Below are 144,179 nucleotides of genomic sequence, written 5' to 3' on the forward strand. Positions count from 1 at the left end.
AGGCATAAGTGTTGCATGATGGGAGATGTAGTTTTCTGGCCGTTGCCATGTTGGATATAGTTCGGCTTTTTAAAAAGCTTGTAATTATGGAACGGCAGCAGCTAGAAAGACAGGAGATGGCTCAAAATACTCAGGAGGACTTGGTGAGAAAGACGGGCTAGGTTTGGGAGCAATTAATTTTTTTTTTAGCTCTTGGAGGGAATACCCCTTTAATAGATATCATGTCACCACTAGAGGGAGCTCCCTGCCTGAGTGCTACCTTCAAGCAGAATAATTCTGCTGAGAAATAGTGCAGAAATGTTACCTATGAGAGGGACTGTACTGCAAGTGTTTGTCCAGAGGGGATCAGAAGCCCAGCCATGCAGGGAAGAACCATCCCCTGGCTCATCTAGACACTTAATTGTGGATATCCCCCCTTTCCTGATCCATAGGGGTCTGGGTGTCAAGACACCAGTGTAACAATAGAATCTGCCATCAACAATTACATAGAGAGAGAATGGAGCTTAACTCCACATGGGGTTTACCACTCCATTGTGCAGGGACACTTTGGACCCCTATTCCCAGCAGTCAGACTCCTACCATACATTGAGCACCTATCATGTGGCTTGGTGGTTCGTTGTAATCTTGAAATAGCACAGTATCTCTCTCCTTACATGGCTTTTCACTGTATTCATTGCTTTCACCATATTATTAACTATCAAACACTGATTGTTGTACAAAGTACTGTTTGCTTATCTTTTCCATACACTTTAATGACTATGGCGCCCCAAGCGGCCACAGCAGGCAATTACCTCTCTTCTTGTAATTCCCTATCGTTTTCTCGTCAGTGACGTGCAGGCAAACTTCCTCCACTACAGGTAACCACAACCTAACACGAGGGTCCGAAACTATAACCAATCAGCGGCATTGTACCATTTGCGCCTCATCAGAGCTATTCAGCGATTGGCCGGCCGGATTAGGGTGGGCGGACACTCAAGCGTGACCGTGTTTTCTTCCGGTGTCCACAGTCCTGCTACAGTGTAGCGCTGTCATTGTGCGAGGGGGAGGTGAGTCCTGTGTGTACGGCGCTGCGGTTTGTGTGCGTTTGTGTTTAGAAAACAGGCCGTAACGTGGTGTGACGCAGCAGGTTGTAGTGGTGAATGGGAGTATATGAGTAGTAATAATTGTACAGTATAGATCAGTCATGCTGTCACGTGTCTCAGAATTAAAGGGGAGTTCCATTTTAACTTTAAAAATAAACTGTGACCTTCAGTAGTTCTAGGTCTTTATTTACACCTGTGCAAGCTATTCCTATTGTATTTCCAACAAAAATAGCAGCTCTGTGACATGATGGACACCAAAGGCTGACCCCATTGACTATAATGGAGCCGTAGAGCTGTCACCATGGTCCCTTAAAGGGGAACTCCACTGATTTTTTTTTTTATCAAATCAACCAGTGTTAGAAAGTTATATAGATTTGTAATTTACTTCTATTAAAAAAAAAAAAAATCTTCAGTATTCCATTACTTATTAGCTGCTGTATGTCCTGCAGGAAGTGGTGTATTCTTCCCAGTGTGACACAGTGCTCTCTGCTGCCACCTCTGTCCTTGTCAGGAACTGTCCAGAGCAGGAAAGATTTTCTATTGGGATTTGCTGATGCTCTGGACAGTTCCTAACATGGACAGAGGTGGCAGCAGAGAGCACTGTGTCACAGCAGCTGATAAGTACCAGAAGACTGGAGATTTTTAAATAGCAGTTAATTACCAATGAATATAACGTTCTAAAACCAGTTGATTTGAAAGAAAAATATTTTCGCTGGATAATCCATTTAAAGAGTACCTGTCACGACCACTCTCTCACTGCTGCAAAAACCACAACTCCCAGCATGCCCAGACGTCCTAAGGCTGTGAAATGTCATTAGCTTGTACAGTACTGTAACTGCAGCGTGTGAATTGTCTCCCGTTGTTACTCATCTATAATGTGTTCTTTCTTGTTTTTTTATCTCAGGATGGCGGAAAAAAAGTTCCTGGTTTCCCAGCTGACGAATTACCTGAGGGAGGATCGAGTTCAGCTCTGGAAATCCCCGTACACCACAGAGAAGCAGGAGGCCGGACCTGAGCTGAAAGTGAGTGTACACAGACCGACTGGGCACATGTCCCCATAACAGCTGTAACCACACTACAGTATATACTGACATCCTACACTATATACTATCAGTGTCCTATAGGACCTGTGCTAAAGGCTTGTAACCTGGAGGCACAGTCTGACCTCCTGCAGCTACAGCCTTGGCTTAGTGACAACCACTAGACTTTAAAGGGGTTATACAGTGCTACAAAAACATGGCCACTTTCTTTCAGAGACAGCACAACTCTTGTCTCCAGTTCAGGTGCGGTTTGCAAATAAGCTCCATTCACTTCAATGGAACTAAGCAGAAAAACCTACACCCAAGCTGGAGACAAGAGCGGTGCTGTCTCTGGGAGAAAGCGGCTGTGTTTTTGTAGCGCTGGATAACCTCTTTAAAGTGGAACTACCGTTCGCTGCGTTTACACGTACGATTATCGTTTGAATTCGATCGTTATTGTGCAAATTCGCACGAAAATCGTTCCGTGTAAATGCAGCATATAGGTTGTTAATATAATCTCAATGTGTTGGATTGTGAATTTTGGGGCTCCCATATAGGTAAATCAGTATAAAGATATCCTTTGGATATATCGTAAGTGTCCCAGATGGGTATATTCGTTTAAAGGGGTTATCCAGGCTTAGAAAAACATGGATGCATTTTTCCAGAAACAGCACCTCTCCTGTCCTCAGTTTGGGATTGTTCCATTGAAGTGAATAATAATAATTTTCATATATATAGCCAACAGATTCTGCTGCACTTTACAATTTTGAGGGTACATACAAAGGCATACTTACAGACTATGAGGAGAGGGTGGGGGGCAAAAGTGCTTCATTGTTACCATGGTCCTGCCATCTTTATAAATAGGATAGTGCAGGTAAGGGTGGGTGAGCCAGTCATCAACCAATACCCGCATTGTACAGGTCTAATGGTGGGTTTACACAGACCGATTTATCTGACAGATTATTAAAGCCAAAGCCAGGAACAGACCATAAACAGAGAACAGGTCATAAAGGAAAGACTGAGATTTCTCCTCTTTCCAAATCCGTTCCTGAAATCTGTCAGATAAATCTGTCTGTGTAAAGGCACCCTAAGTGCTTAATGCTTGGTGTGTGTGTGTGTAGGGGCGGTGATCAGATTAGGGAACCTGATAGGCCTGTTTGAAAATCTGAGTTTTGAGGGCATGTTGCAGCTTTGGGTGTTGGAGGTGAGTCTGACAGTCTTAGGCAGTGCGTTCTTTAGAACTAGTGCAACTCTGGTAGAGACCTGAAGACAGGAGTGAGAAGTGCGGATTATAGAGGATGCTAAGCGTAGGTCATTACCGGAGCATAATGCACGGGTATACCGAGACGTAGGGATGTCGGAAGGTGCAACATTGTTGGAGATCTTTGTGAGGGAGCAGAAACAGCTTGTATTGTATTCTTCACTTAATAGGGAGCCAGTGTAGTGAATGGAGCTGAATTGCAATACCACACACGACCTGAGGATAGGGGTGGTGCTGTTTTTTCAAGAAAGTAGTTGTGCTTTTTCTAATCCTGGTTAACCCCTTTAAGGCAGGGTCTACACTATGAATGTACCTTCCAGGGCACAGGTACATCAGCACCCTGTCACAACAGACCTCATTTACTTCTGGGGCCCAAACTTAGTCATGTAGTGACTAAGTGACAAACTGTGACTGTAGTGACAAACTTAGTCATGTAGTGACTAAGTGTACAGGTTATTTCCCTGCACGTATACAAGTTTTCACTCAGGCTCAAAACCGTGGCACACAGAGATTTTGAGTCTAAAAAAAACCCTCAAATACATGCAGTAAATGACCTGAGCGTTAAAGGGCCAGCAATCGGCTGACAAATCAGCTGAGGAGTCTCTAATTCGTCAGCCAATCACATGTGCAGGCAGTAAGATCATTGGTAGTCACATCTTCCAGTGTAAATGATCATGAAGGTTACAGGTCGCCTTCTGCAAAGAAGCGTCAATCCCACTGATGGGCTCTCACTTGCAGATTAGACAAAACAAAAGATGGAGGACTATGTATTACCTGTGTATGGCTTCACATTCTCCGATACCTTTACAGGAACTGTCTCAGAAATATGGTGAAAAGCTGAAATACAGCGCGGAAGACATAGCCAGTGCACTCGAAGAAATCCGCTGCTCTGCAATACAACGAGGCATTGGAAATGAAGCTTTCAAAACAAAGGGCTTGGCGTCTTTACAAGTTTTCCTGCCTCGCAAACTCAATAAAGTAAGAAAGCATTTAATTCTTGGTAAGCATAAAGTGTGGTGTGAACTGGGATCTACTTATATACAGTAACTGGGAGGAAGGCTGCCCAACACGATCGCTGTGTGCTGCAGCCTCTGCACTGTGATTGTTATCATTATTGGTGGTTCTAACAGAGTGAGGCTGGGTTCACACTACGTTTTTGCAATCCATTTTTTAATCTTTTTTTTTTTTGCGAAAAACGGATGCATGTGTGTACTTCCGTTTTGATCCGTTTTTCCATTGAATTTCATTATAAAAAAAAAACTGATCAAAATGGATCCGATATTTTTTAACGGGCACAAAAATGAGGTTGACTACATTTTTGTGTACGTTAAAAAAACGGATCTGTTTTGATCCGTTTTTTAAATAATGGAATTCAATGGAAAAATGGATGCACACACATGCATCCGTTTTTTGCGAAAAACAGATTGCAAAAACGTAGTGTGAACCCAGCCTAAGCGGTGATAACAATCACTCCTTGCTGTACAGAGGCTCCCGCACACAGCAATAGTGTCAGGCAGCGCATATACAGTACACAGGAAAAATGGGACCCTGCTCTATATAGCACTGCAGCAGCGCTTGATCAGAGCAAGGGATCAGGAACTGCAGCAGCTTAGACAACCCTGCAGTTCCCTTACTGCGGCCAGTGACAATGTAAGGAAAGAATGATACATTTATTTTAATGAAGTTACATTAAAAAGTAATGTGTCAGCAAAAAAAAAAAGATTTTTGGAGTCTCCGGAGTAGAATTTTTACAAGCATGTTAATGTACATCAGGAGCTTTGTGGCTTATATGCCAAATTCAAGCATGACGTCTGCTGCCAATAATCTTGGCTACAGTATCAGTAGTTGTGACCCCCCCCCCCCCCACCTTGACATAAAATCATTGCAATAAGAAGCCCCTCTAATTATTGTCTTTATTTCTTTTTTAAGGGATCTAAAAACTTTATGGAAATGTCCCTAAATATTACAGGGAAGGAGTTGAAATGCCAGTAAGTACAATTCTTTCCATAATAGGCTCTTCAGTAACGTTATTTATCTTTTATTATTATTTTTTTTTATTATTTACGGCCTTATCCAGTGTTAGAAAAAGCTAAGCTACTTTAAAGAAAAAAAAAAAAAAAAAAAACAGCACCACCCCTGTCCTCAGGTTGTGTGTGGTATTACAATTCAGCTCCATTTACTTCAGTGGAACTAAGCTGCAGAACCCACAAACTATAGACAGTATATTATTCTAAGCCTGGATAACCCCTTTAAGTAACATTCTGTCCCAGTCACCCACAACAGTTTTATGGGGATTTGCACGCCTCTGAATAAATCGGACGTATATAAATCTTGCCAGGCAGCAACCTCAGAAATTCTGGCTACACTTTATGCCTGAAAGCCAGGGGCATATGCGGCAAAAAAGTTACAAATTTAAAATTTTCAACAGGGTCTTCACGGCCAGTGCAATAACCTTTCCATATCTAGGAATGGTTTTAATGTTTTGGATTAGTAAAACAGAACTGTTAATGTAGGCAAATGGAGTCTTGTTGCAACCCACTAGTGGCCGTGACCCCATTGGCTTACATGAGTGGTGACACTTCAGTTTTTGGTCATGTGACCAGAAATTGCTGTGTACCCCGGTTGTTAATTTGCAGTGCATCACTGTATTTTGTGCTGGCGATCATGAGTAGGAGTCTTATTAAGATGTATTGGAGACTTCTCCCTTCTGTCACCTTCTATCCATAATTGACAGTTTCATAGGGAGAAATCTGTAAGCCACAGGTGGGGTAACCAATACAGCTCTCATTTATCTGGATGTAAATACCTTCACCCTTATGTGTATGCTTTTACATTTAGAATTGCACAACGCTATGGACTAGAAGAAAGTCACTTAAAGATAATTGTGAACAGAAAACAGCTTGAGACTGGTGAGTGGAAATGAACGTCCTCTACTCTTTGACGAGATTATATTAGGTAGCAAGTGACCAATCAGTTCCTGAGGTTCAAGTGCTGGAGGCAGGTATAATGGGAGGGACTTTGTCAAAGGTTAAAGTGGTATACTGGAGAAACAATTTTTTTTCCAGTTGACTAGTATCAGAAAGTTAGTCATATTTGCAAATGACTTATATTTAAAAAAATAAATAAATGTCTAGTCTTTCAGTATTTATCAGTTGCTGTATGTCCTGCAGGAAGTGGTTTATTCCTTTCAGGCTGACACAGTGTTCTCTTCTGCCACCTCTGTCCGTGTCAGGAACTGTTAAGAGCAGTAGAGGTTTTCTGTAGGGACAGTTTCTGACATGACAGCAGAGAGAACTGTGTCAGACTGGAAATAATATACCACTTTCTGCAGGACATACAGCAGCTGATAAGTACTGGACATTTTTAAAATAGAAGCAATTTACAAGTCTATATAACTTTCTGCCACCAGTTGATTGGATTTTTTACTCTGGAGTGTCCATTTAATTTATTTGGCAGTGATGCTTTAAGAACCTACTTTTAATATCTTGATGCCAGATACCACGGGACACCTTCAGAGGTTTTGTGCAGTCTATTACACATACTGTACATACAGGGTACAATACAGTTCTATCATATACTGTTTAAATATCTTTGTTGAAGGCTTTTACACATTTAAATAACATTTAACTTTTTAAAAACAGATAGGATTTGTTTTTGATGGCACATTTCTTTAAAAGTAGAATGACTTTCTGAATATGCTGTACTGGTCAATTCTCTAGTCCTGAGCAGCTTCAGGTTAGCAGAGCAGCACAGCGATTGACAGCTCTGCTGTAAAGTGACTTCTATACATAATGGGCCCATGGGGAGTAGACCACCATGTCAGCATACCTTTTTGACAGGTGGCCAAACGTGATGTGAATGGATTCTAAAATATAAGTACCATATTTGCTACTCTTTTCTGAGGTAAAAGTATATTGGGATTTTTAGAATTTAAAATTGCCATTTACAACTTAAAGGGAATCTGTCACTAAGTTTATGCTGCCTTAAATGTGGGCAGCATAAACTAGTGATATAAATGCTGAATGGATCGGTGTATTACTTACATCATTTTGTTCAGCCATTCTCCTAATATGCAGGAGAATGGGATTCTTGTTGCACCAATCCCTCCACCTTTTCAGCTTCAGATTGACAGTTGGCTGCCTAAACACAGCATGCATTGATAACTGCCAATCAGCAGCTGGTGGGTGGAGTTTTCTGATGCTCATGAATATCCAGGACTACTGGGCTCACGCTCATAATGGAGAGGACTACTTTTTGTCCATGTTATTCAGGAGGATATCTTTGGATCGGCTGCACAGAACAATGTAAGTGATACATCATTCTGTTCTGCTTCTCTGTCACTAGTTTATACTACCCTTAGATGGGACGGCCTAAACCTACTGACAGAGTCTCTTTAAAAATGTATTTCTTGATTAGCTGAATCTATATGGACAAAGCTTATCCTTTAAAGCTCCTCTCCATACAATGAATATAAGCCTGCCATTACTTTCATTCTGCGTTAAGCACGAAGTCGTTGGGACAGCCTTGTTGGTTTCTGCCAGCAATGAGTGATAGATCTCTCACTATACCAAAACTGACATGTCTGTTACTTAAAGGCATACTCCATTTAGGAAAGTTTTAACTTGATTCAATCCCAGCCCATAATCAAGATTGCTTGTAATAGCCTTCTATTACATGAAACGGGCTGCAGCACATCCTGACACCCTGACACCCTGAAGCTGCAGAAAATCCTCAATGCCTGCTCCATTCTATCTCCACTCCTCTGTCGTCCCCCTCCCCTCTGAGACAGAGGTCACATGATCTGTGTCTCCTCTGTGGGCCAGGCAAGCTGTAACAACGATCACCCAGCCAAAGCAAATACAGAAGGAGCCAGTGGTGGTTAGGTACCAGGCTGTTTGCTGTGAGGTACAATGCTTGCTGGGAGGTGCAGTTTCCCAGCCAGGTGCCATGATGTAAAAATGGGATTATATTTGAATCCATAGCTAGGAGCAGAGTGGACAGGTATCAAACAATCAATGGGGGATCGATGAATACATTTATATGTTTTTTGTGCGTTTTATTCTTTATGGGACTACCGGAAAACCCCTTTAAGGCTGGTGTGGCTAGCAGAAGCTTCCGTGGATCACAGTCATGGTTCAGGCAGCATGAAAGTGATTGCAGAGTCAATTTAACTCCTTTTTGCACATACACGTACATGTACATCTTATGAAGGGTGCCTACATGTACATTGCAGTGTACATACACGCCACCCTAGATCAGACACCCTAGCCATTTAACCCCTTAAAATCTGTAATCCAGTTGAGGGTTTTTATTACAAAGTGGCTTAGAGAGATAGCTAAGGTAATGCTATCTTATCTGTGACCACTAGATGGCATCAGAAATGTAACTAGCTACATCACAATAGCACTACAGAGCCTGTATGTGACTTGGTCTGGTTCTGCTGCCTATGATCTCCACCTGCCCTGGATTGGTCTTACCTTTCCCTTATTGTCAGCACATCAGAAAGGAGGAGGTTCAGATTGTATATTGCTTTGCCCTGAAGTGTCAACTTCAGTTGCATATTCCTGACCCTGGGGATCTATACAATTTTTTTTTTCTTGTAAACATATTTCCAGTCTATGCCTTTGTTGCAATCTTAGGGCTTTTGATGGACAGAATGACAGATCATTTTCTGCTCCCATCTACACGTTCCCTCTCATCTGTCTATATTAAATTGGTTGACGGCAGTGGTCAGAATGAAGTATTCTGTCTTGTATTAGAAATCCATCTTCCAGCCCCCCCGCTGGTTGTTACACATTACCCTATTGTTTGGCATTGTCCGCCATGGCATGTACAATGTGTTCTTGCTGAGAATCAGATTATAAACCTGTGACGAAAGGATACTCATTGCCAGCGGACGCTCATGTCTGAGCCATGATCTTCATAAATGTCCTGCAGATGTTTTATCGTTTCCCTCCCAACAACCCCTTTTCTATATATCGTATATGGGCGCCATATAGGGGGTTTACCCACTTGGACTCCTCTTTGAGACAGCTAGATACAAACAAGTAGTGTCTCTTTACTCAGGTGGACCGGTGCTGTTTATAAATTACACATATAATATCGGATGGGAAAAGAGCAAGGATAGATGGATGGCAAATGGTGGCAAACTCTTTTTATAACCAACATGAATTACCGAAATTAAATTATTAAAAATAATGGTAATGAAATGAATGATTGTCCAAGTATGGTTTGGTAACAAAGAGTGTCTCCAGGGGCATAGCTAAAGTCTTATGGGCCCTGGTACAAAATTTCAGCATGAGCCCCCCCCCCCCCAAATCAGAAGTAGAATAAACACACAGGAGAGATATAGGTTGCAAAACTAGAACTCCCATCATGCCCTGTTGACAGTCCATGCTAGGGTTATAGTTCTTCTGAAACCTGGAGAGTTATAGGTTGCAAAACCAAAACTCCCATCATGAACTGTCAGTAGGACTTGATGGGGGCTGTAGTTCTGCAACCTGGAGAGCCACAGGACACAATGAGGGTTGTAGTTCTGCAACCTGGAGAGCCGCAGTCTGCAAAGCTACAACGTACATCATTAACTGTCAGCAGGGCACGATGGGGGTTGTAGTTCTGCAACTCCTGGAGAGCCACAGGCTACAAAACTACATCTCCCATCATTGACTGTCAACAAGACATGATGGTAATCTCACTTGTCCAGTACTTTGGCCTCTTCTGGTCAGGTCTGCATCCTGCGTTATGGGGGCGGAGCTAATCACTGCTCTCCCGGCATTACACAGTATGTGGCAGGAGGGGGAGCTCCTCCTCTCCTGCCACTCAGCTATTCACTTGTATTACTATTACTGCTCACTGTACTTCGGTGATAATGACAGCCGATTCAGGAGAGCTGGAGAATGACAGGATGTGGTGAGAGAGGGGGGCAGACACTCTAGCACACAGGCCCAGCGCAATGTTAACTGCTGCGACCCCTATCACTACGCCACTGAGTGTCTCTCTGTCTGGAGGGCTCAGCCTGCCCATTATCATTGGGATTGCTCATTCATTTCAGTGGGCACCATGTTATGCCTTGTTTTGTCTAGTGGTGGCACTGCAGGGAAATTGTACCCTTGCTGCCAGGATTCCCATGAGGATAGTCCTCACTGTAGAGGGTGCCAGCAGTGCGATACTCTGTGATCAGGTCATTTGCAGCGACTGCACAAAGCTGACAGCCTCCTCATATCACACATCAGTTATTGATGTACTGTTCAGAAATCCGCCAGATCTCCTCAGTGATTTCTATTCAGTTACTCAGCAAACAAACATGTAACTATTATCTCCTCAGTGTAAGCTTCGCTGGGGTTTCTGGAGAGGGTTTTAACTAGTGTTCAGGGACAGACAGGCTGATGCATTGATGCAGATAGGCGCATTATATCATTATAGTATTATTTACTATTAAAAACAGACTTGGTTGCTGGCTGGATAAATCTGGTCCTATTTTTTTTTATTGAGAATGAAGTAGTGTTTTCCACTATCATTGTTAAAAAAAAAAAAAAAAAAAAAAAAGTCAGCATATTTTTTTAAACGTTTTAGGACCTGGAAACCATTGGCCTCCTAGTTTGTGATACACGACTGCAAAAAAAATATAGCAGTGTATTCCTTATGCAATAAACAAGCGTCTTTGGGCAGCTTTAGTATCTTGCATACACTGTTGTGCATGTTTTAAAGGGGTAGTCCCATCTGGAATCCCCTTTCTTAATGCAGAACCATCAACTATTAGCTATTTGCCTGTGATTTCTCAGCCAGTTAAATTGGATTTTAGTTGCCGTAAAGCACAAACACTATGCAGCAGGGTCTTATACAGGAAGGAATTGTGTATCTTCATATAACTGTCCCCAGGAAAGGATTTTTGAAAAAAAATATTTATTTATATATTAAAGGGGTTGTCCAGCAAAAATATTTTTCTTCTCTTAAATCAACTGGTTTCAAAAAGTTATTAGATAGGTATTGGTATAGATTTGTAATTTACTTCTATTTAGTCTTAAGTCTTCCCAAACTTATCAGCTGCTGTATGTCCTGCGGGAAATGTTATTTTCTTCAGCCTGACACAGTGCTCTTTACTGACATCTCAGTCCGAGACAGGATCTGTCCAGATCAGCAGCAAATTACCATAGAAAACCTTTCAAGCTCTGGACAGTTCCTGTGTTGGTCAGAGGTGGCAGCAGAGAGAGCACTGTGACAGGAAGTGGTGTATTCTTTCCAGTGTTAGAGTATAACTCAGCCTCAGGTCTGCTAATATTGATGATGTTTCTTACTTTTCTCATCACTCAATCGCAAAATTTGGGTAGCAAGATGTTAGTTTTTCAGGATCACTATATTTTATGAAGTTAATTTTAACTGTTAGTTGTTTTTTTTTAACTCCTTCAGATAAAACTCTACAAGAACAAGGCGTCTGCCATAACTTCAAGGTTTTAGTCCTGGAGCTCAGCTACACTGAGGAGGAAGCAAGGAAGCGTACGCTCAATGAAGAGAAGGAGAGAGAGGAGGAGGCACTGAAGGATGAGAGCGTGAAGAAGAAGATGATGCGCACAAAAAAAGGATTGGAGATCCTCGCTGAGAGAGGTATAGTCTTGTCTTATTAAGATAAAGACAGGTTTATACCTTAAGTCCTAGTAATATTGTTAAAGGGGTTGGCCACTTTATAGTAAAATAGTTCAGCGTACAGTATTAGTAACTGTACTCACTGTATATGCTGACAGCAGCCCCCTGTGTACCTCATAGAGCCAAAATCAGACTCCCCTCCTCCAGGTTGGGCTGCCCTGCTCTTTGGTGTTTTGGTCCATAAGATTGCTGACATGGAGGAGCATGTGACCAGGCCCCGCCCCCCAGTGTCCACCACTGAGCCTGTATATGTCAATGGAGAACACAGGGGACAGGACATGGTCACATGCTCCTCCATGTCGTCCATTTTATGGACTGAAACAAAACAGAGCAGGGCAGCCCAGCCTGGTGAAGGGGAGTCTGATTTTAGCTCTATGAAGTACACAGGGAGCTGCTGTCATTATATACAGTGAGTACACTTACTAATACTTTGTACTGACTTATTTTACTATAAAGTGGCCAACCCCTTTAACTAAAGCCAAAAGCAGTAACTAACGCTTTTTTCACACCTACGTCTTGGTGCCTTTGCCATGTGTGTAGGGAAATCTTATATGGTAAATGTACTCATGTACCCTGTTACCAAAAAAAAAATTACTTGGCCTTTTTGCTTATTCCCATCAGTACTTATGGCCCTATTACATGGAGCGACAGCCAATTATCGAGAGAATGATCAGCCGATGAAACAATCATCGGCTGATCAGTTCTTTAGGCCCAAACCTAAAATCATTGGGCATACAAACAGTATACATTACCCTCCAAGGCTCCTCCTGCGTACTGCTTCCTCCCTGGTCCCGCATGCTGCAGCTTCAGAAAGGTCTGTCAGAGCTGACAGGCCGCTCAACCAATCACTGGCCACGGTGGTCCTGGCCAGTGATTTGCTGAGCGACCTGTCAGCTCAATCAGGCTGCAACATGCGGGATCGGGGAGCCTTGGAGCGTGGATGGGTAATGTATACTGTTTGGGTAAGGGCTGCAAAGACATCGGTAACAATGTCCACGCAGCCCTTGCTAAACGATTATCAGGTTTACAGTGTTCATCGGGCCCGTCTCATAGGACTCTTACATTTATATGCTGTATGGAACAGTACGGTTCTGCTGTGCTACCCTATTGACCTGTTTACAGAGCAGTGTGCATTTTAACATGGGAGTCTGTATGGCAGATCCCGCTAAGGATAAGTTGCCTAGGGTAAGTTCACATGAAGCAGATACATATTTCTTCAACTGAAAAATCCATTCTGTAGATTGGGATCATATATATCCGGCATATCAAACCTTCAGCCCTCCAGCTACAATTCCCCAAAAGCTAAAGCTTTGGCTGTCCAGGCAAGATGGGAATTGTCATTTTTGAACAGCTGGAGGGTCGATATATATAAAATCTTTACTGCTATATGATATATCTCTGAACAGGCTACTGTCTGCCAATGGTCAGCGTCTTTTTTTTTTTTTTTTGTGACATGAAAGATGTTTTTTTTTTTCAGTCCCTACCGGTGCTGTAGCTAAAAGGTCAGTTATGCTAAGTAATAGATCCCTTCAATGGAAGCCCAGACCAGGCCGCTGATCACTGTAGAGATCAGCCAGCCATTATACCTGCACTGTGCTCGTACCAAAACAGACTTTCTCTACTTTTTATGGCAATAGTTTTTTTTTTTTTTCGATGGTGGCCCAACAACAAAGGAGGATTGTAATAACTTACAAATAATATAAGGACCAGGTCGCTGCAGTATTTCTGCAACAAATCTTTTGCTTTATTACTTGTGACAGATGTAATCTGAAAAGCATGTGCTTCTTAGAAAGTTGTTTGGTTTCATAGGGCACAAAGTAACCAAACACGTACGCGTTTCCAGCGACAACATCATGTTCTGCACTCCTCGAGAAGCTCGCATTAGAAATGTTCCTGGAATCAGCCGGAATGTTTCGATACTTGTTGGCGACAACTTCTTCGTTTTTTTGCCATTTTAGTATTTCAATTCCCTGATTGTCATCAGATTTAACAGAGCATCGAGAAAGGCGATACAACTGGGCATTAAGTGTTAAGCCGTGTGGACCGTGTAACCATAAATGTGCTCATGTGTGTCATTTGGCAGTATTATGTTCCTGTCGTGAGCTGTCACAAGTTTCTGAGTAGATGCGTATGTCCACCCACTATAGCATTTAGTTGTATCCAGGGAACAGACGCCTAGAATTATAACCCTTATATAAAAATATGATACACCACAGTGAGATTGGGTTATACTTCTTGTGTATCTGGCTCTGGTAATCTGCTAGTGTATTTATGAAGTAGGAGAATTGGAAATCTCACACCATTCCTTATGAAACATAGAAAACAAGCAATGCCTGTCTCCCCCCTGTGTCCCCCATGCTACCAGGCTATGACCTGTTACAATTTCCCACTTACCATACACAGACACCTTAGAGGGGAGATTTATCAAACATGGTGTAAAGTGAAACTGGCTCAGTTGCCCCTAGCAACCAATCAGATTCCACCTTTCATTTTCCAAAGAGTCTGTGAGGAATGAAAGGTGGAATCTGATTGGTTGCTAGAGGCAACTGGCCCACTTTCACTTTACGCCATGTTTGATAAATCCCCCCTTTTTTCACTGCTTTACTTGTGGTCTATACCTTTTTTGTATTTTGCCTCTTGTCCTGACGCTGTGTGAGCAGAGCCAACCACAGTGACCCCACAAGACTACCAGCCGTAGTGCTTCCTCGGGAGTTGCAGAGCTTCTTCAACAGTGACACAGCCATAGTGCCTCACAAAAATGACCGTAACAGTGCTCTGCCACAATGACTGCCACAGGGCCCCCACAGCATTGGTAGCTTTAAGGGATTGGGTACATTATGGTGAAATAGTTCAGTGTACAATGTTAGTAAGTGTACTTACTGACAGCAGCTCCCTGTGTACCTCCTAGCGCTAAAATCAGGCTCCCCTTCTCCAGGCTGGGCTTTCCTGCTTTGTGGTGATTCTGTACATAAGATGGCCAACATGGAGGAGCATGTGTTCTCTATAGACATATTGGTGGACACCGGGTGCGAGACATACTCCTCCATGTCAGCCATCTTATGGACAGACTCGCCACAGAGCATGACAGCACAGCCTGGAGGAGGGGAGTCTGATTTTGGCTCTGAGGTACACAGGGAGCTGCGGTCAGTATATATAGTGAGTACACCTACTAATACTGTACAATTTTACAGTAAAGTGACCAACCCCTTTAAGTATCCCCCTCCCCCCCCCCACACTCCCTGTCCTTGCTTCTACCAGTAGAGAGTTACTGTTAGAAGTAAAATCTACTTTAAAATAGCTGTTAATCTTTTAAAAACATATCATAAATAATAGTACAAGTAACTATAAGAAACTGTGTCATTGGAGAAAATGCTTCCCACTTCACATATCAGACTACATTCTGTCTTCCTTTCCTTCTAAATTCATCATTCACTCTGACAACACTGCTGAAGTCAATCTAGAAATGTATTAGCCCACAGAGGAATCAAGCTACATGCTGTATATAAAAGTCTATGGGGGAGGGAGTATAAGGAGGGGGAGTTGCTGATTAGAGACAAAGGTAGAGAGTAGAGATGAGCGAACCTGGAGCATGCTCGAGTCGATCCAAACCCGAACTTTCGGCATTTGATTAGCGGTGGCTGCTGAAGTTGGATAAAGCCCTAAGGCTACGTGGAAAACATGGATATAGTCATTGGCTGTATCCATGTTTTCCAGACAACGTTAGAGCTTTATCCAAGTTCAGCAGCCCCAGCTAATCAAATGCCGATCGTTCGGGTTTGGATGGACTCGAACCCGAACCCGGTTCGCTCATCTCTAGTAGAGAGAGAAATCTTACACCGCTCAATTATGCACTACAATGTCCTCCATGCTGCTGCTGATTTTGAGCCTGTTCTATAGAGATATAGGGGTGCAGGATATCATCGTGTGTGTGTGTGTGTGTGTGTGTCTGTACAGTGTAAAGGAATTGTATGGGAAAGAAAGAAAGCACCTGTAAAAACTGGCTGCACATCAACAATCACTTTATTACAAAAAAATATACATATAATGATAATACTGAAAGGCAGACATGTATGCAGGCTAAAAGCATTTAAAATAGGCATGTTGCGTCTGTATTATAGCCCAGGGCTGCATTCATATTCTTACTGACTCCGTGACTGCAAAGATCTTGTGGTGTTCATCCAAGGCTGTAGATTTTGCACTGCATGGGCCAGTTTACACAGTAAAATCTGCAGCGGAATCCCGTCTGCTTCAATGGGACGGCTCGTGCGCTTCCGCGGCTCTCCACTCAATGAATTCCCATCGGATTTTACTCTGTGTGAACTGGCCCTTAGAGTAACGTAGGAAAAAGTAACCCTTACTACAAAGCTTGATGTAAGATGCGTTCATCAACTGTTTCCAGTGGCAAACAGCAGAGCTGTGGATGCCATACTGGACTATGATATAGGCTGAGTACATGATCAGTGATAACTCCTCAGATGTCTCTTCACAGGGGAGAGCTCAGATCCAGATACAACGCCATATCTGGAAATTGCAAACCAGACTGGACGGTCAATCAATATGCCAAAAGCAGCAAAAAAGGTAAGGTTAACCTCTAAACCAAAAGAGCATTGGATAGAGCAGTGGTCAATGTTCACAAGTTTACATTAAAGAGGTTGTCTAGGAAAAAACTATTGATATCCTGCACACAGGATCGGCTATCAATGGTTGATCAGAGAGGTGCTGACACCCACTATAGTGAGAACAGAGATGGAAGAAGTTGGCTCTGTTCCCTGTGTAGATGCTGTCACTAAGGGCTCCATTACACACAGCAATAATTTGCCAAATCAGGCCGGTTTGGGCAGATTATGGCTCCGTGTAATAACGACAACTATGAGCTGAAAAAACAATCATCAGCTGATCATTGTCGTGTAAACTTGCTTAGAAATCAGCCACCAGACGCGCATCGCTGCGTGTAATAGTGATGCACGGCCGATAACTGAGAATGTGTAAAGAAAATAATAAACTTTATACATATCTGTCCACACTCCGGGTGTCTGCGATGCCCGGGCCACCGCTGGCACTTCAGAGACCAGCTCAGAAGTGCCAATGATATCTGCGGGGAGCGGGCAGAAGCTAGAAGGACACCAGGGAGTGTGGACAAGTATGTATAAAGTTTATCGTTTTACCCTTTTAAGGCAAGGGCTGCACAGTGTTGCACAATGTAGTGCAGACACCAAACAGCTGATCGCCAGGGGGCCCGGGTATCAGCACCCCACCTATCAATTATTGGTATCCTTTGTTTACTCCTGGAAAACCTCTGTGAAGCCCCTATTACACGGGGTGATTCAGAGGAGCAAGCGAGCACCAACCTGTCTGGTCATCGCTCGCTTGCTCCTCGTTCCCCGCTTGCTGTCGGCGCTATTAATAAGGCCGACAGTGAGTGGGCAAGAGCCGGGGGGGGGGGGGAGAGACTGCCCGGGTGATCGCTGGATCGTCCGGGCAGCCCATAGAACGTATCAGTGGTCTGCTGTCTAGATTTTTGATTTTTCAACATGTTGAAAGACAACGATCAGCCGGCATCATGCATGCTGAATACGGCCAATAGTCACTTTGTTTAATAGGGCCTTAAAGGGGTTGTCCGGCGATAAAAAATTATTCACAGAATAACACACATTACAAAGTTATACAACTTTGTAATGTATGTTATGTCTGTGAATGGCCCCCTTCCCCGTGTTTCCCCCCACCCACGCTAGACCCGGAAGTGTGGTGCATTATACTCACCGCATCTCGTGTCGTCCACGGTCTCCGATCGTCAGGAGTGACGTCTTCTTCGGGAGGCCAGCGGATCTTCCCGAGTGCCGGCCACCCTCTGCAGCGTCATCCGAAGCTCAGCCGCGATTGGCTGAGCATAACTGTGCTCAGCCAATCGCGGCTGAGCGGCTGATGACGCAGCCACGTCATCAGCTGCTCAGCCGCGATTGGCTGAGCACAGTTATGCTCAGCCAATCGCGGCTGAGCTTCGGATGACGCTGCAGAGGGCGGCCGGCACTCGGGAAGATCCGCTGGCCTCCCGAAGAAGACGTCACTGCTGAGGATCGGAGACCGTGGTCGGCACGTGACAGGTAATGTATAGCGCACCACACTTCCGGGTACACGGGTGGGGGTGGTGGGACACGGGGAAGGGGGCCATTCACAGACATAACATACATTACAAAGTTGTATAACTAATAATTTTTTATCGCCGGACAACCCCTTTAAGGAATCATTTCTAAAGTGTGATGTACAGCTAGTAACCGCTAGATGAGCGCTCATTTAGCAGATAGTCAGCCTGTGTAAAAGGGCCTTTAGGGTCTGGGAAACAATAGCATGTTACCAACATTGCAAGGTAAAATAGTTTTTTTTAGTGAGGTACGTGAGACGCCTTCAGATCTAAATACATTTTGCTCCCCCTACCTTGTGCAATATCTCACAGGTATAGGATATAACTTCTGGAGTTTTATAGCTGTCCCGGTGTTGTGGGTGGGGACTACTTACTATCTGTTGTGAATAGGAGTGAGATTATGGAAGGATCGGGCATGTTGGATTTACAGCATATGATCATTTGTCCCTGCTGGCAGCGAGGTCCGGCAATGGCTTGTCCTCTCGGATCCATCCATTTTTTTAGCGGTCCCACAAGCAGCTTATCCTTAATAAATCTATGGAACTAATTATGTAGAGAATTATTGTTTAAAGTAGGAACAGGCCCCGGACTGTCCGACCCTGTGTACACATAAAGTTTAAAATGTGTTATCTTGTTGAACATAAGTAATCCTATCCCTCGCTTACCACATTTCAGACATCTGGTATGTGAGATGCGATATTTTCTTCCTGATATTCCATTATCGTAGCACTTACAGCAATACGATACAATGAAATACCTGGCAGACGTTCCTAGCACTGGAGAGAGTAAACCAATAACTCCTCACAATGTGTCAGTCCTGGGAGATAGCTGTCATCTATCATTAGAGCTTGGGTGATAGTTCGGAGTCCCCTTAGAGAGTCCCATTTCTGCATTTTCTTCTTGTTGCCTCAGTTTGCACACGTTTTTGAGCGTTCTGTTGCACAACGTCTTGTCCCCAGGCTCTCATGCTGGCTATGGGATATCATGAAAGGGGAAGAGCATTCCTGAAGAGAACAGAGTATGCCTTAGCGTTGCCTTTTTTGCTGGATGCAGACAAGCACTTCTGGTAAGAGCTGATTCATTCTTATCTGTTTACAATGTTACATGCGCTCTGTTTTTTTTTTTTAATCCCCTCCCGAATCGGAGAACGCCTGCAGTGATAAATGGCAGTTCTTGAATGGATTACAATGGTGAAAATTTAATAAAAGGAATTAGAGAGGTTGTATTTTGTCTCATGGGGGCATTGTGTCAGATACTCTGGTTCATTGCTCTGTATCTAATGGACACTTTAAAACAATAACCACCATTTAAAGGAATTGTTTACCTTAATAAAATGGTTTTAAAATTATGATGAACTTTGATAGTAACATCTCATTTTTTAGGGTTGGCTATAGGTCCACTTTAAAGAAGAAGTCCCTCCGCATGAGCATCAGGAATCGTCTGGAATTCCGGATGCTCCCATAGACTTCTAGGGAAAAAATTTAAGTGTCACTGTTGTTTAAAAGTTTACAGTACAGGCGATTTTAAGAAACTTTGTAAATGGGTTTATTAGCCGAAAAATGCTTTTCAACATGAAAAAGCAGTTTGAAGCTCTCACCCCCCACCCCGTCTTCATTGTTTATGGAGAGGAGAGGGGTGGAGGGAGATGAGGCACCAAAACAGGACAAGAAAGAGTTAATTTACAGCTACATCACTGTCAGCACTGACCTCTCTGACCTCTGAATACCAGCTTTCACATAGCTCCCGCTGTGTAATCCTTTGTTCTCTGCTGGCGACTAATCTCCCTCCTTGCCCCTCCCCTCTTCATAGAACAAACAGGGCACGACTGATGTAAAAGAGTCAAGATTTCCTTGAGCAGTGGATGAGGGGGGGACTGGGGAAAGTCTTTTTGAATGCAGATAATGGCATATTTGCTTAATAAACTCAATTACAAAGTTTCTTAAAATCACCTGGACTATTGATTTCTCAAAAAAAAAAAAGAAAGAAACGACAGTGACACTTTAAGGGTGTCATGTCTGATACAACCCTATGGGTCTGGAAATTTATTCAGATTTCCTGAGAATCCGGATAAATTTTATGGACATGTGTATGAGGCTTAAAGGCTTTGAAACAGATTTATAACTTTTATTTAAAAATAAGTCTTCCAGTACTTATCAGCTGCTGAATTTCTTAAAGGAAGTGGTGTATTCTTGACACATTGCTCTCTGCAGCCACCTTTGTACATGACAGGAACTGTTCAGAGAAGAGTTTCTCTTTAGAGATTTGCTACTGTACAACCCATGGACAGAGGTGGCAGCAGAGAGCGCTGTGTCAGACTGGAAAGAATACACCACTTCCTGCAGGACACACAGCAGCTTAAGTACTGGAAGACTTGAGATTTTCAAAAAGAAGTAAATTACAATTCTGTATGACATTCTGGCACCTGTTCTCTTAAAAAAACATTATTTCTCCAGAATACCCCTTTAAGTAATGTTTGAGAGAATCAGGAGCTTCATGTTGTTGAAACATGGGCAGCATGAAACAGAAGTCCAGTACACCTTGTCACCCTAGGTGTTGCGGGTCTACTAAAGGAGTCACCAGCTCCTCGATATGTAACAGCCAGTAAATGAATTAGACACGATAACGCAGTAGATAATTTTTATTTCACTGTATTGACAATTTCTTCAGTAATAAACAAACTTTGCAAAAATGTGCAATAAATCAAACATGTAACAGCAAATAATAACACCCCGGGTGCGGACACTTTTAAAGGGAACTCTTCTTCACGTCTCGCACAGGATATCCAAGTGTCCTTTAGGAAGAGACCTCACTATGTGTAAGGCAAAATATATAGCTCTAGCCGTAGAGGGTGGGGAGACGCTGACCACCCAGATGACCTGCTCACCCTGTTCCCAGGCGGTTTGTAAATAATGAATTCTCTGGAAGCTGCAGAACTTTGGAGAAAATCATAGGTTGTAATAAGGAGGCCTATACCAGTTCCATGCTTCAAATGCTTTGGGAAGCAAGAAACTAATGAATTGTTCCCTTTATGGAAAATTCAGATTCATCCATCCGTTGCACTACTCATGCACTGCTTTGAGAATTGGGACAGCTGTGTTCATATCGGTTTCCCTTGCAACTTTAAAAAGAGGATTTCATTTCCTATTGCATTCTATGATGGAGAGCCAGTGCATATCCAGGCAAGTCACAGGGAGGGCACTATCGATGAGAGGATTATTCACACTACGCTGCGTCTCTTAGTGCATGTGTTTTCTGAAAGTGGCCATAGAGTGATCAACCCCACAACTTTCGGTGGGATTGTCCAACCATCTGTGGGTAATGTGCATGGTGGCGGTGGGGGTCCCACCTTGGTTTTATGGCTCATATTGTTTTTCTCTGTTAGTCTTCTTACAAATTTATAGACAGTTTGTCAGCTGGGTGTTATCATTCCTATTATAGAAGGAACGTGCCCCTTTATAGTCAGCACTGATTTGACACCCCCCATATAGTAACACCCAGTTGTCAATTTATTCATTAATGTTTAGGAAGAATAACAGAGTTCTAAAAAAAAGATCATAGGGGTGAGTTTCACTATGCAATATGTTTGTTAGAGATCCGTATTGTTCCTTGGGACTTGCTTACCTAGTGTTTCAAATTTGGAGGAGTTCAAATTTTTATCCACTATAACTTACTTTTGATTATATGACTTTTATATTACTTTCTAAAAAGTTACTTTTCCTGGCTGAATTTTTTTCATTTTTTTTTATTTTCTCTCTCCCAGCGAGTGTGGAACAGATCTACTTAATTCAGTAGATAACTATGCTGTCCTACAGCTCGATATCGTATGGTGCTACTTCCGCTTGGGACAATTAGAATGCCTGGACGATGCGGATTCCAAGCTCAATATGTCCCAGAGGTGCTTCAACAAATGCTATGGAGAAAACCATGAACGACTAGTCAACATTAAAGTAGGTTGAGAACTCCACTTTGTGTTCTTAGTATTGAAGTACAATGCGTTTGGAAAGTCTTTAGACCCTTTCACTTTTTTTAAATTTTGGTATGTTGTGGCCTTGTGCTAAAATAAGAAAAACATCCCATAATGAAAACAAAAAAACAGAATGTTAGACATATTTGTCCGCACCTCTGCTGTGCTGTATGCTCATCCTGGGGCTGCTTTTGCCTTACAGCATATTCTTTCTCTTTCTGCTGCAATGACACCTCTTGCCACTAGGGTGCGCAAGTGGCCAACTGCTCTGGATTTTTAGAGGCAGCTTGTCTCTACCTGCCACTGCCATCTGCTAATCTAGAGCCACCTGCAGCGGCCACTCTCTGCCTGAGCATTGCTGGAATCTAGCATTCCAAGCAAAGGTATCTCTCCGCTGTATTTGCTGTATTCCCATGTATCCTGACCCATGGCTGTTCTTCAGATTACGCTTTCTGCCTGATCCTCGTCTGAAATGCCTACCTCTTCTGTTGCTGACTCAGATTGCTTGACCTGCCTCTGAAGCCGCCTGCCCAGACCCTTCGTCTTTCTTGCAACCATACCCCTTTCATCCCTAGTACTGCAATGACTCTCCATTGACGACCCAGCTTGCTGACCACCGATACTTAGCCTGCTCTCCAAAGCCTTGTGCCGAGTGTCTGCTCACACCGGGACCATAATTGTGGAGCGACCTTGTGCCCGGTTTGTTGGATAAATGGTGAAGACCTAGAGGGCACTTAGACTGCGCTCCCTGGTGTGCCATTCTCTGCAGATCCTTTTAGGTGCCATCAGATTTGATGGGGACTGTCTGGACGCCATTTTCAAGTCTCTCCAGAGATGTTCAGTTGAGTTCAAGTAAGGACTCTGGTTGAGTCTCTTAAGGACATTCACAGAGCTGTCCCTAAAGGGTACTATTACACAGATTATCGCTCCATGTAATGAATACAACGATCAGCAGTTGACAAAGATCACCGGCTGATCGTTGATATAGGTTTGAACCTATAATTGTCGGGCGCCTACCGTGCATCGCTACGTGTAATAGCGGTGTGCGGCCGGCGACTGACAATATATATTACCTATCCAGGCTGCAGGGCTCTTCTCCCCGGGTCCTGTGCGCTCTCAGCTGACAGGCCGCTCAGCCAAACACTGGCCGCAGTGGCCTGTGATCTTAAAACCCTGCAGCCTGGACAGGTAATGTATAAAGTAAAAGCAAGGGCTGTAAGGACATCGTTAACAATGTCCCTGCAGCCCTTGTTAAACGATAATCGGGCCGTGTAATAGGCCCAGTAAACGAGCGCCCAGTTATTATTGGGCTTTCATCGGCCCGTGTAATACTACCCTAACCCACTGCTATATTATCTTGGCTGGGTGCTTTATAAGGGTCGCTCTCTTGCTTAACATTATCTTATAGTTTACATTAAAATTGAGTTTTATATTGGATTATTTATATGTTGATCCGGACTCACAGTATGCGACACTTGGAAGCAGTCGTCAGGATTGTCAGCAGAAATGTTCTTAGCAGCTTAGATGAGGTCTTATACTGTAGACATAGTTAGTATTTCCTAAATTAGATTACTTAATAATGGCCTCTGTTTATCTTTTGTTTTTTTACTTGTTACAGGGGAGTTACGGGAGAGAGAAAGTGCTGTTCCTGAGACTCTATCTGCTGCAGGGGATAGTAAATTATTACAATGGAAAGGCCAGAGAGGCGACAGAGAAACTAGCAGAGGTAAGAGACTGTACCTACAGGTTATGTGTAGCATGTGCTCATTTACTTTATATACTGTATGAACAGTATATGCCTAAAATAGCTGTTTATAGTCTAAAATAAAAATATGGTGTTGGCATATTAATAAAATAAAACCAGTGATATGAAAATAAAACTTGACTTGTTTATACTGCACCTTGGTACCTAATATAATAAAACATGGATTGTTTGAAACTAGAATTTGCTGAAATGTGTAATTATTTTTTTCAGGCAAACAGATTGTATAATGAACTGTCCATAGACCCTACAAAAGTGGAGACTCTCTTACAGCTGGGATGTTCAGCTCAGGAGGCACGCCTGGCGCTGAGAGCCTGTGATGGCAATGTGGAGCATGCTGCAAATCATATTGCATGTAAACGAGAGGTACGGTCAGGTTGTGTATGCCTGAAAGGTGGGACATCGGAGAAAGTGGGGGGTTGTGTATGAAACAATTGAAAGAAAAACCAGTGGTAGCACTAATCAGACAATTAGGGCCCTTTTACACAGAAAGATTATCTGACAGATTATCTGCCAAAGATTTGAAGCCAAAACCAGGAACAGACTATAAACAGAGATCAGGTCATACATCAAAGCCTGAGATTTCTCCTCTTTTCAAATCCATTCCTGGCTTTGGCTTCAAATCTTTGGCAGATAATCTGTCAGATAATCTTTCTGTGTAAAAGGGCCCTAAAGGTCCTTTCACACACACAGATGTCTGACAGATTTGTGAAGCCAAAGCCAGGAATGGATTTGAAAAGAGGAGAAATCTCAGTCTTTCCTTCATTACCTGTTCTCTGTTTATAATCCGTTCCAGGCTTTGGCCCTTATTTTCTAACCTTAATAGGGTTTTTCAAGATTAGAAAAAACACTGTTATTTTCTTGCCAAAACAGCACCACCCCTATCCTCCTGGTATGTGGGGTATTACAATAAAAGAAAATGTGTTATCAGAAAATTACTTATTGTTTAAGGGTACAAACCCACACACCAAATACGCAGCAAATACGCAGCAGATTTGATGGTGAAGATTTGATTCTGTGTTCAGTTATTTAGATCTAATTTGCTGCGTATCGCAGCAGTAAATACGCTGCATATACGGTGTGTGGGTTTATACCCTAAAAAATGTTTTTATTTTAAACATATTTTTTAAGAATTTATGGCAAATTTGTTTCCAATTTTCCATATGCCTTGCCTGGACTCCCTATTCCTGACCCAGAGAATTTGTGCCCTTTCCCAGAAGTAGAGTAAACCAGCAATGTTTTACGCATTGCTATCTTGGTCTTAGATTCCCTGCTTATATGCGAGCCAGGAAATCTGTGCCCCTGCCTAGATCTAGACTGTAATCTAGCAATGCTTCATACATCACCGGTTTACTGTGTAATGTGGTGAGGCACCAGATATGACTGTACAAATATATCCAGTGTAAGTGCCATAAGTACAGTGTTAGTCTACATGAATGGAGTTTAGTGCTAACATGTTGCATTATAGTGAATGTTCCTCTATCGAAAAGTACAATGAACGTATAAACTCCATGAAAATAGTATGGAAGGTTTAACTGATTCTGAATACTCTAATGCTTTTTAGGAAAAAGCACAGATTAGAAAGGAAGAGCGAGAGAAGAGAAAGAAGAGGCTGGATAAGATAAATATCTTGAGAGGGATGGGGTACTCTGAGACTGCCGCAGCGGAAGCACTGAGTCAGGCGCAAGGAAACATTGACCACGCAGTGCAGGTATGTGATCCACTAGTAAAGAACATCAAGTAACCCTTATCCCTCTAAACACTGATATCTTTCAGTTTCCACATCTTAAAGAAATCAATTATGATTCACTCACAAGCGATTACATGAATCCAAGTACATTAAGTGGTTTCCAATTTGTATTTTGGCAGAACTAAATGAGCAGAGAGGTCAGATAAGCCAGAAGCATGCATCACTTTGGGTCTCTTCTGTTATATATTGTCATTTTTTATAACTGTGAGATAAATTGTTTGGCTACTACACACTCCCCTGCTCCTTAGGTCAGAGGTTAACAAGGAAGATTAGTGGACAGTGTCTAGTAAGTAGGGTGTGGCTAAAAGACATTATAAAGAAGAAGTTGACAGCATAAGCATGCGGTGCGCTATACAGAACATACTCTTTCTTATGCCTAAAGTACCCCTATTTCCAGCATGCTATATGTAAAGTTTCCACACCAACAGAAGGTTATGCAATGAAATAATACACTGCAGGCTGCACTGAGCTAATGATTTATACAGTACATTTCTATAGATGGCGAATGGGGAGAGAAGTGGTTTCCTAATGCACTGGGTTTGCAAGGTGCTCAAAAAACAAACAGCAAGCAGTGAACCCTAAGCATCAAACAGGCACTGTTTTTGGGCATGCTTATACAGTATACTATGATGCCATTTGCACTTGCAAGATGCGGTTAGAGCAGAAATGGAATAAACAGCAGCAAGGCAAGCAAAGGGTTACAATAGGTACACCGTTTTCCTTCACTTGCATTGAGCAATGGGTATACCCCACCCCTATTTTCTATGAGCCGTCTTGATGAGGCTGTTACTAGAGATGGATTTCCCCTTACAACAGGCAGTGGACAGCAAACTGCAGGGAAGGTAGACACCTAGTGGCCAAGACTATCGAACTGTTTTTTTGTTTACAAAAATGTGAGAAATTACATCGAAATAAGGGGAAGTTGTTCGAAAAGACAGTGACCATTTGAAGCCTTTGCACTATATGATTTTTTTGTTTTTGGATTCTATTTTCTGGCATCGGTATTGCATTGTTGAGTGAGCAAACTCCCAACTCATAACACATGACAACTGTTTTACACTTTTACTCTAGGACACTACATTTTGCAGAAGCCCATCTTCTCCCCTTCTTACTCCCACAATTATGATTGGTCAGGATAAAATCACATACAGTGATGCCTTGGATTACGAGCATAATTTGCTCTGGGACTGTGCTTGTAATCCAAATCCACGCTTACACCAAAGCAAATTTTCCCATAAGAAATAATTGAAATGCAAACAATTGGTTCCACACCCCAAAAATAATGTTTTTATTCTTTGAATAACATGTAAAACAAATGAAAAAAAAAACAAAAACATTCAGAAACAGCTGAATCTGTGATATTATAAGTTACTGTACAGTATAGCAATCAGCATGTAGAGCAGGGGTACTCAACAACTTTTAGTGAAGGTCCACTTACCGGGGTCTATTGTCAGGTGAAGGTCCGAGCTGAACATCAGTAGGAAACGTGTTTTGTTACTTTGTCACAAACGTTCAACTATTTATATACAGAATTGCTGCTTATTAGCGGGAAAACTGGCATTTTTTTTCTCTCTCACCAGGCCTTTGATATTAGGTACAAAGGGGGTGACTGCCCTGGTAGTATATAGCCCCCCTGTTGCTCCCCCAGTAGTGTATAGCCCCCCCTGTGCGCTCTCCCTCAGTAGTATATAGCCCCCTGTTGCTCCCCCAGTAGTATATAGCCCCCTGTGCGCTCTCCCCCTGTAGTATATAGCCCCCTGTGAGCTCCCCCCAGTAGTATATAGCCCCCCTGTGCGCTCTCCCCCTGTAGTATATAGCCCCCTGTGAGCTCCCCCCAGTAGTATATAGCCCCCCTGTGCTCTCCCCCTGTAGTATATAGCCCCCTGCGAGCTCCCCCCAGTAGTATATAGCCCCCGTGAGCTCCCCCCAAGTAGTATATAGCCCCCCTGTGAGCTCCACCCTGTAGTATATAGCCCCCTGTGAGCTCCCCCTGTAGTATATAGCCCCCCCGTGCGCTGTCCCCCTGTAGTATATAGCCCCCTCTGAGCTCCCCCCAGTAGTATATAGCGCCCCTGTGCTTTCCCCCCAGTAGTATATAGCCCCCTGTGAGGTCCCCCCCAGTAGTATATAGCCCCCCTTGTGCTTTCCCCCTGTAGTATATAGCCCCTGTGAGGTCCCCCCTGTAGTATATAACCCCCTGTGTGCTCCCCCCAATAGTATATAGCCCCTCAGTAGTATATAGCCCCCTGTGAGGTCCCCCCTGTAGTTTATAGCCCCCTGTGCGCTCCCCCAGTAGTATATACCCCCCTCAGTAGTATATAGCCCCCTGTGAGGTCCCCCCTGTAGTATATAGCCCCCTGTGCGCTCCCCCCAGTAGTATATAGCCCCCTGTGCGCTCCCCCCAGTAGTATATAGCCCCCTGTGCGCTCCCCCCAGTAGTATATAGCCCCCTCAGTAGTATATAGCCCCCTGTGAGGTCCCCCCTGTAGTATATAGTCCACCTGTGCGCTCTCCCCTTGTAGATGCCCCCCAGACAGAAAAAAAAAATAACAAAAACAACTCACCTAGCACCTCGTTCCCCGCTGCGGCTGTCTTCTTCTCTTCCCGTCGGTCCGGCCCCTGGCTGATACGCGCTCTGTAGGGATGTCCCGAGGATTCCCCAGCAGAGCGCGCATCAGTGACCTCAGCGTACGCTGCCGGCCTGCACTTCCGGGAAGGACAGGCCGGCAGCGTACACTGAGGTCTGTGGTGCGCGCTCTGCTGGGGAATCACCGGGACATCCCTACAGAGCGCGTATCAGCCAGGGGCCGGATCGACACTGCCCCCAGCCCCACAGGCGTACTGACATCTAAGGACAGTACGCCTATGGGGCGGGAGGCAGTGCGGTAGGGAGCAGGACCTCCTAACCGCCCCGGGACGGACCGGATCCGGGGCGGTTAGGAGGTCTGACCAGGGGTCCGGACAGCTGGCCTCCGGGGTCCGGGTTCGGACCGCGGTCCGCCAGTTGAGGACCCCTGATGTAGAGTATAATGTATAGTAAGTGCATAAACCTGAAAAAAACAGCTGCAGTTTGTAGATACAGGATGGAGGTGCAAAATCCCATAATGAAGTAGCTTAGTACAACAGGCTAGAAAAGAGAAGCAGGGCTGCTGTCAGAGGTCTGTGTGGTCACATGACAGCAATGGAAAGAGGGTGTGTGTTCAGCATGGACCAATCATGACTGCAAGGAGCATGAAGGAATGAGCAGGACATATGTGGGCACATACATGCAGCGATCTCTATCCGGGGAGAGAGGGGTTACAGCTATGAAGAGATTACCTCCGCAGTCCTGTCCCCTGATGTAAGCCCCAGCCTGAAGTGGGTCTGTTATGATTTGGAAGATGAGGGAGAATTCCTGAGTACAGTGCTGTAGACCCTACTATGCAGACCATGCCCTTTCCCCATTCGCCCTCTCACCCAGAACAGGTTGCTCTTACACCAAAGCAATGCTCTTAAACCAAGTCACAATTTTGAAAAACTGTGAGCTCTTAAACCAAAACGCTCTTAAACCAAGTTACTCTTAAACCAAGGTACCACTGTATATCATATTTTCGTTTGGTTGGAATACTTTCATTGGTCTTCAAGTTTGTTTTCCTTCATGCACCCTCAGCTACAGGTGTCTGATAGCCAAGGAGAGCCTGCACAAGGTGTCGCGCAATGCTTTACACTGTCAATGTTCCTGTGTGCAGTACGGATTGGACAGTGTATTAGATTGCCTAGTCTTATTTCAAACCAGCTGGTATTTAGCTTGGTTTGTTCCAAGAGTTGCATTTAAAGCAGTACTTTAGCTGGGACCCCTTTTTCACGATCGCTGGGGAGGGGGTGGGTAAAAACAATAAAATCCCTGGCGATTTTGAAAAAAGGTGTCCATGCTGCAGTAGCCATTTAAATCACACTCCTTTGCCACTAATCCATACCCTTTCGATATGAAGCCACTTCCTTTTATTGAGAAAAGCGCAAAAATTTCCAAAGTGCATAAAAAAATAATAATAATAAAAATAAATAAATAAATAAAAAAAAAAAATATATATATATATATATATATATATTTATTTGCCACATTGACAATAGTGATTCTTCCCTAATATTCTGACTTTCTGCAACCACCACTAGAGGGAGCCGAGGAGCTTACTGCATCCTGTATTGCCATCATGTTTAATCTATAGCCAGTATACAGTAAAGATAGTCTATCTAATAGGGGGAAAGTCCCTTTTTTAATATCTGCCTGTGCAGAGGATTTAAAGCTCCTTAAAAAAGCAAAGACCTCTAGAATAATATATTAACACATGGACCAGCTCGGGATTTTTAACCTATTTAGATAAGAAAAGGGTTTTTCAAAAACGAACATACAGCCATACTATGAGCAGTGTTTATTATCAATGTCAGTCAGACTTCTGCCCTACAAAGCACTGATCCTGGAAACAGTCATCGACTGTTCATAATCCAGAATATAGATTTATTGTGATAACCAGTGGAGGAAAGCATAGTGCACAGAGCCCCGGGGCCCCAATAACTATCATGTGTCACTGACAGTTTTGGTCTCCTCATATGTGATAGAGGGGTCTAGCCCTCCTCCTCCTCCCGGATCCAGGGCCCAGGTGTGACCACAACCTCTGCACCCCCTGCAGTTACACCCCTGCTGCACAGCTATACGTAAGTTTTATTTTCACTTCATGCTTTGCCAAGTATTTGACATTAAATGACAGTCTGACCTTTGTCAGAGAACTAATGCAATCCTCCACACCCATTTCTCTTCAGTATCTCAGAACACTGGTCTCCTTCTTTTTAATCCTTTATTGCATGGGGAAAATAACTTTCAGAACTATCATCTTCTCCCCCCGGCTGTATTTATTGATCCTGTTAAGACAAGCCTCCATCTGGTTCTAATATGATAAATCATTTTAAGGGCCTCTATGTCTTGCTCATCAACCACAGTGTTCGAGATCTGCTTGTTTTTATTTCTTAGATACTGTGGAGAAGTAAAGTGCTGTCAGCACGGCTGGGTTATTCATCTTCCTAAAGGAAATATTTGATGCCCCTTAAGTCCTAGAGGTTCCTGTTAGCATGAAAGCCGTTCAAGCAAATGTACCATCACTACTACTGAAAATTACTTTTTGCAGTACCTGCTCTGTGCCAGAACGGGGATCCCGGTGGCGTGGTCCTTTTTTCAAACCACCGCTAGTTCCGGTGCCGGTTTCTTCCTGTGCACCACCGGGGGCAGGCCCAGCGACCCCCCGTTGTGACGATATCCCTGCCCCTCGATGACGCATCCCTGCTTGATTTTAATGGAGATGCTTTTAACACTCTGAGCCGGCTCGGTGCACAAAAAGAAAACGGGGCAGAGCACGGTTTGAAAACAGGCACGGCACTGGTATCCTCGCTATGGCGCCAAGCAAGTGCTGCAAAAAATTTTGTAGTGTTGATTGTACATTTGCTTTAAAGTGTTACTGTCATTAAAGGGGTAATTAGCAAAATTGCTTTCTTTTGAAGTTTGGACACATTCTCTTGCCGTCATGTTGACAGTGGTTGCCTTGGATACTGACCAACGCTATCAGCTATGATAGCGGTGGCCAAGCAATAACTGGACTGGTGATCAGGGCTTGTAAGTATGTTTTTACTATTTTTATGCTTCCCTGTGACATCCCATGTGTTCCCAGGGCTTGGATTGTCCCAGGAGGCTTGTGTAATGTCATAAGTGAAAAGCTCATTCTGCATGGCATGAAGGGTTGAGCTTTCGGTCTTCGTACTACAGGAAGAGAAACACTGAGTGCTTCTTCCTGTTTGTTCTAGCCATCAGTGACTGTCTCAAATGTCAGAAGGTGTTTATAATGAAACTCATGGGCAACCCCCCTCAAAAACATAATGGAGAGGGTCCTCACTCTTATATGTTCTTTCTTTTTGGCTACCAAAGCCATTTCTAAATAAGACCTTGGGATCTGTGAAGGCGTCCATATAGTATGCCCTATAGAAAAGTCATCCAAACCTGGCAATTTTGGTGGGACTAACCAGCTGTCTATTATTTAGGGGGCATCCCGACTCTTCATTGAACGATCAATGCTCGATCTTTTTGGTGTCTGCCAGTGGCTAGTCCGCATTTATTGGACATGTATGGGCATCTTAAATCAGTTTTCTGGGATTTTTTTTATTTTTTATTGATGGCCTATTCTTACAAATTTCCTGCCAGTCACCACTTGTGTGGTTGGATGAGGTGCAGCGTCTGGTAGGAAGTAAAGAGGCTGTTGGAGTTGGATCCACACCTAGAAAATATAGGTAAACTAAAGATTACGACTCATTCCTTTACTTAGTAGAGAAAAAAGTCCTTTCCTTACTTCAGCAGCTGTATCTTCACAATATATACCGACATGTAGTTGACCCGTGTATAGCAGTTGTGTTTCCCTTCAAGTGAGTCTCACTATAAAGTCCTAGCATTACTCACTGCATCCGTATTATACGTATCGAATGATTGAAAAAATAATGGAGATGAAATCTGAAGTACTTTGCCTCTGCGCCCCATGGTTTTAGCTACGTGATAATATCTTATGAAAACATAATTATTTATAGAAAAACTCACAAGATGGTGATGCCTGCAAGTACTGGAAGGACCTGTAACCTTCCTAGTCATTGGGTTTCAATCTGGAATAGAAATCATGGTACTTGATAGCCGCCAATTCCAACTGCAATGTGTGCGCTAGAGATTTTCCTTGTCTTCCAGACCTGTATATGATGTCATGATAAAAATCCAGGGGTTTTTGTTTGGTCGTGAACTTGAAATGTGAATGGAACAGAAACATCCCTTAAGCGAACCGGACGTACCAGATTAAGAAATGCACCACGTTACTTTAACTAGGACTGTCACCACTTTTTCTACAGTGAAATTATGTGAACAGTCATATAGAGAATAAACAGTTAAAGGGGTTGTCTTGCTTTCTTCCCACTTCTGACACCCCCATAAACAGCTGTCTTTTCTAGGGAAGCCGCAGCTGGCCAGACATTTCCCTTGAGAATGTATTATTGGCTGGTGGTCATTTAGGTGAATAGGCGTCCATGTAATGCAAGGATGGCTCAAGTCTGCCAGAACAGAGTCCTCTAGTATAGAGGCCCATCTAGTATGTCCCTATGCCCCGTAAGGGCCCTATTACATGGGACGATTATCCTGCGGGTATCATTTGAATTTAAACAATATTTGTTCAGTGTAATAACAGGCAAAATCGAAAAATCGTTTGTGTGTCGTTGATCGTTCATTTGGATCTGACCCTAAAATCGTTGTTAATCATTCGCTAATCGTTCTCTGTAATTCCACATTTGTTCACTAATCGTTCAGTGTAATTGCACATCATTCCTTCTTTTGCTGGGATCAGATGGAGTCAACTATCGTAGTAATGATAGATATAATGATCATAGCTAAAGACTGTCGTTCTGTGTATGCAAAGAGAAAAAAAACACACAATTGGCGCTGCATGTGCAGGTCTAAACACACTCTGGAAGAACATGGATGTGTGTCCAAATGCACGCTCACCTGAGTGGGTCGTACACAATTAGGCACGACTCTAATATGCACTCTGGATCAGTAGGGGATGCTGCCTACCATCTTCCGATTCTCAATCACAATGGCAGTATAGGGAAGAAGTTGGTAGAATTTGTTTGGCGCAAACCAGAAGGGGTGTTTGCGCCAAACAAATTCCGCCAACTTCTTCTCTGTACTGCCATTGTGACTATGGTTCTGTATAATATAGTGAACGATTTCATGTTAACGATAATCAGTAAAAATGTTTCTGTGTAATAGGACCCTAAGTCACATGTGAAACAACAAAGAAGGTGGGCACCACTATGTACTAAAAAATGGCAAAACCTGAGTGCTACACACGCACTTAAGAACATAATGTATACAAAGAGAAAAAAGAAGCGCGTATATGGAGATGAACACCAAAATGTTGGACAATATAATTATTATTGGTTTTACAGTTTAAACAAATTAAAAACATTTAAAACACATCAAGCAACACTCTATGGTAAAGTGTGTGCACCTCACTAAAGCGGGTATGACCGGGTATGAAGATAAACAACTATTAGTAGTATAGGCTGCAAAATAATGTTGTCGTATCCACAAATACAGATGATGCTTTACGACCTGTGACAAATGATACCCGGTGAGAATACCCCATGCGTTGTGCTGCCACTTTGCAGTTTCATCAGGAGTCATATGTTGAGTCATATGGGCATGGGTTGTCTTCATCTAACAACCCCTTTAGTATTCCTGGACATGAGATGAAATCTCTTATACTTCAAAGAGTCACTGTCATTAAAAATAACTTTTAAACAGTCAAAAGTTATTGACCACAGTGAGTCTTACTTCAGAGACCCACTGTGACCAGGACATACTGTATAGTCGGAGAGAGAGTGTGACATATGTGTGTTTCTTATGGGAAAGGGGTAAGCCTACAACAGACTGCATTGACGGCGGCATATTGATCCTAGAACTAAAGGGTTGGGTGTTAAAAATCCATTTAGCCCAATCCTTCTCACCTCCAAAATCATCTGTAAGTGGAGGGATGAGAGGCCCCCTTACACTTTACACTGTTGACCGTTTTCTGGCCGTAGTATGGCACCTTAAGACTACACTGAGATATTTTGTTGCACTACTGATTTTGTTAACTACGACGTGACAGCTGCAGTTTGGAGGATCGGATCGAGCCCCTATTCATCCCTTCAGACTGCAGCTGTAGCTCCATAGTAAACAGTAATCATAGAGCCTCCTTGTAGTTCTAGCCCACGGGTGTCAAACCTGCGTCCCTCCAGCTGTTCAAAACTACAGTTCTCAGCCTGGACAGCCAAAGCTCTAGCATGATGGGAATTGTAGTTTTACAACAGCTGGAGGGCCGCAGGTTTGATGCCTATGGTCAAAGCTCTATCTTGTTTTGTGTCAAGGTTTTTCTGATAAATAATGAAAAAAAATTTTTTTATTGCCATAATAGATTCTCCTTGATAATCCGGAGCTGTTAATCCCCCGTGATAATCCATCTGGCAGTGGCTCATACAATGTGCCTCAAGAGAGTATTGATCAGGTAAGAGTCTGTTATATGTCCATTACTAGAGTCCAATATCTTTCCAGCGTACCGTTACATTTACAGAGGGTGAAAAATCCTGCACTGTTTCTGCGCCAAGATTCACATGCTGCACAAAATGCGGATTTCTTGTGGATTACAATGATGACCCTATGTATACACCCATAAAAAGCCGTATAAAGCAAAGCAGATGGCACTGCTCCAGTCCCAATCCACAGCATATGGCACCAGTCAGACCATGTGCCTAGAAGTTATTAGCGGTGCTCAGTCCCGAACAATAGAATACAAACGATGCAGATATAAAGATGAAAGACGGCACTCACCAGCTTGGCATTTAAAATAATCCAGGATTATTGGACATACGAGGAGCGGGGAAGGAAGGAATCGGGTGCCCGCAGCTTCGCAAGAAGATGACGCTTTGTCAGACCCTTTGACAAAGCGGCGTCTTACCGCAAAACTGCGGGCACCCTCCCTTGCTCCTCGTATGTCCCATAAAGACGGATTATTTTAAATGTCCAGCTGGTGAATGCCGTCATTTATCTTTATATCTGCGTTGTGTTTTTGTTGGTTTTTTTGTTGTTGTTTTTTTAGGCCTCAATATAACCAAATGTACAAAATTTGAAAGACTTTCCGAATAAATTGTATATCCAGTTAAATAAGAAGACTAGGACCACAATTAAATGATAAGACTCCTCAGTAGAGATCAGTGAACATTACCAATTGCCAAATTCACATCTCAAACATTGATGGTCATCGCGAGGACTTTTCCAGAGAATTTGGGTCCTTTGAACTACTTTTTCAGAGAAAACACGCTGCCTTGGATTTGGCACTTTGTACTGTCCTCCTCAATATAAGGCCCCATGCCTCATGCAGAATGTAACTGCATAAACACTACAGGACCTACACAGGTACAGTAGGGCCCATGGACCTATTACAGCTTTGTACTTGGAGCCTTAGTTAGCATTATATTTTTGACCGTCTTCCTCACATCTTTATAATATCATGACTAACTTTTCTATGACCAATAAACCCAGAATAAAATAATACAGCACCCGTCGGGTCTCATTAATACAGGATTAAAGGAACATTAAAGCATTTGTTTTTCCAAGACGCCATTAAAGTAAGCCTCATCATATAGTATAATGGTCGGGGATAGTTTTTTGGCAGGGAGCTAATGTATTCTCTGCAGCTCCAAGCTATTGTATAACTTGGTTTTTGATTGCACAGCAAGCACCTGGATGTTCCAGTCCGGGACATCATTCTTCCCATTGCTCTGCACATCAGCCCAGCGGATCATGGGGTCTGCAGAAATGCTGATGTAGCAGAGTGTCAGGGCTTGAGAGAGTGCTGATAAATCTGACATGATAAATACACATACGGAGGTAATATAGACCATTTGGCTAATACTTGCAGAATAAGGAGAAAGCAGAGCAGATTAGCCAAGGATTTATTATTCATGGATCAAAGGTGAACGTTTTCCATCTGTTTTCTGTGCCCGTGTCCCTTCCCTCATACACACAAGTGTTTTCTATACTTCTTGTTTGCATTCCTGATCATTTGTGTCCTAGTTTGTATGTTACATTACTTTATCTTCCAAAAAACTATTGGACATACTAGAGAGAGTCCCTGTGAGATGATGTCTTTATGAGGACAGTCTGCTTACTCCTGCCAGCTCTTCTCATTAACCCCTTCAGAGACTTTTTTTTTTTTTTTTGTCGCATCCTGTATGGGGGTAATGGGTTACAGACCACTACTGATGACATTTTTCTGTGTTGAATTTTCCCTGTCCTCCTTATATATTTTTAGGCTTATAGGGGACCATAGGCTTTCAATCATGGGCTTTCATCTGAGTTTGGCTCTGTTTTAGAAACTTCATTGAATTTCTCCATTGCAGACCCCATCATATAAGAAACAATTTATTCTAATGGAGCCGTGTCATAGAGGGGAGGGGGGTTTCCTCCCACTGGGGCCCGGTCGGCCCACCTCCAGTGCTTCAGCTCGAGCCGGTGCTCAGTAATAGACTGGCACTGTGCGCAAGAACTGGTCAGTGGTTCAAAAAAAGGAGTGCAGCATCGGCTTCCCGACACCGACTATTCATATGCAACACTTAAAGCGAATGTAATCAGTCCATGTAAAAATGACAGCAACCAGCTAAGGACCGGGCAAATGTCTGGTACTCGGCTGATCGTGTTTTTAGAACAGGCTTCAAAATTTATCAGCCGCAGATCTGCCTGTGTAAACAAGGAATGTGCAGCAGATAATGTTAAAGGAAAACTGACAACAATATGCATATTTTTTCCAGATCACTAGCAGTGCATACTTACCATCAGGGCTGCTTGTTATCCGGCATCCAGTTCTCCTGTCTGCCTCTGCCTCCTCCAGAATGATTGACAACCGGGAGAGACGGGGCCTGAAGGTACAGGATGGGAGATCCAGTAGAGCAGGATGCTGGATCTCAAGCAGTGCAGTAGGTAAGTGATCTGGACAGGTATCTGTGGCTGCACAAAGGAAACAAGTATCAGCCCGGCCACTCGATTTGTCGTGCTGTGTAAAGGCACCAATGCTTTTTTTTTACATCAAGATTCTATCCTCTTGAACAGCTGTTAATCTTTTTATCTTTTTGCACACAATTCAAGTTTGTGGAAACAGGTTTAGTCTTTTTTTTTTTTTTTTTTTATAAAATAAATACATTTTTTAAATTAAATTAAAGTTTGAACGGGATGGGAATAAAAATATTTCCAGTGTAGTATTTTGTCTGCAACCATTTACCTTAAACAATTTTGAGTCATTCTCTGTAAACCTGATCACTTTATCTTGTACAGAAGATTTATCTGATGGAAGAAATGTTTGCTTTTTCTGAACCTTTCCAAAAAAAAAAAAAAAAATTACTCTACATGTCTTTATTTCCTAGCTGGTGTATATCGGGTTTTCTCCTGAGGCAGCTAAGGCAGCTCTCCAGCTTTACATGGGTAATGTTGAGTTAGCATCTCAGATTCTGGCTCACCACCAAGGAATCCTCCCTCCTCACCTACTCCAGGACCTGGACACTTCTCCAAACTCCAAGGAGTCCCATGCATCTTCTTCAGAATCTGCAGGTACAGTAATCCAAAGGCAAAGGCTTTATGGCTTCTCATTCTATGTGCTGCAAAATAGAAGGGGATGCACACGATGCATTAACCCACCTTGGTCAGTAACATTGCATGGGATTAGTAGGGAGAGAAAGCCTTGGTACATATATTGCATTGCAAAACCCACACCTGTTAGTGGCCTCTCTGCCTGTCAATCATCCCCGCAGAGTGTGCTAAGAAACAGAGAACCGTGACTAGTCATGGACGGCTCTCCACCCATATGACTACTTGCTGCCCCTGTCCTGGCTTTGAGCACTGGAATAAAACACATTTTTCCTTCATATACATCTAACGCTGCAGACACTGCTTGTATAGTAGTGCAGCTGCATAGAAGATCTATAGGATACAGCTGGGAGCTGTATCAGCACAATGGTGCTGATTGTTTCCCTTTAAGTGAAGAGAGAAATCCACAATGTATCCACAAAAAAGAGTAATGTGCTGTAGAATTGAAATCCACTAGAGATTAGCCCAACTGAAGCATGATGGAGTCCAATCGATCGGCATTTGGATACTGATGGCTGAAGAAGTTGAATGCAGCCCTAAGGAGTTACGAGTTGCTCTCATCTCTAAGATTCACATAACAGTTCAGTTTTCATGCAGATTCCATAAAGAGATTTCCTAACATGTCATCGACTTTGCTATTACTGTAACAATGCTGCAGAATTTTCACTCACTAGTCCTTTGCATGTCTACCCCATGTATACATGCCCTAAATGTACCGATATGTCTGACAGTTTCCACATCCCCCTTGTGAGTACAGGCTGAGGTTACATTGGCTGACCTGTGTAAAGTTAATCTCTATCATAGCTCAAAGTTTACTTTCTAATTCCAGTCATATATTATTGCAGTTATCCACACTAAAGTAATTAAGGGGTATTCCAGTAAAATAATAAAAAAATGTAAGTTGGCTGTGGCTGGTGTGAAAATAAAAAACAAATGATACTTACCTACCACAGTCCCCTGCAGCTCCTATTCTATCACCTCCTGGTCTCCTGTTGCTCACTGCTTCTTCCTGCTTTTGTAATGGCTGGGCAGGATCTACCCTCTCAACCAATCAATAGCAGAAATGATACACCTCTGATGGCAGTAAGTCAAGTAAGTGGTCGTGCTCCAATTCCTCATCTAGAAAGCAGAGATAAGAGACAAGCTGCAATGATCAGTATGAGCTGGATTCGGAGCTGAGGGTGACCAGGGTAGGTGAGTATCACTAGTTTTTTATTTTCACACCAGCAAGAAATGCATCCAAATTCTAATTATTTTGGAATACCCCTTTAACCATCTTTGTACAAACATTATAGATCACTTTTTTTCCTGTTTTTGTTATTCAGGGACAAGCACATCATCTCATAATGAACCGGATATTGATCCGGTTAAAGAAATTTTAGATGACATTCCTGAACATGAAGAGGATTACCTTGATTTAACCTTAGATGAAGAAGGGCTTGTTCTTGTGGAATATCTTTCTTACCTTGAGAAAATCTAATATATATGATGCTTGTATAAACTCAAAAGATCTGTCAATTTCTCAAGAACACTTTTGTTCTTTTTAAAGCACCTTAAAACTACTGATATTTATTTTATTGTTTGTGTAGCTGATGCTGCATTAGCAGGGTTGTCTGGGTAGGGACGTTTTTTTTTTTTTTATATATATATTCTGCTGCGGCTGCAGAGAAAATAACAGGCATACTTACCAAGCCCGCTACCCCGCCACTTTCTTGAGTATCCAGTCCCCACTGTAATACTTTTCTTTGCAGTTCCTGTGATGTCACCATAATGAATGGCTGAGAGGGTAGTTTCTGTCTGCATGGCACATGACAGGAACTACAAAGGACAGGATCACAGAGGGAACAAAATGCTCATGAAACTGGCAGTGGCAGGGAAGCAGGCTGGGTAAGTATGTCCCCAGCAATATATACAATACATGCAAAAACTATAAAAAGTCCTTTAATTTAAAGCAGTTGTCTCGCCTAAGATATTGGTGACATATTTCTAAGTTCTACCATCTATGTCTGATTGCTGGCGGTCACAGCAGTCAGTAGGTGGCATTTTAGTCAGTAGCCATAAAGAAATCGACGTGCGGAGCCACCAGCATACAAAGTTGCACAGTCGTTTTCATAGCTTTCTTATAAAAAGACCATACTACACATAATAAAGCAAAATGTTGTATTTTAATATCAAATGAGCAAAGACTTAGGATATAATCCTACACCAGCAGCTGCCAAAGGATTTGTATGCTATATATGCTGACTACAGCATTTTGGGATAGTATATCTGGTAATAGTAATGGAATGCTAGAACAGAAAAATGCATTAAAAATAACCAACACTTTACTTTAACTGCCCCTTTAAACACCTTGCAGGTTTTTAGTATTTGTATCTGCAGTGGGGAATGCATATCATCCAATTGTTACATGTACACAGATGGGACGTTTGAACACTACTCTTTTTGGAGGGCTTACCGTGTTGTTACGTTTTAAGCTGCCTCACTGTTAAAAGTTTAGTTGTGATTTTATTCCCTTGAATATTGATCAGGTTTTTTTCATAGAAAAATCTGAAATTTCCTTTTAAATTTCACTGTATGCTTATAAAAGAGAAGTTTTTAGGGGTCAAGTGGCTTTAAAATTTGGGATACTCACCTGCCTGATTCTCCCCCACTGTTACATTGCACATCCGGGCGATGTCTGGCAGAGGTTGGTAACTGCTGTCATCGGGACAGCAGTGGCGAGGGATCGGGCAGGTGAATATCCATTATGTTGAAGCACCCCTACCCCCTTTTAAAATATATTTTTTTCTCTTCCAGACAACCCCTTTATTTGAAGTTTTGTGATTTCTCAAAGTGTTTCTTATAGTGACTATTGTAGGTATCTCTATAGTCTTGACAGTATTCTTGCCAAAATGCATTCTATAGATTGTTAGAACTTAATAAGAAATTATTATAATGGTTAAAGGCACTCCAGCCATTACTGCTACACTGTGTTCTATAAAGTACAGAGAGACTGCTAGTGCTATTCACCAACCCCCTCAGACATAAGTAAGAGTGTCCAGTTTAGAATTTTATTGCAATATAGCTATTTTTTGTTATCTTTATACATAGTAATAGTTGTTATTGTGACATGCTGGGGTCTGATGATCGCACATTGTTTCTAATAATTATATTCCTTTTATATGAAGGCGGAGTCTGACATTTGACAATATTTCACTTGTCCAGAGTCCAATAAGTTAGTGAAAGCACACCTCCATAGATACAGATCACTTAAGTGCCTTATAATAGTATTGTTCCTGTATTGTAGCTTGATTTCAAAATAAATTTGCACTTGTAGAATTACTTTTAAGGAATAATACAGTGTTTTGGAACTCAATGTTATGTCCGCCTTTGTAGTCATATATTTATTATTTCAGTGTATCTAAAAAAAATCACCAGCTTTTCAGATAGTTTAAAAAATCCTACTATTTTATGTATATATGCATATTTGTGTGTATAGACTGATTTTGAAGTCATGTTTTACTTTGTTCCATTCCTTCCTGCTATTACCCCAGGCAGTAAGTGAGGGAGCAGCCATGAACGCACAGTAGCTGAATGTTCATTCAGTGGACAGCCCTTTCTCCCCTTACCCTCCATACACCTGAATGCTCGGCTTGGCAAGTGCCAAGATAGCTGCTTATCCCTTTGAGAATAGAAGGATCAGGCAATTGAAATCCAATATGTCAGACCCTGTTTTATACAAAAAAATGGATGCATTTGTGTGTATCAGTTTTCATTCTTTTTTTAATTGACTTCCATTATAAATGGATAAAACCGCATCTGTTTTTTAGCATACACGTGGTTGACCACATTTTGTGTAAGCTAAATAACTTATACATTTTTATTTTTTTTTAGTTTATCCCTTTTTTTTATTTTTTATGAAAGTCAATGGATAAACAGATTAAAATGGATGCACTCAAATTCATCTGCTTTTCATCCGTTTGCTTAAAACGGATTGCAAAAACGCAGTCTGAACCAGGCCTTAGTAACAAATTATCTACATTAACGTTATCAGTGGTTGTGGTGGAAAGACTGCATAAGAGGGATGTTGTCTTCTGAAATGAATAAAACATTCACTGGACTGAAGTAATGGCTTCCTATGGCCAATATTTTTAGAGCACAATGCAGTGTTAAATATTACTCTATATTACTTGGTATACTGTCAATTTAAAGAAAAACAAAAAAATGTTTTACCATTCCTTGAGTTATATTGTTTGGATATTTATCCATTTATACCAAGTTGATAAAAATTCTGTATTGCTTTTCCTTCAGGACGGACAAATATATCTTAAATTGTACCTCCATCTGTACCTGTACCACCAATCAGTTGTTTTGCAGTGCCACGGCACCTACATGTACAGACTGAGCGTAGCACACTTAGGTAGAACTCTTGGCTGTGTACATTGGGTAGTGTGAAATATAGTAGGCTCTCAAGTAATGCTCCTTTAGGGTACATTCACACTTACCGGATCCGCAGCTGATTTTCTGCTGCAGATCCGCAGCAGATTTCATTTAAATAACTGAACACAACATCAAATCTGTACCATCTGCTGCGGATCTGCTGTAGATCCTGTAGGTGTGAACGCACCCTTAAAGGGGAAATCTAACCTGCTGATAGCTCCGTCTTGTGCAGAAGGCGCTGAGGATGAAGGTATGTCTCTTACCTCCATCCTCCGCACCATCTCTGTGCAGTTAGTCATTTACTCCTCTGTCTGGTTAGGAGCACTGGGCCATGCATTGGGAGATATGCCTGCCCCATATCGCTGTTCCATTGATTGTCATTAGAAGGAGCGAGCAGGCCGGGAGTGGATCGCCGCTATGGGGGCCGGTGCCCCAAACAGTCTTACCGGACCACAGAGTAAAAGACTAACTCCATGAGAACAGCCCTGAAGATGAAGGTAAGAGAAATACCTTCATCCTCGGCACCCCATGCACAATAGGGACAGATCCATCTAACCTGCTGATAGTTCCTCTCTAAAGGTATGTTCACACAGCGTCTCAACTGCCGTTGTTTTGAGTAACAAATAACGGCCGTTGTTTTACATACTTTGGCGGACATTATTGCATTGATGGTCGTTGGTACATTATTTAGGTTTGCACTGAATGATGTCCAAGTTCAACAACCTTTTGGGTGTGGCTATTATTAAAGATCTAAAAAGACAGTGTGCGAAGATGGCCTAAAAGTGTGTACATTGTGTAGTGGCCGCGCTGGATTACAGCAGCTCAGGGCCAGAAATTCCTGTGAATCCATTAGTAGTATACCATTAGGAGTATTCTAGCAATAGGCAAAGTGGCAATTGTGTTTATTAGAAGACTTGTAGGCAGAGTGACTGTGACCGGGCTGCAGCTCCACTCTCTATGTAACATCCTCGTATTACAACATAGAGGTCTGCAGCAGATGGCCGAGCTTTGGTGTAGGCTCCACAAAGCACATGATGATTTACTTTTTATTAGAGAACGGAAGAGAACGGAATTACAGGTGATTTTGTTCTTTATCCTCACCCACAGGCATCATCTCCAGGTGTAGGCTGCAGTACTTAATGTGAGAGAATATACATGAATTCATTGTATACAGAAGCCGCCTTCTTTGTGTATTTTGACACTTAAAGTAGTATTCATGATCTACCAACTATACACACGCTCCTGCCTCTTTACATTTCCTTTATTTCTAGGAATCTATTAGCGCCAGCATTTGTATAGAGATGTACAAATATGGTGGTGCTCATTCTATGAATATCCTCTTTATTATCCATTTACCTAATGGAAACATAATGTGTCATACTGATATGCAATGCATAGAAATGCTTTGTAACAGAACCTGGATGACTTACTCTCCATATAATAGACAAAAAGTGACATTTTTATAAACGTTTGCTTTTGTGGTTCTATAGTTTGGGCACCTTTCTGTAAACTCCAACCTACAGCCCTAGTACTATTTCTGTTCAAATCTATCTCTGACCTCTAATGTTAGACATTACATGATCTCCCTCTATTTGATACATTATTGTATTGTAACATACACTGAGTGTATGCTTTTCCAAGAGAGTCCCCAAACAATGGAACCCTTGTAAATGATGATGACAGCAATAGATGACATGGATTATAATATACAGATTGTTTGTATTCCTCTGTTTCTCGATGTCCCTCTTTATGTGGGGATAACTTTTCAAAAACTTGTTGGAGCATGTCAATAAATTAATGGGGGAAAAAAATTCTATGGCTGTTTCCTGTTCTTTTTGTTCTGAATGTCTACACTACATCATTCTTTAAAGCAGGTACTATTGAATTGTTAGGCAATATGCACAGAGACTCTGGCATGGATTTACTATGATAGATATGCCAACATTGTGGTAAAAGAAAAAAAAAGTGCCAAAAAGACCAGGAAAATGCACTTCTCTCAACCTACCTGGAGACGACTTGGCATGGGCAAAAAGCGAAGGCATGGCCTCAAATGCCATACCATGCTCCAAAACATTGGCCCAAATGTATTATGAGTCCAATACAAATGAGAAGGTTGGAAAAGTGCCTGATTCACTGAACGCACATGCCAGGCAGTGGTACTTGTTACAGGGGTTATCTAGTGCTACAAAAACATGGCCGCTTTCTTTCAGAAACAGCCCCACTCTTGTCTCCAGCTTGGGCGGGGTTTTGCTACTCAGTTCCATTGAAGTGAATGGAGTTTAATTGCAAACCGCACCTGAGCTGGAGACAAGAGTTGTGTTTTCTCTGAAATAAGTGGCCATGTTTTTGTAGCACTGGAGAACCCCTTTAAGCAATGCCTTTTTTCCCCTGTGTTACAAGGCACATGTGTTACTACTTTAGTCATTTTAATTTTTTCTGTTCCTAATTAAAGCATTACTGTCATTTGAAATAACTATTGACATATCATGATCCATGCATGTCATCATCCATGTCAAAAGTTATTTCAAATGACAGTAGTTGCAATGGTTGTTTTATTTTACATGGTATCTCAATCTAATGTTAGTTTTGCCAGATCTATAAATCTGGCTTGACATGACTTATGACCAAAAACCTTGCTCATATTGTCTAAAAAGGTGCCTCCATGTAAAAACTTAATGCCAGTCGTAATTATGACATGGAACTTGGTGATACTGAAAGGGCCAGTGAGCTGGCAATGCTCCAATGGTAATTTAGTGGCCAGAATTAGAGATGATCGAACCTCAGGAAATCCTAGGTTCGATGGAACTCGAACAGTCGCGAACCTTCCGCATTTGATTACTTAAAGGGGTAGTCCACCAAAAAAAAAATTCTTTCAAATCAACTGGTGCCATAAAGTGCCAGAGATTTGTAATTCACTTCTATTAAAAAATCTTAAGTCTTCCAGTACTTATCAGCTGCTGTGTGTCCAGCAGGAAGTGGTGTTTTCTTTCCAGTCTGACACAGTGCTCTCTGCTGCCACCTCTGTCCATGTCAGGAACTGTCCAGAGCAGTAGCAAATCCCCATAGAAAACCTCTCCTGCTCTCTAGACTGGAAATAATACAACTTCCTGTTGGGCATACAGCAGCTGATAAGTACTGGAAGGCTTGAGATTTTTTAATAGAAGTAAATTACAAATCTCTGGCACTTCATGGCAGCAGTTGATTTGAAAGAAAAAAATTTTTGGTGGACTACCCCTTTAAGCCTTCCCGGTCCGTCCTATTACCTAGGCTGAATCCCGGAATTCCAGGCAGTACCCAGGCACTCTCCTCCTTCCCCAAGGACCGGGAAGGCTTCAGCAATCAAATGTGGAAGGTTTGCAACTGTTCGAGTTCCATCGAACCTAGGATTTCCTGAGGTTCGATCAACTCTAGCCAAAATGATAAAATGAGCAAACAAAGTACCACCACCAGCTGTGTGTGTGTGTATATATATATATATATATATATATATAGATATTATTTACTTAATGATTTGATTTTTTTAACACCCACTCAGACACTATCACGAGCACGCCACATTTAAACATGATTGTGGCTCTGATGTGATTTGTGCGCCAGATTCAGTATAGACTTGGCGCAACAATAATATATACTTGACAAACCATAGAGTGTCAACTGAAACTGCAAACTAAGGGCCGTATCACACAGGACGATTATCGTTTGAAAAATCGTGATTGTTCAGATTTTATCGTTTGGTGTAATAGCAGGCAATGAATAAACGACCAAGAAATCGTTGATCGTTTGATAGAATCTGGACCTATTTTTATCATTGATCGTTTACACATTGTGCGAACACCGTTCGGTGTAATAACACGTCTTTTGGTCGAGATTGTTAATCGTCCAGTGTGGACGAGATGCAGTTCAGTCTGTAGGTTATAATATATGGCTGATGCAGACTGTATACTGTATATAGGAAGCTGCCACACATAGGAGGACACTGTTACCTGGAGAGGCCTGGAATGACACTCTGAACTGTTTTATTACAGACTTCTCAGGGGAATCAGAACATTTAGAAAGTGGAATGACTTTAACAAGACTATATAACTCAATGGCTGATTTATTAGATTCAGGTTCTGTAAATCTTATTGTAGAGACACTCGTCTCTGCTCAGCAGCTGCTGATACTAGATCACAATATGAGGATGTTCATTCATGTAGAAGCATAGGTCGTCGCCTGTAAGTAAAGTGTACCCTTATAAATGGAGCCTTTATTTTCGGAGTAGGAACAATTTATTGGCTACTAAATGAATACAGAATATTCCACAGCACTCCAATATTTTACTGAACTACAAGGTGTGAATCTCTGATTTGTTGCAATTGATCTTTGTTCTGGAAGTTAGAGTCCACTCTTACAGTGACGGGTCTCAGAATATTGTAAAAAAACCAAAGAGACTTTCTTCTGGCAGTAAAATAAGATGAGAGAATTCATCAGGGTCAGGTTGTTGGAATGCTTGAAGGATGGATATGAATCAGACTCAAATCGTCTACTTTTTTTTTTTTTTTTTAAGAATTTCTTAAAAAAGAAGAAAAAGCCTTCAGGCAAATCAAAGGCACTGTATGGTATTTTCTGAGTTTACACTTTCGTCGGGCATAGAGCTTCAGGCAAATCGTGTCTCACTAGTGTTTCCATTTCTTGTGGCTGGCTCTGAGAACTTTTGCATCCAGTAAAAAGGGTAAATTTAAAGCAATTCTGTACCCACAATCTGACCCCCCCAAACCACTTGTACCTTCGGATAGCTGCTTTTAATCCAATATCTGTCCTGGGGTCCGTTCAGCAGGAGATGCAGTTATTGTCCCAAAAAACAACTTTTAAACTTGCAGCCCTGTGTCAAACTGCCATGGCCTTGAGTATCTGTGCGCTAACCTTGCACCATCCCTCCCCACCATCAATAGGAATTACACTGGCAGGATTTTTCCTATTCCTCTGCACAGGTGCCTTAACGATCCAGCCCATGTGTAGGCTTGATGGAACATCGGAAAAACTAGGTTCGAGTTCGATCATTCCAGACATTCCGCATTTAATTGCTGATGTCTTCAAGGTCCGTGCGGAAAGAGGAGACATCACAGGGACCGCCTGGAATTCTGGGATACATTCTATTACCTAGGCTGAATCCCAGAATTCCAGGCAGTCCTCGGAATGTCTCCTCCTTCCACACGGACCATGAAGGCATCAGCAACCAAATGCGGAAGGTCTGGCTAGGTTTGAGTTCGATCGAACCTAGCTTTTCCCGATGTTCGATCAAGCCTACCCATGTGCAGTGTTTACACAGCTGATGAATAGGAGAATACCTGCCTGGATCATTCCAAATGATGAAGAGGGTGGGGAGGAGGGGCAGAGAGGTTGTGCCAGCCTAATGCACAGACACTCTAGGCCACGCCAGTTTGACACAGGGCTGCAAGTTTAAAAGTTGTTTTTTAGGACAATCACTGCATCACCTGCTGAACAGACCCCAGGACAGATCACAGCGGAAGCCTTCTTAAGGAGTTTTACATTAAGGGGTATTCTAATCGGGAGGGGGGGGGGGTAGTGTTTGTGTTGCAGGACATAAAAAAAAGTTACAAACAAGTCATACTCAGCTATCCCTGTCCCTTGCAGCTCCCGTTCTACACAGTTCAAATCCCCAGCTGTTCATTTAAGTTAAAGCAAAACCTGCCCACTCAGCCAATCAGTGGCCGAGGTGAGACACTATTGCAGCTAGTGATTGGCTGAGTAACATGTCCTGCTCCAACCTCCCAGGCAGAAACAGCAGGGGTACCAGAAGTCCATAGAACAGGAGCTGTGGATGGATAAGTGTAGGCAAATATGACTTGTTTGTTATTTTTTTCTTTATGAGCAGCAACATAGTTTTTTTTTTTCACCCACATACCTCTTTCCTAAAAATCTAACTATGCATCTACGAATTCTGTGTAGAGTAATCCATGAAATCTCATACTTCCTCCATGTATCACCAACTTTCAGTGTACATTTAAAGGGGAACTATCAGCAGGTTAGACGAATCTAACCTGCTGATATGTCCCTATTGCACAGGAGACACCGAGGAGAAAGGTATGTCTCTTATCTTTGTCCTCTGCACCGTTCCGATGCAGTTTGGCCTTACTCCTGTGTTTCGCACGGAACACTGACGTGGAAGGCCTGTACCGGAGTCTCACCTCCGCACGGCAGAATCTCTGATATGATACTGGGAGCGGCGGAACTGTATGGATATGCGCCATAATGTGATGACAGAGCTCTGTCATCACAGCGCAGCGCCTATCCATGCAGTTTCCCCACTCCCAGCATCATATTAGAGATGCTGCCATGCTGAGGGGAGACTCCGATACAGGCCTTCCACGTCAGTGTTCTGTGTGCAATACGGAATGTGGGAATAAGGCCTTAGTCTTTTGCTCCACAATCCGGTGAAACTGTTAGGAGCACTGGGGCACCCATTAGAAGTACTTCCCACCCCCATGCCGATCTGCCCCAGCCAGCCCCTTTCTAATGATCGGTGCTATGGGGTGGGCAGTGCTCCTAACGGGTGCCCCAGAGCTCATTGTGGTCTCACCAGACCGCAGAGCAAAAAAACGAACTGCACCGGAACGGCGCAGAGGAGGAAGGTAAAAGACATACTCCTGTGCAATAGGGACATTTCAGCAGGTTAGATTTGTCTAACCTGCTGATAGTTCCCTTTAAAAAGGACAGCAAGTAGAAAGTACATAGAAGTGAGTATTTTTTTTTTTTTTTTAGATGCAAGGAGAGAAAATAAATGTTGCTTGAGAAATTGCCATTAAACCTTGTGAAATGATAAGTTATCCAACTCTTATAATTTATTGTTTTGCTCATTTTCATGAACTCTGCCTGCCACCAGTGATTGGAAACATTATTTTATCATCCTTCCAGATACTGGAAACTAAATTATATATATATATTTTTAATACTGACTAATACATTCTTACTGTATTATGGCTCCATCGTGTATGATAATGTAATCGGATGCTTAGAGCAGGTTGAAATGAATGGGATCAGCTCAAAGATCAGTTTCCCTCCAACACTTAAATGCTGCCGTATCACTGCAAAAATGTAAGGCTAGGTTCACACTGCATTTTTCCTATTTGTTTGACGTATATGTTTTATGGAAAAAACAGATACAACCGTGTGCCATCCGTTTAAATCCGTTTTTCCATTGACTTCCATTGTAAAAAAAAAAAAAAAAAAAAAAAAAAGGTTAAATAAGGATCCTTTTTTTTTTTTTTTTTAACGTACACAAAAATAGTGTTGACTATGTGTTTCTGTCTGTTAAAAGTAACCAATTTAAAATGGACACCTTGAACAGATAGAAAAAACGCAGTGTGAACCCAGCCTAAACCAGCCCTTAGTAGGATTGGTGAGGCATCGCTTTGGCTGTTCAGGCATGATGGCAATTGTCGTTTCGCAGCTGGAGGGCCATGGGTTCCCCATCCCTGATCTAGATGTAGGCAAGTTTCCACTCACTGACAGCAATCAAAGATTTTTGAAAATCCAAGAGCATGACGTAACTTATCATACAAGTACTAAAAAGGTTTTCCCATCATAGAGGGGAGTCCTATGTTCAGGAACATTAAAATCATTTGCTCGACCTCCATATTCAGTAATCCCCACTGAGTTTCATATTAACAGATACAACAAAAATTTTTAAAAATCCTTTAAAGGGGTTATCCATTGCTACAAAAACATGGCCACTTTTCCCCCCTCTCTTGTCTCCAGTTCAGGTGTGGTTTGCAAGCTCTATTTACTTCAATGGAACTGAGTCCCAAACCCCACCCTATCTGGAGACAAGAGAGGGGGAAAAGTGGCCATGTTTTTGAAGCGCTGGATAACCCCTTTAAAGAGTTCAATGGAGCGTGTTGTCACTCGATTTTCAGAACACTAATAATATATTACATTTCCAGTTATCCTCTCTTGTTAGACTACATCCAGAGTTCACAGGAGCTCCACAGGTTCACAGTCCTCATTGACCTCCAGGGAACAGCCGACTTTATTGTGAAAGATATGAGACATGCTTCCTTTCTGGGAGTGCCGGCTCCTGACCGAGGACTTCTTCTGGTGCTTACCCTGGGAACAGATGGCTTTAATGTCCCAGGCTCTTAGCGTCCCATCGTGAGAAGCTGTATATAATACATTGTTATGTATCTGCAAAGTAACATGAAAGAGTTACTATAAATGACCATGCCTTGTGTCCTTACACAACTTGAGTCTGATCGTCCAGCAATTGATTACCGGTGGCTGAAGAAAGTTGGATGCAGCCCTAGGGAGTCTGAAAACATTGATACAGCCATAGGCCATTCCATAGACTGTATCCATGTTTTCCTGGATGCCCTAGAGCACATGTCAATTCAGGCCCTCCAGCTGTTACAAAACTACAATTCCCATCATGCCTGGACAGCCAAAGCTAAAGCTTTGGCTGTTCAGGCATGATGGAAATTGTAGTTTTGCAACAACTAGAGGGCCTGAGTTTGACATCCCTGCCCTAGAGCTACATCCAACTTCTTCAGCCATTGGTAAAAAAATGCTTGTTACACTCATCTCTAGTCCTTACCTAAAGAAATTCTCAGTCCAAGTATGCTTTATATATGCACTGAATATACTGAGTGAAACTTAGTAACCCACCTGAATGCAGTTAATGATGAACGTATGTCCTTGGAAGACTTGCTGCAGGGTTCCTGACTTTGTATTAAATGCCCGGGCACAAGCATCACCGCTCCCTGTAAACACTGGAAGAGAGAATGAAGAAGAGACCATGGTCACCAATACAGCAATGACTGGCTAATAAGAAATTGTAGCATATGTGTCTTCTCTTTATGGCATGTGTGGGGCCCCTCCACCCTCAGCTTAGATGAAGTTTTATCAAATATGTAGCAGTAGGACTGCACTCTACAAATGATATAGGTTAGTCATACATGACTTCAATGTTTACCCAGGTTTTATTTTGTTAAACTTTTATTATATCATGGTCACATGTCAGATGTTTGGATTGTTGGAGGTCCAAGTGCTAAGACCCTCCCCAATACTTTAGTTGGGCATTTCTGTCTAATTATTTCAAAGATTGATTGGGGTTTCAGCATTCAGCGGGACATTTAGCAGCTGATAGGTACTGAAAGGCTTGAGATTTTTAAAGGGTACCTATCATTTAAATAAACTCATAGTGACATGTCAGAGGTTTGTATCGCTAGACTGAAGGGGCAGAATCGTATTTCATCTCAGATCTTACTGGTAAAGTAGCAGTGGACGGAATTACAATAAAGTCTATGGATCTTCCGGAAATTGCGTCTACTGGAAGTTCCATACGCTCCATTAAATTTCCATCTACTGCTACTATAACAGTGACAGCGGAGATGACCTAGGCTGAAGCCCGGAATTCCAGGCGGCACCCGGGCTGTCTCCTTCTTCCCCACAGACTGGGAAGGTATCGGGAATCAAATGCGGAAGGTTCGACAAGGTTCGAGTTCTATAGAACCTAAGATTTTCCGCTGTTTGATCATCTCTACTGTTGGACTCTGTGGCTATGACATGTCAAAAGTTTGTTTTAATTATAGGTACCCTTTAAATAGAAGTAATTTACAAATCTGTAAAATTTTCTGAAACCAGTTGATTTAACCTTTTGTCTCCTCCGGAGGACCCCTTTAAGTTTTCAGGTTACAGATGGATGATGACAATCTACATGGCTGCTTAAAAGTTTGTGAATTTTCTATAGTTTTGTATACATTTGGCCTACTTCAGATTAGAAAGTCCTAGCATTAGATAGAGAACCAAATCAAACAAGTCAAAATATTAGATCCAATATGTCATGTCTGTGAGTGGCAAAATATGTGAACCTTTATCTGCAAAAACACCACATGTAAACACAGCCTTAGCATTAGCAGATACTTTGAAGGTGAAATTAGATTCGGGTGTTTAGAATGAAAGGGATCAGGTGGGAGTGGGCGACCCATTTTATTTAAAGAACATGGTCTGATCTCCACAACATGTTTGTGGGAACAAAAGAGATTTCTGAGAACCTAAAGAAGAGTTGTTGATGCTCACCAGCCTGGGAAAGATTACAAAACCATCTCTAAAGAGTGTAGACTCCATCAAGACAGTCAGAGGAAATTTAAGACCATTAGTACCATCCTTGGAAATGGTTGCCCAACAAAGACCACTCCATGAACAAGGCGAATAATAGTCTGTGAGGTCTCAAAAGACCCAAGATAAGCTGTAGGCAACCAAAGGCCCTATTACATGGAGTGATAATCTGCACGATCAGGCTGATTCAGTAGATTATCGCATAGTGTAATAAAAACAACGATCAGCCGAAGAAACAATCGCTTAATCGTGGTCTTTCAACATGTTGAAAAGTCATCATACGCCAATCGTGCATCACTACATGTAATAGCATTGCACAGGTGACAGCTGATGATCATGAAAAAAAAATTATATATACCTGTCCACTTGTTCTCACTTCTGTCCGCTGTCCACATCAGCCGGCTTCCTTTTAACTCACTGCCACTGCTCCCCGTTGCTGGGAAAAGCTGGATCCAATCATGGGATATTTCTCCCGGTTTCCCAGTACTGGATCCAGTTTTTCCCGGGAAGGAGCAGCAGTGAGTTAAAAGGCAGCCGGTTGATGGGCGGATTGAACAGATAAAGCACTTCTCTTCGTTATTACTGTAAATTCGCTCATCTCTATAGCCAAGTCAAAGTCCTGACCTAAATCCAATAGAAATGTTGTGGAAGGACTTGAAGTGAGCAGTGTATGGGAGAGAACTCGGCAAAATAACAGAGCTGAGGCTGTTTTGTACAGAGAAATAGGTTATAATTCCTCCAAGCCGATAATCACAATTAATCAACATTGTGAATCAGAAAGGTTTCGATGCAGTTATTGCAGCACAAGGGGTCGTACCAGACACTAAAAGAAAAGCTTCACATACTTTGCCACTCACAGGTATGTGATATTGGATCCAATTCCAAGTCTAATATTTTTGATTAATTTGTTTAATTTCATTCTCTTTATCTACTTTTAGATAATATATGAAGATTTAAAAATCTGTGATGATTTTAATTTAATTTATTTTATTACAACCACCCATGCAATGACCCAGACATGTGACCCAGTGGTCGACCTACAGGACTGAAATGGAGAAGCAGACTGCAATATCGATGGCCGGAAGTGAGGGAGCTGAAGGGCTTTGTATTTATAAGATGAAGTAAACCAGGGTTTAAAAAAAAAATCCAAGGAACCAGCAAAGCAGGGATATTATATAACATCCTAGCCCTTCCTGAATTTCTGCATAAGTCATTGTATATATCAGGATGATGGCTACAAAGCCGGTTGCCAAAGCAAAACCTGCTCACTGCTCAGTGCATCCCAGTCATTTTATCATATCCATTAACTGCCATGTGGTTTGGTTATTCATCCGTGTATGTGACAACGACATAGCAACCCGTGTCATCCGGAAGAACTGTGCGCTGATATAATATCCAGAAACTGGGGAAAATTTTTTATTGTCATGCACATAAAAATACTGGATTAAAGCCAATCTGTACCCACAATGTCCCCCTCCCAAACTGCTTGTACCGTCAGATAGCTGACTGTATAGATGGATGTTACTGTATTCTGCTATTGACTGTAATTAATAAAGTCCAACTAAAATAAAATAAAAAATTACAGGCAGGCAGAGTATAATAAAAAAAAAAAGTATACTTACCTGTCCCTGTGCCTCTGTAGTGCAACTCTCACAATTCTTAGACAGCCACCGGATGTTATTTTCAGCCGGCTTATCCGGTATGTTAGGGTCCCTCTCCTGCTACTGCAGTGTGCCAGCCCCGCTAATGGATTGCCCTCTCAGCCAGTCAGTTACTGCAGTGGTGTCCAACCCCAGTCACTGGCTGAGTGGGCAATCCTTCAGCCGGGTATGCAATGTTGCAGAAGGAGGCCGGTGGCTCTCTGCGATCGGTAAGGCAGCACTGTGGGGGCATGGGTAAGTATACTTTCTTTATTATGTTCCCGCACTCCCCTGCCTGCCTATGATTTTATTTTAATTTTTTTTTCATATGACTTCCTCTTTTAAGGTATTTTCTGGCCAAAATTTGTTAACAGGTGCAGTATGAGCTGCAGTATGGCCACTACATCATGTGCAGAACTATCTACTTTCTGATGACTGCTTGGTGTTAGCATCCCACTGATCTGATATTGATGGCTTATCTTGAGGATAGGTCAATACATTTTTCCCAGAAAACCCGTTTAAATGGGAAAAATATAACAAGCTGTATACTTTTAGTGCACACAGTTGCAGTAAAAGAACTCAACTTAGCCTTTTAGCGCAGTTGGGAGACACACCTTTGGCTTACGTATGTCATTTGAAATCTATGGGCATATGACCAAGTATGTTGGGAATGTGTTTCAGGACAGATGTCCTTTTACCGAATTACCACTCGAAAAGCAAAAGCTGAATCAGACATGACTATAAGGATGACTTACATATTCCATCATGGTATTTCAAAGTGCTAATGCTGTGTTTATGAGACTTGTAGGTTCGGGCGCATTCACCAGTGTCGGATAACCAGCATTTTGCAGTTCGGTCAACACTGCCAGAATATAAATGTCGTCCAACCATCTGTAGAAATGAGAACAACGTTATGCTTTATAGTTGCAGTTAACAACTACTGACAGGAGGTTAGTGCAAGAAAACAAGCTTGGATTTACGCGTAGATGAGATCACATAGGAATCAAGAATTATAAACTTTCCATCATTGTATAAAATATCCATGCACAATCCAATATTACCGCTGAACAGATGATGCAGTATCATCGTAAGCGAGAGCCAACAACACAATATTGAGGTATTAGGAAAAGGATCAAGTGTCCAAGTGTCACTCAGGATGGAGATGATGGTGGTCCAAGAGGCCAACCGCATGGATTGTTCTGATGTGGCCACCCACAAAGGAGGTCAAGGTGAACATTATTGTTGCCGTTCCACTTTCCGGTTTGCTTAATAGCCTTAGAACATTCTGTTTTGTTTCACAATGGATTGCAGTCCATTGCATATGGACATGACCTTTAGTGTTACTATTCTGCCATCCGGACATCTTATCTTCCAGGGTCATGCAACAGTGAGATCAGATATTCACAATTCAGTATTTAATACCTTCCACCTTAACATTCTTCATATGCTTCTCGTTGGTCTGGATTTTCCCAATGGATATAGCCTCATGGACATAGAAGTTCAGATTTTTGTATCTTTACATTATGACTCATGTTGCAGTTAACATAATAAATACCAAGACTGAAGTTTTAATACACATTCTTCCATGGATTACTGCATGGACAGGTAAAAGTACAGGACTATAACATTTATTATAATAACTATTACTCCATTTTTAGATGCTTTTTTTCTGGATTTACCACCATTGTCCTCCAACTTCCTGGTGATTCCTTAACACAAGGAACAACTGCTTATCACTTGTTCCACCGCAGCCAGTGGTTGACTAAGCAGACACTTCCTTTTGTCGAGAGAGTCCAGGATGTGACGAACAATAGAGCCGGGTTACATAAGAAAACAATGGCGGCAATGGATGGTATTGTGTATGTGTCAACATCAACCTATAGAAATGCAGATGTATAAGTGCGAATACTGGTAGAAACCCCCTTTGAGGGGCTTCACTTAGGTCATTCCCTGCACGTATATATAATTTCTGGGATTTAAAAGCGCGATCTGCTGCACTAAAATTACACGTATATTGTTTGTGTATGAAACCACATAAATATAGTAACAATTTCAATACATTTGGACCATAAAATGGGAAGTCCCATGAAAAAAAAGTAAGGCCATGGGGGGGGGGGGGGGTGTTATACTTACCTGTCCCCGTACCTCCACAGCACTGCTTCTGGGTCCCGTCTTTTCTGCTAGAATCCGGGTATGTCACATACCCGACTCTTCCAGCTGCAACGACACATCCCGGCTGAGCGATTGCCCGCTTAGCCAGTCAGTGCATGGGGCAGTGTGCCAGGGGACTTCTCTTTTAAACTCATTGAGGCCTATTCCAGTAAACATAGCAGCAGGGAGAAGTGAAGAGTTGGGAGATCATACATGGAGGGTACCTCACACAAGCTGCAGGAAGGAAGGGAAGCTAACACAAGGCAGTTTGTATAGGTGAATTATAGGGGTTACATATAGGTGTAGACAGAAAACAAAGCATCCACATCAAACTGTAGACTCCTGGACCTCACATCCACAATGTATTATTGCGATGATACATCCACCCGAGAAGAATATGAACCTAGCGGAAAGCTGCAAATGGCATATCAAGGGGTCCAAACATAAAAGAATGAACATTACAGACTCAAACTTAGAGCAATTTCTTTAACTGAAGGTCTGAAGGTAAGCACTAACACATGTAAAACTCATTTTTCACGTCAGAGGTGTCCATAGCCCGTAATCTATACCGAATTACTATATCTCTGGCACTGACAAGTGTAGGAAGAACGGGCTTAAGTACATCCTGCCAGTTATTATTCAAGGAATCAGAAATACCTGCCATTAAATTTAAGAAAATAAGATTTAAGAAAAAAAAATTATATATATATATATATATATATATATATATATATATATTTTCCAGCGTATAAGATGACACCCAACTTTTCCAGTTAAAATATAGAGTTTGGGATATATTCGCCATATAAGACTACCCTTCTTCCAATGCACACCAAATAAAAATGAATAAAAAACCTCAGACAGCAGCGAGATCTGAGAGGCAGAGAAGGAGGTATAGTAATACCAGTAGGATACAAGGGCGGCCAGATGGGGGAAAGAGGTGTGTTTTTCTGTGCACAGAGACACTCCACCATATCTCTCTTTTCCATACCCTGGACACCTGCATCTTGCTCTGTCCTTAATACGGTCGCCGCATGCAGTGTGGATGCGGCTGTTTTTGACCGGTCACCGTATAATGCGACTGCAGATTTTCCATTCCGGTTCCGAAGTTTTTCAGCCCCCGCCCTAAAAGACGACCCCCGACTTTTGAGGAAGATTTTCCTGGCTTGAAAAGTAGTCTTATACCCAGGAAAATGCTATTTAATTATTAAAGGTGAAGTCCGTCGAAAATTTTTATTAATGTATTGTATGGCTTCCCAAAAGCCCACACAGCTCTGGGAGTCGGGTCGTGACATCATCATTTTATCCAGGAAGTGAAGCACTGTATAAGCATTTCCCGTAATAAATGTATATTGGTGATTTGTATAACTTTTGGGGGGCAATACAATACTTTAATAAAAAATTTTGCCGGACTTTTCCTTTAAGTAACATTGACCCTTATCCCAAGATCTGGATAAAAGGAGTTGCTGACACTGATGTAAGCAATACCAGCTGATGTAAGCATGTCCTTCTGTTGCCAATAGCGATGAGCATTGTCTTGTATTATAATAAATTCTAAAAAAAACTAAATTAACACTCGCATTATATAACCGGGGCAACCCTGACCAAGAAATACATGTTACGATGTTCTCAATTCTTCTTTAAACTTGTAGTCGGATTAAGTAGAGTTCAGGTCAACTTGTGTAAATAGTGCAGCCATGTATCTGTCAATATTATCCCATGTAACATGCCGTCATACACATCAATTGTTTTACTTCCTTCTCCAAGACAAAGCTCCCCTCGTCCAATAACAGCTGAGCTTAAGTGCAAGTGATTTTAGGAGACCTACGCCGGGAAAACAGCCTCAATGTTCAAAGCAGAGTCATATCCGCCAGATGATTGTTTTTATTTCCCCTTTTATTGTTTGAAATAATCTAGTGATAGAATTACGAAGCCTAATCTGCCAGGACCTGAAGGTGACGCGAGAGGCAATCCTTTCCACGTGTTTTCTTTGGCTGCCTCTAGTAATGTACATATGAAAGGAAACTTAACATCAACCTAATGTTTCACCACCCCATAACAAGACTCTAGGACCTCTGCACCTTATAGCTCACAGGGGATAAACTGTATAATTTAAAGGGGCTGTAACAATACTGGCTGAGTTTTGCAGTCCCTTCTCCTGGGTCATAAATGTGGTCCCCTGTACTCATATCTCAGGACTTACAGTAGAGCAGAATCGAAGGTGAATGGAATGGAAGGTGAGGGAGACTTCCTGGGTCAGAGTACAGGGCTGTAGACCCAGCTATGCAAACCATGCCCCTCCTCCACTCGCGCTTCCACCCAGTACAGGGAGCTCTTAAACCAAAGCAATGCTCTTAAGCCAAGTCACAATTTTGAAAAACTGTGAGCTCTTAAACCAAAACGCTCTTAAACCAAATTACTCTTAAACCAAGGTACCACTGTATTAGCATTAAGGGGTAACAAGAACCGAAGATGACTTTGATGTCTGGAACAGGATATGATGGATTGGATGATGATGCAAATGAATTATAATGCCAAGAAGAAAAGTAAGAAAAGTACAGGATTGTCCTAATTAACTTATCCTAGTCTTTCCCTAAACTTTAACATACACGGGACAACTAAACCTTACTGCCCCGTAGATATCCCTGGAATTGCCGTAGATTATTGTGCATATTATCGTTATATCATTTGAATTTAAAAGATAATCATTTTGTGTAATTGCAGGCAACGATCGAAAAATCGTTCATATGTCGTTGATCGTTGATTTAGATGGGAACCTAAAATTATCGCTAATCGTTCGCTGTAATTCCACATTTGTTTGCTCAAGTTCCGCATTTTTTCACTAATCGTTTAGTGTAATTGCACTATCGTTCTGTGTAATATGGTGAACGATTTCAGGTTAACAATAAACAATCTCATTTGCGATTGTTTATCATTAATCAGTAAAAATCGCTCCGTTTAATAGGACCCCCTAGACTATAAACTATCTTTAGCTAAAGCAATCGGATGGCATAGGGACCGCTGGACAGGGCTGTGGCACCAGTTGCTGGTAGGCATCATGACTTCCTTTTTACTTGAACAGACTGTTGTAGATGCCATAAAAAAGTGGTTCCTAATCATGGAAGAATCGCAAAATAAGAACGGTAAACTGTTACCTGTTGGGCCTAGTCAGGGCCTGGAGCCTGGGTTGCTAGGGTTGGACTAGACCAAATGGCAGAATCCACTATCTCATTCAATACCCACCACCAGGGGCAGCCTTACACACCAGAAAGAAAACCTACCCTGTTTGTGCCCTACAAATGATTAGTGCCACCTTTTATACCCCACACAGTGATGGTGATCTCCTTGTGCTTCCAAAACAATAATATTGCCCCTTTAGGCCCCACACAGCAATGTTGCCCCCTGCAGGTCTTCATGAAGATCTAGTGAGCATTTACCCTAATAGTCCCCAATACCCAATAACCCTACATAGCAATGATAACCCTACATAGCAATAATCGTAATAACCCTACATAGCAATAATCGTAATAACCCTACATAGCAATGATAACCCTACATAGCAATAATCGTAATAACCCCACATAGCAATAATCGTAATAACCCCACATAGCAATAATCGTAATAACCCTACATAGCAATAATCGTAATAACCCCACATAGCAATAATCGTAATAACCCCACATAGCAATAATCGTAATAACCCCACATAGCAATAATCGTGTAGGTAACCAGCCATACAAAAATCATCCATTGAGCGTTAGGCACAAAGCTCACAGTTCTGCTCTAACAGCCTTATTGACCTGATGAAAACTGGATACAGTATGTAAGAGGAAACCTCCGTTACTTTACAGAAAGTCACATTGAATATCCGTCTGCATGGCGGAATTGTATTCTCTCTTAGTTGAGGAAAAGCGAGCACCTTTATTTTCTCCTTTTCCCCCCCTAAACATATCAGATTGTATATTGGCTGCGGTACACTCCTAGGGTCTGTCAGCAGATTCATTTATTTCAATAAGAAGGTAAAACAAACAGGCCCGTCTGGATTCTCTCCTCACATAAACTTAGGGCTCACATGATCTGTGTGCAGAGACTGCAAATGAATCCCCATCCAAATATACATATATGTTCGCATAGAGAAAGAGCTAATCATTTAGAGTAAGTTGTTTATAGAACTGTATAGGAGGCACTTTTAACTGGAATTCTGGAAGATTTGGACAATTCGATACTGAAAAGTTGTTTTATGTCGTAAGAGCACTTACGAGTGAATGAATGCATGTTACAAAGAAATCCAGATCTTCCCAAATCAGAAATCAGTATAAAAACTATCTACACAACGTGTTTTATAGCTGTAAAAAATAAATAAATAAATTCTATGCTCGAAACGCATGGATACTGTTTTTTTTATAGTGATTTCTACTTCAGATAAATAAAAACTGAGATTTGATTCCACCGTGGTGGCCGCTGGATTTTCTTTATGTGAAGATTTCTGTAACTTGTTCAAGCGTTCCTTAGGGTCCTATTACACAGGCCGATGACGGCCCAATCAATGCTGATTGCTGAGCCTATTACACAGCCCGATAATCGCTTAGCAAGGGCTGCACGGACATCGTTGGCGATGTCTGTGCAGCCTTTCCCAAAGAGTTCACACTAGCAGAGTGCAAGAAAACATCGGGAACGTGCATAGGTAATGTTAACCATTTGTTGAATCATCAGCCATTGGTTGCGCATCACTATTACACAAAGCGATGCGTGGTCGGCGGTCGAGGATTTTAAGTCTGGGCCTAAAGAAACGATTAGCCGATGATAGTTTCATCGGCTGATTGTTGTCTCTATTACACGGACCGATGATCGATTTGGCCGATTATCGCTCCATGTAATTGGGCCCTTAGAGCCCTATAAGTTTTATTCTAGGACACCAATCACATTAGTAGTCCTGGATATTCACTCCCCCTCTTCTTGCGGGGAGAATGGCTCTATGCTGGGCATAGGTGAAGCAAATACAGTACTACTGGAGTGACTGCATTAAACAATATAAGTAATACAGGAAGTAGAATAAACTCTTTTTGACACGTATATGCCACCACTGAGAAAGTCACATAGCCTTTATTGCTGTAAACCTTACTACTTGCGCTCTTCTAAGAAACTTTTTTTCAGGGATGCGATATGTCAGACCTGATAGAGTTCTAAAGGGGAATAATAACTGGTGCACACATGGGGGGTGCCTGTGACCCGAGTTGATGGGTATGTTGAAATCTACTGTTTCCTTGATCACATCTCAGTATGCAAAGACCATCAAAACATCTGCAGACAGTAGTAGCTGTGGTCAAAAGTCAGAGCTTTATATGAGGGACAGAACTTGTCAAATTGTTGCCAAAAAACACAAAACCCATGACCCCTTAAATTACTGCACAGGTAGTGCAAGTTTGTGGGCACAAATAAAAGTGAAATCCATAGGTGTGCCCTGCACAATGACTCCTTTTCATTACAAGTTTGGGTGGTTTTCTCAAAAAGGCTTAATTGTAAACAGATTTTTAGAAAAACACAAGTAATAAAGTTTATAAACAACAAACTGTGCCTGAAAAAGGGACGTTACCTATTATGGGAGGTGTATTAGGAAAAGATCAACTTAAAGGGGTTTTCCAGGCAAGTGAATATGAGCTGAGCTGCAGTTACAGTAAACCAGCGCAATGAAGGGAGACAAACTCCATTCACTTGTAGTGCTGCTGATATGTGCGGGTGCTGGGTGTTGGCACCTTGCTGAGTAGTGACTGATGGGCAATCCTGTGGCCTTTAGTAACAACAAAATAGAGACCAAATGCAGGAAGAGATGTCAGTTGTTTCTCTGCTCTGCACAGACTGGTCTGGTAAAGATGAATGTTGATTGGCCAACAGTCGTACACACCCCTGTACATGCCCCTGTACACTGCTGGAGCTGAGTAAACTGACTGATGAAAGACAAATGTCATTTTCAAGCAATTACATTTTTTTTTTTTAAATCGCCCGCCCTTTAGACTGTAGAAAAGCCATGGACCAAAAAAATGCAACAACAGTAAAAAAAAATATATGGAGAAAAAAAATGTTGAAGCAATGAAAAGTGTGGATGCAAGAGATACTGGTCCCAGAATGCCATGGGACCCTAATCTCATCCATAATTCAACATGACGGCTTCCAAAATGATGTAGAAATATACAAAAAGATTTATTCCTCCATTTAAAAAAAAAAAAAAAAACAAGACCTTTCAACTTCACTATGGAGTCGTCATCATTGTGGGTCAAAACATTGTGTTCCATTAGGAAATTTTTTTTTTATTTGGCTCCAAAAAAGGGGCTTGTGTAAAAAAGATTTTGCTGTTACACTGCATTGTGTAATGAAATAATCTATCCCGTACATCTGGAAATCCGATGGCGGCACTTTAGTGCCATTACAAAATATTATAAAAAAGTTCAAAATGATGGATGGTGCATTAAGCATGGCCACATTTAGGTAACATGATTTTTACATTACATCATGGAAACCCCTTACAGAAACTAATTTTTTGTCAGAATTTGTGCCAAAAAGGAGAAATTAATGAGATATAAAAAAGTATTTGTTAGGCATCCCAAGCATTACATTTACATTAGCCAAGTCAGCTAGAGGAGTCACTGCATATCTGGAAAGTTTTACCTTGTGATTTGTTCTAGTTTAGATTGTCACATTGCCACACATCAACAATATGTGAAAGTAACGTGTACCTGTCAAGACATATAAAAAATAAACCCGCCCAGAAAATATATCATAAATATTACTTGCCCTTTGTATGCTGTCGGTTTTTATTTTATGGTAAATCTTTTTTATTAAAGCAGAAAAAAATGGTTAAGAAATACAGCAGGACTAAGTGACGTCCAAAACACGAACATGTACATGGTTTTTATTTTATTATCGCATCAGCATTCCATTTAGTGCCCCATTGTGCTTCTTATGTTTCTGCATTGTACTCTGAGCCAGTGAGAAGGATTTTTAGATTGTTGTTCAGTTAGATTGCTTAGTTGCAGCAGTGCACAGGGGGTTTGTACAGGGGGTTTGTACAGGGGTGTGTACAGCTGCTGGCTATCAGCATTCATTTTCACCAGACCAGCCTGTGCAGAGCAGAGGGACAACTGACACCACTTCCTGCATTTAGTCTCTTTTTTTTTTGCTGTTACTAAAGACCAAATGGCCTTAGTGACGGATCCTGGGCTGCAGTTTTCCAGTAAGTGGGACATTTAGTGGCTGAATGTATAGCATTGTATTCCATATTAAAAAAAAAAAAACAGGCAAAATAATAATAATAAAAATGATGTAGTATATATCCTCCCCTGCTGGTTTAACAGTACTTATTGGTAATTTTTTTTTTATTATTAAAACCAATATGTACAGAAGCCACATTTACAGGGGTTATCTAGGATTTGAAAAATACAGCAGCTCAGTTACATTAAAGTAATACCATTGTAATACCACACACAAACTGAGGGCAGGGGTGGCGCTGTTTTTGCAAAAAAAAATTATGCAAATCACTTTTTCCTAACTTGCCTGATGGGTAAGGAGGGGGGGAAGCGGGAAGGCGGGGTGACCTACTCCCACACCTGATCATGATTTACACCTGCAAACAGGTGCAAATCATGGCAAAGATTTACTCTAACTCCAGAGCAGGCATAGATTTCTGCACAGGTCTGCTGGGTTTACTAAGAGACGTGTGCCTCTTAGTAAATCTGAGGGGATACTTGGGGGTGGGGGTTATTTAAGATTCCCCCCTCCGGTTGTAGAAACAATCTGACATGGGAACTGTGATCAGTGTATAACCATGCAACCTCTCACGCAGCACACTGCCATGCACTCTGGGGAGAATTCACCATTTGCAATTTTTTTCAAGCTTGCACTTTCTCCATTTTACCAGTTTAAGTTGCGTAAAATCCAATAAAATTTTCTCAACTCATATGATAAATTTGTTCAGTTGTTCAGTGCACTTTGTCGTTGTGTGGCTCGTGAGTGGAGTTGTGCAAACATTTTACAACTTGCATATAACAGAGGAGGTGTGGGAATGAGAAAAACACAGATAAGCTTAGGCTGCCCAGGCATGGTGGGAATTGTAGTTTTGCCACAGCTGGAGGGCTTGAAGGTTCCCCATCCCTGGTCTAGAATGATGTGAGCACAGGACAGAATACCATATAGTGCCAAACTCCACCCAGAAACTGCCATACTTTGCTCAGTGAATTAATGGTTAACACATACTGTATATTCCTAAGTTCACACAACCTAAAAAAGTTAAAAAAAAAATCACTATAACGTGATGAAGTTATCATCAATACCCCAAAGATTCCTAGAATATGTGTACAGATTATGGGAATATCTCAGTGGCTCCCAGCAGAGGTGCACACAGAGCAGGTCCTAATACTTAACATGTTACAACTTGCATTGTTGGCATTGCCTCTTACTAGCTTACAGAAGCGGAACTGCAGGGGAGCTGTGAACGTCTATGTGATATGTTGGGCTCTCCTGAGGAGGAAATGCTTCTCTTCATTCCAGTCTAATAGCTGACATTTAATGGGAATCTCCAGTAAAAAAAAAAAAAAAAAGTTTTCTATTGCAATTCTTCTCCTTCAGATTTTTTAAAGGGAGGTCCGATCTCTGTGCCCCCGGGAAGCTCTGGATCCTTTATTTTGAATACATCTGGGGGTCGGCATGTGACCTGCAGGACTCAGCTCTCTCCGGTGGCTCCACAGAGATTGGATAGATCAGTAGGTCACATGCCGACCTGCGGCTGTATTCAAAACAAGGGAGCAGGAGGCCGATCTGGAGATCGCGGGTGGGGCCAGGAGGTTGGACCCCCCACAATCCCTTACTTGCCCCCTATGCTGTGGATAGGGGATAAGTAAGTTTTAGTAAGAGAGCCCCTTTAATAAATTATTCTTTTAAGGACTGAGTTAGTTTTTTTTTTTTAGAAATAGTCAACATTTTGATAACACTGGATCTACAAATCCCTGGGGACACCAAGCTCAGCTCTCTGCAAGGTTTAGAATGAATGGAGTACTGGCCATATATGCCTGCCATTCATAAGCAGGGGCAGTTTTCCTCCCTTCTCAAGAGCTGGGGTTCCCACACAATCAGCTGTAATATAAATATGATCAGCGCTCAATAATGTAGAAATCAGGCAGAAGGACATCAAGAAAAAGAGAAAATGGAGATTCTCACCTGATGGTGTTGTGCAAATACAAGGCACAACACTCGACCACAGCAGGTATATGAACCGCAGCCAATGAACCGCTACCACAACGGGATAATAACAGCAACAGAATCCTCCACTCCACAACTGGGTGCAACGGGAGCAGGTGCGATCCTGAAACGCGTTGTGTAATTTTTAAAATAATTTTTGTACTTTATTTTGCCCTGCTTTTTTACTTGGACCTGCACCCGTTGGACCCAGTTGTGGAGGGAAGGATTCTGTTGCTGACACAATCAGCTGGTTATTTCCAATCCTAAGCATAGGGGATAACTTTTATTTGTCTCCTGAATGCAAAATGAAGAAACTTTTTAAAAAAATCTTCATTAGATTTTTCTTCCCATTTTCCTGCTGCTCAAAGAAGAATAAGATAAATCCATCAGACACACTTTCTGTGCTCTAAAGCCCCTATAATAAGTGGCGATCTCCGGGAGCAAGCCAGCGCTGACCTGTAGGCAGCCCATATTACATGGAGAGATGGTAGCAGATCGTTGCTATCCTCCTCATTTGTCTTTCAACATTTTAAAAGATATTAAAAGACAAGGATCAGCCGATATCGTGCAGGTCGGCTGATCATTGCCTTCTATTATGCTGCGTTTACACGGAGGGATAATTCGTCCAATCGATCGTTTAACGATTTTGAAGCAACGATTTGGTTTTTATAACGATCAGCGTTTAGGCGAATAAATCGTTAGAAAATTCGTAAGAAAATCGTTATTGCGATCGTTTTTAAGATTGCTTAAGCCCATCTTTTACATAGGGTAAATTGGTGAAAGACTGTTTACACGAAGCGATCTGCGAATTTTCAGCAAACGACAATTTAAGAACATGTTGAAAGATCAAAATGAACGATTTCTCGCTCGTCGTTTGATCGTTTGCTGTGTTTACAGGGAACGATTATCGCTCAAATGTGATCGTTATTGCGAAAATTCGAACGATAATCATTACGTGTAAACGCAGCATTACACAGAGCGATTATTGGCCGTAATGGCCAATAATTGGCCAAATATGGCCGATAATTGCTTTGTGTAATAGGGCTTTTAGTTTTAAAGCAAATGTACCACTAGGTACATTGCTTTGTGTATTTTACATGAATAGATTGACGATGGCATGGGGATGCCGGTGCCATAGTCATTTCTTTGAACCACTGCCCGCACGCCCGCTGACCCCCAGTGTGATGAAACCCCCTCCCCTTTGTGGTATGGCTCAATTAGAAACAATGATGCAGCATTACAGAGAGGACATCATCATACTGAGGGCTGGTGGGCCCGTCTCCGGTGCTTACTTCCTGGCCAGTTCTCGGAAATAGACTGGCGGTGTGCGCGGGAAATGCGGAACGGTTCAAAGAAAGGACCACGACATTGGCATCCCCGCACCAGCACTGGTCTGTTCATGTAAAAAAAAAACTAAAGTTATGTACCTAGTGGTAAATTAGCTTTAAAAATAGCAGCAGGGAGAGGGAGGGGGTTACTCACCAGCTTAAAGAGGAGACATAGAGGAGAGCATACTAGGAGGGCAGCTCACACAGGCTGTAGGTAGTGAGGAAAGCACATATAAGGCAATTTTCAAGGTAGAATCACATGGAACGCAGAGCTTGAACAACACATCTTAGACTCCTTAACACACAGATCTTACAAATAGAATGTATTACTGGGAGCACATACCTACGTAAGAGGAATCTGAACCTGGAAGCAGGCTGCAAACTAAATATCAGGCTGTGTAAAAATGCATGAAGGAATGAAAATTGCAAACATAGTAACCTAAGGTAACCACTAACATATGTAAAATTATTCCCCCCCATTTTAAAGCTGTCCTTAGGCAGTAAGTGAACGTCTATCCCCATTCACTCTATGGAGAAAGTGATGTCAATTTAAATTACATTACATTGTCATATTCCTTAATGGTGAAAGAGGAATTAATCTCCAATAAAGTAATTCAAAATGAAAAAAAGAAAGTAAATGGAAAATAACACAGGGTGATATATTATTTTGACAACCGAAGGAGAAAAATCTACATTTCCAAGGACGAAATTGCTAAACCCAGATTCAAGGAATCTAGATCCTGTCGGAGGAGGAAATTCTGATGGCGTGCATTGTAATGTATTCAGGAGAGTGATCTTGGCTCATATACACTTTAACCCAGAAAGGGCACAGAATTTGACAACGCGTAATTGGCATGAAGTTTCACCGTAATCTGAATCTGGCGATGTGAGCCATACATTTAGCATTATAAATATGTGCATTTATAATCTATAATTCAACCAACATTAATCCTGCGAGGAGGCTTGTGCTGGAAAGTAATTGCACAATTTGTATTGCCCTACACGTCATTTTGAGGGATTTCATTATACGGGTATCAAGTAACCGAGTTACAGTTCTGTGTAACTATAAAACCACCAGACACATTGTAAGATAAATTCAATTACAAAATATTTTCCATGCTGGACACATATTGCTTTCAAATGTCACCGTTCCCGAATGCCAAGCGAGGTTCTGAACATTGACGTTGTATAATTTAGTGTCCTGTGGAAACATCTATAATGGAGTAAATGTTTTCTGGTGTCCGGAGAGACACAGTTGTTATATTCTCCATCGGTGCAGCTGCAACATGGCTTTTAAAAAACACCAATAAAGTCAGAAATTGTGCAGTATATAGTATAGGACTTTTTTTTCTAAGATTTGTCTAGAGCAGGGATGGGGAACCTTTGGCCCTCCAGCTGTTGCAAAATTAAAATTCCCATCGTGCCTGGACAGTCTTGCACCAGGCATGATGAGAATTGTGGTTTTGCAACAGCCGTAGGACCAAAGGTTTCCCATCTCTGATTTAAAAAAAACACTACTTGTGCCTATGGGCTGTGTTAACAAATTTTGCCAAGATTAAAAGTACAAGTGAATATATGAAACTTTGTAATATATCTTATCAGACAAAAAAATCTTTCTTCTCGTAATATTAAGCATCTTCACTGTCTCCTGCCTCTCTGCTAAATTGTCTTGCACACCAAAAAAAATCCACTCTTTCCTGTCCTGTGGTTAGCTCAGGAGTCAAGTTATAGGTAAGGTGTCTCTACTGAGGGAAAGTAGAGAGACGGGACAAGGAGAGTCTGGGTACATAGGCAAAGAGATAGCTAAAAGATAGCTCAGTAAGTATGCTGTCTAAACCCATTATTCATTACACTGTGTGTGCGGACCGCATAGATGTTAGGCTCCGTCCACCAGTTCACATCACAACCACATTAAAAGTGATTAGATGTGATGCTGCAACACTGTGACCATCATGTCATATGACTAGAGCCAATGCATAGCCCTAGCCCAATGAGAAGGGAGGGAGAAATACTGAACACAGCCCATGGACAAGAATGAAAAAACTAAGCAGTTTCTGGGAGAAAATCTCAGAGGATTTAAAGGGATTGTCCAGACTTAGAAACACGTGACTGCTCTCTTCCACAAACATCACCACTCAGTTTAGGTGTGGTTTGGCAATTCAGTTGCATTGAAGTAAATGGAGCTAAATTGTAATAATACACAACCTGGGGACAGGGATGATGCTGTTTTTGCAACAACAACAACAAAAAAAAGTTGCTGTGTTTTTTCGAATCCTGAATAACTCTTTAAATGCATAGTCCCACTAAATATATTTTCACCTATTAAAAGCTTAGGCAATTGTTGAGTCCTCTGCCAAGTCCTAACAGACAAGCTTGTCTTGTAATGGACAGTCAAAATTTAATTAAAGAGAATCTAACCTGCTGATAGTTTCATACTGCGCACGGGGCGTTGAGATCCTGTGCAGCTTGTAGTTTAATGCTGCATCTAGTAAGGCCATTTGGAGCACTGGGGGAGGGTCTACCACCCCCAGAGCGCCGATCAAGCCCACACTTAGCAGCCAGCTCCACTGATAATTATAAGTGCCTGGGCAGTAGAAAAAAAAACTAATTTGTGTGCATAATTAAATGGTTGGGAATGGAGATCCCAACCTTGTGGGAAGTATTAATTACATCACTAGTGGTGCCCTAAAGCGAATACTTATTCTTGCCCCAAGGTTAAAACTTAACTTTTAATAATATTGTTAAAATAATAATAGTGATCAGTGTTTATACAGTGTTAATTAAAATAGTTGTGCTGTATTCCTTTTGTGCTTATATTTGTATAGTAGCCTCAGCAGACAGTACACTAATGGGTTTGGTGTGTAAAACTGTTATCACTTGAGAATCGGGGTTAGCTTCACCTCCGATACAGATAACCTGTGTCAATTGCAATTCTCTGCGGGTACTCCGCCAGAGAGGGGCACCGACAACTAATTGCACAGCAGCCAGCGTGCAATGCTCTGTGCTATTCGGACCTGGCTTAGCGACTCCGCTATGGTACAGTCTGAGAAGGACCTACTAGTATATAGTGCGGTATAGCTGCTATCTTCCTACATATTTAGACACCAATTCTTTACACTTAGGACCAGCAACAACTAATATAAAACCAAGGCCTATATTCTAACTAGTTTCATCGCCAGTATCTTTGAGAACCTCGGGGTAAACCGATGAAACTAGTTAGAATATAGGCCTTGGTTTTATATTAGTTATTGCTGGTCCTAAGTGTAAAGAATTGGTGTCTAAATATGTAGCAAGATAGCAGCTATACCGCACTATATACTAGTAGGTCCTTCTCAGACTGTACCGTAGCGGAGTCGCTAAGCTAGGTCTGGCCGGACTGGCAACATTATAACGCTTCGGTAACGGACCAAATAGCACAGAGCATCGCACGCTGGCTGCTGTGCAATTACTTGTCGGTGACCCTCTCTGGCGGAGTACCCGCAGAGAATTGCACACGACTGCGGCATAAACCACTTGTGGGGTACGAATTGACACAGGTTATCTGTATCGGAGGTGAAGCTAACCCCGATTTTCAAGTGATAACAGTTTTACACACCAAACCCATTAGTGTACTGTCTGCTGAGGCTACTATACAAATATAAGCACAAAAGGAATACAGCACAACTATTTTAATTAACACTGTATAAACACTGATCACTATTATTATTTTAATAATATTATTAAAAGTTAAGTTTTAACCTTGGGGCAAGAATAAGTATTCGCCCTAGGGCACCACTAGCGACCTAATTAAATGGTTGGCATGATTTCAAACATTTTTCCTCTTCTTACTTCTTACTTAAAAAGGCCCCGTTCACACTGAGCAAGAATGTCAGAATCCCGCCGTGCTCAGTGTGCTGCTTTGAGTGAAGGAGAGGGCACGCGCTATTCCGCTGCCACCGCTCTCGCTCAAAGAAGTGACATGCCAATTTTTTTGAGTGGAGTGCGGCGGCAGCGGAGGAGCGCACGCCTTCTCATTCAGTCAAAGCAGCACACTGAGCACGGCGGGTTTCCGACATTCTCAGTGTGAACGGGGCCAATATCTCTAAAGTCATGGGCACTAGATGTCTCAATTCCCTGTAATCTGGTGTTCACTGTTTGTTGTCCTGGGAATTCCATCACTAGTTGCATTGAGACCAAGACAGAACACAAGAATTGGGGATGGGGCTTAGCTAGTGCTATGCACTTAGGAGAAAAGGGCCTGGGCTGTGTACATGCAATCTTTGAACCAGCCTGCCTCCTCCAGATGATCCACACTGTATCTGACAAGTAAATCAAGGCTTCCTTATCTCTGACCACCCATAAAGTTCTGGGCAGGTGTCTCTTGTTTGAATTCTTGTGTTCTTACTATGTGCACAGTGCTGCCTCCTAAATGTAATACTATCTTCCCCTACCCTTTAGACATTATTATTATTAGCAGCAATTCATGGCTTAGACCAGGGCTGTTTTAATGTTGAAGTTTGTGCAAAAATTGTGTGGTTTTATTTTTCCTCCCACAGTGTTTCTTTCCCCTTTCTCTGGATCAACACAGTGGTATTAAATTTTGTCTTTTTTCAACTATGTTACAACAAACAACACTGTAACTTACTATCTATTTGTTTTTGTTCCTTAGTCCTTTAGCTACATCCTGGGACTGAATCTGTGTAGAAGGTAGTATAAAATATTATATAACATTACAAATATAGAATACAAATTAAATTATATTATATTATATTATATTATAGGATTATATTATAATATACTGCAAAGAAGGAGGCAGAAATAAACTGCTTACTTTGCCAACTACTAGACAACACAACAAAAGACTTTCACAGATTAAAAAAAAAAACCTTATTTCATCCTGAAAGTATAAAATAAAGTTGACACATTCCCTTTAACTATCTGTGAATTAAAATAGCCTCCCCAGAGAACTCCGGCCTCATAACATACAAGAGGAGGTCAACGTACATTAGGATGAGAAATTCCACATGGCGTGCTTAACCTCTCCCATGAAGGCAGCTAAGCGTCAGCCTGTTTCCATCAAGGACTGTGAAAACAAATTATTTCTGTATTATCCCGATGTAAAGATAGTAAATGAAGCAAAGCATGCTGGTATTACGGTGTTGCCTTGAGTTAAAGTGGCTCAACACATAAGTGTTTCCTAGGTCATCGTAACATAAAACCATTATACAATCGCCATGGTCAAATCACTAGTAAACCCCTATAGTACTGAAGTGCTGGCAGTGATCAGCTGTCTAGTAGCGCCTCTCTACAGTACAGTGTGGTACTGCATGCTCTGTATTGCTCTATAGACACCAAGTCATTTTAGTTTTTTTCCCCCCAATTTATATTTCTGGGACACAGTGTCCAGACTCCTGAAGAAGCTCTTCTCCTCAGCAATAAAAGTGATTCACATCTTCAAGCATCTCCTTCTGACTTTTTTTTTATGTAGGAGCTTGAACAGCTAAGAGACTGGAGCCAAGGGTGCACGTATCAGTGTCGAACCTGTGACAAAGGGAACCTATTCTAGGTTGATCTTGTCCCAAATATTTTTTTTATGAAACCCTATACAAAGGTTTGACCTCCACAGGTGACCTCTGAAATGTTAGCAAACAATGTACTTGAGTCATGAAAATACATTGGGGGCATTAGAATCATCTCTCCCCTGTGGTTCGGAGTGCTGGTACGCCAAGCAGACTCGGAGGGTCAATATTAGTATCTTTTCAATGACCTCCACCTTACCCTATCCTCTATGTAGGTCACTATGGAGATCAAGACATCAATTCTATTTCTAAATCCGGAGTCAGGTTAAATGCTTCCATATCTCACATGAGATGTAGGACAAGTTATAGGAAAAGTACTCTATCCCTACCACAAGCTGGATGAATGGGTTGGCGAGATGAGTAAATCTGGAGCATGTGCGGATTCATCGGAACCCAGGCGTGCATTTGATTACTGGCGTTTAAAGAAGTCTAATACAGCCCTAGGGAGTCCTGGAAAACATGGATACAGTCATGGGCTATAGGCTGTCCAACTTTTTCAGCCACCCATAATCAAATGCTGCACGCTTGGATTCGAACGAAATGCGAACATGCTTGAGATTCTCTCATCTCTAGTTTTCTACCTCCAAGATCTCTAGCTATTAGAGATGAGCGAACCGGGTTCGGGTTCGAGTCCATCCGAACCCGAACTTTGGGCATTTGATTAGCGGCGGCTGCTGAAGTTGGATAAAGCCCTAAGGCTATGTGGAAAACATGGATATAGTCATTGGCTGTATCCATTGTTTCCAGACACCCTTAGAGCTTTATCCAAGTTCAGCAGCCACCGCTAATCAAATACCGAACGTTCGGGTTCAGATGGACTCGAACCCGAACCCGGTTCGCTCATCTCTACTAGCTATTTCTATTCGACTCTTTTTTTGCATCTCAGTCCAGCAAAGAGGATACATAAAGAGCAAGGTAAATAAAAGTAAAAGCTACCTGTCTACATATGTTATATTATATAATATAATAAACTATATATAATAAAACATAACTGGGCAAAAAAATGTAGAAATGTCAATGTATTATAGTGTAGTATATACACAATATAGTATGTGGGATATCCTGAGGCCCTAAAAGCTCTGGTACATATTAGTAATCGTACACCAAGCGTCGCAATAACCCAACCCCCAACACACACCAGATGTTTTCAAACCTATAGGGATGACAACCCCTCCATATTTCCTTTGTGCGGGTTTGATAAAGTGATGTCTTAGTTTGACCCTCTAAGAAGAACCTCAGAGTGCTGTCCACCATGAATGTGCAACGTACTACACGTAAGGAAAGGAAAATACAAGCATATCATACATCTATTATATCACCAGAAGATACCTGTGAGAGAAAGGTGACATGGAGTAACCAGTGGACTGTGCAAGAAACCCTTTGAGACTGATGTGTTTTTCTTGCACTGTTCATTTTTCTGATGTGAACAGGGGGGACTAGCACAATATTATGTTGTTTGCGGTTATGTTTTTATACACTTCAAGTCTGCCCCATGAGGAGTCCACTGTATTATTATGATTATTGTGAGACCATACCATGGGACAGCCCATATGCTTACTTAAAGGAGTTGTCCAGGGATAATAAAAAAAAAATATCTGTACATGGCTAGGGGAGCTATGAAAATACAAAAAAAAAAGTCATACTCGCCTCCCCTGATTCCCTGCAGCTGCTGTTTCAATGGCAACAGTCCCTATTAATTACTGCTACTTCCTTGTTCCTATGATGCATTGTTCTTACAGGACCTACTTTGCCCAGACAGTCATTGACCTTAGTGATTAGTTGAGCAGGGCAATATCTGTGGGAATGCCATATGACAAAAAGAGGGAAGGAACGGTGACAGGAAGAGACCGAGATCTTTAAAAATGGCTGTTTTAATGGATAAGGGGGGAGGGGGTGAGTATCGCTTTTTTTTTTTTTTTTTTTTTTTTTTTTTATAGTGGCTTCAGCCATATATGTGTGTGTATATATATATATATATATATATATATATATATATATATATATATATATATATATATAAATGTGGAAAAAAAATAAGTAGGTTCCTGTCAAGTGGGTAATTGTCAGAATTGTTGAGAACTGAAAATGAAGAGTATCACATGTGAAGTGACAAGAGAGCATTTCTAAATGCCCCATCCTATCTCAATAGCATGTCTGCACTGAGGAACAGGTGTCTGGAGTGGTGACTGAGCATATATGCAGCTTCATATCTATTAGAGGTTACAGAAACAGCCGAATAAAAGAATCCCGAATCTAGAAATTGATGGGGGTCACAACCTGATTAATCTAATATTTTTAATCTATTCTGATGTACTCACTAATTCTCCCAGTGTTTCTCTATCCCTACTTCCATCAATTCTTTAGAGGGATAAGAGGTGAGAAAGTTACTCTTAAAGAATTCATTATAGTATTAAATAACTGTATCACTTACCTCTAGACATATAACAGATCCTTGATGATCTCGGAATACTTTAAGCTGGTCACCAGTGACCATGTTCCACCTCCGGATGGTGTAGTCCATGCTGCCAGAAAACAGTTCTCTGTTGGGGGTATCCAGTACTATACACAGTATGGCCCCTAAATGCCCCCTTAATGTCTGGTAACAGCACCCACTGAATGCTTCCCAGATTTTCACTGTGCAGTCTGTACTTCCAGTCACCAGGAATTCCTTCATTTCTTTGCCTTCATTGTCCGATTCCTCCAGAATGTCATTCGATGAAAAATGAGCTAAGACTAAGATGCAGTTCCTGTGACCCTGAAACTCCTGAAGGGGTCTCCCAGAGTCTGTATCCCAACATCGAGCAGTTCTGTCATAGGATCCACTGAAGAGCAAGTTCCTGACCACCAGTATCCTGCGGGAGATCAACATAAAAATCATCTCTGCCAGGAAGTGTTGTCGTAGTAACATGGTGGGACATCTTTATCTGGTTTGGCTGCCCCTGTGATCAGTAGAGATGATCGAACAGGGCCGAGGTTCAGGTTCGTACGAACCCAAACCATCGGCATTTGACTCCCACCGTCTTCCTGTTCCGTGGGAAGGTGGAGACAGCCTGAGTACTGCCTGGAAAACAAGGATACAGCCTAGGTAATAGGTTGTATCCCTGTTTTTCAAGTCTCCACCTTTCCTTGGAACAGGAAAGCAGCGTGAGTCCAATGCCGATGGTTCGGGTTTGTACGAACCTGAACCTCAGCCGTGTTCGATCATTTCTAGTGATCAGTGCATTTAGCAAATCCACAATATTGGAGACCAATGATATGAATGGATAAAGCATAATTTTTGCACTTCCAGGTTACAGAGCTTGTTTGGTGACCCTGATCTGATCATATTGCACTATGACCACCATGATGCTTTTGAATGGTATCCCAGCAGCGAACAGTCAGTAGGTAAGGCTAGGTTCACACTATGGTTTTGCAATCCGTTTTTATCCATCCGTTAGGCGTCTGTTTGATCCATTTTTCCATTGACTTACATTATAATAAAACAGATCAAAATGCATTATTTATTTTTTTACTGTACACAAAAATAAGGTCACGTACGTTTCGATGCGTTTTGATCCATTTTTTTTTTTTTATATAATAGAAGTCAATGGAAAAACGGATGCACACAATTGCATCCCTTTTTTCCATCAGTTTTTTGCAAAAATATGAAAAAAAAAAACAGATTGCAAAAACGTAATGTGAACCATATTAGAGTCTCAAGTTTTCCCATACTTATCAGGTGCTTTATGTCCCGCAGGAAATGTTTTCTTTTCAGTCTGACACACTGCTCTCTGCTGACATCTCTGTCTGAGACAGGAACTGTCCAGAGCAGGAGAGGTTTTCTATGGGGATTTGCTGCTGCTCTGGACAGTTCCTGTCACAGACAGAGGTGTCAGTAGAGAGCACAGTGTCAGACTGGAAAGAAAACAACATTTCCTGCAGGGCCTACAGCAGCTAATAAGTACTGGAAGACATGAGATATTTAAATTGAAGTAAATTACAAATCTATATAAAACTTTCTGAAACCAGTTGATTTGGAAAAAAAAAAAAAAAGATTTTCACTGGATAACCCCTTTAAGTCATTTCCTAAATGCTGCTATTGCTCTAAACTTAAATGACTAGACTTTAATTGACACTTTCACTACAAATAACTTTTGACATCACAGTGAGATCACAGTGGGTCTCAGATCTGATTAGAAGATAAATCCATGGAGAGATCGCAGTAGGGCAGTCCACTCCCCAGCCGGCCTCTCATTGCGTCGATATTTTCTCATAGACTTACATTGAAAAGTATTGATGGAATGAGCGGCCGGTTGGGTATTTTTGTGAATAGGAAGCGATCTAGTAATCAAGGTTGGGAGGGGAGAATCTGACAGGGATTGCCCCAATGATTTCAGGCAGTATGAAAGTGATGACAGGTTTCCTTAAGTCATGGAATACATCTTAAACACTTTTTCTTAATACCAATATATTAGGAAATATCTGTTTGATATTCTATATACTTTATATTTCACATACAAATCCTAACAACCGGGAAAGCATTTAGTTGACTTCTCTACATTTGGCAAGACAACGACAAACATATTGGTCAAACGCACATAAAGAAGGACGGCTATAGGTGAATCAATACTATTCAGGGAAAGCCATTACCCACCTGTTCACAATTGATGTGTGTCCAGTGTACACAGTGAGACACTGACCAGTCGACACTTCCCACTTTCTCACGGTGTGATCGGCACTGCACGTGAACGCTGCTTCATTCTCCAGGTGACAAAATGTAATGTAGCTGCTATGTCCTGTGGCCATTTGTTGGAAAGAGAAACAGAAATGAGAACTAAATCCCCCAATACGATGGTCTGTACATAGTATTTCTTATTCCATAAATCATTGTCACTATATATTGTTATGATGACCATTTAATACGCAGTGAAGAGCTGGAGGCCCACTGAGTCAATGGCACCCTGGAGCCTAAGGCATCCGACGTGTCTCGCTGCTCTGAACTTCATCATATTACAATGTTTTGATATGTTATTCCCCCAGTGGAGCGCGCCAAGAATTTTTCTCTGCGGGATTCATATTGCATGTGATAGAAAAGACTTCAATATTCCTCCAAATTAAGTTGGCAGCACACAGAGGCACAATAGGGCCCCAATGAACTCTTTAGGTGAAGTATTACATCTGCGTAAAAGTTGGAGATTGTGGTGACCTCAATATGCTTGCAAGCATGAGCTTTAAAGTGAATGTACCTTCTTAAAGCGAATGTACCATCAATAAATGAAGTTTAGCCCATGAATAGAATGTCGCCGGTACTGGAAGGCCAATGCCTCAGTCCTTTTTTTTGAACTGCGGCCCGGCTCCAGTGTACGGCACCGTTCTATTTCCAGGCACCGGCCGGGGGTGAAGCACTGGAAGCCGGTCAGCCCACCCCCAGTGGGAGGAAACCCCCATTCCTCTATGATATGGCTCCATTAGAATCACGGGAACCAGGCCGCGATTCAAAAAAAGGACCGTGGTATCGGCTTCCCTATCCTGGCCCCGTTCTATCCATGGGCAAATCTCAAAGAGAACAAACTGATGGTACATTTGCTTTAATGACAATAATTCGTTTTACATACCACCTTATCGGCGCCGCTGTGCTGAATCAGCTTATGTGACCTTTTTTTAAACTCCTCCCCCAGGTGACGTGCACTCTCTCTTCTTACTAAGCCATTTACACAGAAAGATTATCTGACAGATTATCTGCCAAAGATTTGAAGCCAAAGCCAGGAATAGATTTGAAAAGAGGAGGAATCTCAGGCCTTATTTTATGACCTGATCTCTGTTTATAGTTTCTGGCTTTGGCTTCAAATCGTTGGCAGATAATCTGTCAGATAATCTTTATGTGTAAATGAACCCATATGCATGCATATTAAAGTTGGCTGATCCACCTGATATTGTTGAGATTCACCACCCATCTACTTTGGGGCCTCTTGACTCCTCTTCAATAACAGAAGCACACAAACTCTTTAGGGACAAGATTTTACCAATAACAGCTGTATTGGGAAAACATTTCATCATTTATGGCCAATTTATATGAAGTCATTTCAATAGATTGATAGAATTCTGCAATGTAAGTGTCCACAAAACTCTAGGCCAACAACGATGTCATGTACAGCTATTGGTCTTAAGGTTATTCTGTATGGCATTACTTCTCTGCCTTTTCCACTGGGGCCTTATGAGCTAGAAAACCACCACAAGGTCAAGTTCTAGGCCAATTTGTACCTGCCACTACTTTCATGCTCCTATATCATGATGATATATAATTCACTATTTCTAAAGCCCTTACCATTATAATTTCAGTCAGGAATGGGCTTCAAGTTATTTGAAGCTTGATTGATAGAACTTCCCCATATGCAAATAGTGATCTCTCAATCAAAGCCAGTGGGTCGAGGAGAAGCATGCCTGTGGTTAAAGCGACTCTGTACCCAAAATCTCCCCCCCCCCCAAACCACTTGTACCTTATTATAGCTGCTTTTAATCCAAGATCTGTCCTTGGATCCGTTCGGCAGGTGATACAGTTATTGTCTTAAAAAACAACTTTTAAACTTGCAGCCCCATGCCCAACGGGAGTATCTGTGCCCTAACTTTGCACCACCCCTCAGTCCCTCCTCCCCACCCTCTTCATCATTAGGAATGCCCCTAGAACATTTTCTCCTGTCTGAACATTGCACAGGTCCTTAACGATCCAGCCCATGTTCAGTATTCACACAGCTGATGAATAGGAGACAATCTGCCTGAAGCATTCCTAATGATGAGGAGGGCGGGGAGGAGGGACATAAACAATCCAAGCCCTGGCCGTTGGGCACTGGGCTGCCAGTTTAAAAGTTGTTTTTAAAGACAATAGCTGCATCACCTGCCAAACGGACTGCAGGACAGATCTTGGATTAAAAGCAGCTATCCGAAGGTACAAGCGGTTTGGGGGGTCAGATTGTGGGTACAGAGTCACTTTAAGGCAACATGAAACCAGTGACACATTTTTATTTTTTTTTAAAGGGAACCTCTCATTGTATTTTTCACATGCCTCCTGAACCCAATGGCCACTGTTGTTTCAAGCAACTTTCCTCCATGTAAAGCCTGTGTGATTCCTAACGTTTGGCTAATGACTTCATTTACCAAAAAATTACTTCTTAAGGTAGGTTCACAAGTAACATGTTCGCAGCAGATTTTACACTGCGAATATCGCAGCAAATCCATAGCTGCATTCTCACAGCTGATTTTAATTCCACTGCGAGAATATACTGCCAACTTTCTTTAACTACTCCTATGCCAGGCCACTAAAAAAAAAAAAATGACACCATGCTTACCTGCTCCCATTCCTCCAGAACGCTCCGGTCTTCCTCTACGGGTCTCGACACAGCCAGTGATTGGCTGAGTGGACTGTGGGTGAACCATTCTTAGCCACTAGGTGTCTCACTCCTCTGCAATCTGCTGTACACTGCATGTTGTTAGGGAATTCCATCTCTAGCATCAGAGAAACCAAGACAGAACACAGGAAGTGGGGATGGGGCTTAGCTAGTGCTATGTGCTGGCATGAGGGAGACAGTCTGAGCTTTCTACCTACAATCTGTTAACCAGTCTGTCTTTTCAAGAACTTAAAGGCTTTTCTCTCAAGATAGGATAGGATTTGCTGCAAATCAGGTATGACCTTGCAATAGCACAGCTTTTGTCCTATGTGTTGTGACCATGTATAGGAGTCTCACAAGCCAATGCGCCTGGTTGGGATTTCATCCTCTTCACCATCTATTACTACATCACTGGGGATTGCTCAAAAACAAACCAGTGACTTATAATCCAGTTCTCTCCCAGATGTAAGCGCGGTTTGTGCCTTAGATATTTTGCTAAAGGGAATGTAACATGAAATCTATAGCCTGTTTATTTCTTACCGACTACTGCACTAAGCAGTGTGCCGATTCCCGAGAACAGCAGATTACTGAAGTCATGCTTATATTCCTCAAAAACTCTTCCCTTTATACCGCTGCCAAGTTCCTTGTTGGTATTTGCCAACCCCTTGCCTGCTCCCTTTTGAGCCACTGATCCCTTTACGTCCTCAGATGATTCTAATATCCCTGTAGTTACACTGGAGCATAAACTCATTCATCAAACTGCGCTCTTGTGTCAGGGCTGGAAAGCGAAAAGACTGAGATTTGGCAGCAGAACAGGTTAAACCCTTTGCCTTGTATAACATCTCGCATTTAATATGCAGTTTGTGGAAACGTTATCAAGAAATTTAATTTCAGGACTAATCCTCTGCGGAAAATGAGACTGTCTGGTGCCCGGCGTAATGAGAAATCCACAGTGTCCTCTCCCTTAATACTCTGCAATCTATTACCTATTTTTATAATAGGATTTAGACCACCAGTGTTTTCCTGGAACACACGAACGCTGTTAACATAATACTGTATTTATATCCTGCTGCTTCACAATCACTTCCATGGTTTTAATGTTTTAATGAACTGCTGCTCATAGTTTTTTCTTAGATGGTCTAATAAGTTTCAATAAAGTTTGCATAAACCAATAGTGCAAGCGAATGTAAAAAACTATAATATATCTTATCAGAAAAAAAAATCTTATTTGTCTTCCTATCAACCATCTTTCTAAACTTTCATTCACTGTGAAAAAGCTGCTTAATTCCATCTTTCCTTCTTTTGCAAGTAACTGAGGGATCAGTTACTTACTGTCTAAGGTAAGAGGAGGAATATGCGAGGGGGTAGTCAGTTTAGAGAGACTGACGAAACTATACAAGATACCTGTAATTAACTGATCTCAACACAGGGCTTTAGTCACAGCTTAGACTGCTCACTACTACTTAATAATGACTCCATGCTGCTGCTTCTTAGGATGTAAATTGAGACAGAAGAGCAGTCTCCCCTCTTCTGTCTGTGTTCAGTGTATGGGAGACATCAAAGAGGCTAGGGCCTAGCTAGGCTTTACTGGTGAAAACTGGTGAAACATGTCGCAAACAAGTTATATAATGGCAAGAAATAGCACTACTCCTTATGTACACATACACACCAGCTGATCCTAAAAAGTTACCTGTAAGTAATGATCTCACCCTTAGGGCAGTAATGGCTAAAATTGTCCATATGACATCACATACAGCAATCACATAATGTTATGTTCAAGGGCAGATGAAAATGTGGGCGGTTTAGGCAGCCACCCAAGGCCTGTGGCTTCTGAGGGGCCCATGGCCAGCCAAACCACCCACATTATCATACACTGCTGTCTAATGGCACTGCAGTGCAGCACATCACTTAAAGGAGACCTGTTACCCCCCGTGCCGGGGTGACAGGCTCCCAGGCTCCCAACTCCTTATACTGACCTGATCCCGCCGAGTCCCGCTCCCGGAGCCGGTCCCGGGACGGAGATATCCCGGCCAGAAGCCGGCGCGCGCGCTGTGGAGATGGGTCCGGCGTCCATAGAGAATGAATGGAGCCGGACCCATCACTGCAGCGCGCGTGGCTCCTTTCATTCTCTATGGACGCCGGACCTATCTCCACAGCGCACGTCGGCTTCTGACCGGGATATCTCCGTCCCGGGACCGGCTCCAGAAGCGGGACTCAGCGGGATCAGGTCAGTATAAGGGGATCTAGCTGGGGGTCGTGAGCCTGTCACCCCGGCACAGGGGATGACAGGTCCTCTTTAAGGGCCCACTGGAGGATCTTCCAGTCAAGCAATCAGCGATGGGCCTAAGTAATGTGCTGCACTGCAGGGTGCTTCTCCAAAATTGACTGTACAAATTACAGACGATTTGGGAGAACTACGGTATATGGATATCTCTGCAGCACAGCAGGAGCCTGGAGAGGTGAACTTACCAAGGGGGCATAATAATATGGGCTGTGGTTCACTAGGTGGCAGAATTACAACCCCTATCATGTTCCGCTGACAGTCCATAATGGATATCGTAGTTTTGCAGCCTGTGGCTCTTCAGGTTGCATAAGTACAACTCCCACAATGTCCTGCTCATAGTCCATGATGGTAGTTGTAGTTCTCCAGACTGTAGCTGTTGCAGAACTACAACCCCAATTATGTTCTGCTGACAGTTATGAATCCCAATTACGTCCTGTTGACAGTTCATCGTGTAAGTTGTAGTTTTGCAACCTCTCGCTCTCCTGTGTGTTTATTCTGCCTCCAAATGTGCCTGATTTGGATGGGGTTGCACCATGTCCCACAAGCCTTTAGCTATGCCCCTGGTCTGGCAGTAAAATTTGTATACTTTTTTTTTTGTAATATCAGGCTTGGTTTACTGGATTTGGCCAGTAAGCGTATTGTGGTAATATATATGGTGACAATATTTCCTTCGTCTTCTCCTCCCAAATCTTGTGCATGCACCTTTGCTAGTGACGGGGTGCCATAGACTGTATCCATGTTTTCCTGGCAGCCTTGTATAGGCATCGAACTTCTCCAACCTGCCCAGAGTCAAATACCCAGCTTTGGGTTCGTAGAACATTGCCAAACCCAAACAATTTGGCAAGATTACTCAACACTACTGCTAAATAGTAAGAATAGTACACTCACCTTGCAGCAATTTGCAGCACTGGTGGTCAGATGTCCTCCATATGCGAGCAGTGCAATCCTCGCTGGCGGTCAACAGGTGGCAGCCATCTGGGCTCAGACTAAGCCAATTGATCCCTCCTCTGTGGTCTCTGCAGACTTTGATCAAAGAATTGGTTGTGCCACAAGTGGAGCTTCCGCTCCCCATTCTCTGAAGCCCAGCATGGGCAGTGGCAAAGGGAGGAGGACTCATGGGTTTCACCACTCAGGACAATGTAAACATTTGTGTCTTCTACATTGTGAAGGACTTATGGAAGGTACCTAAAGACTGATGAAAAAACATATAGTTATTGGAAATGGCTTAGATTAATGGGGCCATTGTATAATATTTCTCTTCATTGTTATGTAAGTACAATTTATACATTGCAATGTCAAATTCCCTTCTGGATTGTTAACCCCTCAAACCCGATCATATGACCCGGCACTTTACATGACACTTGGCATAACATAAACATAATAGAGGACTGATTGCTGGGATATTTGAGAACATCCCCTGTGGAGAAATTACCCTCCAGTTCTGCATCAGTAACTCACAAGCACAAGTCATTTGTCCATCTAAGAATAATGGAAGGTGTAGTCTATGCAGTGCATGACCCTGCACCTCCATATGTGATGGCTTTTCTTGCACTCTATTAGAGCATGTTCACACAGTACCAGTACAATGCAGATTTGGGTGCAAAAATTCACAGCGTATTACAGTAGCAGCCTTGTGGACAGGATTACACTCTTATTGCTCATTTTCTCATTGACTTCAATAGGGAAGTTAAAATCTGTAATAAATTGCCATGAGATCTGCAACAGAAGTGATTTCAAATACGTAGTTCCAGCTTCAGGCAATCACTGATGGTGACATTCACATATTCCGTACTTTTGTCCGTAATTGCAGATTCGTAATTATAGGCAAATTTAGGACCCATTGATTTCAATTGGGTTGTTCACACTGTCCGTAGTTTTAGGAATCCGTAATCCGCAAAAATTACTGACAAGCACTAGTACGGACCATAACTTTGGCACTGATTCTCCCATAGAAGTCAATGGAAGTGTCCGTAATAATTTTGGATCCATAATGTAAAAGGACAAAACATCCGCAAGTCCGTTAAAATACGGATAAATAATCATTTAAAATCCAATTCCGCTTATTTACCTATCACTTTCCACTTCTTTGCTGATCAGTAAAAACTACGGGTTACGGATGCGTTACAGGCAAATTTTTGTGGATTGCGGTTGAAGATTGCGAAGAATTACAGAAATCATATACGGTCCTGCAAAACTACTGAACATGTGAATGTAGCCAACAGTTTCCATTGATATGATTTTTGTGTGACCACACGTAGAAAGAGTTTATATGAACAAGATGTAAAGTTATTTTATCTGGTAGCGTTACACATTGCTCTCTTACGCCCTATTCACACATCCTGTTCCTGTCCGCAATTGCGGATCCGCAGAAAAATAGGACCAATGTATTTCAATGGACCCATACACACATCCGTGTTGTGTACTGGGCTGCAATCCGTTCCGCAAAAAAAAAAAAGGACAGGCCCTAGTACGGACAGTAACTGACACACCCAATACAACTCTATGGGGTCCGTATTTTTTTTACGGATGCAATACGGATGCAATACGGACTGAATTTGCGGATTGTTACTGACTGAAATTTGTCACTTCTTTCGGCGGATAGTGGAATATGCCGGCCCATAGAATGGTGTCTATGGAGCCGGCGGAAAGGCACGTGGCCGTGCGCGCGGACATACTGCGGAATTCCGCGGACATTATCCGTGAGAATTCCTCAGTATGAACCCACCCTTATTGGGATTGCTGCTGAATTTACACAGAATGTGTAACCTTACTAAAGCTATGTTCACACACAGCAGATTTTCCCAATAAGGAAGCTGAAATCTGCAAAAAGTCTGCAGCAAATCCGCATCATGTGAACATACCCTAAAGGGAATTGATCATAGTCAAAAATGATCACATTTCTAATTGGAGGAATCCAACCCCTGGCTGCATCCTACCCTGCTGGCTCCTCTGCCGCTGTCCCCTAATAACCATTGGGAGCAACACTTCCAGAATTTTTTTTTCCTGCATTGAAATGTCCTGTGGTATGTGAACAGGGTTGTGGATATAAAATGACATTCATGGGTTGCAAATTCCCATTAATGCCATGTTCACACATAGTATTTCTGGCAGTCTTTTACGATGGAAAGATTTGTACAGCTTCTGTGTTTTCAACCCACTCCTGGTTTTGGTTAAAAAAAAAGGCGGACCAAAAGACTGACAGAAATACTATGGGGGAGATTTATCAGACATGGTGTAAAGTGAGACTGGCTCAGTTGCCCCTAGCAACCAATCAGATTCCACCTTTCATTTTCCAAAGAGTCTGTGAAGAATGAAAGGTGGAATCTAATTGGTTGCTAGGGGCAACTGAGCCAGTTTCACTTTACACCAGGTTTCATAAATCTCCCTCATGTTATACACTACGGCTATTGTTCACTGCAGCCGCCGTAAATAATTGTCATTTCTATTTTCTATGGGCCGCAGGTGAACAGCGGCCATAGAAAATAGCCTGTGCTCACATCAGGGGCGTAGCTAGGATTTACGAGGCCCCATAGCAAAAAATTGTAAGGGGCCCCCCTCCCCTACGCACAACACAAAGCACTGTGTGTGTGTGTGTATATATATATATATATATATATATATATATATATATATATATATATATATATATATATATATATATGCTTTACTGCTAGTGCACTGATAACCCCTGACCTCTGCACTAGTTCTGCACATTTTCCTTTCTTACTTTATTGCAGCTGGAGAACAGAGGTCAGGGGATCAGAACAGTGAAGCAGAGATCTCTGTCTTCTGCTTGTTAACCCTTTTTGTGTTACAGCATGTAAGTAAACATTGGGTTACTTACACACTACAGTACATAAGGAGTTAAGCAGAAGCACACACGCTCTTACCTTCTCCTGTGGGCCCCCCTCCTGCACGGGCCCCATAGCAACTGCCTACCCTGCCTCTATGGTAGCTACGCCACTGGCTCACATTGTAAAGTACGGCTGCTGGCCATACTTTACATTGTGGTCAACGGTCAATTGGAGTGCGGGCACACTTGAATGTGCCCGCATTCCAATTAAAATAAAACATTGTTCATCCGGCTGATACTTACATGAGCCAACATGTAAAGCAGCGTCCGTTGTTCTTACATAGTGTGAATGAAGCCTCAAACTGACATGCATTCCGACACAGAATCCGTTTCATATGCAACATATGAACGGACCCTTCCCTGCAGCTCTCTGCTATACTACTCATTTAGAGGAAAACTTTTGCTCACCTTCTGGCATCATAATTGTTTTTCTATACAATGTATATACTAATATAGAAGTGATACAGGGAAAGCAGCTGAGAACGCATTTACTCCCCATTCTCTATAATGTTCTGTTAATGTCATGTATTCCAAACTAGCTCTGAGCTGTTTATACAGAGGAGTTTATATAGAGTCCATGGTAATGCAGTACAGAGCTTACAGAACAATGCTATCTATGCAGGGGGCTGGGAGGCCAGAAGTGCCGAGTCAGCATAGCTCCCAATCTCAGCTCAGCTTTCCAAGAATCCTACACTGGAGCTTTCCTGTAACTACAATATATAGAAGACCCCGCTATGGGCTCCAGTCTCCGCTCCAGCTGCAACTTGTAGCCATTTCGTTTTAGGAACTAGTTTTCTCTCTGCTGGGATCACAATAAAAAATTTACAAGGACACATTGTAAATGTACATAAAGTATACATGTAACATCTGTTATTATCACTGGAGCAGCGTGGTGGCATAGAGACAGTTTTAGAAATGGGGTCCTAGGGACATCAGGTTTGGTCACTCAAATCTGCAACCACTGCTGCACCCCAAATTTTCTGCATAAACCGCACTTAAATGCATTGGGTTTTCGACACAGATTTTGTGTATGCCAGGGGTAGGGAGCCTTGGCTCTCCAGCTGTTGCAACACTACAACTCCTATCATGCCAAGGCTGTCCAGGCATGATGGGAGTTGTCGTTTTGCAACAGCTGGAGAGCCAAGGTTCCCTAGCCCTGGTGTATGGGATCAGCTGACAAATGTTCCTAGAGTTACTTCTCTATTTTCTTGAAAAGAGGCAGCATGCACTAAACATGACCTCCTACATCTGGGATTGCAACTCCCAGCAGGCAGAACATAGTAGGAGTTATAGTTCCACAACAGCTGGAGAACTACAAACTGTTGACCACGGTCCTAGACATTGGAAATGCAAATAAAATGCTGTGTGTGAACATATCCTTATCTAACCTTTCCCATTCAATAAGACTGCACATCTGGCTGCATAGCCAACAAAAAATGCTTGGAGCTAGGCAGAGCAAGAAGAGGCTATGCTGGAGATCTATGGGTTCAGTATGAGGATAAACAATAATATACAAATGTAATAATAACAACAACAGTGTCTAATAACAATATACAAATAATACTAATAACACAGTGTATAACAATAATATAAACAGTAAGAGCAAAACAATAATATACACGTAATAATATAGTATTACTAATAGCAACAACCCAGTGTATAACAATAATATCAGCAGTGAGAACATAAGTAATAATATAGTATTACTAATAGAATCAACCCAGTGTATAACAATAATATCAACAGTAGGAGCATAACACAGTGTGTTATTAATAGTAACAATACAAAATAGTAACAGTAACAATATCATATACTATAATATATTATTACTAATAGCAACAAGCCAGTGTAGAGCAATAATATCAACAGTAAGAACAAAACAATAAGATACCAGTAACAATATATTATTATTAATAGCAACAACTCCACAATAGATCACAAGCCAGGGGGTATCACACTGCACACATCACACACATCTGCTAATAGAAGTTCCCTGTTTACCTCCAGAATTTCCAGCAGGGGACAATTAGAGGGTCTTTGAAGTTTTCACAACTGGTAGATCTCCTGTTCCATTGCAGTAGCAGGGGCTTCCTCTGCCCATGTAATGTATGGAGCTGTGTGATGTTGCACCCCCCTATGTAATGGGTCACATATGTATTGCACAGCACAGGGTGTGTGGGGGGGATACCTCCTTTCTGAATCTGTATCCAATAATCATCTGCTGAGATATTTCTGTAGGCTCTGTAGTCATCCAATGTCTGCAGGATCCTGGGTCTGTGCTGGGAGCTGCTGTAGTGGGGCTGTGCAGCAGCTTCATGTGTGTAAGGAGAGGGAGCTGGACTTGGTTTTATCCTGGGGGGAGGTGCTGCTGGCAAAAAATCATCTTAACACCCTCCCCTGTAGATGCCCCCCTCTCATAGCATTGTCACTGGCACAGTAGTCAAAAGTTCATCTTCTTCATCCATGTGCTGTGAATAACTTGTTTCTTAAGCAAAATCTGAAAATTGAGTTTTGGGAAATTTCATGTGAATCCAATAATTCATAGCAGTAAGGGTCCATTTACACAGAAAGATTATCTGCCAAAGATTTGAAGCCAAAGCCAGGAATGGATTTGAAAAGAGGAGAAATCTCAGTCTTTCCTTTATGACCTGATCTCTGTTTATAGTCTATTTCTGGCTTTGGCTTCAACTCTTTGGCAGATAATCTGTCAGGTAATCTTTCTGTGTAAATGGACCCTAACAGTAAGTAGTTATTATTGATGTCATGTCTGTCAACTCAGAGTATGTTTGTACACTATGTTAATTAGTTGCTGGGCCACAGAGTTTACAGTATACAGATTGATGTAAGGGTCCATTTACACAGAAAGACTATTATTATTTGAAGCCAAAGCTAGAAACAGACTATAAATAGAGATCAGGTCATAAAGGAAAGCCTGAGATTTCTCCTCTTTTCAAATCCATTCCTGGCTTTGGCCTCAAATCTTTGGCAGATAATCTGTCAGATAATCTTTCTGTGTAAATGGACCCTTAGGACAATCCTGATGTTTGTATCAAGGTTATGCATACAAGGATGAATTGGAGCCATGTTATCCTAGACAGCCATTCAGATAGTAGTAGTCATCATAAAGCCCCATTAATCTGGGGCTGATTTAGACACAAAATTTACTATAAAGTACTATACTATATTATAAAAAAAAAAACAAGAAACCTTCTTTCCTCTACATTAGCATAGACAGAAAGCCAAATTATAAGCCAAAGAAACATTTTCCTGCACCACTATAAATCACGTTGCCTATGACGGCCACAAATTGCTTGGGCAAGGGGGAGATCAAACAGCCCCCACCACTAACAGTAGCTAAGCAAACACTGGCCTATAAAGTATAGTTAGAAAAATGGACGAATGTCGCCAGCAAATACGTAGCCTTTTTTTTTTTTTTTAAATATACGCAGGGCGCTATATACTGCACTGTGACAATCTGTAGCTAACAGCAGCTAAACAAGCAGTGGCGTATACAGTTTAGGTAGAAAAGTGGACGTATATTGGATGCAGATACGTCACAGAGTCTTTTGTTCTCTTATTTTATTCTGGGCAGAGCGCTATGTACTGCACTGCGACAATTTTTAGCTAACAGTAGCTAAACAAACACTGGCATATACAGTAGGGAGAAAAATTGAGGTATGGTGACAGTAAATGCGTAGCATTTTCTTCTCTTTTTTAAATATGTGCAAATGCACTGCACTGTGACAATTTAGATGTTACCTGTAGTAGGCCAACACAGGTGTATACAGGAAAGTTATACACTGCCTGTCTGCCTAAGTAGCTGATGCCTGGTAGTCTGTGCAAAGGCCTAGCAAAGGGTTTTCGGGTCTTATCTGTCTAAAAATTCTGACAATCCTCATTGTCCCAATTAGACAGTGCAACAGTTAGGCTGTAGGGAGGGGAATCAAATTTTTACAGCTTATTTGGACGGATGCTTGATCGAAAACGAGTATTTCGAATAGTGTAATATGGTTTAATGACTGTCAGGAGCACTGTTTGGAAATTGGCATACTTCACTAGTCAGGAGGCATAAGTGGCAACCGACTGTCCATGATTTTGACTGTACGTGGGGCGGCTAACTGTGGACCTATACAGAGCTCCCCGATATCAGCTAGGACAGTTTGGTGACTTTCCCTCCACTTACTTACTTGCTTACTTTTGGAGATAATTTGTAAATATATTGATTCATTTTGGCATTTTATATTTGACTAAATAAAATTAGTTTTTAAGCGTATCCTTATTTTCTGTTATTTAGACTTTAGGGAGTAGAATCTAATTTTTACTGCGTATTTGGTCGGATGCTTGATCGAAAACAAGTATTTCGAATAGTGTAATATTTGATCGAATATCTACTTGATTGAGTACTACTCGCTCATCTCTAAACACTATCATGCACTGCACATATCCAACATCCAACGAAACGATATTTGGCCCGATCGTACGATTAACAATGTCGGAGTAACGATTTTTTTTTCATAACGGTCAGCGTTTAGATGGTACGATATATCGTACGGAAATTCGTTTTGCGATCACTTAAGCCTATCTCACACATTGGTTAAATTGGCCAACGACTGTTTACACTGAACGATCTGCGAATTTTTCGAATTTTAGAACATGTTGTAAGATCAAAATGAACGATTTCTCGTTCGTCGTTTGATCGTTCGGAGCATTTACACATGCGATTATCATTCGAATTCGATCGTTATCGTGCGAATTCGCTCGATAATCATTCCGTTTAAACAGTGGCAATGTTAGAAATGTATATACCTATATCAGAACATCAACATTTCTACATATAAATCTTCATGAGGCTTATACAATTCATGTATGAAAACCTACACATAAAAAACTCCCAAAGTAACCACTTATGAATTTAAAAAATACATTTATTTTATTTTATGCAGACCAAAAAAATCAGTAATCCCATAAAAACGTATATACGTCAGACAATTTAAAAACAATGGGTGGGAGTCAGGAGCAAAAAGGAAATGTGGAATACACTACATGACATGGGGACTGTAAACATCTGAGTAAGTACAGTACCATTACATAAACAGTGTATATATATACACCCTCTAAAACAAAGCAATCGGTGGTCACAAGAAGGAATATGGTAACAAATATTGCACAAGTCCAGAAGAAAAATAAAGCTATAATGAATATTGCACAATACCTATATTATATGGCCTAATAGCAGCATTGTACTACACCAATGAATTGCACTACGCACCTAGGCTTGAAAACACATAATAAACCCACACCCGATCCACGAATACATGTCATATAATCACTATACTCACCCAGTGGCCATGTCCTGGTTCCCACCTCTCCACACTCCAACGGGTTTCGCTGCCGATTTGGCGAGAAGCGATGTGCAATATTTGAGACCAGATTTATCAAAGGCAGGGGCAGATTAACTTTACCATAGGCCCTGGGCTATTCACCAAGCCTGGGCCCCACCACCCTACTGTAACTATGGCAGCACTAGTGTGGTGCTCATAGTACAGAATAGATAATGTCATGATGCCCTGAAAAATTGTGCAAAATTGTGGTAAAAAAGTTGTGATTTTTTCAAATCATGGCAGAACTGTAGCCAGGAAACGCCCGAAACGGAGCTATTATAGTCCACTACTGATCAAAGGGTGTAAAATCTACACTGGTGTAAACTGCCCATAGTAACCAATCACAGCTCAGCTTTTATTTTACCAGAGCTGTGGGCAGGTTATACTAGCGGATATTTTACACCCTTTCATAAATTTCCCCCTTAGAGTTTAGGTATGACATTCATTGGAAGGTGGTCTATATTTCTATATTTTGTGTACTAGGACAAGCTGTGAATTGGAACTAACTTATAACTATCCATCTGACATCCACCCTATAGATCTTTTTCTCTTAGCAGAACAATTGTTTTTGAATCTGTGTGCTGCAGCTTTCTTTTCCATTGGTCTTCTGTCAATTCTGTTCAGGAATTTAACAGCTCAGGATCCACAAATCTAACTACATTGACTCCACACAGGTTAAATGGGTACTCTGGAGGAAAAAAAAAGGTTTTAAAATCAACTGTAAGTTACGCAGATTTGTAAAAGTCTTCCAGTACTTACCAGCTGCTGTATATCCTGCAGGAAGTGGTGTATTCTTTCTAGTCTGACACAGTGCTCTTTGCTGCCACCTCTGTCCAGGTCAGGAACTGTCCAGAGAAGTAGCAAATCCCATAGAAATCCTCTCCTGCTCTGGACAGTTTCTGTCATGGACAGAGGTCACAGCAGAGAGCACTGCGTCAGATTGGAAAGAATGCACAACTTCCTGCAGGGTATATGGCAGCTGATAAGTACTGGAAGACTGGAGATGATTTGATAGAAAAAAAATCATTGGAGTTCTCCTTTAAGGGACCATGGTGAAAGCTCTACAGGCTCCATTATAGTCAATGGGGTCAGCCTCTGGTGTTCATCATGTCACAGAGCTGTTATTTTTGTTGGAAATACAATAGAAATAGCTAGCACAGGTGTGAACAAAGCCTTAGCACTACTGGGGAACACAGTTAATTTTTACAGTTAAGGTGGAACTCCCCTGTAAGGGTACATGCACACTGCGGAATGGCGACGGATAACCCATTGCGCATTCTGCAGCTCACGGACTGATGCAGGCATTCTATGCACTGGTGGATTCCGTCGTCCGTCCAAAGAATGAACACGTGCAAGCTGCGGAATGTGTGATGGGTTATCCGTCGCCATTCCGCAGTGTGCATGCACCCTAATTCTTAGACAGGTGACAGCATGATAGCAAAGGGATGTAGTGGGCACCGCTAATAGCAAGTATAATGGAGGGTGCTACTGAAAACCCTATAATACCAACAGAATAATCACAAAAAAAAGACAGGAGAATATGGGCTATGAAAAAAATCACTGCACTCTAAAATCACATAAAATACATTGGTGCCTTGGATTACGAGCATGATTCATTCTGGTACTGTGCTTGTAATCCAAATCCACTCTTAAACCAAAGCAAATTTTCCCATAAGAAATAGTGATATTCTAAGGTACTGTACAGTAATGGAGAGGATGAGAAACACAAGGGCGGACAGAGACTGCAGGGAGCATGAAGGAATGAGGAGGGCAGATTTGAGCACAGTACAGCAGCACTCTCTGTCCGGGGAGAGAGGGGTTACAGCTATGGAGAGATTACCTCCACAGTCCTGTCCCCTGATGTAAGCCCCAGCCTGAAGTGGATCTGCTATGATTTGGAAGGTGAGGGAGACTTCCTGGGTCAGAGTACAGAGCTGTAGACCACCCTGTGCAGACCATGCCCCTCCCCCACTCGCGCTCTCACCCAGTACAGGGAGCTCTTAAACCAAAGCAATGCTCTTACACCAAGTCACAATTTTGAAAAACTGTGAGCTCTTAAACCAAAACGCTCTTAAACCAAGGTACTCTTAAACCAAGGTACCACTGTAGCTTTATTTTACCTGCTAGAATAAATAAAAACAATTAGAATCACAGATAACAGCAACAGCCTGAAATATAGACTGTGCCTAGAAATATATACAAAAATAACAATGATAGCAGCAATGGCAACAATAATAATAGGATTTAAAAAGTATAGCTGATCAACCAAGAGGGGGAAAGGAAAAAAAAGACCAGACCACCTCCTATATCAGGTTCCTGCGTAGCACTGAGAAGCTATTACCCTACGCGTATCGCCATCACATTGCAGCTTCGTCCTGGAGGGAAGTTGTTTGAAATGACAATGGCCATTTAAGTCAAGTGTTCAATGTCAAGACCCCAGCACCAAGTTCACACACACACACACACACACACACACACTATATCACAATCTCGCAGTCCTCTAGATGACCTTGTTGCAGGGCTAATGGTGCGTTTACACGTAACGATTATCGTGAGAATTTGCGCAATAACGATTGAATTCGAACGATAATCGTACGTGTAAATGCAGCGAATGATCAAACGACGAACAAGAAATCGTTCATTTTGATCTTTCAACATGTTCTCAAATAGTCGTTCGTCGTTCACAAAAAATTCGCAGATCGTTCCGTGTAAACGCACGTTAACTTTACTCAATCTCTGGGGCGCTATTAGTGGTACTTGTCTATCTCCTTCTACTAGATAGTGATGTCTCTCCCATAGCTTGCACTTCACAGTCTGAACTCTGCACACTGAATGCCCTGTTTGGCCCATAGGAATTTTTCCCATATAATGGCCACATGGTCTGACATGCACCGCAAGGACTAACAGGAAATGTATCATCGGAAAATGATCTATTGTTTAAGGGTAAATTCACACAGACGGATTCGCAGCTGATTTTACGCTGCAAATTCACAGTGAAATCCGCTGCAGATCCTATGCCTATTACTTTCAATGAGGATACATACTTGTGCCATTAACACCCCGCCTACCGGAGCATATGTTACTTGCTCCCCGCTCCGTCTGCTCGTCCTGTTCAGCCAATCAGTGGCTGTGGTGGGGCAGTGCATTGATTGGTTGAGCAGGATGTCAAGCTGAGAACACCCGAAGCAAGCCGGAGCGCAGAGCAGGTAACGTATCCTCCGGCAGGCGGGGGGGCTAATGGCGCTTTCACGTACATACTCCCAGTGGGATGTAAATCCCGCTGCGAGCATGTATCCTCATTGAAAATAATAGGCATAAGATCTGCAGTGGATTTCGCTGCAAATTTGCAGCGTAAAATCAGCTGCGGATCCGTCCATGTGAATTTACCCTAAATCAAGTTTTTATGTTAAAGATAGTTTTTAAGAATATTTTTTTTTTTATGCTTTTTCTATTTTTCCATTTATTATCTTTATTAAAAAATAATCCTGAAATCTTGCAGGTTTTATTCTCACTGTCTAAGGCCCCCTTCACACGTCCGGAAAAACCGGACGCATAGACTTTCATTGGACAGGGACACCCTTCCAGAATTTTCCGGAAGGGTGTCCGTTCCGGAAAATAGGACCGGATTTTTAAGAACCGGTCCTATTTTCGTCCAGAAATCCGGCCCGGACGCCCCCATAGGAGTCTATGGGAGTGCCCAGGCCCCGGACACTTTCCTGTCCGGAGGACCACCTTCCGCCTCTGCCCCGGCCTCCTGCTGCCTCTTCGTCCGCCGCCTCTTCTGCAGGTACCGCACCGGACCACATTACTCGCGGCACCCCCGCCCACCCCCCCCCCGCCCCCCGCGGCCACTCGCAGCACCCCTCAGCCACTCGCGGCACCCCCCAGCCACTCGAGGCACCCCTCCACCCCGCGGCTACTCACGGCACCCCCCCCCCCGGAGGCCAGGAGACCAGGACAGGTGAGATTAAAACTCCCATCATGCCCTGCTGACAGGCCATGATGGGAGTTGTACTTCTGCAGCCTGTGGCCATCCAGGTTGCAGAAGTACAACTCCCATCATGCCTCTGCTGGCAGGCCATGATGGGAGTTGTAGTTCTGCAGCCTGTGGCCATCCAGGTAGCAGAAGTACAACTCCCATAATGCCTCTGCTGGCATGCCATGATGGGAGTTGTAGGTCTGCAGCCTGTGGCCATCCAGGTTGCAGAAGTACAACTCCCATCATGCCCCTGCTGACAGGTCATGATGGGAGTTGTACTTCTGCAGCCATCCAGGTTGCAGACGTACAACTCCCACCATGCCCTGCTGACAGGTCATGATGGGAGTTGTACTTCTGCAGCCTGTGGCCATCCAGGTTGCAGAAGTACAGTTCCCACCATGTCCTGCAGACAAGTCATGATGGGAGTTGTACTTCAGCAGCCTGTGGCTATCCAGGTTGCAGAAGTACAGTTCCCACCATGTCCTGCTGACAAGTCATGATGGGAGTTGTACTTCTGCAGCCTGTGGCCATGTCCTGCAACCTGGATGACCACAGACTGCAGAAGTACAACTTCCATCATGACCTGTCAGCCGGGCATGATGAGAGTTGTAATTCTGCAAGCTATGACCATCCAGTTTGCAGAAATACATGCCCTATTTTTCTTCTCATCAGGAAATCCTAAAGACATTTCCTGATGGTTTCCTGAAGGTAAAAACGGATTACTGTCAGGAAATCCTGATACTTTCCTGATGACATTTAAGGCCTCCTGATCAGGATTTCCTGACAGTAAAAACTGACACGGACGTGTGAATGGGGCCTAAAACTAGGCTGAGACTGTTCTGTCTGTGGTGATAAGAGGAGGCTGCTGTAAAGTGATCTGTACAGCATTGCAGCAACATGTGACAATAGCAGCTCCCTGTGTAATTCCATCTTCACAGGTCACAGAGTACACTCTGTTTTACATTCACCTCAATGGGACAGATCCTGTCTATTGTCATCTCTGTCCATGGAGCTTGCTTTAAAGAATGTCACTAAATGCTGTTAAAAATAGCTGAGGCAATATGGCAGCCCCCATGGCAATGTAACAGATCAGAAAAAAAGAAGATGTTTTAGTGTCTGGCTCTGAGGCTGGGTTCACGCTGCTTTTTTGCTGTCCGTGTAAAGGGGTTATCCGGCGAAAATCTTTTTCTTTCAAATCAACTGGTTTCAGAAAGTTATATGTTTTTAATTTACTTCTATTTAAAAATCTCCAATCTTCCAGTACTTATCAGCTGTTGTATGTCCTGCAGGATGTGGTGTTTTCTTGCTCTCTGCTGCCACCTCTGTCCATGTCAGGAACTGTCCAGAGCAGGAGAGGATTTCTATGCGTATTTGCTGCTGCTCTGGACAGTTCCTGTCTCGGACACAGGTGGCAGCAGAGAGCACTGTGTCAGACTGGAATGAATACAGAACTTTCTGCAGGACATACAGCAGCTGATAAGTACTGGAAGACTTAAGATTTTTAAATAGAAGTAAATTAAAAATATATATAACTTTCTGAAACCAGTTGATTTGAAAGAAAAAGATTTTCACTGGAGTACCCCTTTAACTTGTGTATGGTGTGCATTCATTTGGATCAGTTTTTCCACTGACTTCCATTTCCTTCCTTTTTTTATCGTGCACAAAATCGCGGTCGCACAATGTTTTTGTGCCAGCTAAAAAAATGGATGCACTCAAATATATCCTTATTTCATCGGGGTTTTTTTCCGTTAAACTGACGGCAAAAACGAAGTGTGAACCCGGCCTTTATTAGTAAAAGAAAATGTAGGTGACACTTGAATTAATTTTTTTATTTCTCTTCTGTTCAGTCAAGGATTTAGCATTTTGTTAATTGATTAATAAACTATTAACACTTCTATTATTGAAGGCATTCTTGCTTTACAGAATTGTCAAGTTTACAGCAATAGTAGCATTTAGGAAATGAGGGTTATCCTCCAAAAACTTTTTTTTTCAAACCAACTGGTTTGAGAAAAATATACAGATTTGTAATTTACTTCTTTTAAAAAATCTCAAGTCTTCTGGTACTTATCAGCTGCTGTATGTCCTGCAGGAAGTAGTGCATTCTTTCCAATCTGACACAGTGCTCTCTGCTGCCACCTCTGTCCGTGACAAGAACTGTCCAGAGCAGTAGCAAATCCCCATAGAAAACCTTTCCTTCTCTGGACAGTTCCTGACATGGACAGAGGTGGCAGCAGAGAGCACAGTGACAAGCTCCCCGCAGCCTCCCCTGTACTCGACTGCTTGCTGCCGCCGCAGGTGGTGGTAGCAGCAGCGAGCGGGGAATGAGGAGCAAACGAACGCTGACAGCGCTCGTTTGCTCCTCCAGTTGCCCCATGTAATACAGCCTTAAGTTAGCTGCAACAGATCTCTGAATACTGGAGATCCACATACATCGCCTGAGCAGATTAATACCAGATGCTGAGCTGTGTGCAGCCGCCTCACAGTGCTCTATGTATTTACCAGAAGCCTTAAAGTGATTTAGTCACACACAGCTCCCAGCCACTAACTGGACACAGACAACATTGTTACCGGAAAACACAGAGGGATGAACTGATGAGATCTTTTTATAATGGCAGAAATGTTAGTCATAAAACTAAATCAGTTTGTTCCCAACTGGAGATCAGTATACAGCAGAAGCAATAACCTGGGGAACCTATACTGAAACAGCAGTTAAAGGTGTAATCTGAAGAAAAAAAAATTGCTCTCTGCTGCCACCCTTGTCCATGACAAGTACTGTCTGGAACAGGAGCAAATTCCCCGAGAAACCTCCCCTTCTCTAGACAGTTCCTGTCACGAACAGAGTTGGCAGCAGAGTACCGAGTCAGATTTGGAACAATGCATCACTTCCTGTAGGACATACAGCAGCTGATAAGTACTGGAAGACTGAAGATTTTGTAATAGAAATAATCTATAAATCTGTATAATTTTCGGACATCAGTTGATTTAAAAACAATAGGGGAGATTTATCAAACATGGTGTAAAGTGAAACTGGCTCAGTTACCCCTAGCAACCAATCAGATTCCACCTTTCTTTCCTCACAGACTCTTTGGAAAATGAAAGGTGGAATCTGATTGGTTGCTAGGGGCAACTGAGCCAGTTTCACTTTACACCACGTTTGATAAATCTCCCTCAATGTTTTCAGAGAAGCCCTTTAAGGTTCTATTATACTGATGTCAACAGAATTCACATGACACACAGACTTGTCAAATGTTTTGATCATACAAGGGTTGCACGTTTTACCCTCGGTTGCACCGATCGCGCTGCAGCCTGTCACTACCCCCTTAAATGCCGCGATCACTGTGTTAAAGTGTAAGTGTCAGGAGCAGCTCCTGTCACTTACCGATTGCTTTCACGGACCGCCGGAGGTCTCTTACCTTCCTGTGTGCCGTCCAGCTGGCATTCTGCTCATGTGGAGAATGCAGATAACACTGATCAATGCTATGCATGTAATGGTCACCCAGGGGGACTTAAAAAGTGTTAAAAAGAAGTATAAATGTTTTTAAACATACCCCAAAGCTCCTCCCCCAATATAAATTAAAATCACCCCCTATCCCATAATATAAATAAAACATATAAAAATAAAATAAATAAACATATTATATACCGTGTCGTGCGTAATTGTCTGATCTATTAAAGTATAACAACAATGATCCCGTACAGCAAACGGTGTAAACCAAAAGAGGGGAAAATAGCGCCAAAATTGCTGATTTTTTGGATATGTTACAAAAATTATTTCATTAAAAAAAAAAAAAGAAAAAACTTTAGAAAATCTGTGTAAACCTGCATATGGTTGTGTTCAGACTGATCTACAGACTAATGGTATCATGTCACTGTTACAGCATACTGCATTACGTAGACACGGGATCCCCCCAAAGGTTACAATATTGCATTTTTTTCCCTAATGTTACCAATATATATTTTCACAATAATATTTTGGGGGTTTCATCATACATGTTATGGTAGAATGAAAGGCCCCATTACAAAGTACAGATGTTCCTGAAAACAAAAAACCCAAGCCCTTACATGGCCCTGTAGATAGAAAACTGAAAGTGCGAGAGCTCTTAGAACGGGAGGAGAAAAAAAGAAACCCCAAAATTGGAAATTGGTGCTGTCATATGGGCCATTTTGGGCTGGGTCATGAAGGGGTTAAAGAGAGGATTACAATGAAAAGTGTCACACATATATACCTAAATGGGATCAGGTCATTCTCAATAGACAATACACAGAGCTTCTCTACACCCCTGCCCTGCACAATGACCCAGGTCACAGAGCATGCCTAGAAACCTCTCCCCACCAGTCTATTCATCCTTAAATGCTGTTAAAAGCAGCTCAGGCGAGATGGCTGCCCCATAGTAATGTATAACAAAATGTAATAAAATTTACAAAAAAAAAATATAAAAATATGTAAAAGAACAAAAAATGTTTCATTATCTGACACACATCTGTTTTAAAAAAAAACCTAGGCAATGCATTCACTATCCACTTTCAAAGCTTCTGGTCACAAGATAATTGATCAATATTGATGATGTATTTGTATTGATGATGTCAAAGATATTTGTCTGAGAAAATCAAGGTACCAGTCGTTTAATTAATAATGGCTAATCAGTGGCCACTACTTAGCTATTAGGGCCCATTCACACTACGGAATTGGCACCAAGACATGTCAATTATTCGAGCGGAAAGGTGCAGAGAGCGAAGGAGCGCGAGCCCTCCCATTCAAACTGATAGAAGGCAGGATTTGGCGGGGGAGGGGGGTGTCTGCACGGAATCTCCGGAACTATTTCGCAGTGTGAACGGGGCCTTATACTGACCTGCAGATGTGGGCCCACTATGTCACCCAATAGGGTTGACTTTGGGCCACTTCAAAGGCATTTTCTCTCTGCAGGTGGTCACCAGGCCACTACCTCTAGGGGTAATCCCAGTATAGGTGGAAGCTGGTTTTAGTTACGGTAGATTTGGATGAGTATGCTGGCCCTTTAAGAGGCAGAGAGGAAGTAAGTGCACACCCTATTGGAGCAGGGGGAGGCAAATTATGATGGTGACTGACAGAGGCTGGGCCACATGGGCAGAAGGTAAGAGCAGTACAGTGCTGAGAGTAAACAGCCATTAAATTTGGAACAATATTCATGATTTACTAATGTAAAGTAATAGAGAGCCTGTATAGTAATGGATAAGAGCTGTGAGTGATTCCGGCCCATGGCCAGCTCATCCTCTACCAGGGCTGGAGAAGAGGGAGGAATAATAAACATATATTTGGAGCCATATGGAAACGTTTCTTTGTTTGTCTGTTTAGACATAGTTGAAACATGCTGTAAAAGCTGACACTTCACGATGCGGAGAGGAAAGTATCGGAGGCTTATGGAAAACAAAGACTGGAGGAATAAACCATTATAAAACAAACAATCGACAACATTCGGATCCAGATGTAGAGGCTCGAGCTGACAGCGGCATTAGTGCAAAACTCAAGGCAATATATAGAAATAGCACAAGGAGTTCGTTTATCAGATGTGATGATAAAGAACATTAAGCGGAACCATTAAAGGGGTACTCCAGCAGAACTTTTTCTTCCATTTTTTTTCAGAATCTTGACTTCCACAGGAATTTTTGGGACTTTATTTTCTAAACTAAGAGTAGAGTCTACACATTATGCTGCACATAAAAATTTAGTCTGCTTAAAGGGGTATTCCAGCTGAACCAAATAATTTTTTTAAAGATTTATTTAATCAAGAAAAACAACTCTGTAATATAACTTTATTATTAAAATCATTTTTCCCATGTTTCCATTGACTGGCAGCAGTAAGCGGTGACACAGCTTTATTGGGAACTGCAGGGCTTCAGAAGTGCACTGATGCGTCCGAATCAAAACTCAGTGGCACTAAAGATCATCTAGCCGGTACTGCAGTACCGGCCGGGATGATCTTTTCTGAGACCAGCCGTTCCGTGACCAGGCCGGGTCACGGAACGGCTGGTCTCATACATTGTCTGAACCTAGCCTTAGGCTGGGTTCACACTACATTTTTGAAAAAACGGATGAAAAACGTTTTTCCATTGACTTCCATTATAAAAAAGGACAGATCAAAACGGATCCCTTTTTTTTGACGGACACAAAAATGAGGTCGACCACGTTTTGATCCGTTTTTTTTTTTTTTTTTTTTTTTTTTTTATAATAGAAGTTTATGGAAAAACAGAACAAAACTGATACATTCAGTTGCATCCGTTTTTTCGTCAGTTTTTACATCTGTTTTTTGCAAAAAATGGATTGCATAAATGTAGTGTGAACCCAGCCTAAGTGATATTGAACCACCCATCACATCTATTCTAATACATATTAGCATTATAATAGACATACAGTTGGGGAAGCAGCCTGTGTCACTAGTGCTGGAGTCACATGATGGTGAAGCAGAGCGAAGAGTGAATGACAGTTATCCCTGCTTGCTCTGCTGTACGGCGGCTACAGTACTACTGACAGACAGCTTCCCTAACTGTAATCACCATTCTGATGCTAATATGCATTGAAATAGATATTTGGTGAGGCTGAGTATAGCTAATGCTGCATCTAATCTAATTGTGCATCAAATAGGACATCTGAAGCCCTGCAGTTCCCAACACAACCACTAGAGGCTGCAGAGGGGCTGCAGTGTCACCCCTTACTTCTACCAGTTAACGGAGAAAAAAATGATATTTTTTAATAAGGTTATATAACTTTATAAAAGTAAAATGTAAAATATATATATATATATATATATATATATATATATATATATATATATATATATATACCCATACACTGAGATTCATCAAACATGGTGTAAAGTGACACTGGCTCAGTTGTCCCTAGCAACCAATCAGATTCCACCTTTCATTTTTCAAAGCGTATGTGAGGAATGAAAAGTGGAATTTGATTGGTTGCTAGGGGCAACTGAGCCAGTTTCACTTTACACCATGGTTGATAAATCTCCCCCACAGTTTCTGGATTTTTCTGTGCAGTATAATGTTTGCAATATCCTTAGGGTCCATTTACACAGAAAGATTATCTGCCAAAGATTTAAAGCCAAAGCCAGAAACAGACTATAACCAGAGAACAGGTGATAATAGAAGGCCTGTGATTTTTCCTCTTTTCAAATCCATTCCTGGCTTTGGCTTCAAATCTTTGGCAAATAATTTATCAGATAATCTTTCAGTGTAAATGGACCCTAATGCTACGTTTACACGAAACGATTATCGGGCGAAGTTTTGCGATAACGATCGAATTCGAACGATAATTGTACGTGTAAACGCGACGAACGATCGAAAAATCGTTCATTTTGATCTTTTAACATGTTTATAAATCGTCGTTCGCCGATCGCAAAAAATTTGCCGATCGTTCCAGGTAAACGGTCGTCGCGCGATAGTCCGGCCGTGTGTCACCCGCCGCCCTGCCCGCCGCCCAGCCCCCGCTCACAGCCCGGCCCCCTGCGCCGGCTCAATCGCTGCCGCTCCGATCGCCCCCCCCCCCCCCGCCGCCGCCGCTCCGATCGCCCACCCCGTCCCCGCCGCTCCGATCGACCCCACCACCGCGGCCAAGAGCATACGTTACCTGCTCCGCGCAGCAGGTCTTCCGACATCCCCGACTCCCCTCTTTAGCGCATTGATTGGCTGAAGAGATGAGCCGGGAATTTAAAACGGCTCCTCTTCAGCCAATCAGTGCTCCTCTTCGGCAGCACTGTGGGGCGATCGGAGCGGCGTCCGGGGGGTGGGGTGGGGTAGGCGATCGGAGCGGCGGCTGGGGGGCGATCGGAGCGGCGGGGGTGGTGATCGGAGCGGCGGGGGTGGCGATCGGGGCGGCGGTTGAGCGGGGGGCGAGCTGCGGTTGAGCGGGGGGGGGGGGGCTGCTGGCGGGCCGGGCTGCAGGCGCGCGATTTTTCCGTACGATATGTCGTACCGTCTAAACGCTGATCGTTATAAAAGAAAAATGGTTACTTAGAAATCTTTAATCGTACGATTGGGCGAATTATCGCTCCGTGTAAACCCAGCATAAGTTCAGAAAATAAGTCTAAATAAAGATTCAGGTGTGGGAGCATGCCAATAATATACTGGGACTGTTGGTATTTCAGATTTCACATAATATTTTTTGGCGGTAACATTGCGGTTTTTTCCAGTTCCCCCTTAGCTAGATTGTGACGCTGTTGGTATGCACTGATATTGCAGAATTTAGTAGGTAGTATACAGTGCACGACTTCCAGCGGTATTGAGAGGAGAGCCTATGTACTGTCAGCCAATTAGTAATGATTAACCCTTTGAGGACCAGGCCCAAAATGACCCAGTGGACCGCGCAAATTTTGATCTTAGTGTTTCCGTTTTTCCCTCCTCCCCTTCTAAGAGCTCTAGCACTCTCAGTTTTCTATCTACAAGCCATGTAAGGGCTTATTTGTTACAGGAATAGTTGTACTGTGTAATGGCGTCATTCATTTTACCATAACATGTATGATGGAATCCCAAATATATTATTTATGAAGATATAAATAGGTGAAATCATAAAATAGAATGCAATATGGTAACATTTGTCTATGTAATGCACTATATGGTAAAAGCGACATGATACTATTATTCTATAGGTCAGTCTGAACACAACCATATGCAGGTTACACAGATTCCCTAATGTTATAAAATTTTTTTTAATGAAATCCTTTTTTTTGCCAATTAAATATTAATAAAATGCGCCTATTGTGACGCTTATAACGGTTTTATTTTTTCTCCTACGGGTCTGTATGGGGTGTCATTTTTTGTGCCATGATCTCTAGTTTTTATTAATACCATATTTGTGAAGATCGGATATTTTGATCACTTTTTATTAATTTTTTTGTATATATAATGTAACATAAAATCGGTAATCCGTGCACTTTTTCCCCTCTTTTCGTGTACACCGTTCACCATTCGCAATGACGCTTGTTATATTTTAATAGATCGGACAATTACGCACGCTACAGTATATTATATGTTTATTTATTTATTTTTATATGTTTTATTTATATAATGGGAAATGGGGGTAATTAAGACTTTTATTGGGGGAGGGGTTTTGGGGCAGTGTGTTAGTGATTTTAATTTTTTTTTTATACATTTTAAGTCCATTTGGTGGACTTTAACATACATTACTTTTATTTTACACACTGATCACTGCTATGCCATAGGCATAGCATTGATCAGTGTTATCGGTGCTCTGCTCATTGAGCCTGCCTGTGCAGGCTCAGAGAACAGATCGCCGATCGGACCGCACGGAGGAAGGTGAGAGACCTCCGGCGGTGCGTTTTACCGATAGGGACCCCCGCAGTCACACTGCGTGGGTCCCGATCGGTAAGTGACAGGGGACTCCTCCTGTCACTTACACTTAAATGCCGCGGCGTTTAAGGAGTTAATGTTACGCTGCAGCGTGTCATTAACGGTGAGGTGCCGGCTGCTGATTGCAGCCGGCCCCCACCTGCTATGAAGTGCGCTCTGCTCCGGAGCACGCTTCATAGCTCAGGACGTACCGGTACGTCCAGGGTTGTCTGGGGACAGACTTCCAGGACGTACCGGTACGTCCTAGGTCGCCTAGGAGTTAAAACACCTGGGTTATTGCAGGTGATTGACAGCAGCTCCCAATACTACTTCTAAATGTCCTCTTTAGCTGGGTTCCAGACAAAATACAAAATGGTAAGTCAATTTTTCACATTTATAACAAATATGATTAAAAGGTTACCAAAAAGTTATACAGATTTGTAAATTATTTCAGTTTTGAAATCTCAAGTCTTCTCATCCTTATCAGCTGCTGTATGTCCTGCAGGAAGTGGTGTATTCTCTCCAGTCTGACACCTCTGCCTCTGTCACTGACAGGAACTGTCCTGAGCAGGAGAGGTTTTCTATGGGGATTTACCACTGCTCTGGACAGTTCCTAACACAGACAGAGGTGGCAGCAGAGAGCACTGTGTCAGAATTGAAAGAACATTCCTAGAGATGAGCGAACCTGGAGCATGCTCGAGTCCATCCGAACCCGAACTTTCGGCATTTGATTAGCGGTGGCTGCTGAAGTTGGATAAAGCCCTAAGGCTATGTGGAAAACATGGATAAAGTAATTGGTTGTATCCATGTTTTCCAGACAACCTTAGAGCTTTATCCAAGTTCAGCAGCCCCAGCTAATCAAATACCAAACGTTCGGGTTCGGGTGGACTCGAACCCGAACCGGGTTCGCTCATCTCTAAACACTCCACTTCCTAAAGGACATACAGCAGCTGATAAGTACTGTAAGGCTTGAGATTTTTAACCCCTTAAGGACAGAGCCTGAAATGGCCTTAATGACAGAGACAAATTTTATGAATATGACCTGTGTCACTTTAGTCATTAATAACTTCGGGATGCTTTTACCTATCCGGCTGATTCTGAGATTGTTTTCTCGGGACATATTGTACTTTACATTTCTGGTAAATTGGAGTCGATACTCATAACAAATCTTTATGAAAAAATCCCAAATAATGTGAAAAAATGTGAAAAAATGCATTTTTCCAACTTTGAAACTTTTTTGCGTATACAGAAAGTGGTTATACCACATAAATTATATATTAAATAGCATTAGCAACATGTCTACTTTATGTTGGCGGCATTTATTAAACTATCTTTCATTTTTTTTAGACAATAGGGAGCTTAAAACATTAGCAGCAAATTTCCAAATTTTCAGTAAAATTTCAAAATCAGATATTTTTAGGGACCTGTTCAGGTTTAAAGTGTATTTGAGGGGCCTGTATGTTAGAAAGCCCCACAAAGCACCCCATTTCAGAAACTGCACCCCCCACACTCTGCAAAAGCATATCCAGAAAGTGTTTTAACCCTTTAGGGGAGTCACAGAAATAAAAGCTAAGTGTGTAATGAATTTGAAAATTTTAATTTTCTGTGCAGAGATTTTATTGTAATCCAATATTTTTCATAATTATAAACCTATTACCAGAGAAATGCACCCCAATAATTATTGTCCCGTTTCTGCAGTTTATAGAAATACCCCATATGTGACCCTATTGCGCTATTTGACGCAACCACAAGCCTCAGATATAAGGGAGCGCCTAGTGATTTTCAACGCCTCCGTTATATTTGGTCATTTTTGACTGTACCACTTCAGGTTGGCAGAGGCTCTGGGGTGCCAAAACCTAAAAAACACCCCTAAAGGGGCACCATTTAGAAAACTACACCCCTCAAGGAATGTAACAAGGGGTGCGGTGAGCATCTGGACCCCATAGGTGCTTCACAGATTTTCCGAACAATATGGCGTGAAAAGAAAAAAAAAATATTTTTTACACTAAAACATTGTTCTAGCCTTCAATTTTTCATTTTCTTAAAGGGATAAGAGGCAAAAAAAGACACAAAATGTGTAGCGCAGTTTCTCCCGAGTAGGGAAATACCCCACATGTGGCGATAAAGTGCCAAGGGGGCGCAGGACGAGCCTCCAAAGGGAAGGAGCGCCAATTGGCTTTTGGAAGCTGAATTTCTCTGAAAAGGATTTCAAGCGCCATGTCGCATTTACAGAGCCCTCGTGCTGCCAAAACACTGGAAACCCCCCACAAGTGACCCCATTCTGGAAACTACACCCCTCAAGGAATCTAACAAGGGGGGCAGTGAGCATATGGACCCCACTGGTGACGGGCACAAATGTGGAACAATGTGACGTAAAAGTAAAAAATTTCATTTTTTCACTTTCATGGCACAAATGTGCCCGTCATCAAGGGGTCCATATCCTCATTGCACCCCTTGTTAGATTCCTTGAGGGGTGTAGTTTCCAGAATGGGGTCACTTGTGGGGGGTTTCCAGTGTTTTGGCAGCACGAGGGCTCTGTAAATGCGACATATCCTCACTGCAACCCTTGTTAGATTCCTTGAGGGGTGCAGTTTCCAGAATGGGGTCACTTGTGGGGGGTTTCCAGTGTTTTGGCAGCACGAGGGCTCTGTAAATGCGACATGGCTTTCATCATCCATTCTAGCCAAATCCAACCTCCAAAATCCAAATGGCGCTCCTTCCTTTCGGAGGCTTGCCCTGCGCCCACATGGCGCTTTATGTCCACATGTGGGGTATTTACGGACTCGGGGTGAAATTGCTCTACACATTTTGTTTTTTTTCCCTCTTTTAACCCCTTGTGAAAATGATAAATTCAAGGCTAAACCAACATTATAGTGTAAAAAATGTAATATTTCATTTTCACGCCACATTGTTCCACATTTGTGCCCGTCACCAGTGGGGTCCATATGCTCACTACACCCCTTGTTACATTCCCTGAGGGGTGCAGTTTCCATAATGGGGTCACTTGTGGGGGGTTTCAACTGTCTTGGCAACACAGGGGCCTTTTGAATGCAACATGGCCCCTCGAAATCCATTCCATCCAAATCCAGCCTTACCCTGCACCCGAATGGCGCTTTATGTCCACATGTGGGGTATTTCCGTACTCAGGGGAAATTGCGCTACACATTAAATGTTTTTTTTTATCTTTTAACCCCTTGTGAAAATGAAAAAATCATGACAAGGTTAATGATTTAGAGTAAAAATTTTACAAAAATTACACTAAATGTTGGTCTAGCCTTGATTTTTTTCCATTTCCACAAGGGGTTAAAAAAGAAAATGAACACAAAACGTGTAGGGTAGTGTCCCCTGAGTACGAAAATACCCCACATGTGGGCATAATGTGCCATATGGGCACAGGGCAAGTCACCAAAGGGACAGAGCGCCATTTAGAGGCTGGAATGGAGGATAGAGGCCATGTCGCAATTACAAAGCTCCTGTGCTGCCAGGACAGTAGAAACCCCCGACAAGTGACCCCATTCTGGGAACTACACCCCATAAGGAATCTAACAAGGGGTGAAGTGAGGATATGGACCCCACTGGTGACGGGCACTTATGTAGAACATGTGCCGAGAAAATAAAAAATACAATTTTTTTCATTTTCACGTCCCAAATGTGGCCGTCACCAGGGGGCCATATCCCCGCTGCCCCCCTTGTTAGATTCCTTATGGGGTGTAGTTTCCAGAATGGGGTCACTTGTCGGGGGTTTCTACTGTCCTGGCTGCACAGAGGCTTTGTAATTGCATCATGGCATCCTCTAATGGGAATGGCGGCCATACCTATTTAGCTGGGAAAAAGGGACAATTCTAATTTATTTGGGGGTATTAGGGCAATTATTAGTTTATAAGGTTGGAAAGGACAGGTGTCCATCAAATTCAACCTGTGTTGATCCAGAGGAAGGCAAAAAACCCTTATGAGGCACACGACAGTAGCCTCATCACAGGGGAAAAATTCCTTCCCGACTCCATAATGGCGATCAGAATAATCCCTGGATCAACGTGACCCCTGAAATAGGAATAAGGGACAGAATTTAGATAATGTAGAACCCCAATGACGTGTGGTGCGCCTTGAAGCGATCCAGTATGCAGAGGCCGGGGTGATCAGGACAGGTGTCACACTGGTAAATGGTGTCCTTCCTGATCCCCCTGTTACCCCACACTCTGCACTTCTTCTGGGGTCTCCTGTTCTCCAGTGTGGGGGACGTCACCTGGAAAATGTTGTCCTGGTGCGATACGGGGTCCTTCATATCCAGAAGCGCTGGGTCGGCTCCATGGCTGCTAAATATTAGGGCACTATTACTGCTTCTGATATGTTCGGATCGTGCCGCAAGCTACAGGGCAGCGAGGGACCGGAAGAGGGGGTGCTGGTATAAAAGTTATCCCCGTACAGGTGGTAACCTTTATCCAGCAGTGGGAAGATCAGTTCCCGAACGATCTTCCCACTTGTTCCGAGGATGGGAGGGGAGGGGGCATCTGGGGGCATCTGGGGCTGGATTCGGGTGTCCCTTCCTACATACACTCTAAGGGTACGTGCACACTGCGGAATCGCGACAGATAACCCTTCGTGCATTCCGCAGTTGGCACCCGCCGGCGGACTGATGCAGGCACACGTCTCCACACATGTCATAGACTCCATTCTATGCACGGGCGGATTCCGCTCTCCGTCCAACGTGTTCATTCTTTGGACGGACGATGGAATCCGCCCATGCATAACATGGAGTCTATGACACGGGTAGAGACATGCGCCCGCATCAGTCCGCCGGCGGGTGCCAGCTGCGGAATGCACAAAGGGTTATCCTTTGCCATTCCGCAGTGTGCACGTACCCTAAATCTGTAAGTGTACCCTAAGGTACGCTCACACAGTTTGTAGAATTTGACACCATACCGTCATCTCTTATTGGGACGGTACTGGCGGAAAAGACGTGTCTGGGGGGCAGCGTACGCTACGCTACCCCCAGACACGTCACTGGATGATGAGGATGATGAGGATGAATGGAGGAAAGAAGGATCCCCCCATTCATCCTCACTGGCTGTTTCGGTGTCGGAGGCAATAACGTATGCGTCCGACACCGAAAACACCCTGGGGGCCATTTGTATACGGGGATTGGTATATGGGGTATGTAGTGGTGTAGTGTCAAACTTTATTCAATGTAGTGTGGTGTAATGTAGTGTTTTTTTACGTGTTTTTTTACAGTAAGTATAAAAAAAAAAAACTACGCCAACAAAGGAGTTGCTGATAAATGCCGCACTTATGTGCGGCACTTATCAGCAGACCGTGGCAGTAGAATATAGAAAAAAAACACCCTACGCCAAAAAGGAGGAGTTGCTAATAAGCAGCGCACTTTCGTGCGATGCTGATCAACACTCAGCGGCGATAGGGTGCGGAAAATTGAAAAAAAAAAATTTGAAAAAAAACAAAACAAAACTTTTTCTACATTCTGAACATCCCTGTAGCTGCTGATAAATGTATTACACATATCAGCCGCTAGAGGGCAGCAGAGCGCAAAATACGGAAGAAGCCGACGCTGGAGCCGAAAATAGCCGAGAGAAGCCGAACGTGACGTCACGGAGGAAGCCGAAGACCCGAACGAAGACGAGGACGCCGCGAACCCGGAAGACGCCGATTAGAAGCCCGGGACAGGTGAGTAATGTACAAATACCTGCTCTGGACCCCTCGGCTACCTAGCTGAGGGGTCCAGGGCAGGTATTTACTATATTGTGGGACTCTGATCGCCGTGCCACCGGCCCGATCGCCGTGAACGGCCGGCCGGCCGTTCACGGCGATCGGACCGGTGGCACGGTGACCACCATTACTTTTTACAGTAATGGCGGTCGGTGCCGTCCTCCGACAGCACCGACCGCCATTTTTTTCCGGGTCATCGGGTCACCGATGTCGTTTAGGGGTTAAAGGGGTTATCCAGCGCTACAAAAACATGGCCACTTTTCCCCTACTGTTGTCTCCAGTTTGGGTGGGGTTTTGAAACTCAGTTCCATTGAAGTAAATGGAGCTTAATTGCAAAACACACCTAAAACTGGAGACAACAGTAGGGGGAAAAGTGGGCATGTTTTTGTAGCGCTGGATAACCCCTTTAACACCATTAAGTGTCAGAGACAAGCATTTAAACAAGTCCCTGCACCAATTACACGATCCACATTGATAGTTTCTCTTCAGATCATTACCATAGCCATATTTTACTTTTTTTTGCTTTTGGAAGTGAACTTACTACGGACTAGTATATCTCTCAAACTGTTACTATGCTTGAAAGTAACAAAAGGAAGGGCGTAACTAGAAATGGCTGGGCCCCATAGCAAATTTTTGATTGGGTCCCCCCCCCTCATCTGACCGACCACTACACCATCAACACACCCAGCTCTACACAGGTTCTGTACTCCATCTAAATTACAGTGCAGATATATTTAGTGACTCACAGGGGACGTCTTCTCTGATCAGAGTTCTTTCTTTTCATTTTCTTCTCCACCATCCCTGGGCCCATTATGAGAACTTCTCCGAGCCACGAATCCACAGAATCTGCCAGACAGACATATTAGGCTCCTCACTCTGTCACCATACTCATCTCTCTACAAACTGTACATCTGTATTGGCCCCTTTAAGCCCTCTTTCAGTGGTCAGCCCTGGCTCTTTGTAGTGTGTGTGTGTGTTTATATATATATATATATATATATATATATATATATATATATATATATATATAGTATATGGCCCCCTCTGTGTATTCCCCTTATAGATGACCCCTCTGTGTAGTCCACTATAGTAGATGCCCCCCTCTGTGCATGCCCTATTGAATACACCCCCCCCAGTGTAGTTCCCCTTATAGATGGCCCCTCTGTGTAGTTTCCCTTTTAGATGCCTCCTCTGTGTTGTCCTCCTTATAGTTTGCCCCCTTAAAGATGACCCCCATGTTGTCCCCCTTAGAAAAGGCCCCCCTTGTGTTATCTATCCCCCCCATAAAGATAGCCCCCTTGTGTTGCCCATCCCCCATATAGATATCCCCCAGTGTTGTCCATCCCTCTATAAGTAGCCCCCCAGTGTTGTTCATCCCCCTTTAGGTAGCCCCCAGTGTTGTACATCCCCCTTTAGGTAGCCCCCAGTTTTGTGCATCCCCCTATAGGTAACCCCCAGTTTTGTGCATCCCCCTATAGGCAGCCCCAGTGTTGTACATCCCCCTATAGGCAGCCCCAGTGTTGTGCATTCCTCTATAGGTAGCCCCCAGTTTTGTGCTTCCCCTATGGGTAGCCCCCAGTTTTGTGCATCCCCCTATAGGCAGCCCCCAGTCTTGTGCATCCCCTTATAGGTAGCCCCCAGTGTTGTCCATCCCCCTATATATAGCCCCCAGTTTTGTGCATCCCCCTATAGGTAGCCCCCAGTTTTGTCCATCCCCTATAGGCAGCCCCAGTGTTGTGCATCCCCCTATAGGTAGCCCCCAGTTTTGTGAATCCCCCTATAGGCAGCCCCCAGTCTTGTGCATCCCTAGCCTCATATAGCCCCCAGTGTTGTTCCTCCCCCATATAGCCCCCAGTGTTGTTCCTCCCCCATATAGCCCCAGTGTTTTTCCTCCCCCATATAGCCCCCAGTGTTGTTCATCCCCTATATTACTCCCAGTGTTGTTCCTCCCTCATATAGACCCTAGTGTTATACCTCCCCCATATCACCCCCAGTGTTGTTCCTCCCCCATATAGCCCCCAGTGCTATACTTCCCCCATATAGCAGTGTTGTCCCCCCCTATATCGCCCCCAGTGTTGTTCTTCCCCCATATAGCCCCTAGTTTTGTTGTTCCTCCCCCATATAGCCCCGATGTTCCCCTCTGATAAAAAGAAAAAAACAAAACAGAACTCACCTAACCACACGCTACCCCGACGGTCGCTGGTCTCTTCTGGATGAGCAGCTCCCTGTTCGAGTCCCACGCAGCACCATCACTGAGCTCAGTGTGCGCGGCGGCTGGGGCTTCCGCTACAGGGAGTAACGCGCTCTCTGTACCGGAAGTCCCAGCCGCCGCGCACACTGAGCTCAGTGATGGCGCTGCATGGGACTCGAACAGGGAGCTGCTCATCGGGCGGGGGCCGGGCCAACACTCTTGTGATCGCAAGCAAAACGCTGCTTGTGATCACAAGAGTGATTAACAGCGCGGGAAGCCTATGGCTTCTTGCACTGTCAATCAAAACACTGAACACCCGGGAGGCCACTGGGTACTGCAGGCGGTCAGCTCCGGGGGCCAAGGCCTCGGGCCCCAGGATGCTAGGGGCCCCGTAGCCGCCGCTCCGGCGGTAGTTCCGCCAGTGAACAAAAGGCTTACGTTCTGCCCATTCTCCCAAACCAGCCTCCCCCTCCAATGTACCAATGTTTAGCAATGACGCTACAAATACGGGGGGACTCAGGAGCATCACTGATTGGTCCTCAGTGACAGCTCTGAGTCCAGCCGGGATCCCTTCAGCCTGCAGCACTACGTAAATTTGTGATTACTACGGAACTTGCGTAGTGTGAACATAGCCTTAATCTGTACATGAGTATATTCATATGTAAAACCCTTCAAAATATTCCTTATATTATTATTATTATTATTATTATTATTATTAATAATCTAAATCCTGTTCATTGTACCTATTCTGAAGCCGAGAGACAGCGTTTGCTCTGATCATGGTCAATATAGTAAAAAGAAATGCAGACAAAAACGAAGCAACACCAAAATAAATTCAAATTCTTTATTTTTTTTAAATATGCAACATTGTAATGAAATATTACCGGCCCTTTAATGAACAGCTGATCCGGTGACTCTCAGGTCAGGTCTGGTGGAGACCACAGAACGTGCCGCAGATCATTCCCTCCTCTATTATCCTGGTTTGAGAGTCACCGGACCAAAGATCCAGAGGAAGGCGAAGAAACCCCCCGGAGACTTCTACCTCAGGGGGGAAAAAAATTCCTTCCTGACCCCACAAGTGGCGATCGGATCTGATCTCCCTGGATCACGACTAGCCTGCTGCATATTGCTGTATAGAGTATATAGGATCAGGACCCTGTAAGGAAAGAAAGACAGAGACAGTAATGCTGCACAGTATGTTGTCCCTATAGAAATAATAATAATTATTATTATTACATATATATCCATCACATATACAGTACATATACATATACAATGTCCTGCTCCTAGGAGCTTACAATCTATATGGATCGGGAGACCTGCTCTTAAGAGCTTACAGGCTTATATATAATACATGACTACATGTCTGCCCCGAAGAGCTTACAATCTAATGTACACTACAATACCCCACTCCTAAGAGCTTGCATTGCAATGTACGGTACAGATGTCGCCAGTGTTAACATGAACACCACAAAGCATTTCATGGTAACACAAGCTACATGTGTAGAGGCCCTGCTCCCCGCAGGAGCTTACAATCTAATATACAACCTACCACACAGCAGACATACAACAGAGAGGGGGCTGTCTGCATAAGAACAGCCATTTTAAAAGGGTTTTCCAGGGAATGATGGCCAATGCTGTGCATAGACTTTAACTCAACTTTCCTTGGAAAACCCCTTTAAGGCCAGGTTCACACATGAGCCCAGATGGGGTGTTTACTAAAATATATTTAGCTCCATGTGTGAACGAGGCCTCAGCGATGAGCTCCCTACCTGGCCGTGTCTTCTTCAAGCTGCCAACCTGTAAATAACAGCAGAAGTCTCAGCTACAGCTGTATACTCCGCACCATGTGTGACATCATGAGCCTTGTCTTTGTGATGTCATCATAACTGCTGCTGTTGTTTATGTTTCCGCTTACAATCAGTGATAAGTGCTCAGCTGTGATTGGTTGCTATGTGAGCGGTGATTGGTTGCTATAGGCAACAAAGGACGGTTCTACCGTAAGACCGTGCAATAAATCTGCCCCTAAGTGATTGATTCCATCCAAAGGAAACAACTTCACCGTGGTTGTCTTCATAAACTTTTATTGCTTCATATAAAAAAAACGGACACAGTGCGGACATAGGGGGAGATTTATCAAACATGGTATAAAGTGAAACTGGCTCAGTTGCCCCTAGCAACCAATGAGATTCTGCCTTTCATTTTCCAAAGAGTCTGTGAGGAATGAAAGGTGGAATCTGATTGGTTGCTAGGGGCAACTGAGCCAGTTCCACTTTACACCATGTTTGGTAAATCCCCCCCATAGTGGGAACAGACCCAAGACAGAGTGGTGACAGACTGTCTGACATGCACAGAGCTTTCACACACCTGCCCTTTCATCCACGTCAACGCGCTATTCAAATAACTAACAAAGCGGTGACGTGCTACACATGTGAAACATAATAAAGGGGTTATCCAGCGCTTCAAAAACATGGCCACTTTTCCCCCACTCTTGTCCTCAGTTCAGGTGCGGTTTGCAATTAGGCTCCATTCACTTCATTGGAATTGAGTTTCAAATCCTGCACCCAAACTGGAGACAAGAGTGGTGCAAAAGCGGCCATGTTTTTGTAGTGCTGGATTACCCCTTTTAGAATGATTACACACATAAAATATATACAATTAAAAACCAAGTTGTACAACAGGTAAGTATATATTATTATAGGAGGAAGCTATGATCAACCCTATCATTCAGGCCCCCAGGACACTCAGCTTCCATACGGATTATTCATAGTAGCTCGGCTTTCGGCAGAGCCCTGTGTCTATCTTGCCCTTTCAATGGCAGCATATCTAAGAACTGAGGCATCACCTCTGTGATTATCCCTAAGATGCTCAATAAATCGGGATGCTCCTATTCCCGTCTTGATAGAATAGACATGTTACCTAAAACGGGTACATAGGGATCTCTTGGTCTTCCCTATGTAAAAGCGACCATAGCAAGTCTTACAAAATAACAAAGTCTTTGATACTTACATTAAAGGGGTTATCCAGCGCTACAAAAACATGGCCACTTTTCCCCTACTGTTGTCTCCAGTTTGGTTGGGGTTTTGAAACTCAGTTCCATTGAAGTAAATGGAGCTTAATTGCAAAAGACACCTAAAACTGGAGACAACAGTAGGGGGAAAAGTGGGCATGTTTTTGTAGCGCTGGATAACCCCTTTAACACCATTAAGTGTCAGAGACAAGCATTTAAACAAGTCCCTGCACCAACTACACGATCCACATTGATAGTTTCTCTTCAGATCATTACCATAGCCATATTTTACTTTTTTTTGCTTTTGGAAGTGAACTTACTACGGACTAGTATATCTCTCAAACTGTTACTATGCTTGAAAGTAACAAAAGGAAGGGCGTAACTAGAAATGGCTGGGCCCCATAGCAAATTTTTGATTGGGTCCCCCCCCCTCATCTGACCGACCACTACACCATCAACACACCCAGCTCTACACAGGTTCTGTACTCCATCTAAATTACAGTGCAGATATATTTAGTGACTCACAGGGGACGTCTTCTCTGATCAGAGTTCTTTCTTTTTATTTTCTTCTCCACCATCCCTGGGCCCATTATGAGAACTTCTCCGAGCCACGAATCCACAGAATCTGCCAGACAGACATATTAGGCTCCTCACTCTGTCACCATACTCATCTCTCTACAAACTGCACATCTGTATTGGCCCCTTTAAGCCCTCTTTCAGTGGTCAGCCCTGGCTCTTTGTAGTGTGTGTGTGTGTTTATATATATGTATATATATATATATATATATAGTATATGGCCCCCTCTGTGTATTCCCCTTATAGATGACCCCTCTGTGTAGTCCACTATAGTAGATGCCCCCCTCTGTGCCTGCCCTATTGAATACCCCCCCCCCCAGTGTAGTTCCCCTTATAGATGGCCCCTCTGTGTAGTTTCCCTTTTAGATGCCTCCTCTGTGTTGTCCTCCTTATAGTTTGCCCCCTTAAAGATGACCCCCATGTTGTCCCCCTTAGAAAAGGCCCCCCTTGTGTTATCTATCCCCCCCATAAAGATAGCCCCCTTGTGTTGCCCATCCCCCATATAGATATCCCCCAGTGTTGTCCATCCCTCTATAAGTAGCCCCCCAGTGTTGTTCATCCCCCTTTAGGTAGCCCCCAGTGTTGTCCATCCCCCTTTAGGTAGCCCCCAGTTTTGTGCATCCCCCTATAGGTAACCCCCAGTTTTGTGCATCCCCCTATAGGCAGCCCCAGTGTTGTCCATCCCCCTATAGGCAGCCCCAGTGTTGTGCATTCCTCTATAGGTAGCCCCCAGTTTTGTGCTTCCCCTATGGGTAGCCCCCAGTTTTGTGCATCCCCCTATAGGCAGCCCCCAGTCTTGTGCATCCCCTTATAGGTAGCCCCCAGTGTTGTCCATCCCCCTATATATAGCCCCCAGTTTTGTGCATCCCCCTATAGGTAGCCCCCAGTTTTGTCCATCCCCTATAGGCAGCCCCAGTGTTGTGCATCCCCCTATAGGTAGCCCCCAGTTTTGTGAATCCCCCTATAGGCAGCCCCCAGTCTTGTGCATCCCTAGCCTCATATAGCCCCCAGTGCTGTTCCTCCCCCATATAGCCCCCAGTGTTGTTCCTCCCCCATATAGCCCCAGTGTTTTTCCTCCCCCATATAGCCCCCAGTGTTGTTCATCCCCTATATTACTCCCAGTGTTGTTCCTCCCTCATATAGACCCTAGTGTTATACCTCCCCCATATCACCCCCAGTGTTGTTCCTCCCCCATATAGCCCCCAGTGCTATACTTCCCCCATATAGCAGTGTTGTCCCCCCCTATATCGCCCCCAGTGTTGTTCTTCCCCCATATAGCCCCTAGTTTTGTTGTTCCTCCCCCATATAGCCCCGATGTTCCCCTCTGATAAAAAGAAAAAAACAAAACAGAACTCACCTAACCACACGCTACCCCGACGGTCGCTGGTCTCTTCTGGATGAGCAGCTCCCTGTTCGAGTCCCACGCAGCACCATCACTGAGCTCAGTGTGCGCGGCGGCTGGGGCTTCCGCTACAGGGAGTAACGCGCTCTCTGTACCGGAAGTCCCAGCCGCCGCGCACACTGAGCTCAGTGATGGCGCTGCATGGGACTCGAACAGGGAGCTGCTCATCGGGCGGGGGCCGGGCCAACACTCTTGTGATCGCAAGCAAAACGCTGCTTGTGATCACAAGAGTGATTGACAGGGTGGGAAGCCTATGGCTTCTTGCACTGTCAATCAAAACACTGAACACCCGGGAGGCCACTGGGTACTGCAGGCGGTCAGCTCCGGGGGCCAAGGCCTCGGGCCCCAGGATGCTAGGGGCCCCGTAGCCACCGCTCCGGCGGTAGTTCCGCCAGTGAACAAAAGGCTTACGTTCTGCCCATTCTCCCAAACCGGCCTCCCCCTCCAATGTACCAATGTTTAGCAATGACACTACAAATACGGGGGGACTCAGGAGCATCACTGATTGGTCCTCAGTGACAGCTCTGAGCCCAGCCGGGATCCCTTCAGCCTGCAGCACTACGTAAATTTGTGATTACTACGGAACTTGCGTAGTGTGAACATAGCCTTAATCTGTACATGAGTATATTCATATGTAAAACCCTTCAAAATATTCCTTATATTATTATTATTATTAATAATAATAATAATAATCTAAATCCTGTTCATTGTACCTATTCTGAAGCCGAGAGACAGCGTTTGCTCTGATCATGGTCAATATAGTAAAAAGAAATGCAGACAAAAACGAAGCAACACCAAAATAAATTCAAATTCTTTATTTTTTTTAAATATGCAACATTGTAATGAAATATTACCGGCCCTTTAATGAATAGCTGATCCGGTGACTCTCAGGTCAGGTCTGGTGGAGACCACAGAACGTGCCGCAGATCATTCCCTCCTCTATTATCCTGGTCTGAGAGTCACCGGACCAAAGATCCAGAGGAAGGCGAAGAAACCCCCCGGAGACTTCTACCTCAGGGGGGAAAAAAATTCCTTCCTGACCCCACAAGTGGCGATCGGATCTGATCTCCCTGGATCACGACTAGCCTGCTGCATATTGCTGTATAGAGTATATAGGATCAGGACCCTGTAAGGAAAGAAAGACAGAGACAGTAATGCTGCACAGTATGTTGTCCCTATAGAAATAATAATAATTATTATTATTACATATATATCCATCACATATACAATACATATACATATACAATGTCCTGCTCCTAGGAGCTTACAATCTATATGGATCGGGAGACCTGCCCTTAAGAGCTTACAGGCTTATATATAATACATGACTACATGTCTGCCCCGAAGAGCTTACAATCTAATGTACACTACAATACCCCACTCCTAAGAGCTTGCATTGCAATGTACGGTACAGATGTCGCCAGTGTTAACATGAACACCACAAAGCATTTCATGGTAACACAAGCTACATGTGTAGAGGCCCTGCTCCCCGCAGGAGCTTACAATCTAATATACAACCTACCACACAGCAGACATACAACAGAGAGGGGGCTGTCTGCATAAGAACAGCCATTTTAAAAGGGTTTTCCAGGGAATGATGGCCAATGCTGTGCATAGACTTTAACTCAACTTTCCTTGGAAAACCCCTTTAAGGCCAGGTTCACACATGAGCCCAGATGGGGTGTTTACTAAAATATATTTAGCTCCATGTGTGAACGAGGCCTCAGCGATGAGCTCCCTACCTGGCCGTGTCTTCTTCAAGCTGCCAACCTGTAAATAACAGCAGAAGTCTCAGCTACAGCTGTATACTCCGCACCATGTGTGACATCATGAGCCTTGTCTTTGTGATGTCATCATAACTGCTGCTGTTGTTTATGTATCCACTTACAATCAGTGATAAGTGCTCAGCTGTGATTGGTTGCTATGTGAGCGGTGATTGGTTGCTATAGGCAACAAAGGACGGTTCTACCGTAAGACCGTGCAATAAATCTGCCCCTAAGTGATTGATTCCATCCAAAGGAAACAACTTCACCGTGGTTGTCTTCATAAACTTTTATTGCTTCATATAAAAAAAACGGACACAGTGCGGACATAGGGGGAGATTTATCAAACATGGTATAAAGTGAAACTGGCTCAGTTGCCCCTAGCAACCAATGAGATTCTGCCTTTCATTTTCCAAAGAGTCTGTGAGGAATGAAAGGTGGAATCTGATTGGTTGCTAGGGGCAACTGAGCCAGTTCCACTTTACACCGTATTTGGTAAATCCCCCCCATAGTGGGAACAGACCCAAGACAGAGTGGTGACAGACTGTCTGACATGCACAGAGCTTTCACGCACCTGCCCTTTCATCCACGTCAACGCGCTATTCAAATAACTAACAAAGCGGTGACGTGCTACACATGTGAAACATAATAAAGGGGTTATCCAGCGCTTCAAAACATGGCCACTTTTCCCCCACTCTTGTCCTCAGTTCAGGTGCGGTTTGCAATTAGGCTCCATTCACTTCATTGGAATTGAGTTTCAAATCCTGCACCCAAACTGGAGACAAGAGTGGTGCAAAAGCGGCCATGTTTTTGTAGTGCTGGATTACCCCTTTTAGAATGATTACACACATAAAATATATACAATTAAAAACCAAGTTGTACAACAGGTAAGTATATATTATTATAGGAGGAAGCTATGATCAACCCTATCATTCAGGCCCCCAGGACACTCAGCTTCCATACGGATTATTCATAGTAGCTCGGCTTTCGGCAGAGCCCTGTGTCTTTCTTGCCCTTTCAATGGCAGCATATCTAAGAACTGAGGCATCACCTCTGTGACTATCCCTAAGATGCTCAATAAATCGGGATGCTCCTATTCCCGTCTTGATAGAATAGACATGTTACCTAAAACGGGTACATAGGGATCTCTTGGTCTTCCCTATGTAAAAGCGACCATAGCAAGTCTTACAAAATAACAAAGTCTTTGATACTTACATTAAAGGGGTTATCCAGCGCTACAAAAACATGGCCACTTTTCCCCTACTGTTGTCTCCAGTTTGGGTGGGGTTTTGAAACTCAGTTCCATTGAAGTAAATGGAGCTTAATTGCAAAACACACCTAAAACTGGAGACAACAGTAGGGGGAAAAGTGGGCATGTTTTTGTAGCGCTGGATAACCCCTTTAACACCATTAAGTGTCAGAGACAAGCATTTAAACAAGTCCCTGCACCAACTACACGATCCACATTGATAGTTTCTCTTCAGATCATTACCATAGCCATATTTTACTTTTTTTTGCTTTTGGAAGTGAACTTACTACGGACTAGTATATCTCTCAAACTGGTACTATGCTTGAAAGTAACAAAAGGAAGGGCGTAACTAGAAATGGCTGGGCCCCATAGCAAACTTTTGATTGGGTCCCCCCCCCCCCCTCATCTGACCGACCACTACACCATCAACACACCCAGCTCTACACAGGTTCTGTACTCCATCTAAATTACAGTGCAGATATATTTAGTGACTCACAGGGGACGTCTTCTCTGATCAGAGTTCTTTCTTTTCATTTTCTTCTCCACCATCCCTGGGCCCATTATGAGAACTTCTCCGAGCCACGAATCCACAGAATCTGCCAGACAGACATATTAGGCTCCTCACTCTGTCACCATACTCATCTCTCTACAAACTGCACATCTGTATTGGCCCCTTTAAGCCCTCTTTCAGTGGTCAGCCCTGGCTCTTTGTAGTGTGTGTGTGTTTATATATATGTAGCACACCCGTAGGTGGAGCTTTATTATAATAATTGGATGGGACCCCTGCCTGAAACCTTGGTGACACCCCAAATATTCCCCAACTCTCTGACACAGTTTCTTTGACAGCAGGAAAACACATTTATTGGGACAGGTTAGTAGAATTGTCCTTAGAGCAGGTAACACAATAGACAAGTAGCAAACAGCAACAAAAGAAAATGATTTGCCAATTAACCAGCAATAATGAACTTAAGGTAATGTTATTAATTACACATGCATAGACATCTAATCACACAATAAACTGTAATTTTATGATCCAACTGGTTCAAAAATGCTCTCAGAGGGTTTTGTCTGAGGTAGGAAAAAAACAGGGTTAGGGTGCGTTCACACCTACAGGATCTGCAGCAGATCTGCAGCAGATTTGATGCTGTGTTCAGTTATTTAAATGAAATTTGCTGCAGAAAATCAGCTGCAGATCCTGTAGGTGTGAACGCACCATTAAGGAGGAAAAATGTGTCCATAGTCCTCTAGTACCAAAACCCAGAGAAGTCCAGCATGTGCACAGCTGTGAATGAAGTAGCTCCCAAACAGATGACAGATAACAGTGCAGGGGACTGATAGGCTTTAGCTGTAGTCTCTCTCTGTACATGCAGGTGGGGCTGTCACTTATTCCCCTCACTGTCACACATACACCTCACAGCACTTGTATTTATTCCCTGTATTTTCCCTCCAGTCTGCAGGGTTATATGTAACACACTATGGCGGCATGTGATGTGGCTCCTGTAAGTATGTGCTACTGTTATCTCCTGCTTAGAAATGGCTGACAGCACTACACATCCACCATGTGTCCTTCCTGAAATGGTGGCCGCCTCACACCAACACTGTAACTTGTTGCACACTGTAACTGGTTGTACTCACAGCCCGGGCATGTGTCTGATAACAGGTAGGTTCTTTGCAGGTGCTTTATGGGGTGATAAATGTCTTTTAGGGATCTCTTCACTTGCTTCCAGCAGCATCCCAAAACCACACTGTCCTTGCCACCCCAGCATCCTCTTTCCTCCTTCCTCCTCTTAGCTCCTCCCCCACTGACCCTGGGGGATCATGGGTCTTGTAGTTTAATTATCCATCACTGCACTGGAAAGCTCTGAGTGTAATCCCACCCCAGCGCACAGCCTGAGCAGCATTAACTCTTTATTTGCTGAAGAATTCCACCAGCAGAGGAGCTCTACATTCTCCCCCCACTTGAAGTCTTGAGTCCCCTCAAGATGAGCAAGAGAAAAATGGGTTATTATTAAACTGTAAAGTTATTAATACACCATCAAATGAGCAGTAGCATTATATGCAAGAGGGACATCCCACCAAGGCACATCACCCCATTTTGTTTGGGGCAGGGTGTCACCAAGTGAACTAACATTTAGGGGAGAATGGGCGAAGGTCAGTCTATGAGCAGTCTTAATAGGCTCTTGAGTACTATGACCCAGGGAATCATAGGTAAGTCTTTGTGGAGGTCTAATGGGTCTTGAAGGTCTTGATTCAGAGCTTATAACAGAGAAGCTTGACTCACAACCTGGTTCAGACTTTTCCTGTTCCTTTTCTTGGAATGTGTCTTGCCCAGCTTCATTTCCCTTATCCTCATGATTAAGAAAAGTTGCTTCAGCAGAATGTGCAGGTCATTCACCAGGGGTGTCGGTGCCATCTCTATTGTCCCTTGGCAGGGAATCGTCTGCATCCAGGGAAGACTGATCATCCAGCTCTTGTTGGATATGTTGGGGAACGAATTCTGGAGCATTGATATTCAAATTAATGTCTGATGGAAGATCCACATTCCAGTCATGGAAAAACTCGTCCAGCTCCCACTCATCCTCGCTTGGATTTGTCTCTTCCCTTGGGTTAGTTTCCTCCTGATTTAGGAGTAAAGGTTCCCTTCGCCTCAGTCTCCTAGACCGCCTAGAGTTCGGTTTGCGCTGAGATATTTTAGGTTCTGAAGTTATGATCCTTGCAGATTCTGTCAAAAGCATAAGATTATTTCGATGCCATGTCTTGATGGGTCCATTCTTCCCTTCTGGGCAAATTTGATACACCGGGATGTCAGGCAACTGTGAGCAGATAATGTAGATTTGTGAACCCCAACGATCAGCCAGTTTGTTTTTTCCATGAAGACCCAGATTTCTTAGAAGAACCCTGTCTCCTGGTTGTAAGTCATGGACCTTCACCTTTTTGTCATAACGAGCTTTATTTTGATGGTGCCGTTGGCCAGCAGTAGCTTCCGCCTGTTCATAGGCCTGTTTCAAGTTTTCCTTTAATCTTTTCACATAGCTTGCATGTGATTGTACGGATGTGTCATCAGCAGTAACACCGAAAAACAAATCAACTGGAAGTCGAGCCTCTCTTCCAAACATGAGGAGGTATGGAGAGAATCCTGTAGCATCACTTCTAGTACTGTTGTATGCATGGACGACAGTAGCTACATGCCGGCTCCAATGGGCTTTCTTCTCGGCCGACAGTGTACCTAACATGTCCAACAAGGTTCTGTTAAAACGCTCTGGCTGAGGATCGCCTTGTGGGTGATATGGGGTTGTACGACTCTTTTGTACACCCAGCAGAGTGAGTAGCTCATGAATCAACTTACTTTCAAAATCTCTCCCTTGGTCTGAATGGATCCTCCTTGGAAGGCCATAGTGCACAAAGAACTTTTCTACAAGAATCTTTGCCACTGTAATGGCTTTTTGGTCACGGGTAGGGAAAGCCTGAGCGTATCTTGTGTAATGGTCGGTCACCACTAATACATTGCTGACTCCACCTTCATCTGGTTCAATGCATAGGAAATCAATACAAACAAGATCCAGCGGCCCTTGACTTTCCATTTTCCCAAGAGGAGCGGCTCTAGCAGGCAGAGTTTTCCTCTGAATGCAGCGAAGGCAAGAACGGCAATAATCTTCTACATTCTGCTTCATGCATGGCCAGTAGAATCTGTCCCTGACTAGGCCTAAAGTTCGGTCAAAACCCAGATGACCATGATCATCGTGTAGTGATTGAAGTATTACGTCCTTGTACTTTTGGGGGAGTAGTAGCTGCCACTTTTCACTGTTTAGCTGACTTGGAGCTCTTCGGTAGACCAGCCCATTGCGGATTTTCAAACGATCCCATTCTTTGGCAAGGAGTCTAGCCAACGGATGATCATCTGTGTGCAGTATATCAGCTTGTTGTTTTTGGAGAGCCGCTACAGCTAGCCCACAGAGTGAATCTTCTCTTTGATCTTTCTTCAAATCACCTTGCGTAATAGCAGGAAGAGGTGAAGCTTGCAAAGTTACCAGATTACAGTAGACTTCAGGCACACTCTCCTCGTGAAGCCCTAGCTTTCGCGCCCAACATCCATTTTCAGAGCGACAGCTAACATATTGACACATGGTCCTCACCCCAGGTGCAGGAATTTCTACCCACTCATCTTCAGGGTGCATATCGCCATGAGGTCTTCGGGACAGTCCATCTGCATCCCCATTTTCCTTACCAGGGCGGTACTTAAGGCTAAAATTGTAATTTGAAAGTGCAGCCATCCACCGATGTCCTGTAGCATCCAGCTTGGCAGTGGTCAGTATGTAAGTCAAGGGGTTATTGTCAGTTTGAACTTCAAATTCAGCCCCATACAAGTAGTCATGTAATTTGTCAACCACAGCCCATTTGAGAGCCAAGAATTCCAGTTTATGGGCCGGATAGTTCTTCTCTGTGGGAGACAAACTTCTGCTCACAAAGGCCACTGGTCTTAGTTTCTTATCATGTTCTTGATATAACACTCCTCCAAGACCTTCTCGGCTTGCATCCACGTGCAGCACATACGATTTGGCAGGGTCAGCATAGGCTAGCACAGGAGCATGGGTAAGGCAGTGCTTCAACCGTTCGAATGCCTGCTCGCATTCAGGACTCCAGCAGTCTTCAATGCACTCCTTGGATTTTCTAGGACCCTTTGGTTTCTGGAGAGCCCTCTCTTCATCAGTGTCACCGGGTTCCACTTCATTCTGCAGCAGCTGATTGAGAGGTCTCGCTACTTTGGAAAAACCCTTGACAAATCTCCTATAGTAACTGCAGAACCCCAGGAAAGAACGTAATTCCGTGATCGTCCGGGGCTTGGGCCATGATGTCACAGCTTCCAGTTTTTCTGGGTCAGTGGCTATTCCCTCAGCAGAAACCACATGCCCTACATACGTCACAGAGGGCTGAAAAAACTTGCACTTCTCAAGAGACAACTTCAGTCCTTCCTGCTCAAGCCGATCCAAGACTCGCATCAGCCGGTCAGTATGTTCTTCCAATGTCTTTCCGAACACTATTATATCATCCAGATATACGATCACTTCCAGCAGATGCATGTCACCGACTGTTTTCTCCATAAGTCTCTGAAACGTAGCTGGAGCCCCCATGAGACCTTGTGGCATTTTGTCAAATTCAAAGAATCCACCTGGATAGATGAAAGCCGTCAACTCCTTGTCTTCAGGGCTCATTGGAATCTGATAGTATCCACTCCTCAGATCCAGGACACTAAACCACTTACTCCCTACCAAACAATTTAAAGCATCTTCAATTCGAGGGGTGATGTACTGATCAGGAATGGTCCGCTGATTTAGAGTCCGGTAATCAACACACATCCGAACGGTGCCATTCTTCTTGCGCACCACAACTATAGGTGAAGCATAAGGACTTCGGGACTCTCTGATTATCCCAGCCACTTTAAGGTCTTCCAGATGCTTACGTAGATCCTCTAAATCACCAAGAGCTACTCTTCTAGGGCGTTCTCTGAAAGGTCTATCATCTTTCAATCGGATCTGGTGTTGCGCACTCTTTGCACATCCCATATCCAGCTCATGTGCGGAGAAGCAGTTTTTTCGAGCTTTCAACAACTTTCGAACTCTGTCTACCCACTCTGGTGACATTCGACCTCCTCCGATATCCACTTCATCAATCAGGGCCTCAACAGTTTCTGGCCTTGCTCCAAGGAGGGCTGCAGAGGGTAAAGGGGTAGCATTGTAAACCTTCCCGAGGCGTATAGAAGGCCTTAAAACTACTGGAGCACCCCCAGTATTCTTCAACCCCACTAGAAGGGAGTCCTGTGGATGCTTTAATTTGTTCGATGGCCAGACTTCTGGCACTAATTCTACTCCAGGAGGTAAATCTGCTTCAGGATCCATCTCCATCATAAGGTGAGAACTGGTGCTGTCACGGTACATTTTAATTTTGGCCCTCATGCAGGTAACTTTACCGGGTAAAACAGTATATTCTTTACTGGCTTGAGTCCACACATGACCAATATCTTCCTTCTGGTATCTTTCCTGGGACTTTAGCAGAGCAAACATGGGCCTCAACACTGGGTGCACTGCCTCCTGCTTATTCACCAATTGAGGTTTCAACATTCTTCGTACAAAGTCAGTGTTGGTGCCTACCAGCATGGCTGCTTCCCCACCTTCTTTAGGTCTGGGGCAGACAACAGCCAAAGTTTCGAAAACTTCCGTTGATCCCACCACAGAACAAGGAAATTCCACCTTGAGAGATACATAGCCATCATAAGGGAACTTCGTGTCACTGAGGCCCCAGATTTCCAGATTCTCTAACTTGTGAATAGGGAGATGCTTTAGATGCTTCTGGTAGAAATCCCTAAAAAGTACTGTTATCTGAGCTCCCGTATCCAACAGGACTTTGCTGTACACTCCTTCAATCCGGACTGAGACTACTGGGGAAGGCCCAATTAACTCAGGAGGTGTTCTTGATTTTGTGTCTGTTGTAGCATCAATCAAAACCTTCTGATATCTGGTTTTGGGCCGACTCGTGGTACTTTGAGAATAGTCATACATGGTGGGGTCTTCTATCTGCTTCTGTCGTGTTATGGCTTTAGTTTTGTCTCTCACCCACTTCAGTGGTAAAGGTTGAACCTCAGTTTTGTTTTTAGCTCGAGGGTTAAAGTTGAAACGATCCACTCTATGTTTTGCTTGATTGGAGTTCCTTCCTCTGGGGCACCCAGATGACTCCTTCACTGGGGCCCTCTGAAGTTTCCCGGCGGCTTTCTTATCTGCACTTCCTTGGAGGTTTCAAGGCTTGGGCATTGCCTCCTAACATGCCCTCTTCCTCCACACTGGTAGCAGATTATAGCATCTTTTCTTTTTCTCTCCTTCTGGGAGGCAGTACCCGAGGGCACAGTCTCAGCCCTTTCATCAGGCTGTAACTGAGTACCAGCTACTAAAGTCACCAGCTCAGTTAGCTTTGACACTTGTTCCCTCAGCTGAGCTAACTCCTCCCCAGCACAACAAGCTTGTACTGTCTGCACTTTAGTACTGAAGGTTCCTGGGACCTTGACACTGACCCCTTTTTCCTCCAACATGGCTTCCTCTTCTCGGACCAACTTGACCAATTGGTTATATCTAAGAGTGCCACAGTCCCCTTGGGACCTCAACTTGAGCATAACTGGGTCTAAGGGTAGGGCTCCTCGAAGTAGCTGTCTTACTCTGACACTGTCCACTGAGTCGGCATCCATCCCTCTCTTCAGCCTCATCTGATGCAATATTTTATCCAACCGCTGTATATAAAGAGACAGCTTTTCTCCCTTTTCTTGGTAAGTGTGCTCAAACTGGTACAAGAGTTCAGAGACTCCCTCTGTCCTACCGAACACATCCTGTAGTGCCTCCAGGTAGTCGTGTGCAGTGCAGTCTTTCTTACTCAACTTAAGATTCCTAATAGTATCAGCCGCTACCCCTTTCAAACTTTCCGCTATCCTTTGCCTTTTGAGAGCTTCAGAAACTTCCCATTCATCCAGACCTTGCAGAGCCTGTTCCATCCAGGCCTCAAAGCTTTCTTCATCAGATGGGAGAGGCTGAGTCCCTGAGAACATTGGCAAGCGTTTATATCTAGCCGTTGAATGTCCTGACTTGGCACACTTTTCCACTAATTCACCAAGAGCATTCAGAAACTCTGGGCCAATTGTGGCGGTAGTGGTTGTTTGAGTCGAAGGTTGACTTGCAAGCTGTATCGGCTGTTCTTCAGCTGGTACGACTATTTCCACTTTGTATTTTTCATTTCCTACTTCCAGATTGCTAGGCACCACTACATTAGCAACAGGGCAGTCTAATTCCAATAGAACTCTCATGGTATTACCACTCTGGTCTTGCTTTAGACCTCTAATGAAACAACGACTGTCGGACAGAGTCTCGTCCATTATCTGGTAAATCTGTCTATGGGTAAGGATGGTGGTGGAAATGGACAGGCCTAGACAGTGACTCTGGTCCAGTTGGAGGGTTCTGCACCATTCAGCAACGGCTTGTGGGTCTAGGGTTGGTTCTGCCATTATTTTGCTGTTGCTGACTGGGTCTGAGACACTTTGGGGGGAGGGAAAGGGGCGGAGTCACTCACAAGTAGGCGGGCCACCGAGTATCCCGGACGAGCCCCCAAATGTAGCACACCCGTAGGTGGAGCTTTATTATAATAATTGGATGGGACCCCTGCCTGAAACCTTGGTGACACCCCAAATATTCCCCAACTCTCTGACACAGTTTCTTTGACAGCAGGAAAACACATTTATTGGGACAGGTTAGTAGAATTGTCCTTAGAGCAGGTAACACAATAGACAAGTAGCAAACAGCAACAAAAGAAAATGATTTGCCAATTAACCAGCAATAATGAACTTAAGGTAATGTTATTAATTACACATGCATAGACATCTAATCACACAATAAACTGTAATTTTATGATCCAACTGGTTCAAAAATGCTCTCAGAGGGTTTTGTCTGAGGTAGGAAAAAAACAGGGTTAAGGAGGAAAAATGTGTCCATAGTCCTCTAGTACCAAAACCCAGAGAAGTCCAGCATGTGCACAGCTGTGAATGAAGTAGCTCCCAAACAGATGACAGATAACAGTGCAGGGACTGATAGGCTTTAGCTGTAGTCTCTCTCTGTACATGCAGGTGGGGCTGTCACTTATTCCCCTCACTGTCACACATACACCTCACAGCACTTGTATTTATTCCCTGTATTTTCCCTCCAGTCTGCAGGGTTATATGTAACACACTATGGCGGCATGTGATGTGGCTCCTGTAAGTATGTGCTACTGTTATCTCCTGCTCAGAAATGGCTGACAGCACTACACATCCACCATGTGTCCTTCCTGAGATGGTGGCCGCCTCACACCAACACTGTAACTTGTTGCACACTGTAACTGGTTGTACTCACAGCCCGGGCATGTGTCTGATAACAGGCAGGTTCTTTGCAGGTGCTTTATGGGGTGATAAATGTCTTTTAGGGATCTCTTCACTTGCTTCCAGCAGCATCCCAAAACCACACTGTCCTTGCCACCCCAGCATCCTCTTTTCTCCTTCCTCCTCTTAGCTCCTCCCCCACTGACCCTGGGGGATCATGGGTCTTGTAGTTTAATTATCCATCACTGCACTGGAAAGCTCTGAGTGTAATCCCACCCCAGCGCACAGCCTGAGCAGCATTAACTCTTTATTTGCTGAAGAATTCCACCAGCAGAGATGCTCTACATATATATATATATATATATATATATATATATATATATATATATATATATATATAGTATATGGCCCCCTCTGTGTATTCCCCTTATAGATGACCCCTCTGTGTAGTCCACTATAGTAGATGCCCCCCTCTGTGCATGCCCTATTGAATACACCCCCCCCCCCAGTGTAGTTCCCCTTATAGATGGCCCCTCTGTGTAGTTTCCCTTTTAGATGCCTCCTCTGTGTTGTCCTCCTTATAGTTTGCCCCCTTAAAGATGACCCCCATGTTGTCCCCCTTAGAAAAGGCCCCCCTTGTGTTATCTATCCCCCCCATAAAGATAGCCCCCTTGTGTTGCCCATCCCCCATATAGATATCCCCCAGTGTTGTCCATCCCTCTATAAGTAGCCCCCCAGTGTTGTTCATCCCCCTTTAGGTAGCCCCCAGTGTTGTCCATCCCCCTTTAGGTAGCCCCCAGTTTTGTGCATCCCCCTATAGGTAACCCCCAGTTTTGTGCATCCCCCTATAGGCAGCCCCAGTGTTGTACATCCCCCTATAGGCAGCCCCAGTGTTGTGCATTCCTCTATAGGTAGCCCCCAGTTTTGTGCTCCCCCTATGGGTAGCCCCCAGTTTTGTGCATCCCCCTATAGGCAGCCCCCAGTCTTGTGCATCCCCTTATAGGTAGCCCCCAGTGTTGTCCATCCCCCTATATATAGCCCCCAGTTTTGTGCATCCCCCTATAGGTAGCCCCCAGTTTTGTCCATCCCCTATAGGCAGCCCCAGTGTTGTGCATCCCCCTATAGGTAGCCCCCAGTTTTGTGCATCCCCCTATAGGCAGCCCCCAGTCTTGTGCATCCCTAGCCTCATATAGCCCCCAGTGTTGTTCCTCCCCCATATAGCCCCCAGTGTTGTTCCTCCCCCATATAGCCCCCAGTGTTTTTCCTCCCCCATATAGCCCCCAGTGTTGTTCATCCCCTATATTACTCCCAGTGTTGTTCCTCCCTCATATAGACCCTAGTGTTATACCTCCCCCATATCACCCCCAGTGTTGTTCCTCCCCCATATAGCCCCCAGTGCTATACTTCCCCCATATAGCAGTGTTGTCCCCCCCTATATCGCCCCCAGTGTTGTTCTTCCCCCATATAGCCCCTAGTTTTGTTGTTCCTCCCCCATATAGCCCCGATGTTCCCCTCTGATAAAAAGAAAAAAACAAAACAGAACTCACCTAACCACACGCTACCCCGACGGTCGCTGGTCTCTTCTGGATGAGCAGCTCCCTGTTTCGAGTCCCACGCAGCACCATCACTGAGCTCAGTGTGCGCGGCGGCTGGGGCTTCCGCTACAGGGAGTAACGCGCTCTCTGTACCGGAAGTCCCAGCCGCCGCGCACACTGAGCTCAGTGATGGCGCTGCATGGGACTCGAACAGGGAGCTGCTCATCGGGCGGGGGCCGGGCCAACACTCTTGTGATCGCAAGCAAAACGCTGCTTGTGATCACAAGAGTGATTAACAGCGCGGGAAGCCTATGGCTTCTTGCACTGTCAATCAAAACACTGAACACCCGGGAGGCCACTGGGTACTGCAGGCGGTCAGCTCCGGGGGCCAAGGCCTCGGGCCCCAGGATGCTAGGGGCCCCGTAGCCGCCGCTCCGGCGGTAGTTCCGCCAGTGAACAAAAGGCTTACGTTCTGCCCATTCTCCCAAACCAGCCTCCCCCTCCAATGTACCAATGTTTAGCAATGACGCTACAAATACGGGGGGACTCAGGAGCATCACTGATTGGTCCTCAGTGACAGCTCTGAGTCCAGCCGGGATCCCTTCAGCCTGCAGCACTACGTAAATTTGTGATTACTACGGAACTTGCGTAGTGTGAACATAGCCTTAATCTGTACATGAGTATATTCATATGTAAAACCCTTCAAAATATTCCTTATATTATTATTATTATTATTATTATTATTAATAATAATCTAAATCCTGTTCATTGTACCTATTCTGAAGCCGAGAGACAGCGTTTGCTCTGATCATGGTCAATATAGTAAAAAGAAATGCAGACAAAAACGAAGCAACACCAAAATAAATTCAAATTCTTTATTTTTTTTAAATATGCAACATTGTAATGAAATATTACCGGCCCTTTAATGAATAGCTGATCCGGTGACTCTCAGGTCAGGTCTGGTGGAGACCACAGAACGTGCCGCAGATCATTCCCTCCTCTATTATCCTGGTCTGAGAGTCACCGGACCAAAGATCCAGAGGAAGGCGAAGAAACCCCCCGGAGACTTCTACCTCAGGGGGGAAAAAAATTCCTTCCTGACCCCACAAGTGGCGATCGGATCTGATCTCCCTGGATCACGACTAGCCTGCTGCATATTGCTGTATAGAGTATATAGGATCAGGACCCTGTAAGGAAAGAAAGACAGAGACAGTAATGCTGCACAGTATGTTGTCCCTATAGAAATAATAATAATTATTATTACATATATATCCATCACATATACAATACATATACATATACAATGTCCTGCTCCTAGGAGCTTACAATCTATATGGATCGGGAGACCTGCCCTTAAGAGCTTACAGGCTTATATATAATACATGACTACATGCAGGGGCGCCGCAATCATGAGGCGACTTGAATCGTCTGCCTCAGGCGGCGCCACCAGCTGTCTTCATGGGGGGCGGCATTCAGTGGCAGATTATAATATGGGCGGTTCGGGCGGCCGCCCACATTATAATCCGCCACTGACTGTACTGGAGCCCCCCCGCCCCCCGGCAGTATCTGTAATGAGATGCTGTGAGCGGGGGAGACTGTATTCAGAAGCGCCGCGCTGTAATGAATCAGCCGCGCGGTGCTGTTACTACAGCGCGGCGCTTATGAATACAGTCTCCCCCGCTCACAGCATCTCATTACAGATACTGCCGGGGGGCGGGGGGGCTCCAGTACATGCATTCCACGTCCGTGATCCGTCAGGATCACGGAACGTGGGAATGCAGCCTAGTCCCCCGGCTGATGTGCGGCTGCCCGGGGTGTCCCATCCTGTCCCCGGCAGCGCGCGCATCAGAGAGATCCCCGTGCGCCGGAAGTCACAGCCACAGGCACACGTGGAGCTCTCTGATGCGCGCGCTGCCGGGGACAGGACGGGACACCCCGGGCAGCAGCACATCAGCCGGGACCAGACCAGAGAGGCTCGACGGGGGAACGGAGGGCAGGTGAGTTGTGTGCTGTTTTTGTTTTTGTTTTATCTGCTGGGGGGGGGAAGGGGACCATCTATAAGAGGGGGGGGGGAAGGGGACCATCTATAAGAGGGGGGGGGGGGGAAGGGGACCATCTATAAGAGGGGGGGGGAAGGGGACCATCTATAAGAGGGGGGGGGGAAGGGGACCAACTATAAGAGGGGGGGGGGGGAAGGGGACCATCTATAAGAGGGGGGGGGGAAGGGGACCATCTATAAGAGGGGGGGGGGAAGGGGACCATCTATAAGAGGGGGGGGGAAGGGGACCATCTATAAGAGGGGGGGGGAAGGGGACCATCTATAAGAGGGGGGGGGGGAAGGGGACCATCTATAAGAGGGGGGGGGGAAGGGGACCATCTATAAGGGGGGGAGAGGGGGACCATCTATAAGGGGGGGAGAGGGGGACCATCTATAAGGGGGGGAGAGGGGGACCATCTATAAGGGAGGGGGGGGAAGGGGACCATCTATAAGGGAGGGGGGAAAGAGGGGGACGATCTATAAGGGAGGGGGGAAAGAGGGGGACCATCTATAAGGGGGGGGGGACCATCTATAAGGGAGGGGGAGAGGAAAGAGGGGGACCATCTATAGGGGGGGGAAGGGGACCATCTATAAGGGAGGGGGGAAAGAGGGGGACCATCTATAAGGGGGGGAAAGAGGGGGACCGTCTATAAGGGGGGGGGAAGAGGGGGACCATCTATAAGGGAGGGGGGAGAGGGGGACCATGTATAAGGGGGGGGAGGGGGACCATCTATAAGGGAGAGGGGACCATCTATAAGGGAGGGGGAGAGGGGGACCATCTATAAGGGGGGAAGAGGGGGACCATCTATAAAGGGGGGGGGAGAGGGGGACCATCTATAAGGGGGGGAGAGGGGGACCATCTATAAGGGAGAGGGCAGAGGGGGACCATCTATAAGGGGGGGAGAGGGGGACCATCTATAAGGGAGGGGGAGAGGGGGACCATCTATAAGGGAGGGGGAGAGGGGGACCATCTATAAGGGAGGGGGAGAGGGGGACCATCTATAAGGGGGGGGGAGAGGGGGACCATGTATAAGGGGGGGAGGGGGACCATCTATAAGGGGGGGAGAGGGGGACCATCTATAAGGGAGGGGGGAGAGGGGGACCATCTATAAGGGGGGGAGAGGGGGACCATCTATAAGGGAGGGGAGAGAGGGGGACCATCTATAAGGGAGAGGGGACCATCTATAAGGGGGGGAAGAGGGGGACCATCTCCTAAAAGATCAGCACCCTCCTCTCCTGACATCCTCTGTGCTGCTGTGACCTCTCCTAAAAGATCAGCACCCTCCTCTCCTGACATCCTCTGTGCTGCTGGGACTTCTCCTATAGGATTAGCACCCTCCTCTCCTGACATCCTCTGTGCTGCTGGGACCTCTCCTATAGGATTAGCACCCTCCTCTCCTGACATCCTCTGTGCTGCTGGGACCTCTCCTATAGGATTAGCCCCCTCCTCTCCTGACATCCTCTGTGCTGCTGGGACCTCTCCTATAGGATTAGCCCCCTCCTCTCCTGACATCCTCTGTGCAGCAAGGGACCAAACATTATGTTTATTGGGGACAGCAGTGGGGGGGGGGGGGCAGTAGTGGATTATAATGTGGGCGGATTGACGGGGGGGGGGGGGGGGCGTCATTCTATAGTTCGCCTCGGGCAGCAGAGAGGCTAGAATCACCCCTGACTACATGTCTGCCCCGAAGAGCTTACAATCTAATGTACACTACAATACCCCACTCCTAAGAGCTTGCATTGCAATGTACGGTACAGATGTCGCCAGTGTTAACATGAACACCACAAAGCATTTCATGGTAACACAAGCTACATGTGTAGAGGCCCTGCTCCCCGCAGGAGCTTACAATCTAATATACAACCTACCACACAGCAGACATACAACAGAGAGGGGGCTGTCTGCATAAGAACAGCCATTTTAAAAGGGTTTTCCAGGGAATGATGGCCAATGCTGTGCATAGACTTTAACTCAACTTTCCTTGGAAAACCCCTTTAAGGCCAGGTTCACACATGAGCCCAGATGGGGTGTTTACTAAAATATATTTAGCTCCATGTGTGAACGAGGCCTCAGCGATGAGCTCCCTACCTGGCCGTGTCTTCTTCAAGCTGCCAACCTGTAAATAACAGCAGAAGTCTCAGCTACAGCTGTATACTCCGCACCATGTGTGACATCATGAGCCTTGTCTTTGTGATGTCATCATAACTGCTGCTGTTGTTTATGTTTCCGCTTACAATCAGTGATAAGTGCTCAGCTGTGATTGGTTGCTATGTGAGCGGTGATTGGTTGCTATAGGCAACAAAGGACGGTTCTACCGTAAGACCGTGCAATAAATCTGCCCCTAAGTGATTGATTCCATCCAAAGGAAACAACTTCACCGTGGTTGTCTTCATAAACTTTTATTGCTTCATATAAAAAAAACGGACACAGTGCGGACATAGGGGGAGATTTATCAAACATGGTATAAAGTGAAACTGGCTCAGTTGCCCCTAGCAACCAATGAGATTCTGCCTTTCATTTTCCAAAGAGTCTGTGAGGAATGAAAGGTGGAATCTGATTGGTTGCTAGGGGCAACTGAGCCAGTTCCACTTTACACCGTATTTGGTAAATCCCCCCCATAGTGGGAACAGACCCAAGACAGAGTGGTGACAGACTGTCTGACATGCACAGAGCTTTCACACACCTGCCCTTTCATCCACGTCAACGCGCTATTCAAATAACTAACAAAGCGGTGACGTGCTACACATGTGAAACATAATAAAGGGGTTATCCAGCGCTTCAAAAACATGGCCACTTTTCCCCCACTCTTGTCCTCAGTTCAGGTGCGGTTTGCAATTAGGCTCCATTCACTTCATTGGAATTGAGTTTCAAATCCTGCACCCAAACTGGAGACAAGAGTGGTGCAAAAGCGGCCATGTTTTTGTAGTGCTGGATTACCCCTTTTAGAATGATTACACACATAAAATATATACAATTAAAAACCAAGTTGTACAACAGGTAAGTATATATTATTATAGGAGGAAGCTATGATCAACCCTATCATTCAGGCCCCCAGGACACTCAGCTTCCATACGGATTATTCATAGTAGCTCGGCTTTCGGCAGAGCCCTGTGTCTATCTTGCCCTTTCAATGGCAGCATATCTAAGAACTGAGGCATCACCTCTGTGACTATCCCTAAGATGCTCAATAAATCGGGATACTCCTATTCCCGTCTTGATAGAATAGACATGTTACCTAAAACGGGTACATAGGGATCTCTTGGTCTTCCCTATGTAAAAGCGACCATAGCAAGTCTTACAAAATAACAAAGTCTTTGATACTTACATTAAAGGGGTTATCCAGCGCTACAAAAACATGGCCACTTTTCCCCTACTGTTGTCTCCAGTTTGGTTGGGGTTTTGAAACTCAGTTCCATTGAAGTAAATGGAGCTTAATTGCAAAAGACACCTAAAACTGGAGACAACAGTAGGGGGAAAAGTGGGCATGTTTTTGTAGCGCTGGATAACCCCTTTAACACCATTAAGTGTCAGAGACAAGCATTTAAACAAGTCCCTGCACCAACTACACGATCCACATTGATAGTTTCTCTTCAGATCATTACCATAGCCATATTTTACTTTTTTTTGCTTTTGGAAGTGAACTTACTACGGACTAGTATATCTCTCAAACTGTTACTATGCTTGAAAGTAACAAAAGGAAGGGCGTAACTAGAAATGGCTGGGCCCCATAGCAAATTTTTGATTGGGTCCCCCCCCCTCATCTGACCGACCACTACACCATCAACACACCCAGCTCTACACAGGTTCTGTACTCCATCTAAATTACAGTGCAGATATATTTAGTGACTCACAGGGGACGTCTTCTCTGATCAGAGTTCTTTCTTTTCATTTTCTTCTCCACCATCCCTGGGCCCATTATGAGAACTTCTCCGAGCCACGAATCCACAGAATCTGCCAGACAGACATATTAGGCTCCTCACTCTGTCACCATACTCATCTCTCTACAAACTGCACATCTGTATTGGCCCCTTTAAGCCCTCTTTCAGTGGTCAGCCCTGGCTCTTTGTAGTGTGTGTGTGTGTTTATATATATATATGTATATATATATATATATATATATATATATATATATATATATATATATATATATAGTATATGGCCCCCTCTGTGTATTCCCCTTATAGATGACCCCTCTGTGTAGTCCACTATAGTAGATGCCCCCCTCTGTGCCTGCCCTATTGAATACCCCCCCCCCCAGTGTAGTTCCCCTTATAGATGGCCCCTCTGTGTAGTTTCCCTTTTAGATGCCTCCTCTGTGTTGTCCTCCTTATAGTTTGCCCCCTTAAAGATGACCCCCATGTTGTCCCCCTTAGAAAAGGCCCCCCCTTGTGTTATCTATCCCCCCCATAAAGATAGCCCCCTTGTGTTGCCCATCCCCCATATAGATATCCCCCAGTGTTGTCCATCCCTCTATAAGTAGCCCCCCAGTGTTGTTCATCCCCCTTTAGGTAGCCCCCAGTGTTGTCCATCCCCCTTTACGTAGCCCCCAGTTTTGTGCATCCCCCTATAGGTAACCCCCAGTTTTGTGCATCCCCCTATAGGCAGCCCCAGTGTTGTCCATCCCCCTATAGGCAGCCCCAGTGTTGTGCATTCCGCTATAGGTAGCCCCCAGTTTTGTGCTTCCCCTATGGGTAGCCCCCAGTTTTGTGCATCCCCCTATAGGCAGCCCCCAGTCTTGTGCATCCCCTTATAGGTAGCCCCCAGTGTTGTCCATCCCCCTATATATAGCCCCCAGTTTTGTGCATCCCCCTATAGGTAGCCCCCAGTTTTGTCCATCCCCTATAGGCAGCCCCAGTTTTGTGAATCCCCCTATAGGCAGCCCCCAGTCTTGTGCATCCCTAGCCTCATATAGCCCCCAGTGCTGTTCCTCCCCCATATAGCCCCCAGTGTTGTTCCTCCCCCATATAGCCCCAGTGTTTTTCCTCCCCCATATAGCCCCCAGTGTTGTTCATCCCCTATATTACTCCCAGTGTTGTTCCTCCCTCATATAGACCCTAGTGTTATACCTCCCCCATATCACCCCCAGTGTTGTTCCTCCCCCATATAGCCCCCAGTGCTATACTTCCCCCATATAGCAGTGTTGTCCCCCCCTATATCGCCCCCAGTGTTGTTCTTCCCCCATATAGCCCCTAGTTTTGTTGTTCCTCCCCCATATAGCCCCGATGTTCCCCTCTGATAAAAAGAAAAAAACAAAACAGAACTCACCTAACCACACGCTACCCCGACGGTCGCTGGTCTCTTCTGGATGAGCAGCTCCCTGTTCGAGTCCCACGCAGCACCATCACTGAGCTCAGTGTGCGCGGCGGCTGGGGCTTCCGCTACAGGGAGTAACGCGCTCTCTGTACCGGAAGTCCCAGCCGCCGCGCACACTGAGCTCAGTGATGGCGCTGCATGGGACTCGAACAGGGAGCTGCTCATCGGGCGGGGGCCGGGCCAACACTCTTGTGATCGCAAGCAAAACGCTGCTTGTGATCACAAGAGTGATTGACAGGGTGGGAAGCCTATGGCTTCTTGCACTGTCAATCAAAACACTGAATACCCGGGATGCCACTGGGTACTGCAGGCGGTCAGCTCCGGGGGCCAAGGCCTCGGGCCCCAGGATGCTAGGGGCCCCGTAGCCGCCGCTCCGGCGGTAGTTCCGCCAGTGAACAAAAGGCTTACGTTCTGCCCATTCTCCCAAACCGGCCTCCCCCTCCAATGTACCAATGTTTAGCAATGACACTACAAATACGGGGGGACTCAGGAGCATCACTGATTGGTCCTCAGTGACAGCTCTGAGCCCAGCCGGGATCCCTTCAGCCTGCAGCACTACGTAAATTTGTGATTACTACGGAACTTGCGTAGTGTGAACATAGCCTTAATCTGTACATGAGTATATTCATATGTAAAACCCTTCAAAATATTCCTTATATTATTATTATTATTATTAATAATAATAATAATCTAAATCCTGTTCATTGTACCTATTCTGAAGCCGAGAGACAGCGTTTGCTCTGATCATGGTCAATATAGTAAAAAGAAATGCAGACAAAAACGAAGCAACACCAAAATAAATTCAAATTCTTTATTTTTTTTAAATATGCAACATTGTAATGAAATATTACCGGCCCTTTAATGAATAGCTGATCCGGTGACTCTCAGGTCAGGTCTGGTGGAGACCACAGAACGTGCCGCAGATCATTCCCTCCTCTATTATCCTGGTCTGAGAGTCACCGGACCAAAGATCCAGAGGAAGGCGAAGAAACCCCCCGGAGACTTCTACCTCAGGGGGGAAAAAAATTCCTTCCTGACCCCACAAGTGGCGATCGGATCTGATCTCCCTGGATCACGACTAGCCTGCTGCATATTGCTGTATAGAGTATATAGGATCAGGACCCTGTAAGGAAAGAAAGACAGAGACAGTAATGCTGCACAGTATGTTGTCCCTATAGAAATAATAATAATTATTATTATTACATATATATCCATCACATATACAATACATATACATATACAATGTCCTGCTCCTAGGAGCTTACAATCTATATGGATCGGGAGACCTGCCCTTAAGAGCTTACAGGCTTATATATAATACATGACTACATGTCTGCCCCGAAGAGCTTACAATCTAATGTACACTACAATACCCCACTCCTAAGAGCTTGCATTGCAATGTACGGTACAGATGTCGCCAGTGTTAACATGAACACCACAAAGCATTTCATGGTAACACAAGCTACATGTGTAGAGGCCCTGCTCCCCGCAGGAGCTTACAATCTAATATACAACCTACCACACAGCAGACATACAACAGAGAGGGGGCTGTCTGCATAAGAACAGCCATTTTAAAAGGGTTTTCCAGGGAATGATGGCCAATGCTGTGCATAGACTTTAACTCAACTTTCCTTGGAAAACCCCTTTAAGGCCAGGTTCACACATGAGCCCAGATGGGGTGTTTACTAAAATATATTTAGCTCCATGTGTGAACGAGGCCTCAGCGATGAGCTCCCTACCTGGCCGTGTCTTCTTCAAGCTGCCAACCTGTAAATAACAGCAGAAGTCTCAGCTACAGCTGTATACTCCGCACCATGTGTGACATCATGAGCCTTGTCTTTGTGATGTCATCATAACTGCTGCTGTTGTTTATGTATCCACTTACAATCAGTGATAAGTGCTCAGCTGTGATTGGTTGCTATGTGAGCGGTGATTGGTTGCTATAGGCAACAAAGGACGGTTCTACCGTAAGACCGTGCAATAAATCTGCCCCTAAGTGATTGATTCCATCCAAAGGAAACAACTTCACCGTGGTTGTCTTCATAAACTTTTATTGCTTCATATAAAAAAAACGGACACAGTGCGGACATAGGGGGAGATTTATCAAACATGGTATAAAGTGAAACTGGCTCAGTTGCCCCTAGCAACCAATGAGATTCTGCCTTTCATTTTCCAAAGAGTCTGTGAGGAATGAAAGGTGGAATCTGATTGGTTGCTAGGGGCAACTGAGCCAGTTCCACTTTACACCGTATTTGGTAAATCCCCCCCATAGTGGGAACAGACCCAAGACAGAGTGGTGACAGACTGTCTGACATGCACAGAGCTTTCACACACCTGCCCTTTCATCCACGTCAACGCGCTATTCAAATAACTAACAAAGCGGTGACGTGCTACACATGTGAAACATAATAAAGGGGTTATCCAGCGCTTCAAAAACATGGCCACTTTTCCCCCACTCTTGTCCTCAGTTCAGGTGCGGTTTGCAATTAGGCTCCATTCACTTCATTGGAATTGAGTTTCAAATCCTGCACCCAAACTGGAGACAAGAGTGGTGCAAAAGCGGCCATGTTTTTGTAGTGCTGGATTACCCCTTTTAGAATGATTACACACATAAAATATATACAATTAAAAACCAAGTTGTACAACAGGTAAGTATATATTATTATAGGAGGAAGCTATGATCAACCCTATCATTCAGGCCCCCAGGACACTCAGCTTCCATACGGATTATTCATAGTAGCTCGGCTTTCGGCAGAGCCCTGTGTCTATCTTGCCCTTTCAATGGCAGCATATCTAAGAACTGAGGCATCACCTCTGTGACTATCCCTAAGATGCTCAATAAATCGGGATGCTCCTATTCCCGTCTTGATAGAATAGACATGTTACCTAAAACGGGTACATAGGGATCTCTTGGTCTTCCCTATGTAAAAGCGACCATAGCAAGTCTTACAAAATAACAAAGTCTTTGATACTTACATTAAAGGGGTTATCCAGCGCTACAAAAACATGGCCACTTTTCCCCTACTGTTGTCTCCAGTTTGGGTGGGGTTTTGAAACTCAGTTTCATTGCAGTAAATGGAGCTTAATTGCAAAACACACCTAAAACTGGAGACAACAGTAGGGGGAAAAGTGGGCATGTTTTTGTAGCGCTGGATAACCCCTTTAACACCATTAAGTGTCAGAGACAAGCATTTAAACAAGTCCCTGCACCAACTACACGATCCACATTGATAGTTTCTCTTCAGATCATTACCATAGCCATATTTTACTTTTTTTTGCTTTTGGAAGTGAACTTACTACGGACTAGTATATCTCTCAAACTGGTACTATGCTTGACAGTAACAAAGGGAAGGGCGTAACTAGAAATGGCTGGGCCCCATAGCAAACTTTTGATTGGGTCCCCCCCCCTCATCTGACCGACCACTACACCATCAACACACCCAGCTCTACACAGGTTCTGTACTCCATCTAAATTACAGTGCAGATATATTTAGTGACTCACAGGGGACGTCTTCTCTGATCAGAGTTCTTTCTTTTCATTTTCTTCTCCACCATCCCTGGGCCCATTATGAGAACTTCTCCGAGCCACGAATCCACAGAATCTGCCAGACAGACATATTAGGCTCCTCACTCTGTCACCATACTCATCTCTCTACAAACTGCACATCTGTATTGGCCCCTTTAAGCCCTCTTTCAGTGGTCAGCCCTGGCTCTTTGTAGTGTGTGTGTGTGTTTATATATATATATATATATATATATATATATATATATATAGTATATGGCCCCCTCTGTGTATTCCCCTTATAGATGACCCCTCTGTGTAGTCCACTATAGTAGATGCCCCCCTCTGTGCATGCCCTATTGAATACACCCCCCCCCCAGTGTAGTTCCCCTTATAGATGGCCCCTCTGTGTAGTTTCCCTTTTAGATGCCTCCTCTGTGTTGTCCTCCTTATAGTTTGCCCCCTTAAAGATGACCCCCATGTTGTCCCCCTTAGAAAAGGCCCCCCTTGTGTTATCTATCCCCCCCATAAAGATAGCCCCCTTCTGTTGCCCATCCCCCATATAGATATCCCCCAGTGTTGTCCATCCCTCTATAAGTAGCCCCCCAGTGTTGTTCATCCCCCTTTAGGTAGCCCCCAGTGTTGTCCATCCCCCTTTAGGTAGCCCCCAGTTTTGTGCATCCCCCTATAGGTAACCCCCAGTTTTGTGCATCCCCCTATAGGCAGCCCCAGTGTTGTACATCCCCCTATAGGCAGCCCCAGTGTTGTGCATTCCTCTATAGGTAGCCCCCAGTTTTGTGCTCCCCCTATGGGTAGCCCCCAGTTTTGTGCATCCCCCTATAGGCAGCCCCCAGTCTTGTGCATCCCCTTATAGGTAGCCCCCAGTGTTGTCCATCCCCCTATATATAGCCCCCAGTTTTGTGCATCCCCCTATAGGTAGCCCCCAGTTTTGTCCATCCCCTATAGGCAGCCCCAGTGTTGTGCATCCCCCTATAGGTAGCCCCCAGTTTTGTGAATCCCCCTATAGGCAGCCCCCAGTCTTGTGCATCCCTAGCCTCATATAGCCCCCAGTGTTGTTCCTCCCCCATATAGCCCCCAGTGTTGTTCCTCCCCCATATAGCCCCAGTGTTTTTCCTCCCCCATATAGCCCCCAGTGTTGTTCATCCCCTATATTACTCCCAGTGTTGTTCCTCCCTCATATAGACCCTAGTGTTATACCTCCCCCATATCACCCCCAGTGTTGTTCCTCCCCCATATAGCCCCCAGTGCTATACTTCCCCCATATAGCAGTGTTGTCCCCCCCTATATCGCCCCCAGTGTTGTTCTTCCCCCATATAGCCCCTAGTTTTGTTGTTCCTCCCCCATATAGCCCCGATGTTCCCCTCTGATAAAAAGAAAAAAACAAAACAGAACTCACCTAACCACACGCTACCCCGACGGTCGCTGGTCTCTTCTGGATGAGCAGCTCCCTGTTTCGAGTCCCACGCAGCACCATCACTGAGCTCAGTGTGCGCGGCGGCTGGGGCTTCCGCTACAGGGAGTAACGCGCTCTCTGTACCGGAAGTCCCAGCCGCCGCGCACACTGAGCTCAGTGATGGCGCTGCATGGGACTCGAACAGGGAGCTGCTCATCGGGCGGGGGCCGGGCCAACACTCTTGTGATCGCAAGCAAAACGCTGCTTGTGATCACAAGAGTGATTAACAGCGCGGGAAGCCTATGGCTTCTTGCACTGTCAATCAAAACACTGAACACCCGGGAGGCCACTGGGTACTGCAGGCGGTCAGCTCCGGGGGCCAAGGCCTCGGGCCCCAGGATGCTAGGGGCCCCGTAGCCGCCGCTCCGGCGGTAGTTCCGCCAGTGAACAAAAGGCTTACGTTCTGCCCATTCTCCCAAACCAGCCTCCCCCTCCAATGTACCAATGTTTAGCAATGACGCTACAAATACGGGGGGACTCAGGAGCATCACTGATTGGTCCTCAGTGACAGCTCTGAGTCCAGCCGGGATCCCTTCAGCCTGCAGCACTACGTAAATTTGTGATTACTACGGAACTTGCGTAGTGTGAACATAGCCTTAATCTGTACATGAGTATATTCATATGTAAAACCCTTCAAAATATTCCTTATATTATTATTATTATTATTATTATTAATAATAATCTAAATCCTGTTCATTGTACCTATTCTGAAGCCGAGAGACAGCGTTTGCTCTGATCATGGTCAATATAGTAAAAAGAAATGCAGACAAAAACGAAGCAACACCAAAATAAATTCAAATTCTTTATTTTTTTTAAATATGCAACATTGTAATGAAATATTACCGGCCCTTTAATGAATAGCTGATCCGGTGACTCTCAGGTCAGGTCTGGTGGAGACCACAGAACGTGCCGCAGATCATTCCCTCCTCTATTATCCTGGTCTGAGAGTCACCGGACCAAAGATCCAGAGGAAGGCGAAGAAACCCCCCGGACACTTCTACCTCAGGGGGGAAAAAAATTCCTTCCTGACCCCACAAGTGGCGATCGGA

At 43.6% G+C, this 144,179-nt stretch overlaps 3 protein-coding genes across 5 annotated transcripts; 1 reads left to right on the top strand and 2 right to left on the bottom strand.

Annotated features, from left to right (window-relative positions):
• Positions 1-622: 622 nt before the first annotated feature.
• Positions 623-44,084, top strand: NUB1 (negative regulator of ubiquitin like proteins 1). 3 transcript variants are annotated; one of them, XM_069958853.1, is made up of 15 exons: positions 640-1,046; positions 1,987-2,104; positions 4,173-4,340; positions 5,292-5,350; positions 6,201-6,271; positions 11,769-11,963; positions 16,492-16,580; positions 19,101-19,207; positions 21,902-22,088; positions 23,724-23,831; positions 24,081-24,233; positions 25,432-25,578; positions 34,629-34,718; positions 37,630-37,813; positions 39,175-44,084. In XM_069958853.1, exons 2-15 carry the CDS (start codon positions 1,988-1,990, stop codon positions 39,327-39,329), a joined length of 1,830 nt encoding a protein of 609 aa, XP_069814954.1. In that variant the 5' UTR covers positions 640-1,046; position 1,987; the 3' UTR covers positions 39,330-44,084. The 3 variants fall into 3 exon arrangements, with proteins under 3 accessions (XP_069814955.1, XP_069814954.1, XP_069814956.1); XM_069958854.1 differs by lacking the exons at positions 37,630-37,813; positions 39,175-44,084 and adding an exon at positions 37,021-37,255 and having other exon boundaries at positions 623-1,046; XM_069958855.1 differs by lacking the exons at positions 640-1,046; positions 1,987-2,104; positions 4,173-4,340; positions 5,292-5,350; positions 6,201-6,271 and adding an exon at positions 7,561-7,666.
• Positions 44,085-50,119: 6,035 nt separating this feature from the next.
• WDR86 (WD repeat domain 86) lies at positions 50,120-88,022 on the bottom strand. The gene is made up of 7 exons (XM_069960491.1): positions 87,786-88,022; positions 82,820-83,123; positions 76,920-77,061; positions 74,718-75,138; positions 54,777-54,912; positions 50,930-51,033; positions 50,120-50,452 (listed from the first exon to the last, which is right to left on the bottom strand). The coding sequence occupies exons 2-7, from the start codon at positions 83,046-83,048 to the stop codon at positions 50,243-50,245; spliced, it is 1,242 nt and encodes a 413-aa protein (XP_069816592.1). The 5' UTR covers positions 83,049-83,123; positions 87,786-88,022; the 3' UTR covers positions 50,120-50,242.
• Positions 88,023-127,116: 39,094 nt separating this feature from the next.
• On the bottom strand, positions 127,117-128,424 carry LOC138784205 (paraneoplastic antigen Ma2-like). Its single transcript, XM_069959714.1, has one exon. It carries the CDS (start codon positions 128,422-128,424, stop codon positions 127,117-127,119), a length of 1,308 nt encoding a protein of 435 aa, XP_069815815.1.
• Positions 128,425-144,179: the final 15,755 nt, after the last annotated feature.

The sequence above is a fragment of the Dendropsophus ebraccatus genome, chromosome 2, assembly GCF_027789765.1.
Source record: "Dendropsophus ebraccatus isolate aDenEbr1 chromosome 2, aDenEbr1.pat, whole genome shotgun sequence".
Taxonomy (NCBI): domain Eukaryota; kingdom Metazoa; phylum Chordata; class Amphibia; order Anura; family Hylidae; genus Dendropsophus; species Dendropsophus ebraccatus.

Excerpts from the sequence above, each read along its gene's own strand:
- NUB1 (XM_069958853.1), top strand. The coding sequence starts at position 1,988 with ATGGCGGAAAAAAAGTTCCTGGTTTCCCAGCTGACGAATTACCTGAGG. Across the intron at positions 11,964-16,491 it reads GGAGATCCTCGCTGAGAGAG|GGGAGAGCTCAGATCCAGAT; the intron begins GTATAGTCTTGT and ends GTCTCTTCACAG. Across the intron at positions 19,208-21,901 it reads GATGCAGACAAGCACTTCTG|CGAGTGTGGAACAGATCTAC; the intron begins GTAAGAGCTGAT and ends TCTCTCTCCCAG.
- WDR86 (XM_069960491.1), bottom strand. The coding sequence starts at position 83,048 with ATGAGTCCTCCTCCCTTTGCCACTGCCCATGCTGGGCTTCAGAGAATG. Across the intron at positions 77,062-82,819 it reads GTGCTGCAAATTGCTGCAAG|GACATAGCAGCTACATTACA; the intron begins GTGAGTGTACTA and ends AAATGGCCACAG. Across the intron at positions 51,034-54,776 it reads GAAATACCATGATGGAATAT|TGTTTACAGGGAGCGGTGAT; the intron begins GTAAGTCATCCT and ends TCTCTCTTCCAG.
- LOC138784205 (XM_069959714.1), bottom strand. The coding sequence starts at position 128,424 with ATGGCAGAACCAACCCTAGACCCACAAGCCGTTGCTGAATGGTGCAGA.